Here is a 144,179-nt window from a genome sequence, read left to right as displayed (position 1 = left end):
GTACTTTCATTTTAATGGTGACAGATCAACAAAAAAAAAAAAAAAACAAACAAAAAAAAAAAAAGAATCAGAAGAAAGGTCCAGTGTCTTATTGGGAACAACCTCCGTTTATTGTCCCATTGCGCACACACAAATATTATCAAGTCAGCTAAACAGATAATAGTTTCGGGGCCTGGTAGGTCCCCTTTAACAAGGCATAAAAGCGATTGTCGGTTTAGCAGACTTGATGTTATTTGTGTGTGCGCAATGGGACAATAAACTGAGGTTGTTCCCAATAAGACTGTGTGCGGACATTTCTTCTGATTCTTGGATTCATGATGCTTGGCTGCAGCACCACTCCAATATAGGTGTGCGGTTCTTTTTGATTGCATAGAATATCAAACATACACACTGAAAGAAAAAAAAAATAAGAATTTGGTACCAAGTCACTATATATACTGCCTTTGCAGCCATCTTGCTTAAAGAGAATCTGTACTCTGAAATTCTTACAATAAAAAGCATACCATTCTATTCATTATGTGCTCCTGGTCCCCTCTGTGCTGTTTCTGCCATTCTCTGCTGCAAACCTGGCTTGTAATTGCCAGTTTTAGGCAGTGTTTACAAACAAACTAACCAGCTTCTAATAGGCTCAGCTAAGCAGAGTGTGTTAGTCACACAGAGCCTGCAGGGGGTGTGTACAGCTTCTAGCTAATCACAAGCAGCCCTGCACATTCCAGTCTGACTGCCTCAGCCTGACTGTGCCGACTATAGAGAGAAGATTAGATCATATAACAGAGATAACACAGCTACTGTGCAATTAGGAAAAGCTGCAGTAAGCCAGACCACATTAGAAAAGGCATAGGAACTTATAGCATAGAAGAAATAAAGATAAACAATTTGTTACAGAGTCTCTTTAACAATACTAGATCACTGTCTTTGGTGGTTTCTTTCAACTTTCTGGGATTTAGTTTAGTTAGTTATATGAATAAAATTATATATAATAATTACAACCTAGCGGACCTCTGAGGAAGCAGCCGAAGACCACAAAACGTGTGTCAGACAACTACAAGTTCTGTGTCACCAATTCCTATTAATGGTTTAATGTAATTCATTATAGATTCCTACAGATTTTACTTCAACTGACTGGAATGCCTAGATGCCAGGTTATCGTAGTCCCTAGATACCAGGGACTTTAGAATTTTTAACCTCTATACTTTGAGGTAGGAAATTGTATTTATTCTCTATGGCCTTTTAAATTTAACATTGTATACAATGATATAATTATGCGGGACCATTACTACCATAATAGGCGCTGTAGATGGGGGTAGAGCTCTATATTGAGCCAAGACTCTTCTGGTTATTTAAGCTGGTTGGTGTTGAAAAAGGCACATGACTACGTTTGAACTGTACATCATGCCTTCTAAAATAATGTCTACTCTATGATCTTTGCAATATTGCCACTTGGTGTCTTCTATTGCCAAGAACGTTTGTATTGTAGTACTTAAAGGATGTCCGAGGTGAAAATAAACTGATTAGAAAACAATTGTATCTATCGTCCTCCTAAAAATGCCTTTAGATACCCACAGTTTTAGATTATATTTAAATCTAGTTTAAGTTTGTAATGTTTTGTTGTCTCTGCTCAATGACACCTTCATTGAAGTATGTCAGAGCTCAAATCTATGAATTATTGATCCTGTATGCGTTCAGAAGCCATTTGCTGACAGGAAAGTATTTTATGGCTGCAATTACTTATCAGTGAGGGTTATGCTATATAGTCTGACCCAGTCCCGACCCGGACAGAAACGGTAACTTGTATTTCTGATTTTAATTCTTTCAGGCAGAGAAAGGAAAATAAAAATAAAAATAAAAAAAAACACAGCCTAGTTATTTGTGTGCTTGGCACTGTACATCCACATCTAGCTCATGTTACAGGTCACCTCTTTAAAGTAGAAATTTAAGATTTAAAAGTGCCCCCATGTTAGTGCAGAGTAAACTACGCTGCAAACCCAGCCCACTGGCAGGCGGCTGGATTCTTCAACTCCCTGTACAAAAACTGAGCAGCGTGGGATGGAGTCCTCATCTGGATAACATTAACTTTACAAGTATGTACACTGTTTACTACACTTGTCTCACCTCGGAATTCCTTTAGAGTTTTATTGCTCTCCAGCGTGCTATGGTCTTTACTACCAAATATACTGCAGGTATATAAAATAGGTAGGAGCATACGTAGAGTAGTGTGAGCAATCTTTCAGCTTCACCCTGCACCCAAGTTTACCCATGGCATTTTTTGAATGTACACAAATTTGTTTACAAAAAGGTTTTGGATTACCACTTTTCTTTTTTTAACAGCTTGTTATAAAACAAACTCTATGGAAGTTTCAAAATGATCTCCATGCCAAAGATACCTTACCTCAATCTTCTGCGTGGATCAGTTCCATTGGGACCTCTCCGTCCAGCCGTGGAATAATCTGGCCCGTCCACATAGCCACCAAGACTTCTACGATCATCCTCTAGTCCATAAGCATCCTCTGACACATACCGGGCTGAGAGCAGATCTGACTGGCTACCTCCGAACCCAGGTCCTCTGACTTGTGGCTGAGGGCCGTAACCAGGACCTCTGTATGGCTCCACAGTCCGGTAGCGGTTGTTAGGCCTGGACAAGCTGCTATAACCAGGATGCTGTTGAGGCTGAACCATTTGAATAGGTTCTGCTCCGGGACCACGGAAATGGTAATTGCGGGGTACAGTAGTATAGGCATTCACTCCACCACCACCTATATCACGGTAAGGACGATCTAATGTCTGGGAATATCCAACAGAAGGCTTTATCTAAAAGTGCACAGAGAAGAAATAAATAAATCTGTAACGCTTGATCAATACAGAACACACACAGACCAGTTTTTCACCACTGATCACTACTTACAGGAACTTCACCGTGTCTGGGCTCCTCAGACATACTATATGACATGTAGGATGGATCATCATCGAGAGGATAAGTCTCGTCAGGGCGACCATGATTATCCATTCTTCCAGGGGAATACACAGGTGACCGATCCTACAGAAATTAAGCAAAAGGTCAGCTTCTAGGAAATGTTTAGACAGCAAATCTTCTGTACTGCTTAATCTAGAAAATCCCAGACACCCATGTTTCTCACCTGCGAGGAATGCAACTCTGAATAATTTTTCCAATGCCCCTCTTGGGGCTGAACAACTCTCCCGTTCTAAAAAGAGAGAGAGGAAAAAAAAAAAACAAAAAAAAAAAAAACAAGTTACTTTGCAGAAGATCAAGTCTTATAAATACATTCAAGTAAGTCTATGTCACACAGGTAATACAGACAATACAGACTGAGGACATCGTACCACTGCAAATATCTGGGAGCACCCATAAGAAAACAAAACAGTGTGTGTTTGCGTGCAAAAGTGGGATGGAACTGCAAAATGAACACTCAAGCACCAATTGCTAGGTATAAGAGTATAAGTATAACACAGTTTACCCCCTCCCCCCATACACTTTTGGTACAACAGTTTTCAAATTTACAGCATCATCCCATTTTAAAGCAAGACAGTAGAATCTTGTTATAGTAAACTCTTATACAGTGAACTCAGTCCCCAGCAAATGTGTATGTATAAATATACAAATGTATGACTAATTCTGATACAGCAAACTACTTTTCCTGGGCCCTTGGAGTTTACTATAAAGGGATTCTACTATACTTATTGGCTGTGACATTTTGAGAGCGGTTTGCCTAAAATGCTTTTGTACTGAATTCCTTCCGATAGCTTTTTTTCTTCTCACAAAATGGCTGAGCCTGTTAAGGTCTCTGAAACACCATATACCAATGTGGGTAAGCCCCAGCCTAAAACGAGGCCAAAGATTAGCCAGCTCCACCCCCCACCTGTTGTGGATTGGAAGCACATCCCTGCTGCAGAGCGTGCCAGCAAAAGCATAGCTACCTCTCCTTGCTGGCCACTAGAGCTTCCAGCTCACGGTCATGTGACTGCAGCAAGCCTGGTACTCAGTCTAGTGGCAAGTTAAGAAGAGGCTGACAGGGATAGAAGCTGAGTGAGGACATATAGCTAGGCTTTCCAATGTGCACTCCACATAGGGTGGCCCCACATATCACTCATGGATAAGCCGACCCCACATTTAACCCAAAGTGTAGTAACATTTCTGGAGATAGCCAGGTGGGAAGTCTTTTTAAAGGACAACTGTAGTGAGAGGAATATGGAGGCTGCAGTTGCCTGGCAGCCCTGTTGATCTATTTGGTTGCAGAAGTGTTTGAATAACACCAGAAACAAGCATGCAGCTAATCTTGTCAGATCTGACAATGTCAGAAACACCTGATCTGCTGTATGCTTGTTCAGGGTCTATGGCTAAATGTATCAGAATACTCACAAACCAGGGTTACCGCCTAGGCAACCACTGACAGCAGGTGGGGAGATTAAAGCAGTCTCCACTCAGGGATAAGAAGTCGCTCTCTGCAGATAGGAAGAAACTTATAACGCTTTCCGCCCTTCCACCAGGGTAAATGAACAATCAATGCAAGTGATCAGAGGCGCCAATAGAGTAAAACAATGAGGTAAAAAAAGTTTTAAAACATGGACGTGGCAGTGGTGGATGAAATGCCTGAAGAAGTGGGGGTCACACCCGAGAAACGCGTTGTGAAATTGTGGAGTGTATAAATAAATTTTAATTGTGTTATACCCTTTAACACCTTTGTTTTCGAGTTACCTTTGGAGTGGCTAGTTATCCACCACTGCCATGTCCATGTTTTAAAACTTTTACCTCATTGTTTTACTCTATTAGCGCCTCTGTTCACTTGCACTAAAAGAAAACAGAATGACCTTTGTCACAGTGCAGTTAAATTGCACATTAAGGAAGTTTATTACAGTGGCTTGCAAAAGTATTCGGCCCCCTTGAAATTTTCCACATTGTGTCAAATAACTGCCACAAACATGTTTAAATTTATTGGAATTCCACATGAAAGACCAATACAAAGTGGTGTACACGTGAGAAGTGGAACGAAAATCATACAGGATTCCAAACATTTTTTACAAATAAATAACTGCAAAGTGGGGTGTGCATAATTATTCAGCCCCCTGAGTCAATACTTTGTAGAACCACCTTTTGCTGAAATTACAGCAGCCAGTCTTTTAGGGCATGTCTCTACCAGCTTTGCACATCTAGAGACTGAAATCCTTGCCCATTCTTTGCAAAACAGCTCCAGCTCAGTCAGCTTAGATGGACAGAGTTTGTGAACAGCAGTTTTCAGATCTTGCCACAGATTCTCGATTGGATTTAGATCTGGACTTTGACTGGGCCATTCTAATGCCGGGCATACACGGCACGTTCTATGCGCCGGATCGAGCCAGCGGCTCGATGCCGGCGCATCTCCGCTCGCCCACGTGGATCGATTGCCGCCGGCGCTTCCTTATCACCGCTCGATTCCCTGCCATTGTCCGCCGGCGGGAATCAAGCAGGCGCGGGTCGAGCGGCATAATCGTGCCAGCTAAATATAATCAGCTGGCCGATACACTGTACAGAAACGTACAGTGTATCCCCAGCATAAAACGTGGATATGTTTTGCTTTAAACCATTCCATTGTTGCCCTGGCTTTATGTTTAAGGTCGTTGTCCTGCTGGAAGGTGAACCTCCGCCCCAGTCTCAAGTCTTTTGCAGACTCCAAGAGGTTGTCTTCCAAGATTGCCCTGTATTTGGCTCCATCCATCTTCCCATCAACTCTGACTAGCTTCCCGGTCCCTGCTGAAGAGAAGCACCCCCAGAGCATGATGCTGCCACCACATTTGACAGTGGAAATGGTGTATTCAAAATGATGTGCAGTGTTAGTTTTCCACCACACATAGCGTTTTGCATTTTGGCCAAAAAGTTCCATTTTGGTCTCATCTGACCAGAGCACCTTCTTCCACGTTTGCTGTGTCCCCCACATGGCTTGTGGCAAACTGCAAACGGGACTTCTTATGCTTTCTGTTAACAATGGCTTTCTTCTTGCCACTCTTCCATAAAGGCCAACTTTGTGCAGTGCACGACTAATAGTTGTCCTATTGACAGATTTCCCCCACCTGAGCTGTAGATCTCTGCAGCTCGTCCAGAGTCACCATGGGCCTCTTGACTGCATTTCTGATCAGCGCTCTCCTTGTTCGGCCTGTGAGTTTAGGTGGACCGCCTTGTCTTGGTAGGTTTACAGTTGTGCCATACGCCTTCCATTTCTGAATGATCGCTTGAACAGTGCTCCGTGGGATGTTCAAGGCTTTGGAAATCTTTTTGTAGCTTAAGCCTGCTTTAAATTTATCAATAACCTTATCCCTGACCTGTCTGGTGTGTTCTTTGGACTTCATGCTGTTGTTGCTCCCAAGATTCTCTTTAGACAACCTCTGAGGCCATCACAGAGTAGCTGTATTTGTACCGACATTAGATTACACACAGGTGCACTCTAGTCATTAGCACTCATCAGGCGATGTCTATTGGCAACTGACTGCACTCTGACAAAAGGGTGCTGAATAATTACGCACACCCCCACTTTGTTTGGAATCATGTATGATTTTCATTCCACTTCTCACGTGTACAGCACTTTGTATTGGTCTTTCATGTGAAATTCCAATAAAATTGATTCATGTTTGTGGCAGTAATGTGACAAAACGTGGAAAACTTCAAGGGGGCCGAATACTTTTGCAAGCCACTAAATTTTAACAAATGTATTTATTGTCTTTTAAATAAGCAAACATGATATTTCGGCTTTAACCACATCTTGAAAATTACCTGCTGGCGACGGGTGAGGGTGCCATTGGATAGGGTGGAAGCAGCATCCTGGGGGGTCACCCACACCCGGTCCAGCTGAGCAGTGACGTGTCTCCTCTCTTCCTCCAGAGCACGAGACAGCAACTCAAACTGTGCTTCCTGCGCTCTCACTGAGGCCAAGATACTGGCCGGGCTGTCAGTTTCAGGCTCATCCATAAAGAGAGGAAAAAGAACCCCAACTAAAAGAGAGATAGGGTGGGGAAGGGTGGGGGAAGAGATAAAAAAGGGACGGGGAAACAGACACCAAATTAAAACCAGTAGCAAGGGATAGTCCCACAAAACCAAGATGATTGATGGCTGTCACAGAAGGCTTTTGCACAGAAATAAAGAGGAACATCGCAAGCCAGGTGTGAAAACCAAAAGAAAAAGATCTGAAAGTTTTAAGATTTTTTTTTCAGGTAACCATCATTAAAAGTTATGAGCACAGTGAAAAAGTACAGCAACAAGAGCATGCACCAATTAGTCAGAACTGAAGTAAAATTGAAGAAAGAAAATGTAATTTGTAGCGTTTTCAGTGAATGATTTGGAGTGTAAAGTTGGAGTTTGTAAAATTAAAAGGCTTTGGACGCCAAATAACTGTGGACTGTGGTTTCCTTCCAGTCACTTACAAAACCAGCAAAGCCGATCTGTACAATGACAGAAACAGTCAAGCTTGCTGTTCCCCGCCATCCGCGTATGAGAGATAACGGCACTGGAGACTTGGGCGCAGGATTCAGCCAGATAGAAACCCCTGCCCGTTGCAACCACCTCCCCGGTACAGTTATACTTTACAAGCTGCCACATGCCTGTCGGCGTTCTAGCATGTGCTATATGCCAGTAGTCGGGGATGGGTGGGGCAGAATGCGAAATTACAGCAGACACTAGCAGGCGACGTGACAGATAAAAGTATAACTGCAGGGGTTTCTGTTGTATTTGTAATTGCTGCATGCCGTTGCAGTTGAACAGCTGAACGAGCATGCAACAGACCACTGTGAACTCAGCCCAAAATATAACGCTCTATCGATCAGATGGTGATCAAAAAACCTTGGGTGCTAACTGCATAGTGAATAGCCAGCTTAACAACAGGCAAGGTCATTCTCAGTAGTATGCTCATTCATGGAAATCGCACGCTTAGGTTTTCTAGGCTACACACAAAGCCAAATGGAGAAGACTATGTCTAGAATAAGAAGGTGCGCTGGACGTCTAATGTTGCTACCCTCTTAGGGTTAGAATACTTTATTGGTAAAATGTATGTCACACGTTTACATAAGATTATTTTCAACACTCACGCATTCATGCACACAAGAGCAAACTGGTTCCCAAATGAAAAAAAAAGAATATATAAACTGCACTCCATGAAGTTACCTAGGGGTATGCTTCCTGTTCTGAAGAAAATGCAATTGTGCGAATAGCTAGAGATCACAATGATCTAATGTATATCTCCTGGAGATAATAAGTGTGATACTATCACTTTAAAATAAGACATACAGCTTCCATGTGAAACATCCCAGCAATCGGCAATAGTATAATCACAATCTATACGCTATACTTAGAAAAAGTCATCTCTAATCTCTAGTACAAAGGTTACTTTCCGTATCTAGCTTGACAGGTTTGGTTTCCGAAGGAAAAGTTGCCATCTGTAGGAAGACAGTGGATAGAGACTGGCGTTAAGGCTGGGACCCACTGAAAGGAGCAATTGCACTTGGTGTAGTGTTTTTGTAGCATATTTTTTGGCGAGAGGTCAAGTGATTCCAAAGCGCTTTTTAAATGTAACGATTTTTGCAATTTTGATTTTGTGTTCTGTCTAGTAAATCATGCAGTCAGTCACTGTTATACAGGGATTGCAAAGTAATGTTGCATCGATCCTATACTTTGTGAGGGCACAATCATTCTAAACATGATGCAGCTCCTGTGGGTCTCTGTCCTTAAAGGAATCATCAGCCTTTGTAAAGCTCAACACACACCATACAATCTTGGTTGTACAGATTTACCAAATCTATGTAGTATAAGGGCCAACAGATTGAAAATACCTGGAATGATTGATCGGATAAACTCCTATACTACATGAAAGTGGTAAGATTGTACAACCAAGATTGTATGGTGTGTGTTGAGCTTAAGCCTCACCCCCCCCCCCCCCCCCCCCCGATCTACTTACACCCACAACAACAAAAAGACACCAAAACAATAAACAAAATTCAGCTATATTTGTCATGCAATTTTTAGCCCAACTTAAAAAGAGAGTCTGAAGAGAGAATAAATCTCGCTTCAGACCTCATAGATAGCAGGGGCATGTGTGCCCCTGCTAAAACGCCGCTATCCCGCGGCTTAACGGGGGTCCCTTCACCCCCAAATCCCCCTCCGTGCAGCGGGGGAGCGCTTACGCATTGGGGCAGGGCTAAATGCTGCAGCCCTGCCCCACGTGCGTCTGTTAGCGCGTATCTCCGCCTCTACCCTGCCCCTCAGTCTTCCTTCACTGAGAGGGGCGGGGGAGAGGCGGCGATGCGCCGCTGATAGACGCGCTGTGAGGCAGGGCTGCAGCAGTTAGCCCTGCCTCCAGCAGCAGCAAAATATACTACCAATTTGGTCGTTGATTTTGCGTGTGGGGGGGGGGGGGTTGGGGGTGAAGGGACCCCCGTTTATGAGTTTATGTAGTATACCTAAGAAAATAATATGCTTTCCAGTACAGGAAGAGTTAAGAAACTCCAGTTATCTATGCAAAAAAAGCCATTGAGCTCCACGACTTTCAAAGTTGCAGAGAGCTCTGTCTTCTGAAGCTTGTTATCTCAACTGTCAGTCACTGTCATTTCTTTTTCTCTCCAGAAGAGTTCAATAGTTCACAAGACTGCATTGTAAAAACATTTAGGGCTCGTTTCCACTATTGCGTTGCGAAATCGCTGCGGCAAAATTCGCATGCAGATGCGAATTTTGCATGCGTGTGCATGCGAATTTTCATGCGAATTCGCATGCGAATTCGCACGGATGATGATGCATGCGAATTTAACCATGACAATGCCGGTGTGCTTTTCCATTGATTTCATGCGAATCCGCATGGGAATCCGCATGAAAATTCGCATACCAAAACAGCATGCGAATTTCCTATTAAATACATTAGCGGCGATTCGCATGCGTTCCACTCTCAGGCAAATTCGTTGGCTCTTTTGTGCGTTTTTTCACCGCTGAAAAAAAACGCACCTCAACAACGCTACAGTGGAAACAGGCCCATCCACTTGCATTACATGTGCGAATCTGCATGCGTTGGACGCATGCAGATTCGCGATAGTGGAAACGAGCCCTTAGAATGCGAGTAGTGTATAAACTGCAAATACTAGAGAATGATGCAATGTTATAAAAATATAACAAAATCAAAATATGAGAATATTTGCTATGCTACTAATCTAGTAATTATCCGTACTACACAGCCAATTCATTAGATCATAATTTTTTTGTTTCAGTGGGTCTAATGATTGGAAAGGAAGAGGGGGGTCAAAAGACAACTGAATATTTATTTCCTATTAAGCAATACCAGTTACCTGACTACCCAGCTGACCTCTGCCTCTAATACTTTTAGCCATAGACCCTGAACAAGCATGCAGCAGATCAGGCGTTTGACATTTTAGTCAAATCTGACAAAATTAGCTGCATGCTTGTTTCTGGAGTGAATCAGACACTACTGCAGTCACTAGATCAGCAGGGCTACCAGGCGACTGGCATGATTTAAAAGGAAATACATATTGCAGCCTCCATATTCTTCTCACTTCAGTTGTCCTTTAAGTGTGGTATCACTATCAAGGTGCAAATGTTACAAGCACGATCTGTAGGCACATCAGTCATAGCACAAAAAGCAATATCTAACTTGGGCCTGAGGCACGTAGCAGCAGTAAAACCGCTTTGTGCAGGCAGAGTAGCAACATTTACACCTCTATAAGCATGAGTGCATTGTGCGTTGTGCTATTAGGGTAATGCACATTGCCCCTGCCGTTAGCCCTAGTATTTTACCCCTGCTTCATGCATCAGACCCATTATCACATAAACTGTACTGTAAGAATGTACTGTGGCACACATTTGTAAACTTATTTAATTAAACAAGACAGAAGATGGCACCACAGGTGGCTGTGTTTCTGCACGGCTGTGAATGGTTGCGGTTTTAAGCTTTTAAAAACCTAGATTTGAAGATTTAACTGTGTCACCCACCTAAAAACGCTCAAAACCGCCCTACTGGGTCCAAGGCCTAAAAGCATCTGCTCGATTGTAGAATCTTACCACTTCTATGTAATGCTGGATACACACCATGCGTTTTCGCGTTCAATGCGGCCGTCGATACGCGTCGATTCGATTATTTCCGACCTGTCCGATTGAAGCTTCGATGGATCGTTAGGTCGATTTGCCATACTTTACACGGCATTCGACCTAAAAATCATGAAATTCGTTTGGAAATAATCGAATCGACGCGTATCGACGGCCGCGTGCGACACGGAAACTCATGGTGTGTATCCAGCATAAGATGAGGGACTACCTTAGGCCCGGTTCACATTAGCGTTCCAGGTCCGGCTTCCCCGGACCCAGAACGCTCTGTACACAGCGGATGGTGAATGGATACATTGTATCAATATATCCATTCACACTCATGCGACGTCCGGATCCGATCAGGGGACGCAGCTCCGGGCTTTTTTCCAACATGCGCTATTTTTCAGTCCGTCCCGGTGCGGCTGCGGACCCGGGCTGGAACATGCGTCCCATGCTGTGCAATGAGAAACGGATGTTTCTCATCAGACTGGCAATAGGACCAGATTCTTCCAGCACCGGTCCTATGCCACTTAGGGGGCCCGGACTGCACGCCGGTATCCCCCATGCTTGTGGTGCCTTTGTGGCACTGCAAAGTATCTAGTTCCAACTACTTTATTGTAGCCAGAACTGATACATTCCGGATCCGCAACTTGTGCCGCCTTGTGGCCACCGCAGAGACCCGTACGGTCTTTGCATCCCCGGACCCTTGCGGACTGGAACCGCAAGTGTGAATGGGGCCTAAGGCAGTGGTTCCCAACGTTTCTGAAGTCATGAGACATCCCGACAAAAGCTCAGATCTCTGAGACACCGCATATATGTATAATAGAAAAATACTAATAACCATGAAATGGATGGCAAGAGTGCATTCTCCTGAATACACTTAAAAATGAAGCCTTTTCTAAGCGCTTTTGCAGAGTGATTCGTTTTTTCACTCGCAAATGAATAAATACAATGTATTTATTCATGAAAGTGCTGGGGAGGAAGAGTAAAAAATAAAAAAAAAAAATTGCTAAACAAAGTGCTTTTTCAAGCACTTTGCGATTTCCCTATACCTTCCATTGAGCAAAAACGCTCAGAAAAATGGTACAGGCAGCGCTTGGCTGAGCGGATCAGAAACGAACCACTCAGATGTGAGCTCTCTATTAGGGAATCATTGCACATGCACTTTCAGGGAAATTTAGAAAATCGCTGGCGCTAAAGAAAAAAAAAAGAAGTGCTAGGTGTGAAAAAGCCCCAAGTCTAACCTTTCTACTACATAGATTTGGTAAGATTCAAGATGATCACTGGATGGGCACTAATCAGATTTCAGTTTTAAGCAAACTCAGATCAGAAGCTCCAGCATGGTGAATTGATCAAAACTCTACAGTCAGTCTTCATTGAAAGCCTATTTCACTGTCCAATTATCTGCCTGTGCATGGCTAGCTTTAGACGAATAACCTTGCAAAAAAAAAAAAAAAAAAAAAAAAAAAAAAAATGTAAATATATGACCGGATGCCAAGTATTTACACTGTCTGCAGAGCGCAGGAAAATAAAGTCTACACCTACCACACACCCTAATCTAAGTCCTGCAATGTGTGACACCCACACATTGTGACCTTTGTACACAGCCTATGTGCAGCATTGGAGCACTCATGAAAAATTCCAACTACAAAGCTGTATACGAAAAAGAAAAAAAAAAAAAAAAAAAAAAAAAAAAAAAAAAAACCCACCACAAACACTATAGCAGGGCAGTTTAAAATGCTGGATAATCAGTTTCATAGCTCTATTCCCTTTTGGGAGCAAACATGGGACATTTCCCAGTTAGAAGCCCAAAAGGATCTTATAAGCAACTTATTTCTGTTACTGGTAATATGAAAAGAAACTGACGGTCTTTCTAAATTCAGGGGTTTCCATAAATATTGTAACCAGCAACTACTAAGCTATGATGTCTGGATTTGTTTCTTGGTTCTCAGCACTCATTTTTCTATAGGTGTCTCAGTGCAGAAGACTAAAGCCTGGTCACACATCCAATTCTGAAGTGATCCCACATGGGGGATGCAATTTATTTTTTTATTTTAAATCCTCTGAAGCAGGCTTTCTCAACCAGGGTACCTTGAGCACTCTGCATGGGTTCCTTGGCATTTTTCCCTATCATGGGAGGGTAGGTATAATAGAGCACACTATAATAGGTGGTACTGTAACAAGAAGCACTAAATTGGGGGCTCAGGAGACAGTATGAGTGGCAGTGAAATAGGGGGTAGTGAAATAAACAGCCACACATTTTTAAAGACCATGCCTCCTGCAAAATAAATGCAGGGGTTCCTTGAGATCCAACAGTTATGCTTCATACACACTTGAGATAAAAGTCTTTGGAAAAGGCAAGATCACAGACCAATTTTACCCCCTTCCATGTAGTATGAGAGCCATACCTACACAGTCTATTTTATGGAGCTGCACTCCCCAACAAATAAAATCTTTGCAGGATGCTGCACACAAAGATGCCTGTACACACTCAAAAGATTATTATCTGCAAAAGATCTGTTCCTGCAAAATGCATTCATAGAGATCTGCAGATCCTCATACACACCTGGTTTAACAGACAATCATCTGCAGATCAGATTCACCAGGGTAGATTTTCAGATCTGCAGATGATTGCCAGATATGCAGATGAAGTCTGTTAAACAAGGTGTGTATGAGGATCTGCAGATCTCTATGAATGCATTTTGCAGGAATGGATATTTTGCAGGAACAGATCTTTTGTGTCTGTACAGCATCTGTGTGTGCAGCATCTTGCAAAGATTTTATCTGATGGGGAGTGCAGCTCCATAGAATAGACTGTGTAGAGTATGGCTCTCATACTATATGGAATGGGGTAAAATTTGTCTGTGATCTTGCCTTTTCCAAAGACTGTTATCTCAAGTGTGTATGAAGCATTATTTGCAGAGTTCCTCCAAGGTAGAAAGTTTGAGAAAGGCTGCCCTAAAGCATTGCATTAGCAAAAGCTTTACAAAGCACTGGCGCTTAGAAAGCGCTGCTTGTGGGTCCTAGGCCATAAAGTGAACCCTAGGTGGCACAGAAGGGGCAGATGTGGCACAGAGGCATGTTCCCTGCTGCATGACATGCCTCTGTGTGTCCCCCACGCTGGTCTAACAGGTAGATTGTTGCCAATCTCCACATTAGACCAGCTCTGCCTCTCCACGGACCCCCCCCCCCCCCCCAGCTCTGTGATCAGAGACACAGAGCAGGGCTTCCAGTGTCGTGACCCCAGAGGTCACAGAAATTGAAATTAAAGCAGAAAACTGATTTTACTGACATTTTGTTAGTGTTTCCCGAAAAGAAGTCATTAATTTTTGCTCCAAAAGATGTGCTAGGGCTTATTTTCTGGGAATCTCTCTATCCTCTATAATAAAACCCCTGTCCCTGCGTCACGCTGTCCCTGTGTAGCTTGGTCCGTGCTTTTTGCTACTGCGCATGTGCGCATCATGGACCCAGCCTCACAGAGACAGGACGGGGACAGGGCCAGGGAGACGGCTGGGTGTGCGCACACACAGTAACATGCGGCGGCGAGAAACAGACCCTAGAGCCCGTTTTTAACCACTTAACGACCGCCTAACGCCGATAGGCGGCGGCAGGCCGTTAGTGGTTTTACATGGAAACGGCCTTTCCAGGTCAGTTCACGGAAGGGTGTCTCCGTGAACAGCTGCGAGCCTCCGATCGCGGCTCGCAAGCTAATTGTAAACACGCAGGGAAGAAATCCCTGCTGTTTACGGCAGCAGCGCCGTAATGGAGATCGGCGATACCCAGCCTCTGATTGGCCAGGGATTGCCGCAGTCTGATAGGCTGAAGCCTATTAGAGGCGGTGCAGGACGGATCTCCGGTCCGTTTGGTCGCCCTGGCTGTCTGCTGATCTGTGCTGTGGGCTGGAGAGCCCACGCTGCACAGATCAGCGCAAAATGGCCTGGTCGTCAAGTGGTTAAACGGGCTTGGGTCTGCTAGTGTTTCTATAAACTTGACACTCCAAACAAATGTAATGGTAACATTCTGGATCAACATCCAAACTGATTTCCTTCATTAATTTTTTGCAATTCTATTTAATGTATTCATACAAAATCCTTTCATCAGATTCTAGATCATGATCATAACCCTCCAATTCCCAAGTTCCTGTGCTGTGTGTCCTCTTGCCTTCCACACTCTTCCTCTCATGAATGCAAAGTTATGCTACTGTTGTGCTCAGGCACCTGCCCTGTCATCCCAACACACAGCTGATAACCTTGCTGTGTGTTTGGATGACAGGACCAGTGCCCATTGGCACTGCACCGCTAAGTCCCCAGTTGCTGACCGCCTCTGGTGGCCTCTTGAGCGCATCCCAGTGGCTGCAGCTCTTAAGAGCTTTGTGTCTAAGTTCGCTCCTGCCTTCCACTTCCATCTCTGACAGGACGGTCTGGCGCTCTGGGGGCAAATCAGGGGGTTACATGTATACCTGGAACTGAATATATGGTTTAAATTTTATTTTACATTTAAAGTAAGTATGAAGCAGGGAGGAAAAACAAAAACACTCACTTAAGGAGCGAGAAGGCTCCGGGTCCTATAGACACTTCCCGTTCTCCTCATGGCGCCAGCGTTGCAGCGCTGGATCCCCTGTTAGTCTCCATCTCTGAGTATGGAGCGGCTGCCTTCGGGAGCACTCTGCTCCCGAACCCTCCCATCGGTCGGAGACTGCCAACGAGGAGTCAGGCCAGGGCTGTGGAGTCAGGACAAAAATCCACTGACTCCGACGTTTAGGATTCCACCGACTCCTTGACTCCGAATCCTCTAATTTGCATATTACAACCTTGTTGATTGAAAGTATGCAACATGAAATTAGTCTCATAACTGCCAACGCTTAGGAATTTTAAAAAGACAACTGAAGTGCGAAGGATATGGAGACTGCCATATTTATTCCATTTAGTCATAGACTAAAACTAGTCCTTGGAAAGAGTACTTGTAAAAAGTACAGGCCGGAACAAAGATCATCATCTATCAGGCCCTAGGCAATGTAACTGTGGGTACATGTAAGAGTGATGTGCAGGTACTCTGCAGGGGAATAAGGAGGTTTATGGGTGATAGACAACACCTCTCTGTTCAATGTGCACAACATTCTCAGTGGATTCAGTGCAGCTCTGTGGGGAGTGCATATGTAGAGTATAGTACTACTGTGTAACAAAGTAAACCTGAGACAGATGAAATTAAAGTTTTATACAGACCTGGGGCTTCCTCCAGTCCCTTCAGGCTAACCAGTCCCTCGCTGTCCTCCTTCGCCACCTGGATCTTCTGGTATGTGTCCAGGTACTTGAGCCAGTCTGGCGTAGAGCGCATGCACACACTCCGCCGCCTGGAGTTTACTACACCTGCGCAGCACTGTTGCGCAGGTGCAGAACGCTCCTGGCTGTGGAAGCGGCATGCGGCCGGACTGCGCTGACTGGCTGAATTACCAGGACTCATAGCAGAGTCCTGGTAACTTCTCAGGTACCATTTAATTCGTAGTCACCAAACCAAATTTTAACATAGCAGTTTTATGAGTACATTTGCATAAATCAGAATCAACGCAGAATTATTTCCATCTCATTATATATATATATATATATATATATATATATATATGATTCCTGTGTACATATCATATATACAGTCTCAATCAGATGTGTATATCTGACTTTAAAAATATGGGGGACTGCTTTATTGAAGCAGCACAAGTAACTAATTTTGATTGGTATATTTTATTTTTGTGGACTAAGCACAGCTATTACTGTATGTATAAATTATTTATGATGACTATTATCTGAGAAATAGAACATTTTATCATATTTTCTATTTTAACCACAGTTTAAATTCATTAGGAGTCGGAGCATTTTTTTCCCCGACTCCGGGCACCCAAAATTGCTCCGACTCCACAGCCCTGAATCCAGCGCTGCAATGCGGCACCATGAGGCGAACAGGAAGGCTCTATAGGACCCAGAGTCTTCCCTTTCCTTAGGCGAGTATTTTTTTTTTTTTTTGCTGCAGACTTACTTTAACTGCCGCTAGGGCTTTATTTTGTGGTAGAGCTTATATTTCAAGCATGCTTGAAATTCCAGCTAGGGCTTATTTTCAGGGAAACACAGGTAACATGAATTAAAAATAAATAAATAAAAAAGGAGGTTACTGCATAGAAAACTGAAAATACAGACTAGTGAGGGACCGACTTGGCACAAAGAATAGACCATGCAGTAAAACAAGTAAGATGTACAGTATTTTAATTCCAGCTTGGGACTGTAGGTGAATAAGAAAACAGAAAAAAAAAAAAACCACACACACACGTGTTAATAGTGGGCAAGGCTGTGGAGTCGGTATAAAAATCCACTGACTCCTACTCCTCTAATTTGCATATTACAATCTTGTTGATTGAAAGCATGTAATGCCGAATACACGGTGCGGTCCCGCACTAGATTTCCCGCTCGATTCGTTTATTTCCAACATGTCCGATTTGCATTTCAATGGATCGTTAGGTTGATTCGCATGCAAAGTATGCCAAATCGACCTAACGATCCATCGAAATGCAAATCAGACATGTTGGAAATAAACGAATCGACGGGAATCGAGCGGGAACGCACCGTGTGTATCCAGCATAACATGAAATGCATCTTAACTGCCAACGCTTAGGAATTTTAAAAGACAACTAAAGTGAGAGGGATATGGAGGCTGCCATATTTATTCCCTTTTAAACAATACCAGTTACCTGGATATCTGACGGATGTTCTGCCTCTACTACTTTTAGTCATAGACTAAAACTAGCCTTGGTAAGAGTACTTGTAGAAGGTACAGACCGGAACAAAGAACATCTATCAGGCCCTAGACAATGTAACTGTGGGTACAAGTAAGATTGAGGAACTTTCTTCATGTACAATCTGAACCAGTTTTATGGGGTGATCTTGAACACAGAGGTGTTGTCTGTGCACAACACTCCCTGCAGCTCTGTGGGAAGTGCATATGTATAGTACTACTGTGCAACAAAGTAAACCTGACACAGATGAAATTAAAAGTTTTATACATACCTGGTGCTTCCTCCAGCCCCCTTCAGGCTAATCAGTCCCTAGCAGTCCTCCGCCACCTGGATCTTCTGCTATGGGTCCAGGTACTTGAGCCAGTCGGGTGCAGTGCGCATGCACACACTCCACCGCTGGCAGCGTACTACACTGCCCAGCACTATTGCGCAGGTGCAGAATGCTCCTGGCTGTGGAGAAGCACGTGGCCGGACTGCGGCTGACTGCTGAATTACCGAGACTCATAGCAGAAGATACAGGTGGTGGAGGAGGACAGCGAGGGGACTGATTAGCCTGAAGGGGGCTGGAGGAAACCCCAGGTATGTAAAAAAAAAAAACTTTAATTTCATCTGTGTCAGGTTTACTTTGTTGCACCAGTAGTACTATACATATGCACTTCCCACAGAGCTGCATGGGAATGTTGTGCACATTGAACACAGAGGTGTTGTCCATCACCCATAAACGTGGTCCATCTCAGGTACCCTTTAATTTTGTAGTCACCAAACCAAATTTTAACAAATCAATTTATTTGATTTCATGAGCAAAGGGAGTGCATACATTTGCATAAACCAGCATCAGCGCAGAATTATTCCATCTCATTGACCATCTCCATTAGTGACACAGCTCATCAGGCCTAATTCTTACAGCATAGACGTTATTTAGTATCTATAGGACATTCCTGTATACACATCATATATACAGTCACAATCAGATATGTACATCGGACTTCAATACAGGGACTGCTTTATTGAAGCAGTACAACTAACTATTTTTTGATTGGTTTACCATATATACACGAGTATAAGCTGAAAATTTGGGCCCAAAAAGTGGGGGTCTCGGCTTATACTTGAGTCAGTGCATGACACGTGCCCCCAAGTGCTTCCTCGCCTCGCAGCTTGTGTCCCCTGCCATATGCGGTATGAATAATGGTGTCTACAATTGAAGTGTACGTGAGCAGCTCTCCCGCGAGTCTCCCCTGCCATACACTTCAGTGTTCTCCCCAGAATTTGTTTCCAGCTGGGTGGCATGACATAGTAGCCGGGTGGGGCAATATGAGAGAATGCAGGCCGATGCTTCTGTGCGCAACTCTGCTTATAGCATAGGAGGTGGTGAGCCGATGACAGCCAGGTGCTCTTTAAAACTAGAGCCTGGGGAGAACACTGCACTTGCTGCATAATGATGCCACTACAGGTTATCTGTACGTGATCGGCTCTCCTCCCTCCCCAGAGTCTCTTACCCCCGCCGGAGAGCGATGTGTCGGTTCAGGCACTGTAATATGCAGTGCGGTACTCAGTGTTCAATAATCAGACCACGCTGCCCGAAAGTCTCCGCTCTATTAGACCCCTTAGCGGCGCCTTTAAAGAGACTCTGTAACAAATTGTTTATCTTTATTTCTTCTATGCTATAAGTTCCTATGCCTTTTCTAATGTGGTCTGGCTTACTGCAGCTTTTCCTAATTGCACAGTAGCTGTGTTATCTCTGTTATATGATCTAATCTTCTCTCTATAGTCGGCACAGTCAGGCTGAGGCAGTCAGACTGGAATGTGCAGGCGTGCTTGTGATTAGCTAGAAGCTGTACACACCCCCTGCAGGCTCTGTGTGACTAACACACTCTGCTTAGCTGAGCCTATTAGAAGCTGGTTAGTTTGTTTGTAAACACTGCCTAAAACTGCAATTACAAGCCAGGTTTGCAGCAGAGAATGGCAGAAACAGCACAGAGGGGACCAGGAGCACATAATGAATAGAATGGTATGCTTTTTATTGTAAGAATTTCAGAGTACAGATTCTCTTTAATTATATACACTGCTGCAGGATGTCAGAGCAGAGGCTCTTTCAGCGTGGGCCGATGATTGAACACCGAGTACCGCTCTGCATATTACAGTGCTGGGAACAGACACATCGCTCTCCGGCGGGGGTAAGAGACTCTGGGGAGGAAGGAGAGCCGATCACGTACAGATAACCTGTAGCGGCATCATTATGCAGCAAGTGTATGGCTGGGGACACTGGTGGGGGTTTGGGTGAGCCGCTTACATACACTTGATTGTAGTCCCATTATTCATACCACATATGGCAAACACAAATGGCGGGGCGAGGGGCACATATGTACTGCATGCTCAGGGGGGGGGGGGGGGGGGGGGGGGGGGGGGCGGACGTGTGGGGAGGAGAATAAAAAAAAAAAAAAAAAAAAAAAAGCTGCACCATATATCACCAGCATATGGTGGAGGGGGCATTCAGGAGTGTCACTCACTTGCAGTATGGCATATTGTGATTGCAGTGCTGAGGTGAGGAGGTTTTTGTGGTGTGAGATAAACTGCCAGCACGGAATTTTGTGCAGTAACCTGTGGTTCTGAGCGATGGTCACTGTGGACAGTTGCTTAGGGCCTGGACCCACGAACGCAGTGTGTCCGCTTTTCACACCAATGTAACAGATGCTGAAAAGCGGACGCAACTGTGTACTAGGGTTGCAACGGTATGAAATTCCACGATATGGTCACCGTAAAAAATAAATAAAAAAAACCTACCACGGTATTATACAATTATTTGGACCCGGGGACCCCCTCTGTAACCAGTAGTAGGTGGCCGCAGCATAGGTAGCCAGGAAAAGGTGTAGCCAGTAGTAGGTGGCCGCAGCATAGGTAGCCAGGAATAGGTGTAGCCAGTAGTAGGTGGCCGCAGCATAGGTAGCCAGGAATAGGTGTAGCCAGTAGTAGGTGGCCGCAGCATAGGTTAGCCAGGAATAGGTGTAGCCCAGTAGTAGGTGCCAGCAGAGACCAGATAGGTGAGCCAGAGTAGGTGCCCGGAGCATAGGTAGCCAGTAGTAGGTGGCCCGGGAGCTAGGTAGCCAGTAGTAGGTGGCCGGAGCATAGTAGCCCAGTAGTAGGTGGCCGGAGCATAGGTAGCCAGTAGTAGGTGGCCGCAGCATAGGTAGCCAAGGACAGGTGTAGCCAGTAGGTAGGGCGATTGCAGCATAGGTAGCCAGGGATAGGTGTAGCAGTAGTAGGTACTCCGTACATAGGTACGCAGTAGTAGGTGGCCGCAGCAAGGTAGCCAGGGACAGGTGTAGCCAGTAGTAGGTGCTTGCACGATAGGTAGCCAGGATAGGTGTACGCAGTAGTAGGTGGCCCGAGCACAGGTAGCCAGGGATAGGTGTAGCCAGTAGTAGGTGCTTGCAGCATAGGTAGCCAGGGATAGGTGTAGCCAGTAGTAGGTGCTCGCTACATAGGTAGCCAGTAGTAGGTGGCCGCAGCAAAAGGTAGCCAGTGATAGGTGTAGCCAGTAGTAGGTGGCCAGAGCATCGGTAGCCAGTAGTAGGTGCTCGCAGCAAAGGTAGCCAGTGATAGGTGTAGCCAGTAGTAGGTGGCCAGAGCACAGGTAGCCAGGGATAGGTGTAGCCAGTAGTAGGTGCTCGCAGCATAGGTAGCCAGGTAATAGGTGTAGCCAGTAGTAGGTGGCCCAGAGCATAGGTAGCCAGGGATAGTGTAGCCAGTAGTAGGTGCTCACAGCATAGGTAGCCAGGGATAGGTGTAACCAGTAGTAAGTAGGTGCTCTCAGCATAGGTAGCCAGGGATAGGTGTAACCAGTAGTAAGTAGGTGCTCTCAGCATAGGTAGCCAGGGATAGGTGTACGCAGTAGTAGGTGCTCGCAGGATAGGTAGCCAGTAGTAGGTGCTCGCAGCATAGGTAGCCAATAGTAGGTGCTCGCAGCATAGGTAGCAGGGGATAGGTGTAGCCAGTAGTAGGTGCTCACAGCATAGGTAGCCGGGGATAGGTGTAGCCAGTAGTAGGTGCTCACAGCATAGGCAGCCAATAGTAGGTGCTCGCAGCATAGGCAGCCGGGGATAGATGTAGCCCAGTAGTAGGTGCTCGCAGCATAGGCAGCCAGGAATAGGCTTAGCCAGTAGTAAGTGCTCGTAGCATAGGTAGCCAAAGATAGGCGCTTGCAGCATAAGTAGCCAGGGAAAAGTGTAGCCAGTAGTAGGTGCTCGCAGCATAGGTAGCCAGGGATAGGCGTAGCCAGTAGTAGGTGCGCGCAGCATAGGTAGCCAGGGATAGGTGTAGCCAGTAGTAGGTGCTCGCAGCATAGGTAACCGGGGATAGGTGTAGCAGTAGGTGCTCGCAGCATAGGTAGCCAGGGATAGGTGTAGCCAGTAGTAGTGGCCGTAGCACAGGCAGCCAATAGTAGGTGCTCACAGCATAGGTAGCCGGGAATAGGTGTAGCCAGTAGTAGGTGCTCGCAGGATAGGTAGCCAGTAGTAGGTGCTCACAGCATAGGTAGCCAGGATAAGTGTAGCCACTAGCCAGTAGTAGGTGCTCACAGCATAGGTAGCCAGGGATAAGTGTAGCCAGTAGTAGGTAGCCATGGATAGGGTGTAGCCAGTAGTAGGTGCTCACAGCATGTCAGATAGACCAGGGATAGGGTAGCCGATAGGGTAGGAGTAGCCAGGGATAGGTGTAGCCAGGATAGGTGTAGCCAGGGATAGGTGTAGCCAGGATAGGTGTAGCCAGGATAGGTGTAGCAGGGATAGGTGTAGCCAGGGAAGGTGTAGCCGGGAGCAGGGATAGGTGTAGCCAGTAAGTAGTGGCCACAACATAGGTAGCCGGGGATAGGTGTAGCCAGTAGTAGGTGCTCGCAGCAAAGGTAGCCAGGGATATGTGTAGCCTAGTAGTAGGTGCTCGCAGGATAGGTCAGCCGGGGATAGGTTTAGCCAGTAGCAGGTGCTCGCAGCATAGGTATCCAGGGATAGGTGTAGCCAGTAGTAGGTGCTCGCATCATAGGTATCCAGGAATAGGTGTAGCCAAGAGTAGATGCCCACAGCATAGGTAGCCAGGAATAGTGCAGCAGTAGTAGGTGCTTGCAGCATAGGTAGCCAGGGATAGGTGTAGCCAGTAGTAGGTGCTCGCAGCATAGGTAGCCAGGGGTAGGTGTAGCCAGTAGGTGCTCGCAGCATAGGTAGCCAGGGGTAGGTGTAGCCAGTAGGTGCTCGCAGCATAGGTAGCCGGGGATAGGTGTAGCCAGTAGTAGGTGCTCACAGCATAGGTAGCCAGGAATAGGCCTTAGCCAGTGTGTAAGTGGTCGTAGCATAGGTAGCCAAAGATAGGTGTAGCCAGTAGTAGGTGCTCACAGCATAGGTAGCCGGGGATAGGTGTAGCCAGTAGTAGGTACTCGCTACTAGGTAGCCAGAGATAAGTGTCGCCAGAATTAGGTGGCTGCAGCACAGAGAGCCGGGGAGGGAGAGGGGACGCAGCAGCAGGGAATAGATACTCACTTGCCAGGCAGCCAGGGTCCTTCACAATGTAAAGCTTCAGTCGGTTCCTGTTTTTGCATCATCTCTTTGTAATACAGCCCCAGGGTGCGCTGTTTCAGGGAAATGTGATGCAAGGACGGAAGTACAATGAAGCCAGTACATCGTTCAGGACGGAGCTGGCTGCCCGCAAGTGAGTATTTGTATCCCTGCTGCTGTTCGTGCGCCTCGCCGTGTGTCACATCCCTGCCTGCCCCCCCCCCCCCCCCCCTCACGATCGGCCCCCGCCCCTAAAACAAGATTGTGCATGGTAATCATACCATGCACAATCAAACCGTGGTATATCGTCACACTGATATACCGTAGCAACCCCTTACTGTTGGTATATCGTCACACTGATATACCGTAGCAACCCTACTGTGTACAACTGCATTAGTTTGCTTTTGTTTAGCTGCTATGGTTAACTGTAAATTAGTAAGTTTGTGGTTTTACTTTTACTATTCATTTTGTAAACGTATTATTGCTTTCTGCTAAGTTTATGCTGCTTTTCCCATGTATGATCGTGGCCAGACATGGTGCGAGTGGTGTTGTAGCTGTGGCATTACCTGCCCCTGGCTTATACTCGGGACAACCAATGTTTCCCGTTTTTAAAAAGGTAAAAGATAGGGGGTCAGGCTATACGCTGGTTGGCTTATACTGGAGTATATACGGGATTTCAATTTTTGTGGCCTAAGCAGAGCCATTACTGTATATTATTTATGATTATTATCTGAGAAATAGAACGTTGTATCATATTTTCTATTTTATTTACAGTTTAAATTAATTAGGAGTCTGTACATTTTTCCCCGACTCCAGATACCCAAAAATTGCTCCGACAGACTCCACAGCTCTGCTAGTGAGAAATTTGGCTGTTTAAGCAACCTATTTTGATTATCTGCAGCGACAGCAGAAAGTGCCTGCACTCGTCTAGGCGACACACTGCTGCATGCAGGCCCATTTGACGTATTTGGTGCCCCAAGCACACACACACCATGCTTTACTATAAAAAGGGTTCTACTGTATTTATAATAAACTCCAAGGGATCAGGAAGCGTAGTTTCCTAAACAAGAATTGGTCATACATTGCAGTGTTCTCTCCCCAGAAATTATTTACAGACTGTTTTCATGAAAAAGTAGCGGGGTGGTGCTCAATGGGGGAATGCAGGGTTGGTGCAACTCTGCTTACAGCATAGGAGGAGAATGAGGAGGCGAGCCGATGACAGCAGGGCGTTCACCAAAGTTAGCTGGGTGGAACACCCGCCTAAAAGAGCCTGGGGAGAACACTGCATTGTATAGTTATACAGATGCATTTGAAGGGATCTGCGGACCGAGTTTACTATATCAGAGTCTACTATAACAAGATTGTACTGTATTATGTTCAATACATAAAAAGTGTAAATCTTAAGTCTCTAGTAATACGAGAGTGATTATGGGGGTGGGGTGGAAGGCCAGGGGAAACTGTTAGGCCTGGAACCCACTGAAAACCGCAAACGCAATCGCTAGCGTTTTGTCTGAGCGGTTTGCAGGCGGATTTATGCGCGTTTTTGGTCGTGTTTTGCAACATTGTATTTTTTTCCCCAGCGGGTGCCTAGCGTTTTGCGTTTTTATCCTGATTGGTCCTGTGAATTATTTTTAATTTTGTTACAGTGTGCTGAACCGCAAAACGCTAGCAAAACCGCTCAGTTTAGGTTTTGCTGAGCGTTTCTGCTAGCGTTTCAATACTTTACATTGAAGCGCTAACACTCCCAAAATGCTGCAGGTCCTGCGTTTGCGTTTCTGGGAAACGCAAACGCTCCTGTGGAAGTTGCCCTATCCATTAACATTAGCCCAGCGTTTTGGCAAACTGCTAGCGTATCGCAGTGCTGCCAAAACGCTGCCAAAAGCGCTCCTGTGGGTTCCAGCCCTTAGGGTAGGTGTGAAATGTGTATGTAATCCTAGAGCTGGCATAGCGAGGTGGTAGAAAAGTTGAGGACTGCATACGCCATGGGGGGGGGGGGGTAAGCACCATGAGTGGGTGATCGATTACATGGGAGAGGTAGCATGGAGAGTTTAGGGTAGATCAGGAAAGGATGTGGGAAGGAGGATAGCGGGTAGTACTCTCACCTTGGAGCACCGATTCTCATGTTCTAAATCTCAGTCAGGACACAACCTGCATGGAGTTTGCATGTTCTCCTTGTACTTGCATGTGTTTACGTTGGGTACTTTCTGCTCGTGCCAAATACAATACACCAGTACATAAACCAGTACCAGTACCACTCAAAGCAGGCTTATTGTAAAGACACTAATCTTTGACTAGGAGTTTAGCTTGTGAGAGCCTCCAAGGACAGTCATTGACATGACTATGTACTCTAAAGTGCTGCAAAATGATGTCAGTACTATATAAACATTATAATAAAGGTGCCCAATAACAGTACAATTTTATGTTCTGATCGCCTTTCTGATCTGAGAATAGTGATCAGAAGGAAACATTGAAAATAATCAGGGTCATAAATGGGGTGAAAACGTCAAAGCAGGCTTCATATGAAAACAATACACAGAACATAGACCACTGGCAGGAGAACTGATCATTAATATGAACGTTTGTTGTTGAACACCCTCTAATTTCAACCGATCCAGTTGCAATTGTTGGGATTGGAAAGTAGATCAGAACAGAAAATGGTCTCTTACTCAGATCTCTCATCTCCCCATTCTTTATCTGTGGGTGTACCTCAAGGCTCTGTCCTTGGCCCCCCGCCTTACCAGCTACATGCACTGTCTTGGCAACTTAACTCCTTTGGTTTTCAATACCATTATATGCGGATGATGCATAACTGTACCTCTCGGCTCCAGACCTCAACTCCCTCCTCATGTGTTCCTGACTGCTTGTCTGCTACATCCTCCCATGACCTCTCGCTTCTTAAAACTTAATAAAGCAGAACTAAAATTTTCTCTCTGCCTGATATATATTGTGGACTACCAGCTGACAGACTGGAACTGCTCCAATCTGTACTGAACACTGCTACTCCTCTCATTCATCTTTCTCTTTCTCTGCTGCTCCACTCTATCATGTTCTTCATTGGCTACCAATTAACCAGAGGATCCAGTTCAAACTCTAAACCCTAAAGCTAAGTACACACTAGATAAAAGTCTTTGGGAAATGAAAGATCACTGATCTATTTTACCACCTTCCATGTAGAATGAGAGCATACCAACACAGCCTAGTCTATTAAGCAGACTACACCCATCAGATAAAAATCTTTGCAAACTGAGGAATTTCTGTCACATACGTTAGTCAGGGAGGTTTGAAAGACTGATCTTTCTTAAGATGCTGTACACATGCAAAAGATCAGTTCCTGCAAAATGCTTTCATTGCCTATAATATCTGGAGATCTCATACACACCTTTTTTAAAAAAAAAACGGACATTCATCTGCAGATCAGAACCTCCAGGGATCCATCCATTGCATGTGCTTCACCCTCCCCTGGAGTCCATAGCCACAACACATCCGTCACTCTCTAACCTTTGATATCTTTAAACGTGCCCTCAAAACTCACTTTTGCCTCAAGCATATGCTCTACCTTAGGCCATTTCCCATTTGACCTTTGGCAAAGTTGTACAACTAGACAATCTAAAATACAGTGCCTCTAGTCAAAGATAGCTTTATTGGCATGACCAAGCTTCAAACAGGCATTGCCAAAGCATGGGGGGGGGAAATGTGGGACATGGGCGGGGTAGGGGTACAGTGGGTTATGCTGGATCCACACCATACAATTTTTGGGCAGATTTACCTGCCAGATCGATTATTTTCAACATCTCCAATCTGAGAGTCAATTTTTTTTGATCGATTTTCTGACAGTTTTCCCGTAGAAACGAACGGAAAAAAAAAAAGAAAATCAAAAAAAAAAAAAATTAAAAAAAAAAAAAAAAAGTGATCAATTCTCAGATCGGACATGCTGGAAATTATCGATCTGGCAGGTAAATCTGAAAAAAAAATAATAATAAAAAAAAAAATTTGCATGGTGTGGATCCAGCATTAGCAGTTCATGGACATTTTTTTGGTTAAGGGTAGGTTCATACTTGGTCCAGAAACATATCCGTGGCTCTTTTTTTTTTTTTTTTTTTTTATTACACTTATATTTGGATACCAGTGTTAAAAAAATAGCAGCTCTCTTCACTCAAAACAAAAAAAAACAAACAAAAACACGGATCGTCTGCGTTCAGGGGGACAAGTTTTCAAAACTTGAACAGACGGTCCAGATTTGCAACATTTTCGCGGACCCCAGATACACGGAGGGGTAGTGAAAATGAATGGGGAAACTGATCCCCCTCTACACAGGCAGTTTTGGACACAGAAACTGATCCTTTTCTGTGTCACAGCCTGTGGGTGAGAGGGGGCCGCCATGCTAGAGGGGGAAGCAGCCAGGACGGGGGTGGCAGCGGGTTGGGGGAAGACATCCCCCCCCTCCCTCACCTGGGTCCCCCGTCCAGCCTCCAGCTAGTTTTAAATTTAAAAATCATTTAAAATCAATATAAATGTAGCAGGCGGGGAACTTTGTTGCGTCCCACCGCTCGCCAGGTCACTTCCTGCAATGCCGCCCTCTGTTGTTCATTGGACGACATTACAGGAAGTGACACAACAAGTGGTGGAGCGCAAGGAAACAAGTTCCCCGCCTGCTACATTATATTGCTTTTAAATGATTTTTAAAATTATTGAAACTAGGGACCCAGGTTAGGGAGGGGGGACAGACACCCCCCCCCTCCCCTCTTCCTGCCTGCTCTCATCTCCAGCATGGCAGCCCCACCCACCCACAGCTAGTGACATTTCCGCAGACTGGAAAACATCTGAGGGGAAGAAAAAAAAAAAAAAAAAAAAAAGTTTACAAAAAACAGATCCGTTTTAAACGGATCCGTTCTGCAGCGGACAAGTGTGGACCTAGCCTTACAGTTCATTTATGCTCCTCTCAGTCTGTGGCATGCTGTGACAGTGTGCAGCGATCGTCACTGTGGATTCTTCTTCCCCTAGCAGAATGTAGAGTTCTCTCACATCCTCTAATGTGTGAAAACCTGGAAATAGTTCTATCAATTTCTTAAGGAATGTTTCCCGGGTTGCAGTATATTTGGGGCAGTGCAGCAGGAAGTGGTTCTTATCCTCGAGGATACTTTGTACATTGGTTTATACCAGTGTCTGTATTATTTGGTACCCTATGTTTGTTTCTTTGTACAGTGCCATGGAATATGTTGGCATTTTATAAATCAAAATTTAAATGGGCACCTTAAGATGATAGGACATTAGACCAGGGCTGTGGAGTCGGAGTCGTGCAATTTTGGGTGCCTGGAGTCGGAAAAAAATGCACCGACTCTGACTCCTAATGAATTTGTAACTAATTAAAATAGAAAATATGATAAAATGTTCTATTTCTCAAATAGTCATTAAAAATAATGTATATATACAGTAATAGCTGTGCTTAGTCCACAAAAATGAAATAAACCAATCAGAATTAGTTACTTGTGCTGCTTCAATAAAGCAGTCCCCGTATTTTTAAAGTCAGATATACACATCTGATTGTGACTGTATATATGATGTGTACACAGAAATCTCTTATATATGTTACGGCCAGAACCCGAAGTTTGGCCAGAACTAGAAGTGGCCGGCCACTTCGGGTTCTGGCCGGCCAATGTGCGAACTGGCCGCTGCGCTGCGGCCAATGTGAGAAATGCAACAATTCCTGTAAGGTTAATGTTATGTTGTGGCCGCAGCGCAGCGGGCAAATGTATCACATCTTACTTTATTCAATGAAATTAAGCCGCCCGGCTTTTTCTCTGCCTCTCTCTCCTCCTCCCCCCCGCCTCTCTCTCCTTCTCTTATGGCCAGCCGGAGGGGACACGCGTGTCCCCGAGAGTCGTTCCTCGCGGCAGGAGAGCAGAGCGGGGAGGCTGCAGACATTGCTTCTGCCAGCACCCGCTCTGCAAGAACGGCAGGATTCAACTGCCGCGACGAACGACTCTGGAGGGGACACGCGTGTCCCCGCCCGGCTACCCATAGGAGAGCGAGAGAGGCGGGGGGAGGAGGAGAGAGAGGCGGGGGGAGGAGGAGAGAGAGGCGGGGGGGAGGAGAGAGAGGCAGAGAAAAAGCCGGGCGGCTTAATTTCATTGAATAAAGTAAGATGTGATACATTTGCCTGCTGCGCTGCGGCCACAACATCACATTAACCTTACAGGAATTGTTGCATTTCTCACATTGGCCGCAGCGCAGCGGCCAGTTCGCACATTGGCCGGCCAGAACCCGAAGTGGCCGGCCACTTCTAGTTCTGGCCAAACTTCGGGTTCTGGCCGTAACATATATACTAAATAACATCTATGCTGTAAGAATAAAGCCTGATGTGTAGCTGTGTCACTAATAGAGATGGTCAATGAGATGGAAATAATTCTGCATTGATGCTGATTTATGCAAATGTACGCACTCCCTTTGCTGATGAAATCAAATAATTTGATATGTTAAAATTTGGTTTGGTGACTACAAATTAAAGGGCACCTGAGACGGATGAAAATTAAAGTTTTATACATACCTGGGGCTTCCTCCAGCCCCCTTCAAGCTAATCAGTCCCTCGCTGTCCTCCACCACCCGGATCTTCTGCTATGAGTCCTGGTAATTCAGTCAGTCAGCGCAGTCCGGCCGCATGCCGCTTCCACAGCCAGGAGCGTTCTGCACCTGCGCAATAGTGCTGCGCAGGTGTAGTACGCTCCCGGAGGCAGAGTGTGTGAATGCGCACTACGCCCGACTGGCTCAAGTACCTGGACTCATAGCAGAAGATCCAGGTGGTGGAGGAGGACGACGAGGGACTGATTATCCTGAAGGCGGCTGGAGGAAGCCCCAGGTATGTATAAAACTTTAATTTCATCTGTCTCAGGTTTACTTTGTTACACAGTAGTACTATACTCTACATATGCACTCCCCACAGAGCTGCAGGGAATCCACTGAGAATGTTGTGCACATTGAACACAGAGGTGTTGTCCATCACCCATAAACCTGGTTCAGATTGTGCATGAAGAATGTGTAATAGAGGAAGAATCTCCTCATTCCCCTGCAGAGTACCTGCACATCATTCTTACATGTACCCACACTTACACTGCCTAAGGCCTGATAGATGTTCTTTGTTCCGGTTTGTACCTTTTACAAGTACTCTTACCAAGGACTAGTTGTAGTCTAAAGGGAATACATATAGTAGTCTACATATCCTTCTCACTTCAGTTGTCTTGTAAAATTCCTAAGCGTTGGCAGTTAAGAGACGAATTTCATGTTACATACTTTTAATCAACAAAATTGTAATATGCAAATTAGAGGAGTCGGAGTCGATGGAATCCTAAACTGAGGAGTCGGAGTCGGTGGATTTTTGGACCGACTCCACAGCCCTGCATTAGACTATGGATTTTGTAGGAATTAGTGACAGGACAATGTATCCCATATAGCGTTGTAGGAGACAATCAGCACTATATAAATACATGGAATGTAGGATCACTTTTTTGGGTTGGTGGTAGAAGCGAGGAGGTGAAGAGAAAGGTGTTCGAGAAATCTTACATCGATCAGGAGTGGTGGATTTTTCGGATCAATTTTTATGAAAATGTAACGGCGTAGGGTAGATTGTCAACTTCTTAATGTATAAAGTTAGACCCAAAAATTCGTCCAGAAAAATCCGGTACAATTTTTATGAGATTACAATCATAAAAATATGTTGTATCGTATTTTTCTGAACCCTTTTTCTTCTGTGTGAGTCTTATATTCAGAAGATACGGTAAAGCCTAATCTACACAGCACAATTTTCCATCAGACAGACGGATCTATTAGATAGATCAAATGAGAAATTGCATCATGTGTAGACATCCAAATTGTTTCAGATAAATTTTGCGATTCATTTTGCTTTGATAAGTACCCAAAAACTATTGCAAAAGCTAACGCAATCCGATTGGACTGGTTGGAAATCTAATCGATCAGATCTGACAGAAAAATTGTACTGTGTAGATGAGGCATTAGAATAAAGGCACAGTGTGCAGGGAAGCACTTACCCATCCTGCTGTAGATGCTGACGTACACCTCTTCCCCTGCTGGAGGTGGCTATTTAGAGGGACACAGTAACCACCTGCCACTATACCGTTCTGGGTCCTCCATACTTGTGCTCTGTAACCTCAATGTGACCCAGACACACGTGCACCGCTGGGGTTACAGTGCAAAAGTATGGCACAAGTACAGAGGATCCGGAGTGGTATAGCGGAAGGCGGCCACTGTGTCCCGCTAGATCACCAGCTCCTGGATGAGAGGAGGAGCGAGTCAGCATCCACATGCATGGAGAGAGGGGGAGTGGAGCGCGGCAGCAGGATCAGGTGCAGTATGGAAGTGTTTGTGTCCAGGGTCTATGGCAGTATTAGGCAAGGAATCAACAGGACAGTCAGGCAATGTGCAGTGTTCAAAAGGAAATAAATATGGCAGCCTCCATATCCTTCTCAAAGACACTTTGCAGTGTAAACACCATGCAATGACACCAATTCATGCAGTGCTAAAATACATATATTAAGCAGAAATGTCTGCAGCAGCGCTTTTAAAAAACTACACTACATTGCAATACACTTAGCGAGCTCATGAAATATTGTTTCCTAAGCAACAGCGGACATCCTCGTGGATTTTCATGGCTTGTCATGTCGCTTTCTGGCCGGCCAAAGTCTGAAAGGATCCCTTCTTATATTGCCCGGCCAGACTTCGGGTTCTAGCTGTAGCATATACTGTATATATTACACAAACTATCACAACACATGGCAGGAATGAGCTCCAATTAAGCTTCACACATGCACTATACTAGGCAGAGGACAAGTTTGCATATTGTTTTTGCCTACTACGGTAGGTCTACATTTGAAGTAAACCTGAAGGGAAAAAAAAAAAAAAAAAAAAAAAAAATATAGATTATTCCCATAGGGTGTACTTACCACGGGAGGGGAAAGCCTCTGGATCCTAAAGAGGCTTCTAGAGCGATCCGCCTGCGGAGCAGAGCAGACTCAATTGGGCTTGGCTATTGCCACTGGAGCTCAACTGGAAATATTGTTGTTTGTTTTGGGGGGGGGGGGGGGGGGGGGGAGGGGGTGCAATCGCGGGATGTGGCTGGCTGAGGACAAGGGATGCCTCATTGGGATCCAGAGGCTTCCACCACAAGAGTTTGTTTTTGTTTTGTTTTGTTTTTTAGCGATTAAGTTGAAGATTCCCTTTAAAGGATTGAATGGAAACCAGCCCACTCTGCAACTGTGAAAAACAAAAACACAAATGTAACTACTGCAGCCCCCTTGGTCCCAATTTGTGATGGTCAAGGATATGCCAGTTCCAGTTTGCTTTCAAATTTATAGAACACCTGAATTGATGTGAAGAGTTGCTAACCACAAATAGTGGTTTGCATTCCTACCGACAAACACCTCTGGAGGTGTCCATTTCCCCATGGGTGCCCCATTCCCTTGGACCAGTGCAGCAAGCATCTGAATGGTCATGGGTGGTTCTCTTCCATGCATGCTCACTGTAAACAAGTGCTTGTTCGCAAGTTAAGATCTCTTGCATGCCCAGTTTAGTAGCACTTGTTTCTGTGCACTAGGTGTGGGTTTGCACATGCCCAATTCACAGGCATTCATGAACTTCAACCACTTTCTTCCAGTCAGAGGATCCAGTGGCAAGGAATGTCAAAAAGCGAAGTGAATTCAGGTGTAAAAACGGACTTCTCTCCAACTCTTCCCAGCCTGTGCTTTAAAGCAGTGTTCTCCAACCCTGTCCTCAGGACCCAACAACAGTGCATGTTTTGTGGAAATCCACAGAGGTAGTTAATTAGTTCTGCTGAGACACTAATTTCCTCACCTGTGCATGTTTGTGGTTTTCTGCAAAACATGTACTGTTGGTAGGCCTTGAGGATAGGGTTGGGGAGCTCTGTGCCTTCCCGTTCTCCTGCCAGTCTCCATGTTGCCCTGCAGCATCCACCATTAGCAGTCAACGACCAATTGGTCCACACCAATACTGCATGCAGATTGAAACAGACCAATTACCGTAAATTCCACCTTCATTGATTGGTCCATTTTTATAAATTGCATAAATATGTATAAACCTGTATCAAATCAGAATTCTTTGCATTGACCATCCCTACCTGAAACCCATGTCACAGCAAAGAGTGTTTACAATTTGTTGTTTGAGCTAGACCTAAGGCCAGGTTCACGTATAAAATGCAAGGCTGCAGAGTCAGAGTTGGAGTCAAGGAGTAAGGCTCGGTTCACATTAGGCTGTTTTCAGCCTACGTTCCGCTCCGATGAGCGTTCCGCAGCAATGCTTTCCCTATGGGAAAGTTCACATTGCTACGTTATGCTCATCGGCGCGGACGTTCCCGACATGTCGGGACCATGCGTTACTGGAACGCAAGCGTACAGGCGGATGCGTCCTAATGTGAACCCGGCCTCAAGAGTCTGAGCAATTTTGGGTACCTGGAGTCAGGTTTCATAAACTGAGGAGTCGGATGATTTTTGTACCAAATGCACAGCTCTGATAAAATGTGTACTGTTCCATTCCAGTTAAGTCCTGACAGTTTTGCATCAGTTTTCTATGGCTGGGTACACACACACACACACACACACACACACACACACACACACACACACACACACTCCTGTCTGTTAGATGATAGACAACAGACAGGTCAGGAACATAACTGTACACATTTTGTGTGAACTCCACCTTACTGTAAAAACTTTTCCCCTTTATAGAAATTCCTGTATAAATACAACCTAGTACAAAAGGTCACCCTTATTCATACCTTGGTATATATAAATTTAATCAAAGTACACCATTACTGTAGTTATGGTTTCTAAATATACCCTTCCATTTACACTAGAGACTATGCATTCAAACATCACACTGTCCTTCTGGTGAGGTAGCCATTTATAATGAAGGAGAAATCCATCTGCGGTCCTTCAATAATGTACAGGGCTTTATATTGGTATTTTTGCACTATACCAGAGAAATTAGAAAGAGGTCATTTAAAACCTATCTTGCACTAATGCAATGGGCTCTATTCACAAAGAGCCAAAATTACCGCAAAATTTTACAGCTAAATTTTTTGCCAGCGGTAAACCACATTTTTTCAGCATTTGCTAACATTTTCCGCAGGTTTTCCGCATGCGGTAAAAAAGATGTGGAAACAGCCATTATTCATGCGGTAATCAGGTCGCATGAAAAAGTGATTTAAAAAAAAAAAAAAAACGGTAAACAACGAAATGATGCGCCTAAAATGCTTTGTGAATTGTTTTTTTTGCGGAATATACCGACTTTTGCTGAACTTTTACCGCATGAATACCGCACATTTACCGCATGCGGAAAAAACGTGGAAATTTTTGATAGTGAACTTGCCGATGTTTTGGTCGGTAACTTCCCGCATGTACTTTACCGCATGCAGGAAGTCATTGAGAATAGAGCCTATTGGCTATCATTCATGAACAGGCTGTCGGTAAAGAGAATCCGTGCGGGAAAACACCGCTGGCGGATTTTTAGACTTCTGGGTGGGCATTCATAAAAAAGTATCCATGTGCGGAAGCAAGGCGGAGATTCCCCGAACTAAGCTGGCGGTAGGCTTGCGGAGACACGGAAGCTGCCGAGTTGATACATTTCTCCGTGTTCCGCTCTGCTGCAGCTGCCTGGGAGGTCTGTGTGTCTCCATTCACTTACATTGGTATCGCCACATCAGAGGGAGCGGTACTTCCTGACCTCACACCGCTTGCGGTGATCTTTATGAATGAACATTTTGCTACATTTGTACAGATAATCACCGCACAAGGCGGTGATTTATCACTCTGCTCGGTAGTGTCATTTTTCCATGTGGAAAGAGGCTTTATGAATGCTGACTTTGCCGAGTGGTCGGTAAAGTCAGCTGTTTTAAGCATTTCCGCATGCAGAAATGTGTCTTACAAAGCAACACAGAAGTGCTACAGTGGACAAGTTATTAAACTGAAAGCCACATTCTGCTGTTCTGCAGTTCCGACCCCTCAATGCACTAGCAGTCAATCCGCCATGGCCAATCAACTTAGTCAAAGGCATTGTTCTTTCATACTCCAAATGTCGCTCCGTCAGCCCTCCTACCCCATTCATAGGAACAGAACGAGTCGCTGCTAGCCTATAGGCTAGGAACGCTTCTGTACAGAACTTGGCCTGAACTGTCACCAGAGTAATCGAGACCCGATCTCTGGCACCCGACATTCATTGTAGGTGTATACTAAGCTTTGATGGGCCCAGTTTATCTAACCTTTCCTGGTGAGACCCTCCACCCCTGTTCAATTTTGTGGCTTGTCTGCACTTGTGCCAAATTGCTGACGTCCTTCCTGTAATGTGGTACTCAGAACTCACATTCCAGATGCAGTTTCACAAGACAGTTACAGCACAGGGATAAAAAGGCTGACATTTATTTTTAAACAATGCATATTGTCTGGCTTTTTTGCTAAACCTATGTTTCTAATCTTAGCCATAGTTCCTGAACAAGCATGTCAGTCAGTTTTCTGACTGAAGTCTGACTGGAAACTAGAAATATGCTTGTTTCAAGTGTGCGATTTAGACAGTACTGCAGCTAAAGAGATCAGCAGGACTGCCAGGCAACTGGTATTTTAAAAAAGGAAATATGGCAGCCACTATATCTCTCTCAGTTCAGGTGTACTAGAGGGCCAGTATTATGCTAGCATCCCAAGTTTTTATTTCCCTTTTTATTCATCCCTAACTTTAACTTGCTTTAGCTGCTTCTTGGCATCGAATACAATTTAAAGTATTGTCAACCAGTATTCCTAAAGCTATGTACACATGCTGGATTGAACTTGGCTGTGGTGTCAAAGACAGTTTCAGCTAAGAATCTTTAGAGATTCCAGCATATGTACAGTGGCTGCCCAACATCTGCTAAAGAACGGTATTTAGCAATTCCCACATAAGCAAGTGCATCTTCCCCAGTCACCCCAAGATCTTAGGTCGATCCTAAGCAGACACAAGGAAAACATACTACCAAGTCAGTAACTTCACTGTGTAATACAACCAGGTTTGTTTATGGTACGGTGATAGAATTTGCATGACTAGCTTCACTCTAGTACATATTAAGCGGAATTAGTTCAATTTAGGGGACCGAACAGGAAACCTTCTACGCAAATTCAGCTAATGCTATTGGGTGGACAGCACCATCTAAAACCTCCAGGTAAACTACACCCACACTTTTTGGCCAATCATAGCACTTTGTGCTGTAAGAGGGTACTGTGATTGGAGAACTTTTCCCAATGAAGTTTCCTGCTGAGTCCCCTAAAGTGAACTAGCACCAAGGTTGATACGGCGATATGCAAACACCTCTGCTGATTACTAGCTTCAGCTTAAATCTCAAATGTGCTCTATGTAGCTAATGGAGTGGAGAAGAAAACGTGAAAACTTACTGTTAACTGTACATACATATATACATGATTTTATAATCTTACATCTACATATGAACCAATCCTTAAAAGTGACCCTGTAGCGAGAAAAGTGCCGCAGGAGCACTGGATCCTAAAGAGCCTTTCCCCTTCATCCTCAGCAGAGGTAATCCAGTGGTAGGACCCCCAAAAGTCTGCTTGAGCCACTGCACACTTGCAGCTTTCCGCTCAGGTTTAGCAGAAATAGCTGAGCCCAACTGGATCCGCTATACTGCGCAGGTGAGAGCTGCCCATGCCTGCGCAGTAGACTGGACCCAATCAGGCTTGGTTATTTGCGCCTGTGCAGAAAGGCCACTGTTATTGACTGTTCGGGGAAGCCAGCACTGGAAGGGGCTGACATACCAGGACTGGAAAAGGGGAAAGCCTCATTAGGATGCAGAGGCCTCCCAAGGAATCTTTCAGTTTCTTAAAGTCACAGATCCTCTTTAAAAGCACACGGTTCAAGAAATCCTTTGTACTACATGGAGAATGTAAGATTGTTCAATCAAGATTGTATGGTGTATATAACAGGTTTTACAGCATCACCACACCCAAAACCCACATATTTACCAAAGGTCTACTACTACTTCCCAGAAGTGATAAGATGTATACCTTAGCGTACAATGAGGCCCATATGCGTACAGGATCAGCTGTTCTACTATAATATTACAGCGGATTGGAGCTGAATAAAGTCGTGTTATCAGATCCCCCATACCGGTTATACCCGTCTCCCTCCTGCATGTTTGGGCTCGTCTGGCCCATTGACACCCATCATGCCTTTACTCAGAATGTCCTCCACACCTAACCCGAGCAAGCGATCCCTCACACGGCGGACTACGGATGATTGGAGAGCTCCTGCAAGCTCGGGCTCATGACGTCCCTACGAGCAGACGTCACCATGTAGAGCCATACAGACATACGGCCTGTTTACTGTCAGGCACTGCTTCATCCGCTGCAGCATACGCCTCTCCACTGATCCCCCACAACAATATACACCCGTCACATATCACCGGCTACAGCGCTCAATGTCCTACTTACGGTGCGACCAGGCTCCTTCCCTGACGTAAAGCCGATTCCAGTGACGTCACCCCCAAGCACGTCCAACACAGTCGCAAAAGCCAATTCTACAGCTCGGACCGAACCCGCCCTACCAGACCCTGGCGTGACGTCAGCGATCATCTACCATTCGCCGCAGCTGAAGAGAAAGGGTGGCCGCGGCGACCTATCAGCGGCTGCCTTATACAAGGCAATCAGAGAGGCGGAGAAGGTGGGACAAGGAAGGGTGTGCACATCGCATAACTGAGATTGATGGGCGGGCCCGGGGTTTGAGGTATTAGGGAGGGCGCTTTTGGGTGTAGACCATGTAAGGAAGAATATTACCCAGACTTCTCGACTCACGGAGTAGGCGGTGTTTAGCAGTATTCAGTGACTATTGGTGCTCTTTCACCGTGGGGGTGCGAAATGAGGCACACCGATACCTGTCCTGAATCACTCTCTGTCTGTTGCGAAATGGTGTCCTAGTGCAGTAGTGCCCTCTGTGTAAAAATACAAGTATTTTTACTGTCTGTTCCTGTTTTGAAACCAAACCCATATCTCCCATTGTCTAACCTCGTTTATCTTTTAAAGGAAACCTGAGAGTAAATGAAAGAAAATATACATACCTGGGGGTTGCACCAGCCCCTTCAGGCTGATCTGTCCCTCTTCCCAGTCTGCCTGGATCCTTCACTAGGCATCCTGGTAATTCCACTAGTCTGGACGTAGTGTGGATGTGCTGTGGTGAAAATGTTTGCAACTTTATTAAATTTTGCAACCGGTTGCAATAATTTATAGGTATACATATCAGAAAGTGCTACCCAACGATTGATTTCAATGAATTAGCATCAGAAAATGCAACCCAACCTAACCCTATTCTCACACAGAACCATCCTCTGGCAGGCAACTAATAACCCTCCCTGGAGGTAACTAATACCCCCCCTTACATGCAACTAATAACCCTCCCCCCGGAGTGAATAAACAACACCCCCCCAGTGGGCAACTAATAACCTTCCCCCTCCCCAGGAACATATAACCCCCCCCCCCCCCCTCGTGTGTTCAGCAACTAATAACACCACCACACCCCCCCAGGAAAGAAACACTGGCGGTAGCAAAATTACAGCCGGGATAAGTGAAAAATGGCGCGCATGCTAGAGTGGCCACTTGCAAAAGGAGGACATCGTACCGAGGACAGTGGCACACAATAGTCCACATGGTGGAGGGCCGGCCGGCCGGCCGATAACAAAATGCAATCAGATTTGCAGAAGATTTCCCCACAAATGCAATGAGATTGGCAGCAGATTTCCCCACAAATGCAATTTTATTGGCAGCAGATTTCCCCACAAATGCAATGAGATTGGCAGCAGATTTCCCCACAAATGCAATGAGAATTGGCAGCAGATTTCCCCACAAATGCAATGAGATTGGCAGCAGACTTCCCCACAAATGCTATGAGAATTGGCAGCAGATTTCCCCACAAATGCAATGAGAATTAGCAGCAGATTTCCCCACAAATGCAATATGAATTGGCAGCACAGTTCCCCACAAATGCTATGAGAATTGGCAGAAGATTTCCCCACAAATGCAATCTTATTGGCAGCAGATTTCCCCACAAATGCAATCTTATTGGCAGCAGATTTCCCCACAAATGAAATGAGATTGGCAGCAGATTTCCCCACAAATGCTATGAGAATTGGCAGCAGATTTCCCCACAAATGCAAGATTATTGGCAGCACATTTCCCCACAAATGCAAGATTATTGGCAGCACATTTCCCCACAAATGCTATGAGATTGGCAGCACATTTCCCCTCAAATGCAGTGAGATTGGCAGCACATTTCCCCTCAAATGCAGTGAGATTGGCAGCACATTTCCTCTCAAATGCAGTGAGATTGGCAGCACATTTCCCCTCAAATGCTATGAGATTGGCAGCACATTTCCCCTCAAATGCTATGAGATTGGCAGCACATTTCCCCTCAAATGCAGTGAGATTGGCAGCACATTTCCTCTCAAATGCTATGAGATTGGCAGCAGATTTCCCCACAAATGCTATGAGAATTGGCAGATAAAACAGAAAGGACCGGCACCGCTGTCTTGTATCAAAGCTCTTTTAATAGCACCAAAGTGGCAGCAGTACTGCTGCCACTTTGGTGCTATTAAAAGAGCTTTGATACAAGACAGCGGTGCCGGTCCTTTCTGTTTTATCTGGACTGCACTTCCCAGGAGGCACTGGGGAGAGACCTTGGGCACGCTGCATACTCTTTTTTGGAAACTGTGCTCCCTCTCTTCTGTTTATATGAGAATTGGCAGCACATTTCCCCACAAATGCTATGAGATTGGCAGCACATTTCCCCTCAAATGCAGTGAGATTGGCAGCACATTTCCCCTCAAATGCAGTGAGATTGGCAGCACATTTCCCCTCAAATGCTATGAGATTGGCAGCACATTTCCCCACAAATGCTATGAGATTGGCAGCATATTTCCCCTCAAATGCTATGAGATTGGCAGCACATTTCCCCACAACTGAGCCATACCTGAGCCTGACGTTTCCGGAAGGTAGCCCCGGCTGTCGCTTGCCGCCCACTTGGTGCTCTGCCTTGGTGACCGGCCCCCGAGTGAGTGAGTCGCTCCAGGACTCAAGCCGGCCGTTCTATGAGTAGACTATGACTCATAGGGTATCATTCATAAAGAGGCTGTCGGTAGTGCGGGAAAACACCGTTCTTCTCCGCAACCGGTACTTTAGACTTCTGGGTGGGCATTCATAAAGAAGTGTGTAGGTGCGGTGGCAGTGCGGAGATTCCCCGAACTAGGCTGGCGGTAGGCAGGCGGAGACACGGAAGCTGCCGAGTTGATACATTTCTCCGTGTTCCGCTCTGCTGCAGCTGCCTGGGAGGTCTGTGTGTCTCCATTCACTTGCATTGGTATCGCCACATCAGAGGGAGCGGGACTTTCCGACCTGACACCGCTGGCGGTATTCTTTATGAATTAACATTTTGCTACATTTGTTCCGTTAATCACCGCACAAGGCGGTGATTTATCACTCTGCTCGGTATGTCTTTTTTTCATGCGGAAAGAGCCTTTATGAATGCTGACTTTGCCGAGTGGTCGGTAAAGTCAGCTGTTTTTAGCATTTCCGCATGCGGAAATGCTTTATGAATGATACCCATAGACTATGAGTCCCTCCATGAGCCGCGAGCGGCCGAGCCAGAAGAGCCGATGCTTAAAGAGCCGGAATTCCCATCACTAGACTGAGTCTCAGTCTAGTGATGGGAATTCCGGCTCTTTAAGCATCGGCTCTTCTGGCTCGGCCGCTCGGCTCCTAAAGAGCTGACTCGCGCGATCCAAAAAGGAGAAAATTTGTCCGTCCTTCCTGGCCTTGCGCCGGACGTAGGACAAGCAGTCCAAAAACTGGACTGTCCGGCCTAAATCCGGACGGATGGCCACCCTAGCCCATGCGCAGTTATGAACAATCCATACAGTGTGTGTGCCCTATACGGCAAGTTGCAAGATTTTATGGGTAGCAACATTTTTCATCACACCTGACTGCGGAATTACTGGGCCACCTACAGGATCTTCTCAAAAAATTAGCATATTGTGATAAAGTTCATTATTTTCTGTAATGTACTGATAAACATTAGACTTTCATATATTTTAGATTCAAATACACACAACTGAAGTAGTTCAAGCCTTTTATTGTTTTAATATTGATGATTTTGGCATACAGCTCATGAAAACCCAAAATTCCTATCTCAAAAAATTAGCATATTTCATCCGACCAATAAAAGAAAAGTGTTTTTAAAACAAAAAATGTCAACCTTGGCACTGATCAGGTGTTATGGAGGCCCAGGATGCTTCGATAGCGGCCTTAAAGAGAATCTGTATTGTTAAAATCGCACAAAAGTAAACCTACCAATGCGTTAGGGGACAACTCCTATTACCCTCTGTCACAATTTCGCCGCTCCTCGCCGCATTAAAAGTGGTTAAAAACAGTTTTAAAAAGTTTGTTTATAAACAAACAAAATGGCCACCAAAACAGGAAGTAGGTTGATGTACAGTATGTCCACACATAGAAAATACATCCACACACAAGCAGGCTGTATACACCCTTCCTTTTGAATCTCAAGAGATCATTTGTGTGTTTCTTTCCCCCTTCTGCTCTCATGCACTGAAGTTTCAGGCTGCTCTTTTCTTCCTGCAAACAGCGTTGCCCTTGTCTGTAATTCCTTAGTATGTGAAAGCCCAGCCAGCTCAGAGGAAGATTTATCCAGCTTGTAAAAGATAAGAGAGAAGAGAGAAGCTGCCCTAATCTAAATAATACACAGGCAGTGTGCATAGAGGGGCCTGGAAGGGGGAGTTCATAGCAGAACCACAACACTGAAGAACTTGGCAGCCTTCCAGACACAGGCGGACAAGTCTGACAGGGGAAAGATACATTGATTTATTACAGAGACTGTTATAGTAGAAAGTGCTGCAGTAAGCCAGAACACATTAGAATAGCTTTTGGAACTTGTAGGATGATAAAAAACAGGATGCAATTTTTGTTACGGAGTCTCTTTAAGCTCATCCAAAGTGTTGTCTCTCAACTTTCTCTTCACAATATCCCACAGATTCTCTATGGGGTTCAGGTCAGGAGAGTTGGCAGGTCGATTGAGCACAGTAATACCATGGTCAGTAAACCATTTACCAGTGGTTTTGGCACTGTGAGCAGGTGCCAGGCCGTGCTGAAAAATGAATTCTTTATCTCCATAAAGCTTTTCAGCAGATGGAAGCATGAAGTGCTCCAAAATCTCCTGATAGCTAGCTGCATTGACCCTGCCCTTGATAAAACACAGTGGACCAACACCAGCAGCTGACATGGCACCCCAGACCATCACTGACTGTGGGTACTTGACACTGGACTTCAGGAATAAAGTTCTCTGGATGAGCTTAAAGTGACACTTAAGTCAAACAAAAAAAAATGAGTTTTACTCACCTAGGGCTTCCAATAGCCCCCTGCAGCTGTCCGGTGCCCTCGCCGTCTCCCTCCGATCCTCCTGGCCCCGCCGGCAGCCACTTCCTGTTTCGGTGACAGGAGCTGACAGGCTGGGGACGCGAGTGAGTCTTCGTGTTCCCAGACACATTAGCACCCTCTATGCTGCAATGTGGTATATGATATATGCTATAGAAGCATAGATGGCGCTATTGTGGCCAGGAACGCGAAGAATCACTCGCGTCCCCAGCCTGTCAGCTCCTGTCACCGAAACAGGAAGTGGCTGCCGGCGGGGCCAGGAGGATCGGAGGGAGACGGCGAGGGCACCGGACAGCTGCAGGGGGCTATTGGAAGCCCCAGGTGAGTAAAACTCATTTTTTTTGTTTGACTTAAGTGTCCCTTTAAGGCCGCTATCGAAGCATCCTGGGCCTCCATAACATTTGAGCAGTGCCACAGGCTGATTGCCTCCATGCCACGCCGCATTGAAGCAGTCATTTCTGCAAAAGGATTCCCGACCAAGTATTGGGTGCATAACTGAACATAATTATTTGAAGGTTGACTTTTTATGTTTTAAAAACACTTTTCTTTTATTGGACAGATGAAATATGCTAATTTTTTGAGATAGGAATTTTGGGTTTTCATGAGCTGTATGCCAAAATCATCAATATTAAAACAATAAAAGGCTTGAACTACTTCAGTTGTGTGTATTTGAATCTAAAATATATGAAAGTCTAATGTTTATCAGTACATTACAGAAAATAATGAACTTTATCACAATATGCTAATTTTTTGAGAAGATCCTGTAGAAGAGGATCCAGGCTGCCTGGGAAGATGGTGAGGCACCAATCAACCTGAACAGGGCTGGAGGAAGCCCCAGGTATGTATATATTTTTTATTTTGCTCATCTCAGGTACACTTAAAGGAATCATCAGGGTAAATAAAAAAAATTAGCTTTACTTACTCGGGGTAAGGTTGGCAGGTCAGCATCTACTGCGCCTGCGCCGCTGTCAATCACTGCGCCTGCAAAGAACACTCCAGACCACGTGCAAGTGATCCACCGGAGTTGCGATGAGGGCACAGGACGGCTGCCAGGAGCTGGAGGAAGCCCCAGGTAAGTAAAGCTAATTTTTTTCCTGATGATTCCTTTAAAAGAAACCTCAGCCTTCTAGCTGTGGGTAGCTGTCGCTAGTCCGCACATACAGACGCAGTATGCGTGGCGGACTAGCGACGGTTGCTGCGACAGCTGTTGCTGGCGATTGGCCAAGTCAATCGCCTGGCGACAGCTCTGAGTAGTGACAGTGTTGGGGCGACAGTTGTGCCCCGTGTGTATGAGCTATTATAATGCCTTCACTCTTCTCTCCCAGTCCCCGTTCCAGCGCTGTCTCACCCATAGCAGTATTCAACCAATTTGGTCAAATACTGCTCTCTCCACTGCCGAATGGAGGCTTTGGAAGTCTTCGGGAGCCCGAGTGCTCCCCAGACAGGCCAAGCCATACTGCACACATGCGCAGGGTCGGACTGGGCCACAGTAGTACAGTTTTTTCCCTCGGTGGGCCCCACCTTCAGGTCTCTGGTGGGCCCCCCCTCGTCGTCTGACAGAGCTCCAATCGCTGCCTGCAGCACAAAAATTCTCCTCTCACTGCTGTAATCATTCATGCTGAGAGCAGTGGCGTAGCTAAGGAGCTGTAGGCCCCGATGCAAATTTTACAATGGGGCCCCCCAATCAGGCTCGGACTGACCCACCGAACCACCAATTTTTCCATCGGTGGGCCCCGGCCGCCCCGCCTCCTGGGGGCCCCAGAGCTGAGAAGGAGGGGGGCACAGCGCAGGAAAGGGGGAAATTGTGCAAAGAGCAGCAGGAGCTGTGGGCAGTATGGAGCCGTCTGTCTTTGGGAGGACTCGGCTCCCGAAGACTTCCGAAGTCCCCCGCGGCAGGGGATTCAAACGGAGGAGCTGCCGCTGCAACGAAGGGACTGAGAGAAGAGCAGGAAGGCTCTATAGGACCCAGAGCCTACCCTCTCCTCAGGTAAGTATCCAGCTGATTTTTTTTTTATTTTCCCATTGACTTTAAGCTGGGTACACACCATGCAATTTTTATTTCAGAGCCAATTTTAGCGGGTGATCAGATCAATATTTAGATCTGACATCGATCGGCTATAGAAGAATGCTATCATACGAGTGTATGTGATTCTTTTAAATTTCAATCACATTTCCAATCATATTTCTTAAAGAGAACCCGAGGTGTGTTTAAAGAATGTTATCTGCATACAGAGGCTGGATCTGCCTATACAGCCCAGCCTCTGTTGCTATCCCAAACCCCACTAAGGTCCCCCTGCACTCTGCAATCCCTCATAAATCACAGCCATGCTGTGAGGCTGTGTTGACATCTGTAGTGTCAGTCTCAGCTGCTCCCCCGCCTCCTGCATAGCTCCGGTCCCTGCCCCCGTCCCTTCCCTCCAATCAGCAGGGAGGGAAGGGATGCAGGCGGGGACTGGAGTTCTGCAGGAGGCGGGGAGAGCAGCAGACTGACACTATAGAGATAAACACAGCCAGCTCTGACAAGCTGTTTGTCAGCAGCGTGGCTGTGATTTATGAGGGATTGCAGAGTGCAGGGGGACCTTAGGGGGGTTTGGGATAGCAACAGAGGCTGGGCTGTATAGGCAGATCCAGCCTCTGTATGCAGATAATATTCTTCAAACCCACCTCGGGTTCTCTTTAATGGATATCAATCGAAAATGAAAGGAAATAGACATGGTAATTCAATCAATACTTTTCAGCATGTCTGATGCGCTTCCGATCAAGAAAAAGATCGATTTCAATCTAAGATTGGTCACTGGCAGTCAGCAGGATGTATACTTTTCGTTGTCTGATCCTATAATTTTCTCCATCAGAAATAGGACCTGAAGTTAAAATTGAATGGTGTGTACACTTCTTTAGGTGACATTAGGTCTGATCGGCATAAAATGTGCTAATCTTGCTCTCATTTTTACTTCTATCGTAGGCAATGTAGTGACTGCAGTAAATTATTCAGGATACCCACTTTTAGGCAACCTTAACAGGAACGCAATGGAGTGTTAGCATACAGTAAAGCATGCAGTCAATGAAAAATATGCTTCACAGTTAATGCACGTTTTGCAGTATACCTCAAGTCACCCAACGCACTGTGGACGTCGTTAGGTGGTACATTGCACTGCGGCCGCACCACACCACTGTTAACGTAGCTTTAATGATCTTGGATTCAGCATCAAAAACACTTCCTATATCTATATATGGCCCAGTGCACACCAAAACCGCTAGCAGATCTTCAAAGCGCTAGAGGTTTTTGGAGCAGATTTCAGAGCGATTCTAGGCATGTGTAGAGCGGATTTCTAAACATGCCTAGCGGTTTTGGCTGCGTTTTTTGTGTAGCAGATTACACAAATTGTTACAGTAAAAGTTGTACTGAACAGCTTCTGTAACAAAAACGCTGAAGTAGCGTTTTTCAGAGCGGTTTGCGTTTTTCCTATCCTGTACATTGAGGCAGAAAAGCTTCTGCAAACGTGCAGCAGGAGGCACGTTTGCGGTTTGCTACAATCCTCAAACCGCTGGTGTGCACCATCCCATTGAGATAATAACAATACCTTTTTTTGTATAGCGCTTTTCTCCTGTTGGACTCAAAGAGCTTGCGAGGCAGCCACTAGAGCGCACCCAGTAGGCAGTAGCAGTATTAGGGAGTCTTGCCCAAAGAGCTTCTTACTGAATAGGTGCCGGCTTACTGAACAGGTAGAGCCGAGATTCGATCGCATCAAAAACCGCTCGGTGTGCACTGGGTCTATTTCTGCATATTGGTATGTATAGCTCTGCCAAATTATGCTTAGCTTAGCTGTGCAAAAAATGTCACCAACCGTGATAAATTTATGAATGTAAATAAGGGTGAGGAAAGATTTTACAATAGCCAAACACTGACTAAACACTGACTAAATAATTTATGAAGACGTAATATTGTAAAACAAAAAAAAAAAAAAGCAATTCATGTTATTTTCTGTACAGTATGTCTTTAAAGTACACATGAGGTCTAGAGGCTTCCCACTACTGAAGTTTTATTTTATTTAGATTTCATGTGTACTGTACTTGCTTATGGAGCCAAAATGTAAATTATTCTCTTCTCCCTTTCTTCTGACATGTGATCAGCTTACAAATATGCCTCTAAATTTTGTTTATGACTTCTGTCAGTTTGCATTGCTTATTTAATCTGGAAAATAAAAATATGACTTTTATTGATTATTTTTTTTGCCATATCTGGAGGCAGTGATATACTGGGGTAGCTGATTATTTACAGCCCCCCCCCCCCCCCTTCCCCGTCAAACAATTATTACTTTACTTCTTGAGGGGGTGGGTTTGAAGGGAGAGCAAAGTGCCAAAATTAAAGAAGTTCTGATTTAAAAAAGGTCCAATTCAATACTCACAAAACTTAACTAATAAAGTGGCTAACAAAATATTTTGATTTCCTGGTAATTGTGTTTTTTTGATTCATGTATTAGAATGCTATTTAGTAATCATGAGGCCCCAAAATGGCAAATACTGCAACAATAACCACAAAATATAAAATGCGGCTACAAGAAAAGGAGCCAAAATTCATTTAGGTGGTAGGTTGTATGAGCGAGCAATAAACCGTGAAAGCTGCAGTGGTCTGAATGGAAAAAAAGTGCCTGGTCCTTAAGGGGGATAAAGCCCACGGTCCTCAAGTGGTTAAACAATACCAGTTGCCAGGCAGCCCCGCTGGTCTATTTGGCTGCTGTAGTGTCTGAATCCCACCAGAAACAAGCATGCAGATAATCTTGTCAGATCTGACAATATTGTCAGAAACACCTGATATGCTGCATGCTTGTTCAGGGGCTAGGGCTAAAAGTATTAGAGGCAGAGGATCAGCAGGACAGGCAAGCAACTGGTATTGCTTAAAAGAAAATAAATATGGCAGCCTCCATATACCTCTCGCTTCAGTTGTCCTTTAATAGCCTTCTTGGTTAGAGAGCTTCTAACAGCAGAGTTATCAAGAGTCAGATCAAGAACCACATTTAGATCCTTACTGAGTATAGGGCTACCTTCTGCAAATTAATCTAGAGATTCAATGACTCTAACTAAGAAGGTAGGTTATCTGCTGTTCAGAGTATAAAAAGTGCCCAATGTGAACTTTTGTGATACTTATGGGTAACCAGGACATACCAACAACCCGCCTATACAAACGCCCGCCGTTCCATCGCGATGATGTTAAAAAGTTGGGGACTACCACTTCAGTGCTCCCCCAGCCTCATACCTTTAGCAGAGTAGATGCAATGGAAGCAGCAGCATGTCCCACCTGGACCATGGGCGTCTACGGTGATCAGTGACGTACTTTCTCCCTTCACTGTCCCCCTAATATTGGCTTCTCTTACATCCCGTAATGACACAATCAGGAGACGTCGTCAGAGCAGTGAAGGCAGAGAAGACATCACTGATCACCACAGGCGCCTATGGACCAGGTAAGACACACAATGCACTTATTCTACTAAAGGTACAGGGTTGGAGGAGAGCAGTTTGCATGGGGGCATAAGGGGCCCATTTCCACTATGAAGTGATGCAAGTGCCGCTTCCTCGCCGCATCGCATCACTTCCACTGCCGTTTGCATCGCTTCCATATCGGGAGATGCAGAAGTGTATGGAGAGGACGGCAGGTGGATGCGGCTGTTTGAGAATCTGCAGCATGCTGCAGATTCTCGGATCGCTCTGCACCACTATGCACGCAATAGAAACTGTTCCATTACCGTGCATTGGTTTCAGGACACACGAGGTGCGATGCAGCTATGTAGCCGCATCGCACCGCATGTAATGGAAATGGGCCCTAAGAGGCATACACAGCGGGACACGAAGCACAGCGGGACACCAGGGGTACATGAAAAAGGCACAGGGAGACATAGGAGGCACAAGAACATAAGAAACACAAGGGGAGCATAGGAGACACAAGGAGGATGAAAGGAGGCACAAGCGAGATTAAGGAGGCACAGAGGGGGCAGAGATGGGGACACTGGAGTCACAGGGGAACAGAGGTGACACAGAGGGAAACACTGGAGGCACGGGACAGAGAGGGCACAATGTTCTGACTTAAGAATGGATTCAGGTTAAGAATGAACCTACAGTCCCTATCTCGTTCGTTAACTGGGGACTACCTGTACTCATCCTCTATAATAGAACCCCTGTGTCCCTGCGTCACGCTGTCCCTGTGTAGCTGGGTCCGTGCTTTTTGCTACTGCGCATGTGCGTAGCATGGACCCAGCCTCACAGAGACGGGGTCAGGGAGCCGGGCGGCCGGGTGTGCGGCGGGTGCGCGCACGGTGGGTGCACGCACGTGTATGGAAGGATGCGCGCGTGCGTGTGTGCAGCGGGTGCGCGCGCTGTACATGCGGCGGGCGGCAGCGAGAAACACAGACCCTAGAGCCTGTTTTTAAACGGGCTTGGGTCTGCTAGTCTTTTATAAAAAGAAAACGACCTGCCGAGTCCTTATGTTACTGCAGGAGAGAAAGGCTGACTTCTTTAGAAAGCAGTATATCGCCACCCCTTTAGTTTTAAAGTCTAGGGTATTAGTAAAAAAAAGGCTTGAATGGAATATCTATCTGTTAGTTTAGGGGGGAGGATACCTGAAAATTAGTCTCCTGCAGTAACACAATGTCCACCCTTTGCTTATGAAGCTGGCGGAGCAAAACTCTCAGCTTCTCAGGTATGTATAGCCCCTAGCATTCAATGTTTGCATATAGGAACAGGGAAATGGAAGCAGCATTTATATCGGGACAGAGGAGAACCCCACCAAACCCTTCCAGTGAGGAAGAACACAGGACAAAAAAATGAAAAAAAAATTGAAGCAAGAAGATAGAAGTGGGGTTGATTACATACATACAACACTTAGTTATAAATATAAAAACAGTAAAAATCTAAATTACATTTAGCAGCCAATAAGGTCATAATAGTTAGAGAATGCAGGAACACAACAACGTCAGTGTCAGAAATGTTAATTATGGCCAGGGCCGAGGCATAGGCTGGAGAGGCTCCAGCCTCAGGGCGCAGTGTAGGAGGGGGCGCACAATTCATTCAGTTGTCATTCCTAATTGTGTATGAAGCAGAAAGAAATAAGAAAAGGGGATACATGGCAGTGACTGCAAGCCAGGTAACTAGATATTAAGGTGTTGGGGAGGTTGTGGGCCCTGTGGCCCTCTTAGTCTAATAGCAATCAGTATGTGACGGTTGGGGTGGGAGGGATGGAGGGGCGCACTTTGGTGTCTCAGCCTTGGGTGCTGGAGGACCTTGTCCCGGCACTGATTATGGCTATAGCGGAGGCAGCCTGTATTACATTAAAATTACTATAATTTGGGTGCTGGCAGTCATCAATTCAGTTGTGATGACGTGACGCGTATTTATGTACTGTGCTTGTATTTCAAGATGTTGTTTGCTTATCAAGTCAAAACTTTATAAAATGTTTTGCTAACTTTGCAAAGCACTATTAAACCAAGTTACTTGCAATCCAAGGATTTACTGTACCTTCAGAAAGTCTAAGTAAACAGTTTGCACACAACTGATGTTAAGTTTACAGATCTACAGTTTGAAGAATGAAATTTGGGCACCGAGTAGTGACAGAAGATTGGGCACCGCATCGGAAATATCGATATAAGTGTGAAATGTGGGCACCCACAGCGCCCAATAAAAAGCCCAAACTCCACAGCTATATTTTCTATGCGCCAGATAATTGTCATTGTTGTGCTCGGCGGAATTTCATGGTGCCTCTTTTTTCATGCATTTCTACAGTTTCCCTTTTTGAATAAGGGAAAACATCAGGTATATATGCCATATGTCATAGGGAACTGACACGTTTGAAAGAGAATCATAGAAAATAAAATAGTGTCCTATCGATAACTGGACTGAACTCCCTTAAGTTCTACTACTTGTGGATGGATGACACCTAGAGCAGGGGGTTGATTTACTGACCTAAATAGCGTGAGTAACCTCCTGTTACTTGCGCTATTACATCAGTGTGCCTTAATTTGTAATCTCTGCATGCTACGCGTGCTAGTGGCTGCTAACTTACTCGTGCTCCCTCTAAGTAACGGCCACTCCACTGAACCTGCCCTGAGCCCCAGCGGGTCCAGTGACTTTAAAGGACGTGATCCCTGCACATTGATTGACCCAGTAGACCAATAGGCCAATAGGGTCACTGGACCCTCCGGGGCTCATGGCAGGTTCAGTGGAGCGGCTGTTAATTAGGGAGCACGAGTAAGTTAGCAGCACTCGCTATGCTGCACTACCGCAGCATAGCGTGCGCTGAGCTCACACTCCTTACTTACGTACTCTACGCTGCCACTAGCACACATAGCGTGCAGAGACAAAGTTAAGGCCAAAATTAAGGCAAAAATTAAGGCACGCTGATGTAATAGCGCCAATAACAAGAGGTTACTTGTGCTATTTAGGTTAGTGACCCAACCCCCAGGTACTTTACCAATCTTGATTCTATTTAAGTGAGCCTTCACGCCTTTCTCATGCTGAATAAAGTAGACTGGGAACAGCCCAGAGCTGTATTATAATACAAAAGCATCACCTTGGTAAAGACAGAAAAAAAGCATGTTTTTAAAGCAAACCTGTAAGTTTGGCAAAGAGAAGAGTCACATACTTACCTCAGTAGAGGGAAGCCTTTGGATCTTCCAGAGAGTCCTGCAGACCTTCACTTTTCACCAGGACTCTCTGAAAGTTTGCAGGCATGCTCCCTTCCATGAATGAGCACAGCCGCACTGCACAGGACACCTTTCCCCTGACTTGGGCACAATGGAAATGGCTCTAAGCTACTGCACACTTTTCAACGAGCCTTTTTGAAGGAGTTTAGGGGCTCTAAGCACTGGAACAGTGAGGTGGAGGGGGGTGGGTGAGTCCTCTGGATTATGCAGAAGCTTCCCTCTGCTGAAATAAATACCCATTTTGGTCACTTTTTTCCCCTACAGGCACAGTTTAAAATTTCAGCTTTAGATCTGTCTTCCACAATCAAGTTCCCTGACTGAGCTTTTAAGAGTCCTACATTCTTAGCCTTCTTTCTTTTTGAATGTATGTATTTGTAAAACTTTCTCTTTGAATCATTAGGCTTAACTTTATATCACCAGTCACCTGTTTTTGAGCTTCCAGTTTTTTATGTATGATTATCTTTTTATCATTTTTGTTATACGGTATTCCTTATATTTATTTAATCAGAATCAGAATCAGAATCGTTTATTTCGCCAAGCATGATTGCTCATGCCCGGAATTATTTTTGGCACATACATATAGCTCGGGAGAAAGACATATAAAGGGGACATATAATAGAGAAATGGATCGATGTCAGCAACAGCAGAAGCAATCAATTGCATTACATTACATTATATAACATTCTAGTCCGTTAATTGACCCCGAGATGACCAGTGGTTAATCTTGTGGGCTGGGTGGTTCGGTCGACTGTTCGGCCATGGCCCGGCTTGTTCCACCGTTCGTTAGGGCTTGCACCGATGGAAGTATGTGGAGGGAGTTTAAGTAGCTGACCGCCGATGGGAAAAAAGAGTTCCTGTATCTAACAGTCTTTGCGGGGATGGCTCGAAGTCTCCGGCCTAGCGGAAGCAAGCTGAAGTATCGGTGGCCTGGGTGTGAGGGGTCGTTAGCGATCCTCAGTGCCCTGGATTTCAGTCTTTTGTTGTACAGTAGTGCAAGTGAGGGGAGGGGGCACCCAATGATCCTCTCCGCCGACCTAATGACCCTCTGTAGTTTGAGCTTGTCACTGGCGGTGGCTCCAGCGTACCAGACCAGGATGGAAGAGCAGAGGATTGACTCAGTGGTGGCCGAGTAGAAGCTGGTCAGAATTTCTCGGGTCATGCCGACCTTCCTTAGCTGTCGGAGGAAGTAGAGTCTTTGCTGGGCTTTCCGTTGGATGGCAGTGATATTGGGCTTCCAACTGAGATCACTGGAGATAGTAGTGCCCAGAAGACGGGCACAGGGCACTCTAGCTACCTCAGTGCCATCAATATAGATTGGGGGAGGGGTGGGGGCCGACCTCCTGAAGTCAATTATTAGCTCGACAGTTTTAGCAGTGTTAAGCACCAGCCTGTTCTCCTTGCACCAGTTGCAGATTCTCTCCACCTGCTGACGGTACTCCTGGACGTTATCCTTAGTGACAAGGCCAACAACGGTGGTGTCATCGGCGAACTTGATGACCTTGACTGAGTCTGCCACCGATCTGCAGTTGTTCGTGTAGAGGGAGAACAGTAGTGGAGACAGCACACAGCCCTGAGGGGCGCCTGTGTTTGTTGTCACTGCTTTGGAGCAGATGTCGCTCAGCCTGACGACTTGGGATCTGTTGGTGAGAAAGTCTGTGATCCAAAGGCGTAAGCTTGAGTGGACACCAAGTGCGGCAAGGTCCTCCTGTAGTATGCGTGGACAGATGGTGTTAAAAGCCGAGCTGAAGTCAAGGAGTAGTATCCTGGCATACGCGTTTGGCCTATCAAGATGGTCATTGATGAGCTCCATGCAGATATTAATTGCGTCATCGGTGGAACTGTTTGCCCTGTAGGCGAACTGGTAGGGGTCTAGGAGGGGCGAAGTGTAGAGCTTGAGGTTGGCTAGGACCGCCCGCTCCAGGGTTTTCATAATGACGGACGTCAGGGCCACGGGCCTAAAGTTGTTAAGGTCTGAGACCCCCTGCTTTTTAGAGACAGGTATGATGGTAGACCTCTTGAAGCAAGTGGGAACCTTGCCTTCCTTCAGTGACTTGGAGAAGATATCAGAGAGGATGGGGGCCAGTTGCCGACAGCCGGTTTTCAAGCAGGCTGGGGATACGCCGTCAGGGCCGGAGGCTTTCCTGACGTTTAGCGTTGATAGAAGGCGCAGGACGTCGGCCTCGCTTACTTCCAAAGGGGAGTGTGGACTCGGGTTGATGTCTGCAGGGCATGGAGAGGGGTTGGGTGATTCCAGACGCCCCTTCTGTGCTTCCTGGTTCTCGAACCTGCAGTAGAATCTGCTCAGATCTTCTGCGAGTTTCAGGCTAGGTGCTGCATGTTGGGGTCGGGGTTTGTAGTTAGTGGCGGCCTTCAGCCCCTTCCATACAGCCCTTGAGTCCATAGATCTCAGGTTTTGTTCCATTTTTGCAGCGTACTCCTTTTTGGCAACTCTCAGCTCCGATTGAGGTCATTTCTCGCTCTCCTGTAGTCCTCCTGGTTGCCAGACTTATGTGCCGCTTCCTTGCGCCTCCGCAGTTGTCGTAGCTTGATAGTGAACCACGGCTTGTTGTTCGGGTACACCTTGAAGGATTTTGTTGGTACGCAGGAGTCCTCACAGAAACTGATGTAAGAGGCGACATTATCTGCCCATTCATCCAGGTTTGTCGCTTCTAGGGACTTCCAGTCAGTGCAGTCGAAACAGGCTTGCAGTTGCAGCTTGGCCTCATCTGACCACACTTTGATAGACTTGAGTGCCGGTTTAGCCGTTTCTAGGTGCCTCTTGTAGGTGGGAATAAGGTGGATGAGGCAGTGGTCAGAGGAGCCGAGAGCTGCACATGGGACCGCCTTGTATGCCTCCTTCAGTGCTGTGTAGCAGTGGTCGAGTGTGTTTGGGCCTCTGGTAGGGCAGGCTACATGCTGGTAGTAACGTGGCATCTCCTGTCGTAGGTTGGCCTTGTTGAAATCGCCAACGACGATGAACAGTGAGTCCGGGAGGGATGTCTCCCACTGCAAGATGGTCTCATTTAGGTCCAGCAGGGCAGATTTGACGTCGGCATCAGGAGGTATGTACACTCCGGCAAGGACATAAGAGGAGAACTCGCGTGGTGAGTATGGCGGCCTGCAGTTAATTAGTAGGAGTTCCAGGTCTGGGGAGCACTTCCTGTCAAGTACCGAGGGGGTGGCGCACCATGAGGAGCCAATGTAGAAGCAGATGCCCCCTCCTCTTTTCTTCCCAGAGAGGACCGGGTCTCGGTCTGCACGGATGAGGCTGTAGTCCGGGAGAAGGAGGGCGCTCTCGGGGATGTCCTCATGTAACCATGTTTCTGTGAAGCAGAGTGCTGGAGTGTTTCTGCCGAGGTCTCTCCTGTCGCAGAGGAGGCGCAGTTCGTCTAGTGCAATCCTGTCCTGCTTTAGAGCCATAAAGGCACTCCTTCTATACTTCAATCATGTCCAAAAAGGTATTTATTCATATTGGTCTTTATTTTAGATCTGTAATTTGTATTCCTATAAGGTATGTATATTTTGCAATAGTCAGTAAAGCCGCGCAGGAGGTTTTCTCAGGCCCTGCTGGGCCGATCTGCGTAATTTTTTTTTTTTGCTGAACGCAGCTAGCACTTTGCTAGCTCCGTCAGCACACCGATCGCCGCAGCTTCGCGCCGATTCGCCGCTGTCCGCGCCGCCGCAGAGCCCCCCCCCTAGACCCCTGCGCTGCCTGGCCTATTGGCGCCAGGCAGCGTTAAGGGGTGGATCGGGTCTCCCTTAGACGTCCATGACGTCATCCCGCCCCGTCACCATGGCGACGGGGGAAGCCCTCCAGGAAATCCCATTCTTTGAACTGGATTTCCTGATCGCCTATCGCCGGAGGCGATCTGAGGGGCTGGGGGGATGCCGCTGAGCAGCGGCTATCATGTAGCGAGCCCTAGGCTCGCTACATGATTTAAAAAAAAAAAAGCAAAAAAACGGCAGCGCTGCCACCTGGCGGTTTTTAATAGACCGCCAGGAGGGTTAAGAAAGTTTGAAGACATGGAACCTAGCATCCGCCGCAGCAGAAGCATGGCGCTATAGCTTCCATTTATCACTGGACTAAACCGGTGCCAGCCTGATCTGTACCCCATAACTGTCTGACCTTTGCCTCCAGGCCTTCAGCTCAGCTCCTCTCACCAGCCTGCTGCTGGACCGAGGCTTACAGCGGCATACGAGTGGCTGCTGGTTCCGGAGTCCCATCTGCTGTTATCTATCACTGCTCTAACCTAGTTGTATCTTGCCTCCAGTGGCCATCTGTGGTGAATTTGGGCATTTTTACCACTGCCTGCACTTCTCCAGCCCACCTCTGTGCATCCTAACATCACGTGGCTCCTCCCTGAATCTCTAGCCCTTGCCTATCATTGCCACAGGCTGCCTATTCACCTTTTTTGACGATCCTTTTAGCCCATAATTCCTGGCACTCCACTCTTGAGTCTCCTCCTTCTGCCCAGCATGCTGCCCAAGGAAACCCACGAACACTGAGCCTGGCATACCAGAGGTATTCAATAAAAAGTCTAAGACCACAGGTTCCAAGGATGGTGCCAAGACCCATGGTGCTCTGTCTCTTAAAGGGGTTCTTTCGCGAAAAAAGTAGGCAGTTAAAAAATGTGACAGATGACAGGTTTTGAGCCAGTCCATCTTTTTAAGGGGGATTCTCAGGGCTTTCTTTGTTTTCAACAGCATTTCCTGAACAGCAGTTTAACTGCCAAAATAGCAAGATATCAGTTAGATTTTGCAACTGTTGTTCAGGAAATGCTGTCACATTTTTTAACTGCCTACTTTTTTCGCGAAAGAACCCCTTTAAAACCAATTTTCCTACGGTTCATCTGGGCCAAGGGAAAACCCAGGGTTTCACACAGAGTATCTGGTAGATCTAGGGGAGGCTTGTCGTTACCCAAGTTTAAACTATATTATATGGCATCTCACTTACACCTACTTTCTGAATGGCTAACTACACCTCTTAGGACAAAGTGGTCTGAAATAGAGGAGGCATCCATCTCCCCGTATTCTATAGGGGCTCTGCCAGGCCTTCTGGATGGATCTCTCAAAGGAATCAAAATACAGTTAAACTCTATTAAGTTTACTTTGAATCCCTGGCACAGAACACAGAATTTGCTCTAAGTATTAGCCTTCACAAATTTTCTGTGTTAGAGTCGGTTCACACTTGCTTTAAAATGTAACCATGAGATATATGTTTTTAAAGCTCTGTGAAAAGCAGGAAGTGGATCCTATGTTAAAAATAGTATCCACTTCCACTTGTTAAAAACACGGATTGTACACATATATGTGTGCCGTGGAATCACGAAACGCAGTCCAGATTTGGCACATTTTCCAAGGACTATACGGGAAAATGTGTCCAATGAAAGCCTATGAGAATGGACACTGTCCATTCTCACTAGGCTAGTTGCCACATCTGTGTTGCCCGCTTTGCCCGCATCTTGTCACCACAGTGACATCATACTCACGCGAGGATCTTCATTGGACTGCAAAAGTCCAATGGGAATCCACAGCAACAGTAAGAATTCTCATTGGTTCATGTTGAACCAATGAAAATTCTCCCTGTTGCTAGGGAGAATTGGCCTGCTACAGCCTATGGAGAGTCGCATGTATTCGCTGGCCTACAAGAGAAGTACTCTATCTCTCACTAGAGGTTTAATGAATATCTCCAAATTAGATCTTATTTATTTAAGGAATTTAGACATGTACCACTTCCAATTCTGACCTCATGTAAAGGTATTATTTTGGAGTCAGACAAGGAACCGGGTTTTATATCAAATCTATATTTTCTTTTGTCCTTGGCCCTGCAGCTTTTGTAAAACATAAATACATGATTCACTAGGAGACCAAGTTGGGCACTATGTAAGCTGAATGGGAAGATATCTGGAGTAATGCTAGAAAGTCTTCTATTTGCACTCAAACGAAAGAGAATATCTACAAAGTAATGTTTCATTGATACCTGACATAGGTCGAACCAGATTTACCCAGACACATCAGATCGATGCTGGAGAATGTACTGGATAATGCATGGGGGGGAGGGTAGGGTTGACCATATTTTCTGTTTTTTGTCCTCAGGCCCAGCTATATTGGAAAACGTCTCATAAACAAGGTAATCTTAAAACATACAGTATACGCCTGGACCCTTGGATATTTATTTCGAGGAAACCTTGGGGGGGGGGGGGGGGGGTACTTAGATCTCATACCCAGAAGATGCTCAATCTTATCCTCACAGCTGCTCAGCTCTCTCTAGCGACATTTTGGGAGAGGAGTCCCCCCTAGATAGGGGATGTGGTACATAGGATCAAATGGGTGAGGACAATGAAACATCTGACGTAAGGGAGGTTCTTTCCCAGAAAATATGGGATTTCTGGGACCTAAATTATGAGAAAAAAGAAGGGTAGTAGTCTCATGTTTTAGGATGTCTATTGAGAGGGAAGGGGAGTGGGGAGACTATATGGGGGCGCACTTTGGGAATAGGTCGATATTTGGAATTTAATGCTTCATTCATTAAGCTGTGCTTAGCAGCTTAACGTGAAGGAGCACTCTCTATGCATGCTTTACATAGCAGTACTCGCTATAGCAGTAGTGCAACGCGTGTAGCCTTAAATGTGGGCAGTCCTGTGAAGTATCGCGACCATGACACTTCATTATGGGCTGCTACTATATTAATTAACATAGTTACAGTAACTAGTAGTGGCCGCTAGTGAAGTATCGCAGTCACCATACATCACAGGACTGTCCGCATTAAAAGTTACGCGCTGCTATGTAAGCAACACACGTAACTAAGGAAAGCACACTCCTTACATAGCAGCGAGCACTGCTATGTAAGGCTTGCATAGCAAGCGCTCTTTCACATTAAGCTATTTATTAAGCAGCGCAGCTTAATGAATCAAGCCCCTTATGCCTAAAGTAATTTTCAGTTGCCTTTTTAGTCACAGCATACCAGCATGTATTTTTTCTTTTTGTTTATCTGCTGAGTTTTTGTTTATTCAGTTCTCTTTTTTTTGGGGGGGGTTATTTCCTTTATTTTTGTCAGCAGATTGAGCGTGTGCTATAAGACAGGAACTGTGATATAGGTGACATCGTTTTTTTTTCTCTAGCTCTCTGTGTCGTCCATTTTAGCAATGTGTATGTGGAAGATAATTGGACATAAAAAATAATCCAGAAAAAGTATAATTGCTACTAAAGCAGATCTTAAACTTATGCTTAAAGATATAGAGAAACAACGCTGCCATATCTCCCGACTCTACACACATTGGATTTAGGGCCTTTCTCTTCACAATCACATTACTCGTCTTGCCTCTTTAGATTCAATTCAGTGTGACTTTTGTAAGTGACAGGACCAGATGTTACCGGCGGGACTGCTATTTTTCTTTGAGTACAGGGGCGTTCCTAGGGTACTTAGAAATTGGGAGCACCTGTGGGCACAAGGTGAGGGTGTATGTGCTGCGGCAAAAAATGGGCGTGACCATAGAGTAAGTGGGCATGGCCATGGGTGGGGCCAAATGTACATGAATTTAGCAGCGGTGTAAGCTACAGATAATGGGCCTGCCCATCAAAATATTGGATGGAGCCCCCTGTCCTTTATTTAGATAATTTTCAATCAGGATAGGCATAAATCAAAGATGTATACACACATACAATTTTGATTGGTCAATCACCGACCAATTTTACCCCCCCCCCCCCCCCCCCCTCATGCAGTAAGTGGGCCAACAGACAATGCATTTGATGAACAGAGCTAAAATTGGCTAGTCAAAATATATGTATATATATGTATGTGTGTACCAGGCTTTACAGCTAATACTGTACATACTGAAAGTAGCAGGGCTCAGCATACAATACAGCTGGTTTACAATCAGTAAAGGCACAGAGTAACACCTTATACTGTACACACTGGAGGTAGATCAGCACATAGTGCAGGCACTAAAGAACAGCTTATACTGTACATACTGTAGGCAGCAGAGATCAGCACACTGCAGCTAGCGCGCCGAAAAATATGAGGGTTACATTGTGCGGCGCGCCGCACCAAAAAATGGGTGTGGCCATGGACCAGAATGTGGGTGTGGTCACGGGTGGAGACAAATTTACATGAACTTAGCAATGGTGGAACATTAGATTAGGACAGTGGTGGCAAACCTTTTGGAGGCCAAGTGCCCAAACTGCAACCCAAAAGTCACTTATCTATCGCAATAAGTGGCAACAGCAATTTAAACTAAATACTGTACAAATGTTTTAACCCATACATGAACATTATGGAAAATCCAAGTTGAAAATAAACTGTGAAGATAAACAATTTCATCCATCCTACTCCTGAAAAAATGTATACATTTTTTTTAGAACCTCTCAGTTTTATTTTCTGTTTTAAATAGCTAAAAAAGTGGGTTTAATGCTATTGCCTCATATGATGATAATGATTCAGCTTTTCCCATAGTCTCGCAGTTAGCAATCATGTGACCCCCAACAAGACAAATTCAGCAATCATGAGGCCCCTATCAAGACAAATTCAGCAATTGTGAGGCCTCCAACAAGACAAATTCAGCAATCGTGAGGCCCCCAGCAAGACAAGTTCAGCAATCATGAGGCCCCCAACAAATCATGAGGCTACTAACAAGAAAAATTCAGCAATCTTGAGGCCCCCAACAAGACAAATTCAGCAATCATGAGGCCCCCAACAAGACAAATTCAGCAGTCATGAGGCACATATATAGACAGCATTTCACATAAATGGGCAGAATGCCCCCTTAATATGGTAGACACCTCTCATCTGGCTTCTGGACCCCCAGTTAGATAGTGACAGGTGCCCACCTTACCTTGACAGCCAGCATGCCCCCCATCCCCCTGGGCCCACTCAGGGCCGTTTCTGGGGTCTGGAGGGGTCGCAGCATGAGAGGAGAGCTTGATAGCACGTTGGAGGGGAGGGGGATGGTCCCCCCTCCCTCACCTTGGGCTCTCCCCTCTGCGTTCCCCTCCAGCATTAAATACAGCGTATGCAGGCGGCGGGCAGCGGCAGATAAATACCTTCCGTGCGCTCCACGGATGCTCCTTTCTCTAGCTTCTGTCGCGACTTCCTGTATAAACAGGAAGTCGCGTCAGACACTAGAGGGAGAAACGTTCGTGTTGGAACGCACGGAAGGTATGTATCTGCTGCTGCCCCGCCGCCTGCATACGCTGTATTCAATGCTGTAGGAAAGTGCAGAGGGGAGAGCCCGAGGTGAGGGAGGGGGGGGACCGTCCCCCCTCCCTGCCGAGTGTGGCCATAGCTCTCCCCTCATGCTGTGACCCCTCCAGGTCCTATCGGTGGGGCACCCGAGTAAATAGTTTGGGTGCACTCTAGGACATATTAGGGGCACGGGCCCCCCTAAAATAGGGCTAGCGACGCCCATGTTTGAGCACTACTTCATTGGGCAATGGGCAGTCAGATATAATGGCAGTATTTGTATAGCGCCTTTCTCCTGTCGGACTCAAAGCGCTTGCGAGGCAGCCACTAGAGCGCACTCAGTAGGCAGTAGCAGTGTTAGGGAGTCTTGCCCAATGAACTCCTTACTGAATTACTGGCTTACTGAACAGGCAGAGCCAAGATTCGAACCCTGGTCTCCCGTGTCAGAGGCAGAGCCCTTAACCAGTATACCATCCAGCCACCTATATATAGAGATACAGATATATATGTGTTCATATATTATACTGTATTTTTTTTCTTTCTCTCCGCAATAGTCTTTGGTTCTGTCTTTGCTATGGAATCTGTGACGTTTATCATCAAACAAGGACAGTTCTTGTACAGTGGTTTATATGATCAGTTTTGACTTGTTTTTTTTCCAGGATTTTGTGACACTATACCAAAGACTTTGTTTCTGTAACCTACATTGGCCTCAATTCTCTAAGCATTACCGCATCCGGTCATGCTGAAAACAGCTGATTTTACCGAACACCTCCCCAAATTCCAATTCACTAAACCAATTAACGCACTGAACATTAGAATTACTGACTAGTGAGGTAAATTACCAACTTGTGTGGTAAATGCCTTAAGAAAGTTCAAGAAATTGCAATTCACAAAGATTTACACATTCGGTAAATCGGGCAAAAGTGTTCAATATATTTCTCCAGCTCTTACCAGCCAATAACTCACTCTCTCTATGCTCTCTCAATGCAATAACATTGACAGACAGCCAATAGGGAGAGTCAGGCAGTCAATAGGGAGATCGACTCAGCCCTGCTTCTCAAGCTGATTGGATCTGACATGGTGGAAGGCAGGTCTTCACTGTAGCAGAGAATGGGAAGGTGACTTTTTATGAGGCTTTTCTGTATCCCTTCAGATGTGAAACTCTGTATACTGTTATACAGAAGAGCTCCCCCTGGTGGCTGCAGCACATCTAAAGGGATGTCGGGGATGCACTGGATAGAAAACCACGCCTTATACTCATTTACAAATGAGCTGATCTGCCGAGGCAGTTAGCTGACACAGCTGAGAGATGAAATTACAGTTGTGATTAGTCACATATGAGTGGAAATTAGACAGGCTAAACTCTTTAAATACATACAGGGTGTATTTCTCTATGTTTTCCTTCTGTCCTGTGTAAGAGTTCAGGTCCACATTAAAGCCTATGGCCACCAGGCTGAAACTAACTTTGCTGAGCTACGTTAAGTTGGCCACCATGAAAAACAGACAGGAGGATCATGACAATTGAAATTGTCACAATAATTTGAGTCTGAGATCTGTTCCCTAATTGGTCACTAATCTGGAGGACTGCATGCTCTCTTTGTTGCAGTTTCTAGTTTATGAGCTGTCTGCTGAGGAATACTGATTGGATTGGGTCCATATGGCGCTTCGCCCAAAGCCCACAGATGATGACCCGCCACATGATTTTATTTTAGGATGCTATTATCTACTAAGGAGAGTGTCTTGTGTAAAACGAGGAATCAAGTATTTGCGTCCAATAATGGCTATTTGTTAAATACAGAGAAATTGGCAGTGCTCCTAATCTGGCCACCCCGCTCCCTAGAGGCTAAATACACACCTTGTATTCAAAACAGATGCAAACTATGCACTAAACCCTAAACTCAGATTAAAATGGAATGCAAACTTAAATAACAAATGAAATCAGCTTGACATCCAGAAACGTACAACTTAAAGAGTGTTCCGTACTAGACTCTTCCAACTTGTTGAGGTATCCTCATGGAAGAGACCCTAACCTCTAATTAACAAAAAACATAGTGTGAACTTTGGGGAAGCTGGCCATAAAATGGTTTACACATTTTTTTTTTAGGGACAGGGAGAAATTGGCAGCACTCCTAATCAGGCTGCAACTGAAATGACTACCAACAAAGGCGTGCAGAGCCTCCTAGAGGCTAAATACACACCTTGTATTCAAAACAGATGCAAACTATGCACTAAACTCAGATTAAAACAGAATGCAAACTGAAATAACAAATAGGTGCCGCTAGCCATAAGTAAACTTACATTTCTATACAACAGGAGGAGGTGGCAGTGCTTCCCTAGACAGACTGAATCTGATTGACCAACTATATGGATGTGCAGAGCCTAATCATAGGCAGGTTACACAACTTGCATTCAAAACATGCAACAAAATGGAGGATGTTGGCTTCCAAGAACAGTTTGCACGCAGAGTGTTCTGTACTAGATTCTTCCACCTTGTTGAGGTGTCCTCTTGGAAGAGACCCTAACCTCTTATTAACAAAAAACATCCATGCAGTTGGTCAATCAGATGCAGCCTGTCTAGGGAAGCGCTGCCACCTCCTCCTGGTGTATATTTTTTAAGCATATTTCAGCACATCTCACCCATTACAGGAAGCTAAACTTTTAACTTCTGTCCTACTGGCTAACAAAATCAGAAATCGATGGGGTGTCCACTTCTTTGTATTACATTCATTGATCTTGGCATGTTTAACCAACTAGATTAGCAGTCCAAAATCAGGATTCTGCAAGCTTAATGAGTCAACGTATGGACGTTGAAACCTGCCCTTAGAGAAAACTTTAAGTCCCTCCTAGCTCATAGGACAGAAAATCTGTATGTTACCTAGGTCATGTATTCTATTAAAAAAACAACAAACCTGATTCTCTATTCGCTGAAAAACTGAATCAAAAGCAGGCCCAAACTAGGCTCTAACCTATTTTTAATTTGTAGGGCCAGCTAGTCCACCATTCCTTAGTTATTTTAAACAGTATTATGCCAAGCTGTATGATGGTGCAGTAACAAATAAAAGTAGCACTCGCGCCAAGGTCGTAGCTATTTAACTAATTGGATGTCCATAGTTTATCATTGGAAGAAAGGGGTACATTGAATAGTCCCATATGGACAGAAGAAGTGGCCCTAGCCATTAAAACTTTTCAGCCCTCTGAAGGACTACATGGCGCCACTGCAGCCTTTTACAAGAAATTTCCCAAAGCATTATGCTCAAAGTTTGCAGAAGCCTGCAATGATGTGATGTCCCAGGGCATTGAGTTATTATTGCTCTATTTCCCTAATAAATCTAGGCCTCAAAATTTTTGACATTTTGGCTAATTGGCTATTTGGCTTAACCCTATACTACAGAGAGTTATCCACTTAGGTCAGACCAGTTTTATCCTGTTTTAACCGCAGACAACATCAGACGAAATTTGGGTTTGATCCATTGGGCGGGGTTAAGTCAGACGCCTTCACTACTGCTTTCAGTGGCAGGGCCGGAGCTACCATAGGAAAAAATAGGCAGTTGCCCCAGGGCCCCAGAGCCTGTAGGGGCCCCCAAGGTGTCCCTCCGCCAACTTAAATGTTGCTCCCCAGGGACTCTGCAGAGTCTGTTAAGTTGGGAGGTGATTGGGGGAGGGTCAGCAGCCAGCTTAGGGGCCCAGGAGGGAAATTGGGCTGCAAAAAAGGGCCTCTAATGGCACTTTTTGGTCGGGGGGTGTCTGTTGGGGGGCCCCCAGGCTAATTTTGCCCTAGGGCCCAACTGTTACTTGAACCAGCCCTGTTCAGTGGACACGGAGGTGTTCAACAGGATCAACTGACACTCTCTACGCATGTCTCTCCAAAGATCATTTTCTAAATGCTGTCTATAGTCTCTATGCTAATCCGTCAGTAAAACATTTCAAAAATGGGCATTTTATCCAAGGAAATTTCTATTAAAAATGGGACTAGGAAGGGATGTCCTCTCTCACCTTTGCTGTTCACAAAGTGCATTGCTTCTAGGTTCAGGCCTCTCCTGATATCCAGAACACAAAGGTGGGAAATTAAGATATCACTAGTTCCCCTTTTGCATACGACACTGTGCTCCCTCTCTTCCCTGGATGTGTCCCTTCCAGATCTCTTGGGGTCGTGCAGGAATTTAGCCAAGCTTTATGATTTAAAGGAGTCATCAAGCAACTCCTGCTACCCATAGTACTACCCGGGGAATCTGCCAGCCCCTGGCAGTTGCTATGTCCCTCCCCGCCGCTTTGCTGGCCCCCGTTCCCTGACAATGCCCCTGGAGGTCGTCCTGCCCACTATCAGGGAACAGAGGCCAGCGGAGCTGTGGGGAGGGAAATAGCGGCTGCCAGGGGCTTGAGGAAGCCCCGGGTAAGTAGTACTATGGGTAACAGGAGTGGCTTGATGACTCCTTTAAGATTATCGTAATACTACTAAAACAGAAGCAATTCCCAAATGTCTATCCAGTACTCAGATGCAGGCCTTAAACAGGCATTGGCCTCAATTCACTAAGCTTATCTCCTGTCTTTAATAACTCTTCTAGAGTTATCACCATGGTGATAAGGCATGTAGTATTCTGGAAACATTTTACCTCAGGCAAACCTAAAGTTAACTCTTCTGTCTTTAAGTTAACTCTTCAATCCTTAAAATAACTCCAGAGTTAAAGACAGGCTGTTTATTAACTGCTGTGGGAAAATAACTAGAGAGGAGGTAAATTAACTACAGAGGAGGTAAATTAACTACAGAAGAGGTAACTTAAGGAATGAAGAGATAAAATAACTCTCTCACTGTGTGGAGGTAAGTTATCTCTTGCCTTATTATCTCCAGCATGATCTTAGTGAATTGAGGCCATTGAGCTTTTCTTGGAAGCCCTCAAGACTGGAATATTTAGCCATGTATCTCACACAAAATTTTGAGGATCTCTATAGATTAATTTATTATCTTATGTTTAAAAAACTGAGAACACTTCTGGGTACCTGGAATGACTTGAACATTCTTTATTTAGTCAAATTAACTCTGTAAAGATGACCATTCACCCTAAGTTAATATATTTGTTTATGTATGTTTATGTCATTTTTTTGATCCAGTTTTTCTACAAAACTGCTGGTGTTGGTCATACCAATCACTCTGAGGGGCTGGTTCGGCCGCAGATGGGAAGGTTTTGTTGTATAAATGTAATTTCCTTGTCATCTGCAATCTCAGATTATTAGTTTTACCTGGAGAGGTAAATGTCCTAGAATTGGTCTGGAAGTTTTTCATCTTCTGTTAAAAATAACTTTTAGCACTCTGCAACTGAAAAAGTATCAAAAAGTTGGTGCAAAAGTACTATCAAATGTATTCTGAGTATTTTCTTTCTGGGTAGGTATGATCATTTATGAAAATATCACCTAGGAGAAAAGGTTGGAGAAAAGGTAAATTGAATAAGGGCTAGTTCAAAAGGATGTCTGAATCAGTCACCCATGGCAGCCCAGCATCTCGTCTCAAATGCTTTTCTGCAAGCGTGCAAGTTTTTGGCATTGCTTCCCAGCGTGCAGCATTTTTCATCTCAACAGGGGGACACGGAAGCGTGGCAGCAAACAATCCGCTATGGGACGGGGCTGCTGCAGAATCTATCTGGGGTATGTTTTTATTTCTAGATTTTGGGGTCTAAAAGCCAAAAAATATTATATAATGAATTGGTTGTGTAGTTCGGAGAATTACTAGAACATTAGTAGCAAAGAAATTCTCATATTTTTATTTTCAGTTATATTGTGTTTTTTATAACATTGCATTATTCTCTTATATTTGCAGTTTACACACTACTCAGCATTGTAAGTGATTTTACAGAGCAGGCCAGTGAACTTTTGACTTGTCCTCTGGAGAGAAAAAGAAATTACAATGACAGTTGAACAAGCTTCAGAAGACAGAGTTCTCTGCTACTTTGAAAGTTGTGGAGCTCAATGGCTCTTTTGCACAGATAACAACTGGAGTTTCTTAATTCTTCCTGTACTGGAAATAATATTAGACTTATGTCTCTGCTTCTAAAGTTTTATTTCTTAGCTTTACTACACATAAAAATTATTATATATTTTAGTATCACGCTCAAGAAACCTTTTACAAAAGAATTTAAAAAAAACCCCATAAAGATGAAAATTAGGACTTCCACCTGAAAATACTAGCTGCCTTGCTGTATTGCCTATCCTTTGGCAACAATACCTTGTGTCGTTGAATCTAAACAAGTTTGCAGATTGAAAATATCAGAACTCTGCATCTGAATGTTTACTCCAGGTAAAATGTTCTAAAAGTATTCTATTTTTATTACTATACAGCAGTGATCAGCAAAGTGCTGTCACTAAAGTATCCCTATGGCTCTTTTCCACTAGCAATCGCTAGCGTTCACGCTAAATGCTAGCGATTACGATTCAGCAAAGTCCTAACATTTGTCAGCGATTGCGATTTTGCTATACAATGCACTGCATAGCAAAATCGTGGCAAAAAAAAAAAAAAAGCTCCGCGGCGCGATCGCGCTTGAGTAAAAAACGAACCGCGGTAGTGGAAATTACCCACCGCGATTCCTATGTTAAATTTCAAACCGTAGCGATTTAAAAATCACTAGCGATTTGCGATTCAGCATCGCAATCGCCGCTAGTGGAAAAGGGCCAGGGATCATTCTTGTTCTCTTGAGCTTACAAAAACTGATAGTGGGGCAGTTACTCAAATAACTGATTACTTAACGATCAAAAATCAGTAGCTGTTAAATTACACAGCTACACATATCTTACTGCTAATACTAAAGTAAGCACATCTATAGAGTGAAATGAGTTCAATATGTATTGCATATTTTCTTTAAATTTACTGAGAGAAGTGGCAAGTTTACTAAAAGTTGAGTTTTATAAAATATGTTCACAGCTAAATTGACCAGTGTTTTTAGAGGGATTTAAAGAGACTCAGAGATGAATATAACTAAAGATTTTCTACTTACCCAGGGCTTCCTCCAGCCCCATAAGCACGGATGCGTCCCTCGCCGTCCTCCTGCGGTCTCCCGTTCAGCCCTGGTAACAGGCTCTGTCGCGTCCAGACTAGGTCTCCTGCACATGCGCGGAGCTACTGCGCATGCGCAGTAGACAGAGACTGATACAACTGAGCCAGTTACCGAGGCTGATTGTGGCTGAACCGGAGACCGCAGGAGGACGGCAAGGGACGCATCCGTGCTTATGGGGCTAGAGGAAGCCCTGGGTAAGTATAAAATCTTTAGTTTTATTTATCTCTTAAGCTCAACACACACCATACAATCTTGGTTGTACAAATTTACCAAATCTATGTAGTATAAGAGCCAACAGATTGAAAATACCTTGAATGATTGATTGGATAAGCTCTTATACTACATGAAAGTGGTAAGATTGAACAATCAAGATTGTATGGTGTGTGTTGAGCCTTAGTCTCTTTAACCTTTTCGGGACCATGTGCATGAGATCCTACGCCGCACTTGTGGCTGTTCTAGCCTGATGCGGCGTAGGATCTACGCCGGCCCGCAATTTCCGCTCCCGACGCGATCGTGCGCACCCGGAGGGGGAGATTAAGCTGTCATATGACAGCCGACATCTCCCCCGAGTGATCAGCAGCCATCGCGTATGGCTGCTGATCACACGATCACCGTCGGATCGTAGTGATCTGTTTGACAGCTGCGGCGGCAGGGGGGGAAAGAAGAGGATCCACTCACCTCCCTGCCGTTCCAGCGACGATCGGCGCCCCCCTCCGCTCTGGCCGGCATCTCCGCTTCATCTGACGTCAGCGCCGGGTCCCGGCTTGATGACGTCATCAAGCCGCGACCCGGAACTGCTCGTCAGACAGAACGGAGATGCCGGCCGGAGAAGAGGGTCCCGTGCGGCTCATCGCTGGAGCCTGGAAGGTAAGTGAAGGCTGCTGGCAGAAGGGGGGGCCCAGGCCACCAAGGAGGGACACAATGCCAGGCAGCCACACACGGGATCCGGCCGCCTGACCCCCCCAAACGTGCGCACCCCCTTCCCGCGCAAAATGCCTGGTCCTTAAGGGGGGGTAGGTGGCCGGTCCCGAAAAGGTTAAAGAGCAATTGTAAGGAGAGGATTTTTTTTTTTTACAAAACAAAGGAAAAGAGTGTGTTACGAGGAGAAGAAGAAGAGATAATCAAAAGAGAGAAAATAATTGTCTTACTCTGTCAATGTGGTGTAGAAACACCTCATGCAGCATGGGAAGAATCGTGTTTACTACTGGTATGCAGAGCTAGAGGATTTTTGTTTTATTCTTTTAGTTGAAGACAAGCCCCTTTTTTTTATTAGAGATACCCAAGCTTAGTCAAATTATTTAGGGCCCTGTTTCACACTGAAAATTGCAGCAAACCCCGTTATTATGCCACAATTTCATTTGCCATTCTCATTCAGGGAGCAATTCTTGTTCTCTGAATGAGAATCGCAAGTGCCATTGCCGCAATTTTCAGTGTGAAACATACTGGCTTTCAGTTATTTTCTGCCATTTCTTTGCTTTCTACTATGCTGCTATGTCGGGACTGTGTCTGATCCTGTGCTGCTGCTATTTCTCTGCTCTCCACTAGGCTATGATGCTGGAGCTGTGTCTGATCACATTTTCTACAGCATTAGATTATGGTGCTGACATTTAAGGCCCGATATCTTAGCACTCATCCCTTCTTCACACTCCAGCCCCCAGTCATGCTGGTTCCTGAGTAGAGATGTGGCGAACGGTTCCCGAACCGTTCGCCGGCGAACATCTCTGAATTCCTGGGGGGTTTACTACTTCCGGGTCGCTCTGACCCGGAGTAGTACACCTGCGCTGCCCGGCGGAGCGCGTCCTAGATCGCGCTCCTGTTGCCGGGCACTTTCTGCGCATGTGCATGACGTCATCACGCTCATGCGCAGAGAGTGCCGGGCAACTGGAGCGCGATCTAGGACGCGATCCCCCGGGCAGCGCAGGCGTACTACTCCGGGTCAGAGCGACCCGGAAGTAGTAAGCCCCCCAGAGATGTTCGCCCGGCGAACCGTTCGCCACATCTATTCCTGAGATAGGATATATCAAGGGTATCAGCGCTGCGTAATATGTTGGCGCTTTATAAATACAATAAATAAATAATAAATAAGGGTATCTTGTGAACCAGTGGAGCTGGAGGGCTGCAATTTAGCACTGGGGTCCCCTCCCTACCCTCAACATGTGGAGTACATAGGAGGTATGAGTGCTGAGATATCAGGCATGAAATATCATTAGCAGCTCTATTATGCACACCAGGAAGGACCTGCATGTGATGTCATTACCCTCAAGGCTGTTTATCCAAGGCTGAATTTTAATTAGGCCTGGGACAAATGTCACTGAGTGGGAAGGATTTCACCTTTTCATCTGGATTTCTTTTGGCTGCAGGACTTTTTCCCCTCTGAGGACTGAGTTTTCTCTGACAAACCTGCCATCAGGTTCACACTGGTGGTGAGTTCATTTCCACCTTACAGTTGCCCTTTTTTTGTTTTTCTTGTTTATAGTGTTATGTTAGTATGTCTGTACTTTGCAACGTTCCTATGCACACACTTACACACTGTTGTGGGAGGAGCATGAGGGAATCATGAATCATTTGTTTTTACAATAATTTGGGGTGTGTAAAGTTGATATGCAAATAGACTTTCTTAGGTGGAGATATCAGGTTGGGATTAGGTGCTCACAGAAACCAAGTTACAAACAACCAGCATGGTTTCCACAGGTGGAAAAATAAACTCACTGGGCACAGAGGTCGACTCCCTCTGTATATATTTCTGTCTACTATAATTAAACTGTAACTGTAACAAGAAAGATATGGAGGCTGCCATATTTATTTCCTTGTAAACAATAACAGTTGCCTGGCAGCCCTGCATATCTATTTGGCTGCAGTAGTGCCTGAATCACACCAGAAATAATCCTGTCAGAACTGACAATATTGTCAGAAACACCTGATCTGCTGCATGCTTGTTCAGGGTCTAGAGCTAAAAGATTTAGAGGCAGAGGATCAGCAGGATAGCCAGGCAACTGGTATTGCTTAAAAGAAATAAATATGGCAGCTTCCATATCCCTCTCGTTACAGTTTACGTTGAACTCAAATTAATTCTTCATAAACACACACAGAAAGTCTTTTTATTTTTTTTTTATTTTCCACCCTTTCTTGGTAAACAGATTAAAGAAAAAAATAACTTAAAACAAATGTTTTATTTACAATTTTACAAAGCAAATCGTAGAGGAGGATGAGAGTTGGGTCTGAGTCAAAACCTGTAAGTTCTGGAAACACAACTAGCAGTTGGTGTGAGAAGGGTATGTCTATGAATGCTGCGTATGTATGGGTGGTGGTGTTGGAGTGCATGAATCATTTGGAGTGTGTATATCTGTGATCAGTGAACTGGAAGGAAACAAGGATGAGTTGCAAGGATATGTTGTAGGGAATGGCGATGCAGGCAATGTGGTTGGGCCATATATAGATTGATGAACCACTTGCATTAAATTGAATTTGGCATGAGGTAGTCGATCTGGTGGAATGCGCCTCATGTCATCACCTAGTGATACTAAGAAGCTGGAAATGCTGTCTTCTGGTCGGAGTGGCTCACGTTCACGGGCTTCTCGCAGCTGTTCTCTCATCTCCCCCAGGACGGACATAACTTCTGTTGAGAGAGGGTCAGGAAAACCGCCTTTTTTCTTTGTCACTTTCTTTCCACGCTGTGGTGGAGATGGCCGTGAGATCCTCTCCTGAGGGGAGACAGGGACACTGGCTGAAGACTCGGCTTGCTGGGAAAGTTCTACCTCTGCCTCCTCCTCAGCAGGAGCCTCTTCCACAGAGATGGGAAGGCTTTCCTCACTTTCTTCCTTTACATTTCCAGGTGTTCTGACAGAAAACAAAAGTCAGAAATAGGTGTGTCAAGCTCAGGGGCGTAGCTAGAAATCATGGATTATTAGGCACCTTTTTGTCCCCACACCCTGCACCAGTTTTAGGTAGCCAGAGGTGCCTCGAGTATTAGATAGCCCGTTTGCTTGATGCTGCTGGGTGGGGAAGGTGAGGAAAGCACTGGATTCTGCTGGGTGGGGGAAGAGGGACGCGCTGTGTGGAGAAGGAGGGACGCGCTGGGTGGGGAAGGTGAGGAAGGAGGGACGTGCTGGATGTTGCTGGGTGGGGAAGGAGGGACACGCTGTGTGGAGAAGGAGGGACGCACTGGGTGGGGAAGGTGTGGAAGGAGGGACACGCTGGATGCGGCTGGGTGGGGAAGGAGTAACGCGCTGCATGGGGAAGGACGGACGCCCTGGATGGGGAAGGGGAGGAAGGAGGGACGCTCTGGATGTTGCTGGGTGGGGAAGAAGGGATGCTCTGGATGCTGCTGGGTGGGGAAGGAGGAACGCGCTGCATGGGAAAGGAGGGACATGCTGGGTGGGGAAAGAGGGACGCGCTTTGTGGGAAAGGAGGGAGACACGGGGTGGGGAGGGTGAAGAAGGAGTGGTGCACTGGATGCGGAAGGAGGGACGTTCTGGGTACTGCTGAGTGTTGAGGGAGGGACATGCTGGATAGGGAAAGAGGGATGTGCTGAGTGGAGTGGGGTGGTAGTTAGCATAACACTGGTTACCTGCTTACCAGGTCTCTCACTGTTGCACACTGGCCCACCCTCCTTCTCTTCTCCTTGGTCCCATCCCGTGCACGACGGTAGAGGGAGAGATCTCACTCTGTGCCTGCCACGTGTCCTGGGGTTTCTAACTTCCTATTACCAGCAGCAGCGCTGCGAGATCTCTCAAAACTGACGTATGACGTCAGCTGCGTGTCTCCACCGGAATCTCTGCATCCACTGACATGCGGGAACTGGGGTGGAGGAGATCGGCATTCTGTTCGTGGCAGACATATAGCGTGTCAGCTGCGGTGATGCGACCGCTGCACTGAAGCCACCTCATTATCCCCGGCACTCAGTAGGATTGGGCAATCTACAGTTAATAAAAATAGCGGCATTATGCGTGGCCAGGGGACCTGTCGGAAGACCAATGGCTAGGAATCTTTGGCACATTCCCTGCCTGTTCGCCATCACCCTTTGTACTCAAGCGCCCTAGGCACAGCATGGGGTTTTCCCCGGGTCTCCAAGAGGCCCGCAGTGGACCCCCTATCAAGATGACACCCACATACTATGGGCCCCATAGCAGCAAGAGCAGCTGCTATGGGGCCCATAGTATGTGGGTGTCATCTTGATAGGGGGTCCACCGAGGGCCTCTTGGAGACCCTGGGAAAGCCCCCTGATCCCTACACCCTTGGTCATGGTATAAAATCTGTCAAAACACTTGTAAAACTGTACTCACTTTCGAGTTTGCATTGTGACCTTGAGGAACTGTAGTTTTTCAAAGAACCGGTGAATTTTCACTTTTTTACCAGCAGATCCACTTCTCTGGCTTCCCAGGGCATTAAGATCCCTCTTGAACCGGTCACGGAGACTCTTCCACCGAATCTTCAGCTGTCGTTCTTAAAAGAAAAAAAAAGAAAAAGCGAGAAAATAAAAAATTCCACCAATACATACAAGACCAAACTTCTTCTACTGCCTAGTGACACAAAGTACAGACTTCATTCAGAGTTCAGAACCACTTAGATTTTGTATGGGACCAAAAGAAAAATAAAATACAGAGTAGGGACACCAAGGGTCAAATACAGTGTAGTATGTATTGGTAGTTGAAATGAAGTATGATAGAGTAATAAGTTATACTCAAAAAGCAGGTTTGCCTCAAAGGCAACCACTGTATAGACAGGTGGGGAGATTAGACCTGACCCCACTCAGGATTAAGAAGTCACACTCCGTAGATGAGGGAAAAAAGGGCGTAACACCCCTCCACCAGGTGGAGACTTGATATAGGGTAGTATGGATACAAAGGCGTAAAAAGGTTAAAATTATCTAAAAAGTTTAAAACATGAGGAGGCAGTGGTGGACTTACCTCCTCCAAGCAGACACAAAAATTGCCAATGTGTTTGTCAAATACAACAGGTTTATTTACATACTGTACTCCGGGGTACAATGCAACTCTGAGGTGCCTGGCTCTTCTACTGATCACATATGCTATTGCTCCGTTGTTATTGCCTGACGAAGCAGGATCAAACCTGGGAAACACGTTGCATTGTCCCCAGTATGTAAATAAACTCATATTTGACAAACACATTGGCAATTTTTGTGTCTGCTTGGAGGAGGTAAGTCCACCACTGCCTCCTTATGTTTTAAACTTTTTAGATACTTTTATCCTTTTGGAGCCTCTGTATCCATACTACGCCAAAAGTAAAATAAGACTCTTTACTAAAAAGGTATGCTAAATATATTTTTTTATTCTTAAAACAGAATGTATTTGCAATTTCAGTATTTATCTTTGTGAGCAAGAGAAAAATCACTACTGAACAAGTAAAATTATCCACTGATGTCCCTCAAAGTCAGACATAAATGTGTCAGGCCTGGAACGCACTCGGAACGCTTTTCTGAGTGCTTTGTGATTTGAAAAGCTCTTGCTAATGTAATGCTGTGGGTATGATCCCACTTGAGCGATGTGATTTTATAAAAAAAAAACCTCATAGCATTGCATTAGCAAATGCTTTTTCAAATCACCAGCGCTTAAAAAAGGCTGCTAGTGGGTTTGAGCCCTTATAGAGTATACTGTTCATGTTGAGCAATAATTCCTTCTGTTTTATGAAGATACATTTATATTTAGCATTGCTTTTAGTAAGGGGGCTTTCAGGTTCTTTTTAGCCCCTTACAAATTCTTAGTGGTCCTGTAGTATGATGAACTTTCTGGGTACTCTATAACACTTGATTTTTCAAGTCCCACCTCAAAGTCATATTAATCCTCGCACTAATTTGAACCAACAAGTCAGAAACAGCTGTATGCATTTTAGATTAGTTTGGCTCTGGAAAATGATTGTAATTGGTTGTAGGCATGCTGTACATCAGCGGTTCTGGATGTGTGTTTTGTTCAAGGAAATAGAGGAATGATTAGCATATTCAGTGTTGATGGACTGTAGGAAATCTTTGTTGCTCACATAAAGCTGGATTATTATTTATGCACTGACGCATTTATATTATAGTGATATAGAGAGTCGCCTACTTGCAAATGACTTGCGTTACGTTTCATAAATACAAACAAAATTGTCATGTACAAACTATACCCCCCGTCGCTCCCCTCCTCCGCTAGCTTCCTCCAATTGGAAGCTAAGCCGCGACCCAGCACAGTGGCACAGAGGCATGTCATTGTGCACAGGACATGCAACATGCCCCTGTGTCCTATTAAGATTTGAAAAAGGCCGCCTCTGGTTCTCTTTAAATTCTTATATATCAATACCTCATGGAAAATGTACACATCACATGGCGATCAATCCCCTCTGTTCCAGCTTTGCAGTTCTGATGGGAAACTCGTAACTATATATTATATAGGAGAGAACAGAGGCGCAAAAGGATAAAAGGGGTTTTAAAGGAGTTTAAAAGCCAAAAATTTGGTAATTAGAGGAGGCAGTGGTGGACTTACCTCCTCCAAGCAGACACAACACGACTGTACATTCAGTCTATTTATTAACGAACTCCAGATAAAACAAAGCAACGCGTTTCACGGGTCAGTGCCCGCTTCCTCAGGCAATAGAAAAAGGAGTTACAGCATCTAGCACCTCACAGAGGTGCCGAGTGTTTGTTTTGCTAGATGCTGTAACTCCTTTTTTGATTGCCTGAGGATAATCTCCCCACCTGCCTTTACAGTGGTTGCCTATTGGTGACCCATGCTTGTGAGTATAACAACTATTACTCTTTGTCATTATCCCCTTTGTCAATACATACTACACTATTGGGGCTTTTGGTGTTCCTCTGTTTATCTCGTTCGTAACTATATATGAACACATGTACGGAAGACATACCACTCAGTGAATCTCCTTCCATCAAGGAGTATTGGAAGTGGAGGAGGGCGCTCGCCTACATAACTCAAGCACCACGAGCCAATCAGATCCCCAGTGCTGAACTTCATCATCATGGTCATGCCACACTCTGCTGCAGCTGACCAGATGGGAATCTGAGATACCTGTGGGGAGGCAGCGTCATTGCCACCTCCCCACTACTCGTGGTCTATTGGGGTGAAGGGCATAACGTTAACATCCCCATCCTCTCCCTTCAAGTCCGTACAGAGCCAAGCTCATGTGATAGGATGGTGGCTCCACAACCAGAACTCCCCACAGGGAAGGAAGAAAGGCCACAGGAGGTAGCCCAGCTTATGAGTAAACATTAATCACAAATGTAAGCTACAAGGGCAGGGCTCTCTCCCCCTTTTGTGTCTTGGAAATCATTATACATTTTATTCATCATGTTACTTTTATCACTGTCATTGCCACTTCTGTATTTTGTATTCTGTATGCTGTATCATTTTTTGTATTTTGTCACTAGTTATGTATCTTGTATATTAGTGTACACCATTGTCTGTATTATGTACCCATGTTTGTTTCTTACTTTGTACAGCGCCATGGAATATGTTGGCACTTTATAAATTAATAATAATAATAATAATAATAATAATTAGTCAACACATTTGTAGCTATATATTCAAGGCATTGGCTATGCTATGTCAACAGGTTGCCACCTACTGTTAAAAAATTAGAATACAGTATATAAATGACCAAAGGGAACTATAGGTATAACATACTACTATCAGGGCACGTCATCTGATCATTTCAGGCTCCCTTTAAAGCGGAATATAACCCTGCATTTCAACTTTGCTCTAAAACATTATTTACAGCATATTATATGCAAAAAGCATTTTTTTTTTACTAGACCAGCATTGGAAGGGTTAAACACAGAGGTTTCAAGTTCCGTGGAGAGATATGCAGAAGTTCAGATTTTTACATTCTATTTAGTTAGATGTATCTATTGATAAATGTTACACACTCTTTGGCTGTCCTCCAAGCTCCTTCTCAGTGAGAGAGAGTGAGTCACATTCAACACTTAGATACATTTATGTAAACAAAATGTATCTATTTCAGCTTCGGATGCGTCTGCAGAAATCTCCAGGAACTTTAAAGCCCTGTGTAACCCTTCCAATGCTGGTCTAGTAAAAAAAAAATGCTGGTTGCATATAATATACTGTAAATAATGTTTTAGAGCAAAGTTGAAATGCAGGGTTATATTCCACTTTAAGGGCAATTACAGAACAATAGATATTGGTTTTACCACACATTAAATACCTTGCAGCTCCCTCTCCTTCTTTGACATAGACTGCCAATGTGGGGTCACTCGTCGAGTTACATCCACCCATGCCTCTTTCTTCTTATAGCAGTCACTGTAGGAGGCTAAGGAACTGTCATATAGCTCTGGGTGTTCCTCTACAGCTCGGATCAGCTCTTGGACATTAATATTTCTCATCTTGAATGCTGTTATTGTTCGAGGCATGCCAGTATCTGCAAAATGATTACCACAGTATCTTTTTGGTCACTAGGCAGAGATTGTTGTTGGATATTTACTACAAAAAACAATCCACCAGGAAGTGTCAAATGTGCCATCTCATTTGTTTAACTCCCTTGGCGGTATGATTCTTTCCTGATTTTAGGGTCTAAAACCTCAAGTAAACTTTTTCTCAGGTTGTCATTATGGGGTGTGGTGTATAGATTTCTGAAGACAAAAATGAATTTAAAGCAGTATCGTCACCATAAAAATCAAATTTCAACAGCAACTGGTCTGAGTGTATTAAGTGATAAAGATGCTCATCCTGCATTAAAAACTTTCAAAACTTTTTCTGCTGTTATGATTTGGAGTTATCACATACTTAAGGAACACTGGACCTTTAGTAGTCGTGCCAAAGAATTGCATGCTGGGGGTTGTTTTTATCTATAATCTATTCCTCCTCTTCCCTTTATTTCCCTGCCAGCTGCTTATCTGAAATCTAATCCCCTACTCACTTGTGTTTACAAGCAAGGCTGAGGTGACTCAGCGATTGGAGGAGACAAGAAAAAAAGTAAAGGGCAGAAATGACATCACGAGTTAGCCTTAACTGTGGGCAAAAGACATGGCCCCCACCAGGAACAGAATTCTCGTCATTTACTATATAACATTCACTGAAATCAAAATGTGGACAGTATAATACATGTGTTATGCAAGTAGATCAAGTATTTATCTACTTATATATGTGTTTTTTTTCCCTGGCATAGTATGGCTGATCCTACTGCTTTAAAGAGACTCTGTAATATAAAAAAACAAAAACCTTCTGGGGTATACTTACCTCGGGAGGGGGGAAGCATCAGGGTCCTAATAAGGCTTCCCTCTCTCCTGTAGCTTCAGGGAACACAGCGCTAGCTCCCCCGAGCTTGACAAGGCTTGATATATTTACCTCGCTGAAATCCAGCGCAGGTGCAGTAGTGGCTCTTCGTTTGGGCTAGGCGTAAATAGCCAAGCCCGATCGTGTTCACTCTACTGCGCAGGCGCAAAAGGACTCGTGCCTGCGCAGTAGAGTGGATCGATTGGGTTTGGCTATTTCCGCCTTAACCCGAATAAAGAGCAGCTAGTGTGCCTGTGTAGGATTGCGGTAGGTAAATATTTACCTCGCCGTGATTGGGGGGGGGGGGGGGGGTCCTAGCAAAGCAAGGGAGGAGGAAGGGAGAAGCCTTGTTAGGATCCAGAGGCTTCCCCTTTCCAAGGTAAGTACTCCTCCAGGGGCCCTTTTTTCCCCTTACAGATTTTCTTTAATCCACCCGTGCAAATTTTATGCAAGATGTTTTTTATCATTACTAGAGTTTCAGATTGTTTTGAGTTTGTTTGTAATTTGCCCAATCCTCTCAGCAGCTCCTTTTCCACTTGGATTCTGAGCCCTCAATAGGATAAGCTTAGCTTCCTATTCTTGTGTGCATATTTCAGCAGCCTTTGTGGTCTGGCTGCATGCTGTAGCTCTCCTGTTCCTGTGCCAGTGCAGCCCATTTATGAAATGGTGTAAATAGTGCATTTTGTTGCTTTATGCGCATGCAGGTGTTCCCTAGAATGGCTGAACCAGACCGGCCTCAGCATGAATTTCCAGTTTGAGATCATGAAACATGTTTTGTTTCTTTGCTTGCTGACTTGACTCTTGTGGCTAGAGTAGGGGCCCTTTCAACCTGGAGGGGCCATTCAACTATTAACCTAATTGTATCATTATATATCAAAATGTCAGTGGAAGTGGGAGAGTAACTGAATTAGGAGAACAGCAGATCCTTTATGTATTCAATGGTTTTTACTCACCTGTATTGATTTCTGCTGGGTTTCCCTTCTCTTTATTTTTAACAGAATCATTTTGCACCTGGAGCACTGGGTGAGATTCCACAACCACTATATTTAAGTCTTCCTCCTAACCAAAATAGAATAAGCAGTTGAAAAAACATTCAGCTAAAAAAGTATACTGGTTGATTTGTAATGAAGAACAGTGACGTTATGAGTGTGCTTTACAGTTACACTCACAAAAAGCAAGCTACTTCTTTTTACAAACAGAAGTCATACAGTAGCAAACAGTTTTTTTTTTTTTTTTAAAGTCTGGTAGTATGGACCTGGGACTAAGAAAAGGACCAGAAAATCTTGACTCACGAGTTCCTCATTGAAAAACTTGGGTTGGTGGGGATGCATATGATTCAAAAAGTAGGTGGAAGGGCTCCAGGACTCTGATGGATGGCTCAAATTGTTTCAGGGGAGGGAAAGCACGAAGTAAAGACCTCTGATGGCAGCATTTTGTTTTTATTTTGGGGGCAGGGAGGAATGACATCAGCCCTGGTTTGAGGAAGCGGTGAAAACATGATAGTGCTTATTAGCTGGGTGGGACATAATTACAGCACTTCCCATAGGTGGTGATGGAGAAAAAGGGAACAAGTGCTTGGTAGGAATGGAACAAAGGACAGTGGTGACTGTAGTTATTATGAGGGGAAAGGGAGACAAAGGATGGCTGCACTTGTTATGAGGTGAAGGGAGTAATGTGATGGCAGCAGTTGTTATGGTGTGGGCAATGGTTGCATCTGTCAGGGGTAAGAAGAAATAGTAACAATATATAATGTGAATATGTACAGTACTGTGTAAATCTTTAGGAAAATGTTACAAAAAAAGTATTCTAATGTAAGAATATTTTCACATGTACAAATTTTAATTATATATTTAAATCAATTTACAAAAAAAAAAAAAAAACAACTTAGTGAACCAACAGAAAAACCTTGTAGCACTCATACAAAGCTGGTAATTTTGTAGGATTATAATCAGGAGTATGATTAACCAGTTATATCAGACAGGTGCCAATGATCATCATTTTCATATATAGGTTGAAACAGTCTATAACATTTGTGTAGGAGGTTTAACCTCCCTGGCGGTGCATTTCTGTCTGGAATTTTGAGTCAAAAGTGGTACATTTTTTTTAAGAATTTTAGACCTCCGATTCTTAAGTCATAACTCACCAAAATATATCAATAAAGCCTGATAGACATTCAGCATATAAATAAAAGACTGGAAGACACATTTTTTGAAATAATTAAATTTTATCAATAAACTAAAAAAATAGCAAAACTGTACAAATAAGGCAGCAGATTATATATACAGTATGTATATGCAGTACAGTATATACCTAGTACACCTCCCTCGTTTGGTATACTTTAAAACAGGGAATGGCACAGAGGGCGACATTATAATCCAGGCAGTAGTATCGGGATTCTTTACGGACTTTCTTGCCTTTGCTATCAGTCTTGCTGCAGCATACAACGTACATCCTGGTTGGTGCAGTTTTTTTTGGAGTGGGAGGTATATACTCCATAAGGTGACAGGCAGTGAGGGGCTCGAGATTGACTATGTAGGATGCACAGTGCCCAACTCTGACGTCTGCTGATGAGGTCTGATACCTCATGCATATGCATTCGCAAACCTTCCAGGTAAAGTCTGCATGCGTTCCTGGCCTGTCACTGCGCTGTTTGTACAGGATGTACGCATTCCAAAGAGACAGTTCCAGCAGATGTCAAAACATTTTTTTTAATAATTGTTTGTTGTTGCTTGCGGACTGCGGGGTAGAACGTCATTGCTTTTTCGTCTCTGTCCATCCCACCCATCATGTTGTTATAGTCCAGGATGACTTGAGGCTTGTCGATGACTTTACCTCCGCATGTCCTGGTGGTGACAGTTGATGTGTCATGGACCATGCTGAGGACACACACGTCTTTCTCATCCCACCAGCAGAGAGCCAACATTTTTTCCTTCTGCCATGCAACAACGTCCCCAGTTTGTAGTTTTTATTTGGCGAAGCTGGTTGTCATTTCTCGCCGATTAGGCCAAACAGTGCCGTAGGCATCAGTTTTGTTCTTGATCAATATTTCAAAAAGTTCAGGGGAACTATAAAAGTTATCTGTGGTCACACAGTATCTCTTGTTCAGCAAAGGCTCCAACAAAGACAGCACAGATGATATCGCCAGTCCTTAGTTGTTGAAAGCGGGGTTACATTTTGTCCCTTTTCCTGTATACAGAATGCTTTTTCATATATAGCCCATCGCTAACTCCCATAGCATATAGGATTTCATTCCAAAGCGGGCCCTCTTGGATGCTATGTACTGTATCCAGAATAGTCTCCCCTTGTAGGCCATCAGGCTTTCATCAACACTTATGTCCCTCTGGGGTACATAAGTGTTTTGGAAGTTTTCCACCACCAGCTGATAAACCTCCCAAATTTTTTTCAGCTTTGGCGCAGGGTGGATGGACTCGTCAAAGGTGGTGTTGTCTGAAAAGTGCAGATATTTCATGATCAGTCCAAAACAGTATTCAGACATTACCACGCCAAAAGAAGTGGGTAGCAATGATCTTGTTAGTAGACCAATACCATTTCTGCAGGGGCTTCCCCACCACCCCTGCAGAATTATTAGTCCGAGGAAAAGCCATACGTCCTCCTTGGTGACCAGCTCTCACGTCCTGCTCCTTGAAAAGGGCCCCTGTGGAGCAGCCAGTTCTTGCGTGGCGTAGCAGTTTGTTTCCACCAAGATTTTCTCAATGACAGTGTCACTGAAAAAGAGCTGCAAGTACGCCAGGGGGTTATGCTTGCAGTCGATTTTCAGGCCGGGCTCCCCAGTAAAAGGGAAACATGGGGGCGGTGGCGAAGCCTGAGTAGTGTTGATTGGGCACCAAACCCGTACATCACTGACTTCAGTGTTGGTGGTGATGGAGTCACCGTCACTCTCGCTACCCGAGTCAGATGACAGATCCCCAGGTGCATCACTGTCCCCTCGAGTCCACCAGCGACTGCAGATCAGGATCTCTGTCCTGGAACTCTATCAGTGCTTCCAGTTTGAGACGCCTTGAGGTTGACCCCATAGTAGGTGACGGGCAGGTGACAGGCAGAGAGTAATCAAATACAGGCAGAGGCGGCAGGCAAAGAGAATAGCCGTAATCCAGGCAGAGGTCGGTACATGCAGCAGGCAAACAGAATAGTAGTAATCCAAGCCGTGTTCGGTACAGGCAGCAGGCAAAAAGTATAGTCGTAATCCAGGCAGAGGTCGGTACAGGCAGCAGGCAAAGAGATTAGTCAAAATCCATGCAAAAATCAGTACACAGGTAATCAATCAAAAAAAGCAGATCACAGATCGCAGCACTTGCTCAGAAACAACAGGGAACCAAATGGCTACAATGCATTGGATACAAATGTATTTGACACATTTGTATCCAATACAATGCAGAATTATGGCCAATCAGCACTGACATTTTTAAATTTCCTGCACCTCCCCATGACATCACGCTCATCTGATTGGCCGCCGGGTCCCTGGAAGAAGAAGAGGGATCCCGGCGGCCGGAGACTATTACAGGCACCCGGGGAGAGCAGGGGAGACATGCTGGAGTCCCGCTGCACAACGCCAATCATGCGCGGGACTCAGAAAACAACAGGAAACCAGGTAATTTGCTGTCCCGAGCTGAGCTCGGGACTACTGCCCCTAGCTAATTTCTCCCACCCCAAGCTCAGTCAAACTTTTTACCAAGGCGATGCTGTGGAACCGCTTGGGATATAAGCTGTGGACCACCTTTGAAACGCACACGGAGGGATAAAAAAAAAAGAGCCCAAATAGTGTAATATTGTAAGTCAATGAATACGCCCTGGTTGTGAATAAGAATACTCACAAACCGAGGTTGCTAATATGGGCAACCAACTAATTTCAGCATGTGGAGATATATCCGACTCCACTCTGATGTCCCGGCCTGTCCAGGATCACGGTTGATCTCTTGGATAAGACAGGAAGTGATAATCTGTTATAAAGAACTCTCCTCTTTGCAGCAGTGCCTGCACAGGCAATTTATTCTACATTCTGATTTTTTTGTACTGTAGGTAAGGGTTGAGTGATTCCAGGTTCAAAATAAATCTGAGGTCTCTGCTGCTTTTCTTCACCTGGAAGAAACACTTCTGGAATACCTCTTCCAGGGGCACAGGAATGATCTCTTTTCTAGTAACTTCTGAACCACAATTTCTGCCCAATTAAATGTCTTTGGAGAATCTAATGTCAAATTGGACAAAAATATTGAATAGTGTATGTGTCCCTTAAAGTGAACAAAAACGTTTGATATAATTTTATATGTAGCACAGATGATTAATAAAACATTAGTCACAAAGAAAAGAGTCTCATATTTTTATTTTCATATAGCTTTTATTATAACATTTCATCATTCTCTAATATTTGCAATTTACAAACTACACTCAGCATTTTAAACTATGATACAGAACAGGGCTAATAATCCTTTGAACTTTCCTGCAGGAAAAACCTTAAACAAACAAGAAACAGCAAGAGACAGGTTGAAATAAGTACAAGAGGATTTGCCGCCAGTAGACTTGGGCACAGGTACAGCCGGTATGGCTTATCCTGCTGCTGCACAAGTTCCCAGCGACGTTAATTACTATTCCCCATCTAGGTCGACATGGGTGGTGGAGAATGATGTAATCCGGCTTCCAGCTATTTGCTGGAGGCCAAATTACAGTGTTTTAAAAGTAACTTTAGCTCTGTCTTCTGACGCCGCTGAAGTTACTCACTGTGCGCCACTATAGCCGTAATTCCTATTAAGGCATATGGTGGCGTCGGCTGCGCCCAAGTCTCCTGCGCTGGATTGCGAATTTTCAAGTTGAGATAAGTGCTTCAGAAAACAGCACTGTAGCCGACCCAATTGGGTCAGAGAGCTCAGAGTAGCTCTTTTGCATTGATAACAATTGAGGTTTCTTAACTCTTCCTGTACTGGGAACAATATGAGACTCATATCTGTGCTACTAATGTTCTATTTCTTAGCTGTACTACACATACAAATTATCTCACGCTTGCAGAAAAGCTTATGACTGACACTGGCAGAAGCCCATGTGAACCGGCCCTCAAAGGGAACCCAACAAGTAAACAAGTATAATCAGGCACTGATCTGCTACTACTGATACCTTAACATGTGCATAAGGATTGATTTCTTCCTGTGCAGAATCCTGGGAATAAAGAGGACTAGGGCATCTTTCTGGTGTATTTCTGTTGCTTGATCCATCTTTGTAAACAGAAAAAAAGAAAGAAAAAGAATACAAAATATTAGAATGTAATATAAAAATGTCAAATACAACTTCCAATAAAACAATGAATATTGGCACTGAAGAAAAAAAAATTGGAGAGACCACGCACAGCAACAAACTTGTTTTAATGCCTCAAAACTAAACAATTATTATTTCGTTCCTTATAGCCAACAATTCCATTTCTTGTTAGTAGCACCCAGTGCACCACAAATGCACAGTAACTAGATAAATATAAAGTTTACAAAGGGTAGGCATTCATTTTTTACCTCTGTACCTTTCCTCCACCCCAACACAGAGGCCAGAATATATGGGTGGAGTGACTGATTTTTTTCCCCTTGAGGCCGCTTTTACACTTGCAGGGTAAACCTGCGTTGCATCACTCTACTTTCCCGAAAGGGTCCACAAAAGCTATGCAAGTCTAAGGAGACTATTACACTTATTGTAGTCCCTCGCGGTGGGCTGGAAGTATTTGTGCTGATGCAAGGGCAACAGCGCAGTACCGCAAGCACCGCACTTGACGCTCGGTGCTTGGGATAATGAAAGTTTAAGGGTGACACACGTCGTGTAAACATCGGAACACGGTGCATCATGGCGTGCATGCGTGGACCGACAGGAATCCCAGTGACGCACTTCCTGCCCAGCTGGGACGTCACTGAGCTAGTTGTGGCGCTATGCATATAGCCAATGTGCTTGATGAAATCGGCTCTTGACAGTCTAAAAGAGTTCTGCTGGCATATCGACAGCAGCAGGCCCATTTCTAGGCCCTGAGCGCTATTGGGAGGGGGCGTTGTAATGGAGGGGGAGCTGCAGCCGCAGGGAGGGCAGCCGACCTCTCCCTCCCTTTCCCCAGGCCACCCTCCGTGCTCCCCCCTCCGATGCAGAGTAACGTGCTGGGAAGCGCTGTAAATAGGAACTCACCTGCCTGCATTCCAATAGCCGCTCACTCGCCGCTGGTCTTCTCTGCATAGACGCTGATACACACGCTGCTTCCTGTTTAGCAGGAAGCAGCGTGTTTATCAGCGTCTATGCAGAGAAGACCAGCGGCGAATGGAACGCTGGCAGGTGAGTTCCTATTTACAGCACTTCCCTGCGCATTACTCTGCATCGCAGGGGGGAGCACGGAGGGCGGCCCGGGGAGAGGAAGGGAGGGAGAGGTTGGGCTGCCCTTCCCGAGGCTGCGGCTCCCGCCTCCGTTATGGGGGGGTACCTACCTACCTATCTAACCTATACTGGGGGGCACCTACCTACCTAACCTATACTGGGGGACAGCTACCTATCTAACCTATACTGGGGGGCAGCGACCTATCTAACCTATACTGGGGGGCAGCGACCTATCTAACCTATACTGGGGGGCAGCTACCTATCTAACCTATACTGGGGGGTGGCTACCTATCTAATTCATACTGGGGAGCTCCTACCTTATCTAACTTATACTGGGAGGCAGCTACCTATCTAACCTATACTGGGGCATCTACCTAATTAACCTATACTGTGGGGCAACTACCTATCTAACCTATAATGGGGGGCACCTACCTAATCTAACTTATACTGGGGGGCAGCTACCTAATCTAACCTATACTGGGGGCAGCTACCTATCTAACCTATACTGGGGGGCAGCTACCTATCTAACCTATACTGGGGGGCACCTACCTAATCTAACTTATACTGGGGGGCAGCTACCTAATCTAACCTATACTGGGGGCAGCTACCTAACTAACCTATACTGGGGAGCAGCAATTTTTACACCCTTGCCCTGGATGCATTTTAGCCTAGAAACTGCCCTGGACAGCAGGACGAGTGAGCTGCAACAGCTGGAGAGAGGCACGACCAGTGGTTGCATTAGGTCCGTGCGGAACTTGAAATATACGCCCTGGCAGGCTTAGTTAGACATAAACAGGTTGTAGATTTCAACTACGCTCGTCTGAAAGAGGTTAAATAGCCACCGACTGCCTCCTTGTACATGGCTATCCCCTGCCTGTTGCTCTACCCCTTAGAATGTAAGCTCATTTGAGAAGGGCTCTTTGCCCTTATGTGCGATTACTACTTTGTACGGCGTTACGTTTTCCACTTTCATGTATGATGCATTGCTCAGCTGACGTTTATCTGTAAGCCAATGCCTTGTTATTGTCTGTACTGTGTATGCTCAATTGTAAAGCAACATGGAAGATGCTGGCGTTATGCAAGTCCAAAAATAATAAACCCAGACACAAAGTAAAAGCATGTATAAAATCTGAATTCAGAGCAAAACATACAAATCCTTTACTTTAAAAAATAAATAAATCCAAAGTTAATGTACACTTTCAGCTTACAGAATTTTAACAGCAACATTCTGCTTAGCATTAGATACTCACATGTGCTGATATCTATAGGTTCTTCCTCCAGTTTAACATTCAAACATGTCTCCTCTTCTTCTTCTTTACATTTCACTATGCACTGGTTCTCAACCTACATTCAATTATGGTAAATTAAAAAGTTAATATAAAATCAATCACATTTCATTTTGTAGTGCAGCACTATTTCAAAAAAAAAAAGTCTACTTCATTTTCCCTACCATAAAATTCATACTTTGGTATATTCTCTAGTGCAGAAGTGCCCACACTTTTTCGGCTTGTGAGCTACTTTAACCACTTGCCGACCGCGCACTCATACCGCGCGTCGGCAAAGTGGCAGCTGCAGGACCAGCGACGCAGTATTGCGTCGCCAGCTGCAGGCTGATTAATCAGGAAGCAGCCGCTCGGGCGAGCGGCTGCTTCCTGTCAATTCACGGCGGGGGGCTCCGTGAATAGCCTGCGGCGCTGCTGCGCAGCAGCGCCGTAAGGCAGATCGGCGATCCCCGGCCAATCAGCGGCCGGGGATCGCTGCCATGTGGCAGGGGACGTCCCGTCACTGGCTGCACAGGACGGATAGCGTCCTGTGCAGCCCTGATCTCCGGGGGGGGGGGGGGGGGAGCAGGTAGGAGAGGGAGGGGGGAATTTCGCCGCGGAGGGGGGCTTTGAGCTGCCCCCCCCCGCCAGCCACATGCAGGCATGAGAGATCGGACCCCCCCAGCACATCATCCCCCTAGTGGGGAAAAAGGGGGGTGATCTGATCTCTCTGCCTGCTACATGATCTGTGCTGGGGGCTGCAGAGCCCACCCAGCACAGATCACTCAGCACAGCGCTGGTCCTTAAGGGGGGGTAAAGGGTGGGTCCTCAAGTGGTTAAAAAAAAAAAAAAAAAAAAAAAAAAAAAAGCAAGTAAAAATGATCTACCTATGTACAAATTTAGAAGCACAATTGTATATACAGAATGGAAAATGTAGTGTGGTTGGGCTCTACTATGAAGTCCTTCGCGATGTACCGGTAGATTGTGATCTACCCAATGGACACCCCTACTCTAGTGCATAATGCCCAGTGACACCTCTATTTATGCATGAGTAATTATCTGCATAGATAAGGATGCACTGCAACTCCTAAAGGACATTTTAAAGAGTAACTGACGGGCATAAAAAAAATAATTGTTTATTATCTGGTAAATAAGTAGAAAGGATGCTAACTAGGCAATCCAAAAGTTGAAATCTCTATTACTTTTCTTGCTGATAAATGATCATTCCCCAGTTTACCTGACTCGTATTTGGTACACAAAAAGGAAGTTGCAGCCTTGCAGGGCATGCTAGGTTATCCTTTTTTGCTTCTGTATTTCCCCTCAGACTTAACTAATGCAGCCTGATTGGCTGAAGCCTCTTTCCCTCCTGTTTTCTCCACCAACACCTCTGTTCCTCTCTGATTGGCCAATATTTCTCATTTTGAGACAATGCAGTTTCTATAGTGAAGGGCGGGCAAATCAGGCAGAGGAGACCAAGGGAGGAAATGACATCCGAATTGGCTTCAAAATAGCCACAGTTAAAATGGGAAATGCTAAGGATGATTTTCTCTTTTTTTACTGTAGAAAAATCACTAAAATCAAAACATGGACAGCGCAATACATATGTTATGTAAGCAGAGCAAGTATTTATCTATATATGTGGTTTTTTTTTCAGAGATAGTATGGCTGACAGCTCCTCTTTAACTGAAAATGAAATTGGCCAGTTACTTACCTGGGGCCTCTTCCAGCCCCTGAAGTCTTTCTGGTCCCTCAAAATCATCCTGTGCTGCTTGGTTCCCCCCCTGTGTTTGCTCCCGATCACCTCATGCGTGGCCTCGTGCCATGCGCCTCCTCCAACGCACTATAGGAGCGCTCTGCGCTCGCACAGTAAGGAAAAATTGCTACCTTCGCATGGGCAGAATGCTCCTGTTCGTGGGAGCGCAACAGAGAAGGCGTGCGGCAAGCGCCACCCATGTGCAGTGACTGGGCAACACTTGAGCCGCCCGTCTTATGAACGACAGAGCACTGATTCATGGCGAGAGAGAAGGAGGACTTTAGGGGGCTGGAAGAAGTCCCAGTTAAGAGGCTGGGCATTGTTAGGAGCCCCTTTAAGCCTTGTACACACTCTAGATGAAGCTCGGCCGAGTCGGCCAAAAACGACCTCCAATCAGGCTGGTGGATCGATTCCGCTGAGCACCGTCTCCGAGGGCATTGCTTGCTACACTCACCCCACCCGCCGTGTGACATCACTCTCGTGCCGCTCTGTCAGCCCTCTGCCCTCCTACATAGCAACCAAGGCTGTAGCGTCGGTACAAAAATCTTCCAACCCCAACCACCGACTCCCAACGCCTCTAATTTGCATATAACAATCTTAATGATTAAAAGTATGTAACAAACGGCATTTCATTACTAACAAAGCTTAGGAATATTAAAAATAGTACAGATATTAGTGGAATTTACAGCACTCATTAAATATGCACAAACATACTTGTTTCCTTAGTTCTATCACGCATTCCATTTGCTGTGAGTCCTCATAACTGTGAACTTTTAATGTTTGTGTTTTTTTGGGATTGCAGAAACAACACAGTCCTGCAATAAACTGATTACCGTCTTCTGCTCTTTGCCCCTACTCTTTCAGTATCGTCTAAAGGTGGCCATACATCTAGCGATGTATGGGCACATTCAACAAAGAGACAGATCTCTCTCTGGTCGAATCTGATTATACCATACCGTGCAGGCTGATTCCCGATCAATTTCAGCATGAAATATTTTGGGAATTGGCCTGGTGACACTGCCTCCCCCACATCAGGGACGGTTCTAAACTTTTTGCTGCCAGAAGCAAACTTGTGAGGATGCGCCCCCACCCCCTGATTTGGAATAATCGCACAGCACCTGACAATTTACTCTGCTTCATTTAATGTTCTCACATGACATGCTGCAGCTCAACACAATAGCACACTGGCTGGCTGTGAGTCTGTCACAAAAACTGCTCACCCTCAGCCACTCCATTCCTCCTCTGGAAGGTACACACAGTACAAAAATGCTGCCCCTGAAATCTCTGCGCCTGATGCAAATATTTCACCTTGCTTCATGAGAGAACCGGCCCTGCCAGCCACGTCCCCACTAAAATGGCCTCAATTCAATAAGATCATGCTGGAGATAATAAGGCAAGAGAAAACGTACCACCACACAGTAAGAGAGGTATCTTATCTCTTCATTCCTTAAGTTACCTCCTCTGTAGTTAATTTACCTCCTCTGTAGTTATTTTCACATGCAGTTAATAAACAGCCTGTCTTTAACTCTGGAGTTATTTTAAGGATTGACGAGTTAACTTAAAGACAGAAGAGTTAAATTTAGGTTTGCCTGAGGTAAAATGTTTCCAGAATATGACATGCCTCATCACCATGGTGATAACTCTAGAAACGTTATTAAAGACAGGAGATAAGCTTAGTGAATTGAGGCCAATGTTATTTGTGTCTCCCGGCGCCCCAGCATTAAAATACTTTTCCTCTGCTGAGTGTCCACTGTAGTTCTGTATAGGCGCCCTATGCGGCTGCCGGCTTTATAGCACGTGGGATGTGTGTATGCTTTTAGTCACTTGGGATCCAAATGCAGAAATACGGTGGAGACTAGCAGACGGCAAGACAGGTATAATATTTTAATGCACAGGCACCAGGGGGCACATACAACATTTGGGAGACACAGCAGATAGAAGTTTTTTCACGTTGAGTACTCACGAAATCGCACACCAGTACCACAGTGCACCCGATTGACCACAATGGCCTGGGATTTCCGAGCATGTCTGATCGATACATACGACCGACCTGAGCTACTTATCGACTTGGATGGCTGTTTGGCCGCCAAATCAATAGATGCATGGCCCCCTTCAGCTATACTGATTTTCAGTGTTATCTTTTGCCCTACATTCTTACATCCATCCAACCAACCAACCACTGCTGGTCCCCCTCTGTATTCTTCCTTTGGGCACTGATATTATTAATTTTGGGTAACTTACCTTCAGATCTGGGCCTTGTATTGGGATATCATCTCTTTCTTGCTTACAAACAATGCTGTCCATCTCTGTAACAGTAGAGCTCTCAGGTTGATAGCCTTGGAGCTGAAGAAAAAAAAAAAGGTACATTTAATAAGCCCAGGAATAACCTAACAAAGGAAGAGATAAACTTCCCTCACAATGGTCCCGATTCATAAAGGGCTGTGCGATAAAAAAAATAAGATCGTTAAAATACTGCATTCTACCACATTCAGTATTTTAGACTTTGGTTTGTTAATTCATAAAGATTTTCACAGTGCGGTAGAAGTTCGGTAATTTACCAGAAAAAAAATGGGCTGCAATTCACAAAAACCTGTTTGGTAACAGTAGAAGTGTAGAGTTGTGTCCGTTTTGTTACATGCTGTTCTCCGTGCAGTGACGGCATTATAATAGGAAAAGGTATCCCAGACACCACTTTAGATGTACATGTTTGTTATACTCCCTCTGAATCTGTCTATTAGGCTTCTTTCACATCTGAGAACGCGTGCAGATCAGCTTGGATGGCCTGCGGCGTGTCGGCGGGATGTTCTAGTGCGACTGATTAGCGGCGGTAGTTATAATGGGAAAACGCAGACATCGGACGATTAAAAAGCTCCCAGATGTGTCGAACCGCAATGCACCAGCAGCGCTGGATGTGAAAGGTGAAATGAAAGTCTATGGACTTTGCATTAAAACGAAGAAAACAGGCTCAGATGTGAAAGAGTCCTTAGTCTTTCTCAACATTTTATTTTATTGCCACAGCTTAGATGAACTTCCAAGAAACATTAAACATGCCATGTTTAGGTGATCTCCCCACTTGCTCCTCAGCATTTTCAAATAGGAACCTAAAGAGTTAAATGCTTGAAGGGCTGCAGGGGAAATCTTTTTGGGCATGTGGTAATACAGAAAACAGTTGATTTTACCGAGCATTTAGAAAAATGTCAATTCATAAAGGCTATTACCGCATGGCAAGCAGAAATTACCGACCAGTGAGGTAAATGACATACTTGTGCGGTAAATACCTCAACATGTCAGTAAATGTCACTTCATAAAGATTAGGACACATGGTAAAGCCCAAAAAACATGTGCAATGATTACCTCCAGCTCTGATGTGTCGAAAACTGGGTGGTAGATCATGACTTACAGAAACAGAAAGCGATAACCCATGCCTGACAGGAACAAAGAGACAATAGGAGCAGCCTCTCTCTCCTGCACGTTCCACTGATACACTTCTCTACCCACCAGGCAGCGAGGAGAGAGCCGACACCAAAGAGTTTTCCTCTGAAGACCTTTGGACTTTAACCCTTTAGGTTCCTGTTTGAAGATGCCAAGGAGTAAGTGGGGAAATCACCTAAGCATGGCATATTTAATGTTTCTTCATCTAAACTGTGACAATAAAATTTTTTTTTAATAAAGACTTATAGACACGGAGCAGAGGGAGTATAACGAGCATGAACATCTAAAGGGATGTCGGGGATGCCTTTTACTATTGTAATGCCGTCACTGCACGGGAACAGCATGTAACAAAACAGAGACAACTCCACACTGTTCTGCTGTTGCCGAACAGGTTTTTATGAATTGAAGCCCATTTTTTCAGTAAATTACCAAACTTCTACCGCACCTGTGAACATCTTTATGAATTAGCAAACAAAAGTCTAAAATACAGAAAGCGGTATTTTAAGCACCCATTTTTTTTTTTTATCGCACAGCCCTTTATGAATCGGGCCAATGTGTTAGCAATCACATGCTAACTAAAGCAAATTATATTGGCTCATCTTAGGAAAACATTAGCTATAAGAAAATATATTCCTGCCACGGTTTTTAGATTGATCAGCAGTTACCCATTGACACCACAATCACTTGACAGAGCTAAATCAGCTACATGGAGTGACTATAATTTCAAGTCTATCAATCCTTTCAGAACTGTGAAATCTGTTCCATGAAGACAAAGTTTCAGATGTTTAACCTAGTTCAGAAGGGAAGAAATAGAGAGACAGCTCGGTCAAGATAGTCCCTTCAGGTAAAAAGCGCAAAGACACAAAGGCCCGAAACCTACCAACAGTACATTACTGAGCAGTTGTGGTTTCAAAAGCTCTTGCTAATGTGATGCTATGGGTGTGATCCCACTTGAGCAATGATTTTTTAAAAATACCCCATAGCATTGCATTAGCAAGAGCTTTTTCAAATCACTAGCGCTTAGAAAAGGCTGGTAGTGGGTAGGGATGGCCCTGCTTAGGAGAACTCATGGAGAAGCATGTGATCAGTTTGATCAGCTGATAGATTTGTAAGGTTCTGATTTGCTAGTCTTGATCATGTGTTAAACTAGGAAGTCATCACAGCAAATCAGGACCTTACAAATCTATCAGCTGATCAAAGTGATCACATGCTTCTCCATGAGTTCTCCTAATCAGGGCCATCCCTAGTAGTGGGTTTGAGCCCAAAGACATTAACTTACCAACTATCATGAGTAGTGTTTAGAAACCGTCAATAAGACGTTAATAATTCAACTTTCCATGCAAACTGTATGCAAATAGGAATTTGACCAATCAAATACACTTCCTGTCAATCTGGATTGACCCAATTTAAAACTGCATGTAATTTGCACACAAGCCAGAATTTTTAGCATTTCATTGGTCATCTCTAGAAATGTTGAATTAATGAGTACTTCTGAATTTTCCTTGTTCTCTCTTTTTAAAGGAAACCAGAGATGGGACAGGAAAGAAAAAAAAATATACATATCGGGAGCTCCCCTCAGGATTATCGCTCCCTTGCCGCCGTCCTCCTCCTGTTTCTTCTGCAATTGGCCCGGGAATGGCCTCTGGTCTGGGGCCAACTGCACATGCGCGGCCTGGCAGCACGCCCTCTCCCACCGCTGGGAGCATTCTGCACCTGTGCTGTACTACTGCGCAGGACAATTCTGGCGACAGGAGCACGACGGGGAGCATATGCAGCCAGACTGCACCGACTGGCTCCAACTGGAGGATTTTCCGGGGCCAGTTGCGGACAAACCAAGCGGCAAAGGAGGTTGGCAAGGGAGTGACCAGCCTGGAGTCAGCTGGAGGAAGCCCCAGGTATGTATATTTTGTCCCCCCTCCCCTGCCACCTCAGATACACTTTAAGATAGAAAGACCCAGTTGCTTACCAATAGCAGTTCTCCTGCTGGTCCTCCAGGATGGCTTCTCTTGAGATTATGATTGGCCCCTCCCCTTATGGAAACACCTGTAAGATAAATCAAAAGAACATGTCTACTTGGTATAAAACATACTCATCCCTCTCTCCCACAGTTATTAAAAGAGAAATCTCTACCAAGTCACTCCAATGCATACTTAAATAAACTAAGTGTAGGGTTGGGAACAAAGGCAGCCATCCTGGAGGGCTCACTGTTACGCTGGTATCAGTAAGCAGCTGGGACTTCCTCCAATCGTCCTCCAGAACGGCTCCTCCAGGGACCAGCGAGACATTCTGAAGCACCTTATGACCAAAGGACTGATCTTGGCTCGACATGAATCCCACCTAGTAATGACTTATGGAAGTTGTATGAAGGGATCACAATGCTGCCTGGCAAATCTGTGCCAAGGAGGATTCCCATCTTTTTGCCCAGGAGGTTGCTAAAGATCTGGTGGAATGAGCTGTTCTATTTCTAGGAACATTGGCCTGTGCACTGCAGTATGCCCAAGAGATGAGTTCCTTTATCCATCTGGATATTGAGCCCCTGGAGGCCTGTAACCCCTTAGCGAGTTCCTGCATATGAAATAATATATAGCTTGATTTTCTGTATTGCTTAGATTGTTCTAAATAAGTGAAGAGAAGGAGGGGAAAAATAATCGCCTGTGTTCTAAGAAACGCAGTGGCCACTTTAAGTAAGTAAGAGGAGTCTGGTCTAAAGACTACCCTATCTGCATGTAGTATCATGTAAGGGTTCTTCATGGAAGGTGCCTGAATGCCACCTACTCTTTTGGCTGATGTGATTACCACTATAAAGGCCACCTTTAAAGTGTACCTATAGTAGAAGAAAGTGCCCCTAGGCTGCACTTACCTTGTGAAGGAGAAGCCTCTGGACCCAATCTCAACAGAGGGAATCCAGCACTGGGAGCACCGAAGATTCACTTGTTTGGAGCCTTGCACAGGTGTAGCGGGCTTGTGGGCTCTGACAGAAATAGCCGGACCCGATTGGGTCTGCTCTATAGTGCAGCTATTGTACCTGCGCAGGCAGGCCAATGGCTTTATATACGTTTTAATTTTTCCATGGCTGCCAGCGCTGGATTGGGGTGATGTAGGAGGATGACAAGGGAAGACTCATTAGAATGCAGAGGCTTCCCCCTTCCGAGGCAAGTATCAGATTTTTATTTAGTTTAATTTCAGATGCTTTATCGGGTTTCTTCTAAAGGGTTCAAAAGCGTCTGAAGTAAGAAAGTGTAAAACCAAAGATAAATCCCAAGGGGAAACCAACTTGTCTACAATTGATTGAGTTCTGGCCACAGACTTTAGGAAATAGTTAACATAGTTCTTTTGAGAACTGTCCATTCAAAAAAACTAAAAGAGTTGAGACCTCAGAGTTCTAACTGCTACAACTAACTGAACTCCTTAGTAAAAAACCCAAAATAAATCTTAAGTCATCGAACCTTACATTATCTTTAATTTTGCAGGAACAAAAAAAACTGAGAACCCCTGCTGCCTAAGAACCTCAACTTGAAAGATATGAATCAATACCTTGAAAATTAAATACAGAGACAACAGGAGCCCAGATTGTGTAGTATTATCAGTCAGGTGAAGAATAAGTGTAGTAAAAGATGGTACTCAAAAGGAAAGGATGCTATAAAGGGCAACCAACCAATGTAGCTTTTAGGAGAATAACCGTCTCCACTCGGGTACAGGGTTCACCAATGTACGTCGGTTGCTCTCTTGACAAACCAAACAAGAAGCCGAAACATGTCATCTAAAAACAGCTGGCAGGAAAAAGTGCAATGGGGGAAAAGAGGCACACATTAAAATCCTTAAGTATTTGAAGGTATTTTAGGCAGCTTACCTCAAGGATGACACGGACATAAGGTAAAGTGCACTAGGGCAACGCGTTTTGTGAGTAGACACAACTAACTTAATCAGGCCAAGTATCAGTGCCAGTATCCAAAATAGCCAGGCATTGAGCGCCTCTCAAGAATCCCTTTGGCTATGGAACTGTCAAGGCATCTCACAGGTCTTCTGAAGATAAAGGGTGTAGGGAACATAAATTTCCCTATTTAGTGTTTTCTGGGGTGGTAAATAAATCTAGTAATGGCTCCCCCATCTTGATGTAATGTCCTCCAAGACTTTCTGACTGAGCTGCCACAGAGTCTACCATGGTGATTTGGCTCAGGGAATCTGCCTTCTGTTATTTTGGCTGCTGCCATATTCTTAATTGCAGTATACGTTATTTTACTTCTGGTTGGCTGATTAAAAGCTAATGTATACAATTATAACTGAAATTTAGGCTGATCTGTATATCCATTCATAGTCAGGATCAGTAAGAGTTCAAATTTCATTCAATAACTGGCAGTTTTTTATATGAAATATGCAACTGCAATTGGACAGTTATGATAGTAAATTATATTATGTTTTATTTTAGGGTGCCAACACCAAACCAACTTAACCTAAGCCTAGGTCCAGCCATTGCACATTCTGTAATATAAAGCTAGCTCAAAGGCTAATCAAAATTATTCAAAAAGAGACCATGGTGACCAAGAAGATGGAAGAAACGTTAAAGTCACTTAGAAACGTTATGTCAGCTAGTACTTCTACTCCTGTTGCCTCTAGTAGAGAGACAGGACCGCTGCCACCACCAATGCACAGCCAACTGGGAGCCAGGGATCCAAAAAATGTCACATATGTCAGATTCCAAGGAAGGATATCCCGCTACACGTTATGTTAGCTAGTACTTCTACTCCTGTTGCCTCTAGTATAGAGACAGGACCGCTGCCACCACCAATGCACAGTCAATTGGGAGCCAGGGATCCAAAAAATGTCACATATGTCAGATTCTAAGGAAGGATATCCCGCTACATGTTATGTCAGCTAGTACTTCTACTCCTGTTGCCTCTAGTAGACAGACAGGACCGCTGCCACCACCAATGCACAGTCAATTGGGAGCCAGGGATCCAAAAAATGTCACATATGTCAGATTCTAAGGAAGGATATCCGGCTACACGCTATGTCAGCTAGTACTTCTACTTCTGTTGCCTCTAGTAGAGAGACAGGACCGCTGCCACCACCAATGCACAGTCAATTGGGAGCCAGGGATCCACAAAATGTCACATATATCAGATTCCAAGGAAGGATATCCCGCTACACCAGATGGCAGAGTAAAAAATCCAAGTCTTTATTGAAACATCGTAAGATACACAGGTACAAGCTCACGCGTATCAGAGCTACTGCACGGCTCCTTAATCATAGCTTACTGACAAGTATGACACACAGGTTTAAATAGGCAAGTATCCGCCTCCAATGGGCAGGATTCCTATCTTAAAGCAGTACACACACACACACACATATATACATACTGTACATACATACACACACATATATATATATATATATATATATATATATATATATATATATATCTGTGAATAAATATCACACAATCGAAACCATACCATGAAAAAGATAACAGCTTCAGAAATATCCTCCATGCTTAGCACCCGCACATCAATAAAATGGCAATTGGAAACTACTATGTGTGGGTGTAGCATAGAGGTGAAGCCTATCGAAAAGACCATTGAAACCAGAGGAGCAATAAGTTATATGTGTTAAGCTAGATTCTGACATCATAGGTCAGACTAATATCTAACCGAGAATTTAGTCCTGTCGGAACTCGAGTGCCCAGCCTCCATATCCAGAAAGCCTCCCGTTTTAATAATAATCTAAGGGTATCCCCACCCCTCGGTGAACAAAAGACTCTTTCCAACCCCTGGAATGAAAAAATGAGTCATGTCACCCTGGTGTGTAAACAAAAAATGTTTTGCCACACTGGAAACATGAGTGATGTATGTGTTGTTTTTGATGCAACGGCTCGGTCCATCATAATGTTCGGAAATACGTTGTCGTAAAGGACGAGTTGTGCATCCTACATACTGTAATTGACAAAGTTTGCACGTGATTAGATAAACCACGTTGCTAGATTGGCAATATATGTATTGTCCAATCTCAAACTTCTCATTTTTTGCGGTTGAAAAAATCTCTCTTGTTTGACCATGGACACAACAGTATCTACATGTATTGTAGCCACATTTGTATGAGCCTTTGTGGTTAAGTCAGGTGGGTGTCTGTTTCGTGGCGCTCTGGAAAAGGCTCGGTGATAATCGGGAGCCCAAAGTGGAGGCCCGACGAGAAGAGAAACTACATCCCTCTGATAAAACTGTGCGTAATTTAGGATCCGAGTGCAGAATAGGCAAATATTTCTTGAGAACACCAACAACTTTGTTGTATTCTAAACTGTATGGGGTCACGAAAGATATCCCCCTATGCCGCCTAGTTCTGCAGCTGGAATTCGTACGCAAAAACTGTTTGCGCTCCTTGCGCAGAACCTTTGTTCTAGCCCTCCTGATGGAAAGATCATCATAGCCTCGCTCTCTGAGTCTGAACTGTACCTGATCCAGTTCTTGTTCTAATAATGCTGGATCAGAGAAATTTCTGGCTGCTCTGACCAATTCTCCATACGGGATCGCCCTCAGAGTATGTTTGGGATGGCAGCTATTGGCCAACAACAAGGAGTTGCCCGCACATGGCTTCCTGAATGTTCTGGTCTCAATCCTGCCCAAAGTCAATGAACCACTTAGCGGTAAATCAAGATAATCAATATTGATAGAATTGTGGCACATTGTAAAGGAAAGGTCGAGACCGTTGCCATTGCAGAAGGAGAGAAAGCCAGGCAGAAGGTCCGAGGGACCCCCCCATATCAGCAGCAGATCATCTATGTACCTGCCGTACTAATAAACATAATCATGAAAGGGGTTCTCCTCTCCAAAGAAGCGGAGCTCCTCCCACCACCCCATATACAGGTTTGCTAGGGATGGGGAGAATTTGGCACCCATAGAAGCTCAGCACCTCTGAAAATAGAAAACCCCATCAAACATAAAATAACTATGGGTCAATAGATGATCCACCGGCAACATGAGGAAGTCTCTGACCGTCAAGGAAAAGGATGCATATCTATCCATGTGAAATTTCAAAGCTCTGAGTGCGAGCCGTGAGGGATAGTGGAATATAGAGATGTCACGTCCATGGTCACCCAAATGTAGTGTTCCATCCATACCAGTGCTTCCAAACTACACAAGAGATAGGAGGTATCTCGTAGGTAGCCTGGTAGGTGATAAACCAGGGGCTGGAGATGCATATCTACCCACTATCCAAGGAGTTCCCCAAGGACCCTATGCCCACTACAATGGGGCAGCCCCTTGGGGGAATATCTGGTTTATGAACCTTGGGCAAGTGATAAAAGATAAGGATCACTGGCGCATCCACCATAAGATGATCCCTCTCCTTCTCACTGAGTACACCCATTGAGAAGCCCAGATTCAAGAGCTGTTTAAGCTCTTTTTGAAATTTTAAAGTGGGATCTCCTGATAAAACTTGATAGGTCTCTTGGTCCCCTAATTGTCTCAAAGCTTCACCTCTATAGGCTTCAGCATCGAGGGCCACCACAGCCCCTCCATTATCGGCATTCCGTATAACCACAAATGTGGCTACAACACATGTAGATACTGTTGTGTCCATGGTCAAACGAGAGATTTTTTCAACCGCAAAAAAATGAGACGTTTGAGATTGGACAATACATTAATTGCCAATCTAGCAACGTGGTTTATCTAATCACGTGAAAACTTTGTCAATTACAGTATGTAGGATGCACAACTAGTCCTTTATGACAACGTATTTTCGAACAGTATAATGGACCGAGCTGTTGTATCAAAAACAACACATACATCACTCATGTTTCCAGTGTGGCAAAACATTTTTTGTTTACACACCAGGGTGATATGACTCATTTTTCATTCCAGGGGTTGGAAAGAGTCTTTTGTTCACCGAGGGGTGGGGATACCCTTAGATTATTATTAAAACGGGAGGCTTTCTGGATATGGAGGCTGGGCACTCGAGTTCCGACAGGACTAAATTCTCGGTTAGATATTAGTCTGACCTATCATGTCAGAATTTAGCTTCACACATATAACTTATTGCTCCTCTGGTTTCTATGGTCTTTTCGATAGGCTTCACCCCTATGCTTCACCCGCACATGGTAGTTTCCAATTGCCATTTTATTGATATGCGGGTGCTAAGCATGGAGGATATTTCTGAAGCTGTTATCTTTTTCATGGTATGGTTTCAATTGTGTGATATTATTCACGGTTTTAGATTTCCCTGTGTTTTCTATCTGGCTGTGCCATTTTATATGTATATGTGTGTACTGCTTTAAGATAGGAATCCTGTCCATTGGAGGCGGATACTTGACTATTTAACCTTCCTGGCGGTAAGCCCGAGCTGAGCTCGGGCTGTGCCGCGCAGGAAGATATCTCAGCCCCTGGTGGGGCAATTTGGGCCATTTAAAGTGCTGTACGCGCGTACAGCTTGATCGCAGCGATCGCCCGCACGCAGCAGCAGAAGAGGGCCCCGCCAGAGCCCTGCGCTACCCGGACCAATGAGTTCCGGGCAGCGCTATGGACTGGATCGGAGGCGTCTGACGTCAGGACGTCGTCTGACGTCCATGACGTCATTCCGATCGTCGCCATGGCGACAGGAGAAGCCAAACAGGGGAGCGCGTTATATACGCGTTCCCCTGTTTGCTATTGATGCCGGTGACGATCGCACTAGAGGGACACATGCGCCCTCTAGTGGTGTTTCATGTAGCTACCACTCTGGTAGCTTTACATGAAACAAAATTTTTTTTTTTTTTTTAAAAAGGATTTTTGCCTATTTGGCAAAAAAAATTACCGCCAGGGAGGTTAAAGAGAATCTGTACTCTGAAATTCTTACAATAAAAAGCATACCATTCTATTCATTATGTTCTGCTGGGCCCCTCTGTGCTGTTTCTGCCACTCTCTGCTGCAATCATGGCTTGTAATTGCCAGTTTTAGGCAGCGTTTACAAAAAAAAGACATGGCTCAGATAAGCTCAGTCTGTGCTGCGTTGCATCATATCTGGAGAATTGTTTTAAATAAATGTTTTAGTTGTATCCATAACGGCTTATATTGCCTGGTTATTTGCGTACTTGAGGAAGGTGAATCCACCCCTTTCCTTTCCTTTTAAACTGGTTTTAACACATTTTATCCTGTGTTGGCGCCTTTGTTATCCCTGTGTTATCATCAGTCTGTGACTCATACAGAGCCTGCAGGGGGCGTGGAGAGGGTGTGTATAGCTTCTATTCTATCACAGCAGAGCAGCAGATTCCTGCCTCAGCCGACAAAGCTGACAAAGGAAAGAAGATTAGATTAGATAACAGAGATATTACAGGGACTGTGCAACTAGGAAAGGCTGCAGTAAGACAGACCACATTAGAACAGGTATAGGAACTTATAGGATAGAAGAAATAAGGCAGAAAATTTTGTTACAGAGTCTCTTTAAACCTGTGTGTCATACTTGTCAGTAAGCCATGATTAAAGAACCATGCAGTAGCTCCGATACGCGTGAGCTTGTACCTGTGTATCTTACGATGTTTTAATAAAGACTTGGATTTTTTACTCTGCCATCTGGTGTAGCGGGATATCCTTCCTTGGAACATGTTGCCTCTACTTCTAGTAGTATGGTTCAGTCCCCTCAACCTCGGAAAGCTACAGTGAAGAATGCCATTACAGTTGTGCTCATAAGTTTACATACCCTGGCAGGATTTATGATTTCTTGACCATTTTTCATAGAATATGAATAACAAAAAAAGTTTACTTTACTCATGATTAGTGGTTGGCTGAAAACCTTTATTGTCAAACAACTGTGTTTACTCATTTTTAATAAGTACCCAATTGACCCTGATCAACAGTTTACATACCCTGGAGATTTGGCCTGATAACACACAAACGGGTTTTAATCGCTAAGGTAAACATCTTCACCTGTGATCGGTTTGCTTGTAATATGTGGCATGAGGCGTTTTGTCACCGCTGAGTAACACCACTGCGTGTTATCAAACGCCACCATTCAGCTGCAGCCGAACGTCGCTTGTGGTCGGAAGCTGGGCAGCTAAACTGCTAGACAAACGAGCAGTTCAACCGACCATAGAAAAGAGGCCTGGTCTGGTGGAATTAAAAAGGGACTCTCCACAACTGACTGTTTTTGCCTGGACCTTAAAGGGAACCTGAAGTGAGTAAAATTGTTTAAAATAAACACATAGCGTAGCTGCAAATGAATATCACATACTAACCTCACAGTCAGTTCCTCTCGGAAGCTCACCATTTTCTTATTACAGTGATCTCTTCCAGTTCTGACAATATTTTGTCAGGACTGAAATATACCAGTTGCTGTCAGTTATATATCAGCAGCTGTCAGTTACAACTGAATGTGCAAGGTAATGTCCATGTTTCCCTATGGCTCAAATGGGTGATATTACAGTTTAACAGTGTGCTGACCAGGAAGTTGTTATGGGGTAATGGACATTTTTAAAATGGAGGATGGAGAATTCCATTAATCACAGTGGACAAATGGGACCCAGGAGAGGAGAATTTTACAAAGGAAAAGCAGAAAATCCTATTCTAGGCAGTGGCCATTTTGCCAAGCCAATGCTGACATCATATCCTCCCTGACTCTTGTTTTCTCCCCTCCCTTCTCTTGTTCATTGTGTATTCATTAGCTGCCCTTCTCCCAGAGTCTTCAGACACTCCCACTGAGGTGTATACTAACAACTGCACTGTCTTTTTTGTTTACACATCCAATCACTGAGTCACCTCAGCCTTGCTTGTAAACACAAGTAATCAGAGGGAGTTTCTGATAAGCAGCAAGGCAGGGAAATAAATGTAAGAGGAGGAATATATTATAGACTAGCTGGACGCCCGGCGTTGCCCGGGTATGTATTTGGCTAGTGTTGGCTCTGCCCACTTTTCCTAACCCTAACACACAATTACTTAATGACCAAGTATGTGAGCTTTGCGGTCTTTGGCATCAATAATTTGCAATGAAATAAAATTAATCTGATTGGATGTGGCTTCACCCCTTTTCTGAATTTGAACCCCAATCACCCAATGGCCAACTGTACCAGGTACAGGTGATTAACAGTGCAAGAATGGCAGCAATTAAATATTCCCCTTAAAAATCAATCGGTGGATTTTGATTGGCTTTTATAGGCTCTAACCACTTTTCTGAATATTAATCCCAGTCACCCAGTGACCAACTGTGCAAAGTTTGAGAACCCTACTATTAACAGTGTAAGAATGGCTGCAGTTTACATTTGCGCAATGAAATTTGTATTTTTCACCACCCACTTATTTCCTAACATTGTTCAGGTATGTATTTGGCTGGTGTTGGCTCCGTCTACTATTTCTAACCCTAACACACAATTACTCAATAACCAAGTTTGTGAGCTTTGCAGTCTTTGGCATCAATAATTTGCATTGAGATTAAACAAATCTGATTGGCTGTTTGTGGCTCCACCCCTTTGTCTGAATTTGAACCCCAGTCACCCAATGACAACTGTACCAGGTTTAAGGCTTGTGCCATCAACAGTGCAAGAATGGTAGCAATTACATATTCCCTCTTGAAAATCAATAGGTGAATTTTGATTGGCTTTTGTAGGCTCCACCCAATTCTCTGAATATTAATCCCAGTCACCCAGTGACCAATTGTGCAAAGTTTGAGAACCCTACCATTAAAAGTGTAAGAATTGCTGCAGTTTACATTCTCTCAGTGAAATTTGCATTTGTCTCCGCCTACTGATGACCCGGCATTGCCCGGGTATGTATTTTGCAGGTGCTGGCTGCGCCCACTTTTCCTAACCCTAACACACAATTAATCAATTACTCAATGACCAAGTTTGTGAGCTTTGCTGTCTTTGGCATCAATAACATGCATTAAAATGAAACAACTCATATTGGCTTTTTGTGGCTCCACCCCCTTTTATAAATTTAAACCCCAGTCACCCAATGATCAACTGTACCAGGTTTGAGGCTTGTGCCATTAACAGTGCAAGAATGGCAGCAATGAAATATTCCCCTGAAAAATCAATAGGTAATTTTTGATTGCCTTTTGTAGGCTCCACCCACTTTTCTGCATATTAGCCCCAGTCACCCAGTAACCAACTGTGCAAAGTTTGAGAACCCTACCAGTAACAGTGTAAGAATGGCTGCGGTTTACATTTTCCCAGTAAAATTTGTATTTGTCTCCGCCCCCTTATGACCCGGCGTTGTATTTGGCTGGTGTTGGCTGTGCCCGTTTTTCTAACCCTAACGCACAGTTAATCAATTGCTCAATTACCAATTTTGTGAGCTTTGCGGTGTTTGGCATCAATAATTTGCATTGGAATATAACAAATCTAATTGGCTGTTTGTGGCTCCACTCCCTGTCTGAAATTGAACCCTAGTCACCCAATGATCAACTGTACCAGGTTTGAGGCATGTGCCATTAACAGTGCAAGAATGTCAGCAATGTAAATATTCCCCTTGAAAATCAATAGGTTAATTTTGATTGGCTTTTATAGACTCCACCCACTTTTCTGAATATTAATCCCAGTCACCCAGTAACCAACTGTGCAAAGTTTGAGAACTCTACCATTAACAGTGTAAGAATGGCTGCTGTTTACATTTTCCCAGTAAAATTTGTATTTGACTCCGCCCACTTATGACCCGGCGTTGCCCATTTATGTATTTGGCTGGTGTTGGCTGTGACTACTTTTCTAACCCTAACACACAATCAATTACCAAGTTTGTGATCTTTGCGGTGGTTGGCATCAATAATTTGCATTGAAATGAAACAAATTTAATTGGCTATTTGAGGGTTCACCCCCTTTCTGAAATTGAACCCTAGTCACCCAATGATCAACTGTACCAGGTTTGAGGCTTGTGCCATTAACAGTGCAAGAATGGCAGCAATGTAAATATTCCCCTTGAAAATCAATAGGTTAATTTTGATTGGCTTTTATAGACTCCACCCACCTTTCTGAATATTAATCCCAGTCACCCAGCGACCAACTGTGCAAAGTTTAAGAACCCAACCATTAACAGTGTAAGAATGGCTGCAGTTTACATTTTCCAGTAAAATTTGTATTTGTCTCCGCTCCCTTTTTGGTTATGGAAATAAAAAGTATCCTATACTTTATTCCAGGTAATGTACTATGTGTGTGCCAAATTTCATTCAAATCCGTTCAGCCATTTTTGCATGATCGAGTAACAAACATCCAAACATCCGAACTTTCCCATTTATTATATTAGTAGGATAAAAAGAACTCCCAGCATTCAACTCTTTGGCACTGTTTGGCACTAGGGCCAGTGCGCCTAAAGTATGTCATAACTCCAAACCATAACAGCAGAAAAAGTTTTCCAAGTTTTGAATGCAGGATTAGCATCTTTATCACTTAATACACTCAGACCAGTTGCTGTTGAAATTTGATTTTTATGGTGACAATACCGCTTTAAGAAATAGTATGTATGCTTGACCTCTTGCAATTTGTACTGTTCTTTTCCAGCTTGGTTGAGCTGAGCTAATTAACTAAAACTGCTCTGAAGGGCCCATTCAGATATGCAACAGTACGGCCTGGTGCACACCAATACCCGCTAGCAGATCCGCAAAATGCTAGCAGATTTTGAAACGCTTTTTGTTATTTTTCTATGGCGTTTTGCGGATTGCTGCAGCGGATTTCAGTATAGTAGATTTCATATATTGTTACAGTAAAGCTGTTACTAAACAGCTTCTGTAACAAAAACGCCGGCAAAACCGCTCTGAACAGGCATTTTTCAGAGCGGTTTGCGTTTTTCCTATACTTAACATTGAGGCAGAAACGCACCCGCAATCCAAAAAATGCCTCACCCCGGCATTTTTCGTTTCTGCAAAACGCCTCCTGCTCTGGTGTGCACCACCCCATTGAGATACATTGACCAAGCGGATCCGCAGCCGCAAGCAGCTGCAGAAACGCTGAAAAAGCCGCTCGGTGTGCACCAGCCCTACCAGAGTACATTTGAAATCGGCGCCAATAGACTTGGGCGCAGGATACAGCGGTATATGAAGCTGGTTATTCCCAGGATACACTTAACATTTGGTGCTCGGGCCCTTTCCTATGCAGCCCCTACTCTATGGAACTCACTTCCACAATCAGTACGAGAGGCTCCTTCTCTGGACAGCTTTAAAAAAAGGCTAAAATCTCACCTCTTTTCCCTAGCCTTTGAGACTGCATAATGCAGGGTCACAGCGTTTTGAGTCCCCAGGGAGAAAAGCGCTATATAAATATTATTGTTATTGTTATATGGCTGATCCTGCTTCTGCACAAGTCCGGGCCGTTTTAATTACTATTCCCCCTCCAGGCCGCAATGGATAGTGGGGGAATGAAATAATTCGGCTTCCAGCGATTGCTGGAGGACGAATTATTGTGTTTTTTAAGCAACTTCGGCTCTGTCTTCTGACGGCGCCGACGTTACTCACTGAGCGCCGCTATAGACTGATTTCCATTACAGTCTATGGCGGCGCTGGCTGCGCCCAAATCTAGCAGCGCTGAAAAGCACTGCTCCGACAGTACCAAGCCAATGTTCACCACTCAGCGGGGTGTACTATGCATTATAAACCATTAAATAAATGTAAAAGGCTCATCTGCTGGTGGTAACAGACTTTAGCTGACCCAGCGGAAAACCTCATAGGGAAATTCTGTGTTTGGGTGGACAGCAACCTCTTAAACTTTTAGGTTTCTGAGAGGTTTTAGTTACAACACCCACACTATTCAGCAAATTACAATGCTTCAAGTTGTAGAAGGTGCTGTGATTGGAGAACTGTTCCCTATAAGGTTTCCCGCTAGGTCACTGCAAGCAGACTAGCCCCCATCCACATATCACATAAAGATGCAATGAAAATGTGTTCCTAGTTCAGCTCCACTACTCTATGCATATATTGGGATTGCAGATGTAAAGAACAGCAATGATTGAGGGTGTTGCAGAGAAGTATGCAGCACTCTGCGCCACATCATGTGCAAACAGCCACTAATTTTAATTTTGTACTAAGTTATAGTCTATGTTAACTGATCAATGGAAGAAAGTAAGATCTGGATAATTGAACTAGAGGCTCTCCCAGAGCAGACGATTGCTAAGCTCTGTTAACATAGGGGCATAGGAGGAGTAGAGAAGAGCATTGACACTGCCCATGCACTTTATTGAATACACACCACTCACCCACTAATAATAATAATGATAAACACTTATCTAGTCTAGGTGTATAAATCAGAAATCAAATGACCACTTTTCATTAAGGAAAAAAAATAAATGAACCTTTTCGATACTGTAGCTAATTCTGTTATACATATTCACTCACAAGATAAGACTATTATTTTAGTTAGTAACTTGTTAGTACTATGTATTTACCTTCCACAACTTCCCTCCTGTTTCGGAAGCAGACACTTAGAAAAGAGCGGATCCCACACTTCCGGTTCTGTATAATGCTCTTCCGGGTTTGCGTTTCACCAAAACGCGGAGCTGAAATCCAACTTCCGGATTCTGCGTTCCAATCAACTACTAAGTAGGAACTAGGCTCGACCTCTTCCTGACCTCTAGTCTCGGACTCAGCTAATGCCCTGACTCGTTCGGATGCTACAATCTGCCTATGCCTATTTCAGTCTCCAGACGCAGCATTATAGGATGTCTTCAGATAGCATTATAGGATGTTAAACTGTGCGCATGCTCACAAGACTACAGTTATGGTAGCCATGGGGACGCCTATAGACGCTGGTCCTTTTTCTTTCTTTTTTTTTTTTTAAAGCGAAATGGCGCTACCCGGAGCAGTTAGACGGCAGCTGGATTCTTTGACTCGTGAGACTGTTCCTCAAAAAGGCAAACCTACAGAGGCAGGTGGTAAGTGCTGCTGGTGTCATCAACTAGAGGAAAACAGTACATCATTATAGTTTGCGCAAGTCTAATCATTAAAGACAGATCAGTACAGTACTACTACCTGTGACAAAAACAAAAGTAACACATAGATATTTAGGGAAGCGTCTGGATAGTATGAAGACTTTCCCAAACCTACTCAACCTCAACTACCGCTGGAACCAGGGGCGTAGTTAGAAATCAATGGGCCCCCTGCCAAACTTTGGATGCCCCCCTCGCTTTCTGCACAGCTAAACTGAGAACCAATGTTATTCAATTAGCTTGTGCACACTTGAATGTGTTTCCCATGCAGATAAAAACAGCAGTGAAGCACTTCACACATTTTCTCTATCAATTGCATTAACTTCTGTGATAAAACATGCATGTTTTCACACATACAGACTCACATGGTGTGTAGAAAATGCATACAGAAAACTGACAGATCAGTGTGCTCCCAGCCTCAGCTTATTACACTCACTCTGTCCATTTCTGATGGAGCAGAACAGGCTCTGCAGACTCCTCTGGCAGCATCACTACAGTACAGAGCACTTGGGGAGGGGTAGAGAGGTTGGGGGCTGGGCGCTGTACACAAGACCATGCTGAACACTGAATGGGGACTGTCTACAAAACTTTGTATGATTGCTTATCAGTGGCTGAGCAGATGGAGTCATTATTGTATTGTGCAGAAAGCAAAATGTTTTTTCTCTCTGTGCCCTTAGTTGACAGTCTCTCAGGACAGGGATAAGAAACTTCTTCCCCACTGGGCCCCCCTGCAGCTGCATCCCTTACAGGGTCTATTGTTACACCCCTGGCTGGGACCAAGTCCAGCCTTTGCTCGGGGGGCCACAGTTTGTGTCTGAAAAGGGCCACCGGGACTACTGCAAAGCCCCGCCCTTAAATCTCTGCAAAGCTATTCCTCCAAACACCCGCCACACACCATGAAGCCCTTCCCCCACAGGCATATGCCTGTATTTAGCCAGTGATTTTCTTCCCAGCCCCTGCAGAGACCATTAGAGGGATTTGAGAGGTAAGATACTCTCTCTCCCTGTGCACCCCTCAGCACCCTCCGTAAGCCCCCTCTCTCCCGTAGCACTCTCATATATATACTCCTCCCTACAACTTGTAAGTGCAGGGGACAAGTGAAGACCTCCACCTTTCTCTCTGAAGCTACCTGTTGACTTGCACAACTTCCAGGTCTGAAGCTATAGATCCGAAATGGAAACGGACGTGGGTCCAATGTCAATAATAAGTATATCTTCCTCGGGTGCTGAAAAGCTGAGTTGCAGCTGATTTATCAGGATTCTTTCTTTTCACTTTCCTAGAACAGTAGGTGGTAGATTCACTAAACCACAAAAAACTTTAAGTATGGAGGCAGCGCACATTAATGTGACACTGAAGCGGGAAAACGTATGATATAATGAATTGGTTGTGTAATACAGATAATTAATAGAACATAAGTAGCAAAGAAAATAGTGTCATATTTTTATTTTCAGGTATATAGCTTTTTTATAGCATTGCATCGTTCTTTAAAGGCCAATGTACACGTTACAATTCCCTGTGCGATTGATCGAATCGATTAAATTGGGCAGGTCCAATCGGGACTCGATCAAAAGTGTGATTAATTTTGGTTAGTTAAAATCGACCACACTATCGATCGAGTCCCAATCGGACCTGTTGGATTTAATCGATTCGATCTGATCGATTCTATTAATCGCACAGGGAATTGTAACGGGTGCATTGGGCTTAATAATTGCAGTTTCCACAATGCATTCAGCATTTTCAATGATTTCACAGAGCAGGGTAATAACCCTTTGAACTTTTCTCTGTAGAAAAAAACAAAAAAGAAACAATGAGGCCTTGTTCACATTGCGTGTATGGCTCGCGTGTCTGTCCACAGTGGCCTTATTTTGAGCCGTTTTTTTCTTTCCGATTCCCAACGCTTTGGTGGGCGATTTTTGTTGGGGGGGGGGGGGGGGGGGTTAGTGGTTTCCGATGCATTTTTCCCGAGCGTTTTGGTAATTCACTCCCTGACGCAAGTCAGGAAGTGAATTCTTTGATCCGGAAAAGAATAAATACAATGTATTTATTCTTAAAAATGCAAACGCAATCGCTCCACAAAGCGGTGTTGTGAGCATTTTGCGTTTTTCCCAGGGCTGTGGAGTCGGTCCAAAAATCCACCGACTCCGACTCCTCAGTTTAGGATTCCTCCGACTCCTTGACTCCGACTCCTCTAATTTGCATATTACAATTTTGTTGATTAAAAGTATGTAACATGAAATTCGTCTCTTAACTGCCAACGCTTAGGAATTTTACACGACAACTGAAGTGAGAAGGATATGTAGACCACTATATTTATTCCCTTTAGACTAAAACTAGTCCTTGGTAAGAGTACTTGTAAAAGGTACAAACCGGAACAAAGAACATCTATCAGGCCCTAGGCAATGTAAGTGTGGGTACATGTAAGAATGATGTGCAGGTACTCTGCAGGGGAATGAGGAGATTGTAAACAGACAATGTGACGAACATTACGGAAGGTCGTGCGCGTAAACGCCAACGATTTTCGTATGGCCCCACACAGTTACTGACAGCCCTGGGTAGAATAAAAAATGCCTTTCTTTGCTCTTCTTCTGAGAGCATGGCAGGAGTACAGCCTTCCCCCCCACATCCTGTGTCAGGAGAGAAAGTCACACTTGGCTAGCTTCCCTGCCGAGAGGCCATTTGGTTACACAGCTCATCTTTCCCCAAAAGGAAAACCTCCTCAAACTGGTTGAGATTCAAATTTCCCTCCAAAAACTCATAGCTTCACACAATGGGAACATTTACTTTATTAATAATTCAAAATAGGTTTGGCACAGCAAGACCAAAATTACATTTTCTGATACCTAGGAAACAGTTCTATCGTTCACCTAAAGTGCACGTTTCTAGCTATCAGGGATCCATATAGAAACCACTTTATCCGGCCTGCGTAGAGCAAATTCGACAGACTAGGCGTGTATAGACTCATTTAATACAGAGTCGCATGCTGCTTATGAATATGGTCGCGCATTTGCGATGCACCCATCTGGGGCGGAATTACACAAATTATTAATAATTGGTACATTCCTTGCTCCAAGTCTGGGGGTGGTAACTTGCCTGCTAGGAGGTAACCCTGCCTCAAACACACCTACTTTCCAGGTAGTGACCGCCCCAAAACTCTGGTCAGTAAAAAGCGTTTGCAAGGAACTCCTCCCAGTTCTCCAAATTCCATCGACTAAGGAACGTCTATGCCGGCGCTAAGGAGAGCCAGCGCCTGCAGTATACAAAGGACTTTTAAACTGAATGCCTACTTTAAACTGGACTATTTTCTTCATCCTTCAAATGTACTGCTCAGCTAAGTAAGAACTTTCTGATTTTATTCCTTTTTATTTTTAAGCTCTGTGTTTTATATGTTAATAGGTGTATATAACTGTATGTAATGCATTTGTGTTATTAAACATTTAAAAATCGTTTAGCGGTTACCCCCCCAGGTAATATTACAGGCCCCCCCCAGGTAATCCTACAGCCCCCCCCCCCAGGTAATCCTACAGCCCGCCTCCCAGGTAATCCTACAGCCCACCCCCAGGTAATCCTACAGCTTCCCCCCCAGGTAATCCTACAGGCCCTCCCAGCTAATTCTACAGCCCCCCCACCCGGGGACCTGTTGCTGAATATACACAATCGTACCTATTCTCCTGAACTCGCTACCCTGTGTTTAATAGAAGTGTACATTTATAACCCGTATGCGAGAACCCGGCCCAGACATTACGTTCTGACCCAGATTCTTGCATACTGCTAAGGGTTAATATAGCGTTCTCGAAGTCCTAGTAAAATTACAGTAGCGGGCTGTGTAACTCGCTTGGTGGCAGATCTTCGAATTGTATATGTGTGGAGTGATTCGGTTGGTATCAGAACGCTCCCTTCGCGAGTCAGTTCATCAAATTGCGAACGCGGGTTACCCTTCGTGATGAACACATGACCGTGTAAGAGGATTTCTGACGCTGATCGATTTACCCCATCCGCAGACCGGCCTAGCGGTCTGTGACAGACAACACCTCTGTGTTCAATGTGCACAGCATTCTCAGTGGATTCCCTGCAGCTCTGTGGGGAGTGCATATGTAGAGTATAGTACTACTGTGTAACAAAGTAAACCTGAGACAGATGAAATTAAAGTTTTACACATACCTGGTGCTTCCTCCAGCCGCCTTAAGGATAATCAGTCCCTCGTTGTCCTCCTCCACCACCTGGATCTTCTGCTATGAGTCCAGGTACTTGAGCCAGTCGGGCGTAGTGCGCATGCACACACTCCACCGCCAGGAGCATACTACACCTGTGCAGCACTATTGCGCAGGTGCAGAATGTTCCTGGCTGTGGGAGCGGCATGCGGCCGGACAGCGCTGACTGACTGAATTACCAGGACTCATAGCAGAAGATCCAGGTGGTGGAGGACAGCGAGGGACTGATTAGCCTGAAGGGGGCTGGAGGAAGCCCCAGGTATGTATAAAACTTTACTTTTCATCCGTCTCAGTTACCCTTTAATTTGTAGTCACCAAACCAAATTTTAACAACATATCAAATTATTTGCTTTCATCAGCAAAGGGAGTGCATACATTTGCATAAATTAGCATCAATGCAGAATTCTTTCCATCTCGTTGACCATCTCTATTAGTGACACAGCTACACATCAGGCTTTATTCTTACAGCATAGATGTTATTTAGTATATATAAGAGATTCCTGTGTATACATCATATATACAGTCACAATCAGATATGTATATCTGACCTTAAAAATACGGGAACTGCTTTATTGAAGCAGCACAAGTAACTAATTTTGATTGGTTTATTTCATTTTTGTAGACTAAGCACAGCTATTACTGTATATATAGTGTATATATACATTATTTTTAATGACTATTATCTGAGAAATAGAACATTTTATCATATTTTCTATTTTAATTACAGTTACAAATTCATTAGGAGTCGGAGTCGGTGCATTTTTTCCCGACTCCGACTCCAGGCACCCAAAATTGCACGACTCCGACTCTACGACTCCGACTCCACAGCCCTGGTTTTTCCTATACCTCCCATTATAGCAATAATGCCCTAAAATGGCTCAAGCACCGCTTTTGAAAACTGACAGCGCACTGAACGCTCTAGTCTGAACGTCACCATAGCAAAACATGGTGTAAGCGCTTTCTGAGCGTTTTCGGAAAAACATCTGCGCTTAGTTTTTCCAAAGAACGCCTCTAATGTGAACAAAGCCTCAGAGACAGTTGAAATACGTGCTTCAAAAGACAGTGCTGTCTACGACTTTATAAAGTCGCAGAGCTCACAGACGCTCTTTTGCATAGATAACAACTGAAGTTTCTTAACTCTTCCTGTACTGGAAACAATATGAGACTCATATCTGTGCTAGTAATGTTTTATTTCTTAGCTGTACTACACATACAAATCATTACATCATACATTTATTTTCAGATTCCCTTTCAGTTTACCGGGCTTTACACAAATTATGGGATGATTTACATAACTTGCATAACTAATATTGTACATGCAAGGCCTACTTTGCTTGTGTAATAAGCAATGTAGTTGTTGAATGTACAAATTACAGTGTTATATAATCTGCATGAAAAGGCCGATATAATGTTCACTGGGTTTAGTGACTACCCCCCATCGTACTGTATGCAGCAGGCCAACAAAAAACACTGTATGTTCTCACCAACAAAACAGGAATAAACACCAGAAAGTGTTTGCCTTTTAAAGCCTTACATTCAGAATGTATTCTTTCATTATGCAGAAGTTTTAAAGGGGAATTTGCATTCCCAGAATTTGAACTCGATGCATGTCTGTTTTTCAACCCAATTAACTATGAGCCTGATGGCGAAAATTCCAGTAAAGTTGCCGACTTGCCGTGCTCAAGAAGCGCACCGCAATTTTACTATTACTGGTGCAAGTGAAGCACGGGCCGTTAGTTCTTAGTACCTTCTGCATAACCACGGTAATGTAAGTGCCCATGAGGAGATGGGCTAGTCCAAAACCTGTCGGTTCTGTCAAATTTCTACTACCTGGTATAAGTGACAGCAAGATAGGAGAAAATGTATGGCTCATTTTACTCTGAAAGAAACATACTTCTTAGTTGTATGTGTTTACATGTATTTTAAATTGTACGATTTTTGCGATATTGGTCCTTTAAATGTTATATAAAATACAGTTATACAACTTATTGGTTTGTCTTTCCACTCTACAGAAGTTGATATTGTCTCCAGTCTGCCACTGCAGATATCTCTGTACTTCAACACATTCTACTTTCCCTTCTGGTGGATCTCTGATGTTATTGCTCTCCAGTTAAAGGTAATAATTAAATGACTACAGACACAGAACATTTATATCGCGCTTTTCTCCTGGCGGACTCAAAGCGTCAAAGCTGTAGCCACTAGGAGGCACTCTATAGGCAGTAGCAGTGTTAGGGAGACTTGCCCAAGGTCTCCTACTGAATAGGTGCTGGCTTACTGAACAGGCAGAGCCGAGATTGAACCCTGGTCTCCCGTGTCAGGGTCATAATCTGGAATTACAGTATTTCGTTATCGTATTGACATTTGGTACAGTTTAAAGTGAACCCGAAGCAAGGCAAAAAAAAAAAAGTTTAGCTACTTACCTATGCAGAGGGAAGGCTGTCCTGGCTCCGATCCATAGCTCCAGCACCTGCCCTGGTGAAGTTATTAGACCTGTTTATTTCTTATATCTCCCAGTATTGTGAAAATTACAGTTAGAGGAACTGTAGTGAAAATAACAATGATATAAATTATAATATTCATTTATAGATTATTTAGTCTGTGTTTGCCCATTGTAAAATCTTCCCTCTCCCTGATTTACATTCTGAAATTTATCACTGGTGGTGACATCTTTAGCCTGCCAGGTGATCTGTATGGAATGTTCGTTACTGAGAGTTCTATGCACAGAGGCAGATACTGGTTGCTTTGCAGTTGGAAAAAGCCATTACTTCCCACAATGTTACAAGGTTCACAGACAGCAAACTGTCAGGACAACAGTCCTGACATCACACTGTGGGAAGGGTTTCACCACAATATCAGCCATAAAGACCCCCCTGATGACCTATTCCAGAAAAGGTAAACATTTCTCGTGGGAAAGGGGATATTAGTAGCTGATTGTAAAGTTCAATTCTGAGTTAAAATTCCTCTTTAAGTATCCATGTGTCCAATAATGTTACAAAAACACAAAGGCTATCATAGTGTGTCCTCATTTTTTTTTACATGACTGTATAGTGTATTTGACGAAATATATTTTATCTCCAAAACTCCAACATTCTATCTGCAGGGTCTGCTCAAAACACTCCTGCAAGCCAACTAAAATGATGTTTTTTGCAAAGCTAACCTCTCCCACTATTAAAAGCAGCCCTGTACAGGAAAGTGAAACAGGACCAGGGTTGCTCTCACGGCGGGGATACAAGGGGCTTATTTACCCATAATTTCGCCACCCGTCCTGCGTTCCAAACTGCTTGCACGCATCCTATTGGTCGAGTTGCAAGCCTCACACCGGCGTACTTCCTCCTTCAAGCCGGAAGAGGAAGTGCGCCGGTGTGTGGCTTGCAACGCGACCAATAGGACGCATTAAAGCTGTTTGGAACGCAGGGCGGACGGTGGAATTATCGGTAAATAACCCCTTCTATCCCCGCCGCACACCTGCACCAATTAAGCCTCATTTGAATCACTGGTAATCACTCGTGATTACTCGTGAGACTAACCCTGAACAGGACATACACTTATCGATATCTCCTGTCGATATATGGCTAATTCGATTGCAGCATAAATCGGTGCAGCATTTGGCTTGATCGATCAATCAACCAACCGATTTCCAGCTGAAATCTGTTGATTAGGTCAATCAGTCCTGGCAAAATTTTTTTGGTAGATCAGTGGTGGATCGGGAGCGCGTCGCTAGCATTCGATACTCTCCAGATGAAGCTTTTCTCACCTGTCATCAGCACGGTACCGATCTCGGCTTCACCACGCCAGCTGCTCCATCTTCTTCACTTCCGTGTCCCCCTCGGTATCTGCATGACATAATGCAGAGGTTAAATACTGGAGGCCTCTAGTGATCACAGTGTCCCTAGTGTCTGTCCCCTGCATTACATCACACAGGAGCCCAGTGACACGGAAGTAAAGAAGACGGAGCAGAGACACACAGGTTTTCAAAGCCTTCATGCTGAAATCGATTGAAAATCAGTGTAGTGTGTGGTGGGAATTAAGCAGATGGATCTCTTTCTGATCAGATAATGGTCGCAGAGGAATCTATTTGCTGGCTATATCCACCAGTGTACGGCCACCTTAACTGTCATTACAGATTGGTTTCCTTGATGGATAAAAAACCCAAAAAACTGTTTCCTTTTAAGATATGTGCTCAGATTTAAGGATGATGTTCTTCTTTTATTTCAGTATATACTTCTACCTGATCATTACAAATTCATCCTAGTGACATTACTGATCTTGATGTCTGTGATTGAAGTTATCCGACTGTTTCTTGGATATAGAGGCAATCTACAAGAAAAGGTAACAATAATACTTAATGGACTGTTCAATTTATCTGTCTTATTCCTTACAGAAATATCTACCCACTGTAATACTTTCTCTTGGGGCAGAAATATTTAGATAAAATCCTTGTTTTTGAAGCTATGCTGAATGGGGGTTATACAGTGGGTTGCAAAAGTATTTGACCCCCTTGAAGTTTTCCACATTTTGTCACATTACTGCCACAAACATGCATCAATTTTATTGGAATTCCACGTGAAAGACCAATACAAAGTGGTGTACATGTGAGAAGTGGAATGAAAATCATACATGATTCCAAAACATTTTTTACAAATAAATAACTGCAAAGTGAGGTGTGCGTAATTATTCGGTCCCCCTGAGTCAATACGTTGTAGAACCACCTTTTGCTGCAATTACAGCTGCCAGTCTTTTAGGGTATGTCTCTACCAGCTTTGCACATCTAGAGACTGAAATCCTTGCCCATTCTTCTGTGCAAAACAGCTCGAGCTCAGTCTGATTAGATGGACAGCGTTTGTGAGCAGCAGTTTTCAGATCTTGCCACAGATTCTCGATTGGATTTAGCAATGGAAGGTAGCCTCCGTAGAAGCGCATCTGCGCAAAACGGAAGTAAGGCTCTCATCCCCCAGCACCCACCGCACAGCTTTACCAGTAAACCGGTATGTTACTTCTCAATATGCATGAATTTGAATCCACGATGTTGCACCATGTGTTATGAATAAACAAGCAGTTTACAGCAGTGCCGGCATTTCTCATCTTTTTCTCTGCCTGCATATCAATTGGATTTAGATCTGGACTTTGACTGGGCCATTCTAACACATAGATATGTTTTGTTTTAAACCATTCCATTGTTGCCCTGGCTTTATGTTTAGGGTCATTGTCCTGCTGGAAGGTGAACCTCCGCCCCAGTCTCAAGTCTTTTGCAGTCTCCAAGAGGTTCTCTTCCAAGTTTGCCCTGTATTTGGCTCCATCCATCTTCCCATCAACTCTGACCAGCTTCCCTGTCCCTGCTGAAGAGATGCACCCCCCGAGCATGATGCTGCCACCACCATATTTGACAGTGGGGATGGTGTGTTCAGAGTGATGGGCAGTGCTAGTTTTCCGCCACACATAGCGTTTTGCATTTTGGCCAAAAAGTTCCATTTTGGTCTCATCTGACCAGAGCACCTTCTTCCACATGGTTGCTATGTCTCCCCACATGGCTCGTGGCAAACTGCAAACGGGACTTCTTATGCTTTCTGTTAACAATGCCTTTCTTCTTGCCACTCTTCCATAAAGGCCAACTTTGTACAGTGCATGACTAATAGTTGTCCTATGGACAGAGTCTCCCACCTGAGCGGTAGATATCTGCAGCTCATCCAGAGTCACCATGGGCCTCTTGACTGCATTTCTGATCAGCGCTCTCCTTGTTTGGCCTGTGAGTTTAGGTGGATGGCCTTGTCTTGGTAGGTTTACAGTTGTGCCATACTCCTTCCATTTCTGAATGATCGCTTGAACAGTTCTCCATGGGATGTTCAAGGCTTTGGAAATCTTTTTGTAGCCTAAGCCTGCTTTAAATTTCTCAATAACTTGATCCCTGACCTGTCTTGTGTGTTCTTTGGACTTCACGGTGTTGTTGCTCCCAATATTCTCTTAGACAACCTCTGAGGCCCTCACAGAGCAGCTGTATTTGTACTGACGTTAGATTACACACAGGTGCACTCTATTTAGTCATTATCACTCATCAGGCAATGTCTATAGGCAACTGACTGCACTCAGATCAAAGGGGGGGGCGAATAATTATGCACACACCACTTTGTGGGGTTGTCTAAGAGAATATTGGGAGCAACAACACCGTGAAGTCCAAATAACACACAAGACAGGTCAGGGATCAAGTTATTGAGAAATTTAAAGCAGGCTTAGGCTACAAAAAGATTTCCAAAGCCTTGAACATCCCATGGAGCACTGATCAAGCGATCATTCAGAAATGGAAGGAGTATGGCACAACTGTAAACCTACCAAGACAAGGCCATCCACCTAAACTCACAGGCCAAACAAGGAGAGCGCTGATCAGAAATGCAGTCAAGAGGCCCATAGTGACTCTGGACGAGCTGCAGAGATCTACAGCTCAGGTGGGAGACTCTGTCCATAGGACAACTATTAGTCATGCACTGTACAAAGTTGGCCTTTATGGAAGAGTGGCAAGAAGAAAGGCATTGTTAACAGAAAGCATAAGAAGTCCCGTTTGCAGTTTGCCACAAGCCATGTGGGAGACACAGCAACCATGTGAAAGAAGGTGCTCTGGTCAGATGAGACCAAAATGGAACTTTTTGGCCAAAATGCAAAACGCTATGTGTGGCAGAAAACTATCACGGCACATCACTCTGAACACACCATCCCCACTGTCAAATATGGTGGTGGCAGCATCATGCTTGTGGGGTGCATCTCTTCAGCAGGGACAGGAAAGCTGGACAGAGTTGATGGGAAGATGGATAGAGCCAAATACAGGGAAAACTTGGAAGAAAACCTCTTGGAAACTGCAAAAGACTTGAGACTGGGGCGGAGGTTCGCCTTCCAGCAGGACAATGACCCTAAACATAAAGCCAGTGCAACAATGGAATGGTTTAAAACAAAACATATCTTTGTGTTAGAATGGCCCAGTCAAAGTCCAGATCTAAATCCAATCGAGAATCTGTGGCAAGATCTGAAAACTGCTGCTCACAAACGCTGTCCATCTAATCTGACTGAACTGGAGCTGTTTTGCAAAGAAGAATGGGCAAGGATTTCAGTCTCTAGATGTGCAAAGCTGGTAGAGACATACCCTAAAAGACTGGCAGCTGTAATTGCAGCAAAAGGTAGTTCTACAAAGTATTGACTCAGGTGCCGAATAATTACGCACACCCCACTTTGCAGTTATTTATTTGTAAAAAAAAATGTTTGGAATGATGTATGATCTTCGATTCACTTCTCACATATACACCACTTTGTATTGGTCTTTCACGGAAAATTCCAATAAAATTGATGCATGCTTGTGGCAGTAATGTGACAAAATGTGGAAAACTTCAAGGGGGCCGCATACTTTTGCAACCCACTGTATGTGTGTGTATATATATATATATATATATATATATGTGTATATATATATATATATATATATATATATATATATATATATATATATATATATATATATATATATATATATATATATATATATATATATATATATATATATATATATATATATATATATATATATATATATATATATATAAAATATATATATATATATATATATACAGAGGGGCTGCAGCACACAACAGGAAAAACAGTGACAGGGGCTCTTGGTTACGCTTTAACGCGCTTAAGCTCACCAACTGCGCCAAAGTGTCCCCGATCTGGTGAGTCCTACTCTAACCATATAAAGCTAGTTTTTATCAGCAGTCTAGTGGGAACTAAACCAAAAACCCAAGAGTCAACTAAATGGGAGAAAAGGAAATTAAAAACACCTCACCTTCCACTAGCTACCAAACGAACTCTCTGGACATGTGCAATGCACTCATTTATATGCTTAACTGTGCTAGAGGTGCATTAAAAGTTGGTTTGTGCTGCTCACCCCTTGATAATTGATTATAATTTTCCCCTTGTGAGCCTGCATAACCACGCCCACCTCTAGCACAGTTAAGCATATAAATGAGTGCATTGCACATGTCCAGAGAGTTCGTTTGGTAGCTAGTGGAAGGTGAGGTGTTTTTAATTTCCTTTTCTCCCATTTAGTTGACTCTTGGGTTTTTGGTTTAGTTCCCACTAGACTGCTGATAAAAACTAGCTTTATATGGTTAGAGTAGGACTCACCAGATCGGGGACACTTTGGCGCAGTTGGTGAGCTTAAGCGCGTTAAAGCGTAACCAAGAGCCCCTGTCACTGTTTTTCCTGTTGTGTGCTGCAGCCCCTCTGTATGTTATATATATTTCTTGTGGGGATTGGGGTCTCCACTGCTGCGTGCATACTTTGCAAAAAAATTGCATTAAAAGTTGGTTTGTGCTGCTCACCCCTTGATAATTGATTATAATTTTCCCCTTGTGAGCCTGCATAACCACGCCCACCTCTAGCACAGTTAAGCATATAAATGAGTGCATTGCACATGTCCAGAGAGTTCGTTTGGTAGCTAGTGGAAGGTGAGGTGTTTTTAATTTCCTTTTCTCCCATTTAGTTGACTCTTGGGTTTTTGGTTTAGTTCCCACTAGACTGCTGATAAAAACTAGCTTTATATGGTTAGAGTAGGACTCACCAGATCGGGGACACTTTGGCGCAGTTGGTGAGCTTAAGCGCGTTAAAGCGTAACCAAGAGCCCCTGTCACTGTTTTTCCTGTTGTGTGCTGCAGCCCCTCTGTATGTTATATATATTTCTTGTGGGGATTGGGGTCTCCACTGCTGCGTGCATACTTTGCAAAAAAATTGCATTAAAAGTTGGTTTGTGCTGCTCACCCCTTGATAATTGATTATAATTTTCCCCTTGTGAGCCTGCATAACCACGCCCACCTCTAGCACAGTTAAGCATATAAATGAGTGCATTGCACATGTCCAGAGAGTTCGTTTGGTAGCTAGTGGAAGGTGAGGTGTTTTTAATTTCCTTTTCTCCCATTTAGTTGACTCTTGGGTTTTTGGTTTAGTTCCCACTAGACTGCTGATAAAAACTAGCTTTATATGGTTAGAGTAGGACTCACCAGATCGGGGACACTTTGGCGCAGTTGGTGAGCTTAAGCGCGTTAAAGCGTAACCAAGAGCCCCTGTCACTGTTTTTCCTGTTGTGTGCTGCAGCCCCTCTGTATGTTATATATATTTCTTGTGGGGATTGGGGTCTCCACTGCTGCGTGCATACTTTGCAAAAAAATTGCATTAAAAGTTGGTTTGTGCTGCTCACCCCTTGATAATTGATTATATATATATATATATATATAATATATGCCACAAAAACGCCCATGTGAACCAGCCCTCAGAGAGTGAGTCACATTCCTCACTTGTTACATTGTGTTTACTTAAATGTATCTATCTAAACTTCGGCTGCGGCAGCATTTCTCTCCACGTGACTTTAAAGCTTTGTGTGTGACCCTTCCAATGCTGGTCTAGTAAAAAAAAAAATGCTGTTTGCATATAATATGCTGTAAATTATGTTTTAGAACAAAGTTGAAATGCTGGGTTATATTCCACTTTAAAAACAAATTAGGAAAAGAACAGACTTAACGTAATGAAACAGAGGTTTAGTACTGCATAAAGGAATGAGAAAGTAGATTTATGCATCCTGCAAGATCAGGTTTTTTTTTCTTCTGGTTGCTTGAGACTTCTGGTTGAAGTGGATCCGAGATGAAAAACTAACTATAACAAGTAACTTGTCTATATATCTTATATAAAGTTTAGAGAGTTTACACAGCATATCTAGCTGCAAAAGTTTATGATTATTTACTCCTGGGATACAATGAGGGTAGCCATATTCTGTTTGTCACATTGTCTTAGGCTAAGGGCTGGAAATGCTATCAGCTTGCCTGTATGTAAATTCAGTTCCCTCTCCTCCTCCCCTCTGCCTCTGAAATCACTGACTAGTAAAGCCTTGCCCTCCTCCTTTCCAGACTGAGCTCCTGTAAGCGCTTGCTACTGTCTGAAAATGCCAAGGCACTCTGAAAAGCTGTGGGCGAGGCTTGTTTAGTTTATAGGGAATTAGAGTATTAAAACAAAAGTATTTGGCTTGAGGAATGCCCTATAAACTATATGAAAGGAACACAATTATGCAATGAGTAAAACTTTATCTCGGATCCACTTTAACTGAGTTCTGGATAACTGGGGTTTTACTCTATGGGCATGATTCATTAAGCTGCGCTACTAAAAGACTCTTCTCGTCTCAGGTATACCTTAAAATGTGAATATCTCAATACAGGAAGAAGTTATGGTAGAATCCATATCTGTATTTAAAGTTGGCTTGGATGTTTTTCTTGCATTGAAGGACATCCACAGCTATAATTACTAGGTAATTAAAAATGCATTTGATTCACAGATTTTTATCTCACTAACATCTGGTGTCTGGAAGATATTTTTTCCCTTTTTAGGGCTTGTTTCCATATAGCACGCTTTTAGGCGCGCTTATGGAAACGCGATTGCAGAGACAGCAGACAGTGCATAGACTGCACTGTCTGCCATTTCCATTCATGCACGGCGATTCATTGCTGAATCACTGCACATGGTTTGCTGCATTTCGGGGCGATTCAGCCTGTGATCCCCTTCATTCTAATGAGTGGAATCGCAAGCTCCGTTCCCACTAGGAATGATGTGCAGCGCAGAGCCACTGGGCTCTGCGCTGCTTGGAAACAAGCCCTAAGGATGATTGGTAAAAGAATAGTTTGCCTTCTTAAAACAGAAGGTTTTTAGGATTATTCAGGTTGGAGTGAGCATATAGGGTCTCCCACAATGCATCACTCACTACTGAATATGCAAATCATCCTTTGTTGGAATGATTTGCCAAGCTGTGTAAGATAACCACACATCCAGAACTGCTGGAATGCAAGGATGTCAGCTTGTTAAAGGATGATTGGTCCAAGCCTTACAAGGGTTAGTTTTTTGCAGCCCTCTTGATCAGCTGGAATATGTGAGAGTGCAGGACAATGGTGTGTGTGTGTGTGTGTGTGTGTGTGTGTGTGTGTGTGTGTGTGTGTGTGTGTGTGTGTGTGTGTGTGTGTGTGTGTGTGTGTGTATGTGTATGTGTATATGTATATATGTATATATATATGTATATATATGTATATATATGTATATATGTATATATGTATGTGTATATATATATATATATATATATATATATATATATATATATATATATATATATATATATATATTATATATATATAATGTGTGTGTCAAGGTTATAATCCCACTGAAAATACTGTGTAGCAAGAATTTGATGCCAGGTGGCACACAAGCTTTCCTTGAGTTCTGGTTTTGCAGCAAAAACCAAGCATGTTTTACTTCATATTTATGCAGAAATACTGTATTGAAAATTCAAAATTCAAAGCAATTTACAAATAAGTGCTAATGCCTATTAGAGGGTGAATGTAAGTGATTCTTACATTTGTGTTTTATTTCTCATAGGTTCCAGAACTGGCTGGGTTTTGGCTACTAAGTATCCTGTTACAGCTACCTCTGTTGCTTTTTCTCATAATTAATCCAGGCGTAGAACCATTGCCACTGGAATGGGCAACCCATGGTATTCTTGTTCTGTTTTTGCTCTTTCAGTTACCTTTGTCATCATTTACTCTGCGTAGGACCACCGGACGTTTAGCAGGCAGATTCCACCTGCTTGGGACCTCAGTAGAACAAGCATGAAATCCAGTTTTCAGCGTTTACTACTGGCTGAAGCTTACAACTAGAATCAAAACCTCCTTTAGTCGCCAAGTACGCCAGATGACGTACCTGGATTTATTTGTGGTACTTAAGAGTAAAGATCATTTGTGGCTTTGGAGTAAGCATGACTTAAAAGATGCGAATAGAGAAAAATAAGAACTACCTCTATGTACTGTATATGAATAGTAAACTAATCATGTGTATATTGAGTCTACCTTTTATATCATTAAGATGAACCTCCTTTGTATTTGGAGCTTAAATGGAGTACAGACCAAAATCATTTGAGGGTCATATTTATAAAAGTGTGGAATGCCGTTTAATCAGCAAATTATTATTTAAAAAGTGTGAAAATTTGCCAAATGTAAATTTTGTTTCTTGTTTACTGTCAAAATTGATTTTTCATAAAAAAAAAATGCAAATTCAGTCACTGCTATCACTGTTGACAAAATAATAATAAAAAAATTAAAGAGAACTTGAGGTAAACCTTGGGTCAAAAATCAAATACTTACCTAAGGAGAGGATCCTCTAGGCTTGCCATGATGTCCGCCATTGTTCGAAGCCCTCCTGTACATCATCATGCACGAGTGTGGCCGTGTCTGCGAACTACTGCACAGGGGCGTCCATACTCGTTCAGACGCAGTACAGCCTTGCTTCTGCTTGAAGATGACTGCAGTCACGATCTTGGAATCCCACAAGAGCCTGTTGGATACCTCTGGGTGGTCCGTATTCAGTAACAGTAAGTGGACTAACTGGAGGAAGACATGGGAAGCCACTACAGGATCCAGAGGCTTCCCCCTTCTAAGGTAAGTATTTGACTTCTGACCTGGGGCTCGCCTTGGGTACACTTTACAAAAGGAACTAAATATTCTTAAAATTTAGTCAGTGTTTGCTCATTGTAAAAAATTTTCCTCTCCCTGATTTGCCTTCTGAAATGTACCACAGGTGGCGACATCTTTAGTCTTCTCAGGTGATCTCTGGGGAATATTTGTTTACTGACAACTCTAAAACCAGTAGAAAATATACCTGGTTTCCCAGAATGCTCCAAGAGGAGAATTCTGCGCAGCTAATCAGCCTGTGGTACAAATCACTGGGAGTGCGGGGCTGCAAACTAATATGCAGCAATACACATATAGGAAGTCTTTCTAATGCTGAAATCAGTAAAATGACTGTAAAAGTGGGTATACTGAATAATATACTGCATTCTACTATATGTCACTACAGTGCCTCTTTAATGTACACCTGAATTAAAAAAAAAATAAAAAATATATACGAGGTGAAATATAGAGTGGTTGAAATGTGGAATATTTTGCCACAGGAAGTAGTTATGGCAAATTCTATATCTGTATTTAAAGGGTGCTTGCATGCTTTCCTTGCATTGAAGAACATCCATGGCTATAATCACTATGTAATTCCCAGTGCTATTGATCCAGGGTTTTTTTTCTGACCATCTGGATTCGGGAAGGAATTTTACCCTTTCAAGGTTAATTGGCCCGGGCCTTAAAAGGGTTTTGTCACCTTCCACTGGGATATGTGCGGTTGGAGGACTGGTTTTTTTTCTGTTGTTGGACTGATGTATTTTTTTCAACCAAACAAACTAAGTTAATATGAGGTGGTCATACCTAGGTTTTTTTCAGTGCCCCCATTAAACTCTGTGGCCCCTCATCCGTCTTCCTTTCCATCATGGAGCTTTACCCACCATTCTTTTCCAAAGGCTGCATGCTCTGTCCACTTTGCACCGCTCTTCATGCACGTTCCCCCACAGCTACGTGCAAGAGCCTCAGCTGGAAGCATCCTGGAAATGTGCGGTACAAATGTTTCTAAATCAGGCATGCCAGAATGCTCCCAGCCGTGACTGCTCTGCACAGCCATTCCGGTGCGAGATTGAAGGGAGGCCTGGAGAAGACTCTTGTGCTTTTGCTCTGACTGGGTTCAGTCAGAGCTTCCACTAGAGGACATAGCTGCAACAATGCCCTCTGTCCTATCATAGCAGCTAGGCAGGACCTTGTACCCAACAAAACACAACTGAGCACTCTTAAACAGATTAAAGCTATGAGCTCACCTGTTTAATCACATTCGGGGCAAAATCCAGAACCATTATAGACCCTGTACGAATATATACAGTATGCATGGGGTATAGCAGGACTTGGCTAACCAATCTAGTCAAGAACAGCTGTACATCTTGGGGAATGTACCAGTGACTGTTCTAATCTTCCACCGAAAGAGGACCAGAAAGTGAGCAAAGAAAAGAAAAAAATCCTTGCAGATTTATCGGTGGAACACCTGGCTGGTGACACAGCATATAAATCCAGAAACCAACCTATCTCATTGGGCAGCAAAGGTTATAAGCTGTGCTAAGGATCTAGGTAGGGGTGCTCATTCGGATTGCCCAGAATTCAAATTTCCGCATAATGCTTCTGAGTTCTGTGATTGGGCTAAAATTACCGAGCCGCATCCACAGAATTCCGATCTCTGTATTATGATCGGAAATGTGGATTTACGGTCGAAATACAGAAATCGGAATTCTGTGAATGCAGCTCGGTAATGTTAGCCCAGTCATAGAACTCGGAAGAATTAGACAAATCAGAGAAGGCAGAATTTTTCTGCAAAATTTTAATTTCAGACCAATCACAATCACACTGATTTTCCGTTTTCCTGTTTTGTTTTGTCTTTTTCTTTTTGGTTTTTTTTTCTTCTTTTTGCAATGTCTGATGCAAAAAACAACTAATAAAATACTCCTCGGAAGACAGAAAATCAGTAATTGGAATTTCCGTGGAATCGGAAAATGGGCATTTCTGACCATCCCTAATTCCAGGTAGATATAAGTTCACAAGATACTGTAGTATGAAGAGAAATTGGTCCCAGTGTTACTATGCTTTCTACTGTTTTCTGAGGTGACCTGGAAAAGGACTTAATCAGCAAGAGGAAGGACTGCCTTGATGGTCTGATAGGGACTTTATTGTGATCAATTCCTTATGGTACTGATGAGCGCTGTTAACTTTTTTTCACAGTTTTGTTATAAAGAAGAGGTATATGCCCTCTTTAGTTCAGCAAACCAGAAACTTATGCAAAAGAAGAATTTTGCAATTTCTGTACCTGATTGAGTACATTAGAGGTAGAGAAGTGCACAAGCCATTTCCTTTTAAAGATACATGAATTGTCCAAAATGATAACAAAATATACATTTCAGTTAAAAACCTTGGCCCCAATAGTTCTGACTATAGACTTAGATGTAATTAAATTGTTGAATTGATAATTCTTAAATCACACTACCTTTTTGAAGAACAAGAATATTCATTTACTGTACTAAATGTGTGTTTTACTGTGTGACCACTAGATGGTGTAATAGGATTGCTAATGAAATGAAATGTGAATTATTTATTTTTGGGTGTATGATGTTTGGCATAAATTCTGGCCACAAGATGGGGAAGTTGTAGAAGTAAGGAGAAATGTTTTACTCTGTAAAAACAGTGCTTTGTACTTATTTTTTAATTCTTTACTTAATCTATGAACAACCTCTAAATTTACTCGTACTCCGAGCTGTGACAAGGTCCTCCAGCACCCAAGGCTGAGACACCAAAGTGCGCCCTCATCCCTCCCCCCCAGCCGTCACATACTTATTGCTATTTGACTAAGAGATGCCCCAGAGCCCCCAACACCTTAATCTCTAGTTATCTGGCTTGCAGTCACCACCATCTATCCCCCCTTTTTTTTCTCTGCTTTAAACACAATAGGGGAATGATAGCTGAGTGGGTTGTGCACCCCCTCCTACACTGCACTCTGAGGCTGGAGCCTCTCTCGCCTCTGCCTCAGCCCAGCCCTGCTTCGTACTAGCTCAGTCTCAAGTGCTCAATATATTATTATTATTTATAAAACGCCAACATATTCCATGGCACTGTACAATGTAAGAAAACAAACAAGGGATACAAAATGATACAGACAATGATATACATCAAATATGAACACTGGTACAAAATACAGAATGGGTGATTACAATAGCAAATTTAACATGATGACTGAAATGTATAAAAGTCTAACAGAGTGCAAGCAATTAAGTTAAAAACATTCCACGACACAAAAGGGTGAGATCCCTGCCCTTCAGAGCTTACAATCTAAAGGAATGGGATGGAAACAAGAGGTGGGGGAAGAAACAAGAGGTGGGGGAAGCGAATATGCATAATTTAATATTTTTTGTATTGCAGAAAGTTCAGCAAACTCAGATGTATAATGCAAAACTTCAACCTCTTTTAATGCAAAAGGTTTCCATATAATACAATTTGTGTTTAACAAGGGCCAGCAACTCGCAGTAGATAGGCGCCAAAGACACCCATAGTCCATCAAATGCCTGCTGGCTACCTTGTATAAAAAGTCTGTGAGGGAATAGAGTCCAAAGTCCACACGCTAAAGAAGATGTGTCTCAAATCATGGCGACAGACACCAGCCTAATGCTGTTTTGGGTATTTGCCCATCTTCAAGCCGATAAATGTGCACTCCTTTTGCATTAAAAGAGCTTAAAGTTTTGTATTATACATCCAAATGTGCTGATCTTTCTGCAATACAGATAGTTGAGTGCCACCACGTGGTGGCTGGATCATTGCACCTCAACTACGACTAGGGGAGTGCGGCTGTGTATTTCTACTTTGCTGTAATTTAATATTTTTGGCAAGGGCCTTACGTATTACCCTGTACTAACATGGCATTTAGAGTACTTTGGGTTACAGGCAGAGAGGGGAAAGTTCTTTCTGTATGACTGGAGGAAGATGAAGCATACCGTAAGTCCCTTCACGCTAAGGGCTGAATGATGTACTGACAAAGCACTGGGCATATACTTGAGTCCATTTTTTGTGGATCCTGGATGTAAGGTTTTTTTTATTTATTATCTTCCTGTTCGTGTGCCCACTGGGAGGAATGCTGTAAAAACAGCGCTGAAAATGTGGGCGCAACTGACACGGAGCCAGTTGCGCCCACATTTTCGGCACTGTTTTTACAGCCCATTATGGCCATAGGCCATAATAGGAATTACGGATATATCGGCGCTCAGTGAGTAATTTGGGCGCCATCAAGAGATGGAGCACAAATTTTGATAAAACACTAATTTGGCCACCAACAATAGCTGGAAGACGAATTACATCTTTCCCCACTATTCACGGTGTCCTGGAGGGGGAATAGTAATTAACGCCGCCAGGACTACAGCAGGAGCAGGGTGAACCATTTTTTGGCTTTTAAGGATAAAAGGACAAAATAGTTAAAGAAAAAAAAAAGGTGGAGGTAGTGGTTGACTTACCTCCTACAAGTAGACACACCATCAGTTATTCACTGAAAAATATCTTTATTAAAATAGACAAGAGTAGTAACAGCAACACGTTTTACGGGCAACATTGTGAGTATTGTGTGCATTTGAATAGTTTAAGTAAATATTTATGTTTTCCTTGTAAGACGAGATAAAACATTCATGTTAACTTTCAAATCACGTTTTTTTAAGAGCCCCTAATTTAATTAGCAGACCTCTTATGTGTGCCTTATGGGAATCCCATAGTGGAGCCATGCTGACTTTGCCATTGTCATTAATGTCAAAAAAATAATGCAGTTTTTTCAATTTCCTTCTTATTTTCTATTGGGAGCAAGTGAGAAGTTGAGTCTCCCTGCTGGTCTATTAGGTGATGGACCTGATAGTTTCAGAGATAGTGATACCGGCCCTTGGTCTGACCACACTATAGGGTGAGTTTTCGAACCTTTAACATATTATAAAGTGAGTTTATCAACCAACCAATTTTTCAGGTGCGTGTACATGCCTGCCTAATTTTTCTGGCTACACTGCAGCTGCAACAACAAAACAAAAGGCATGTACATGTGCCCATTCCCCTTCGTGATCATTACCTTGCCGCGGTGAAGGGGCTTGCGTATCACAATGAAGCAATGACCGCCAGCTATATGAGTGTCTCGGGGGGTGGCACACCAAAGATAAGGTATTTTCTTCATTGTGGACAGACCAAAATTTGATCAGCTGGACAGTCACTGTTGTTCTATCATTGAGCTACAACAGCCCGGCGACCATATGGGCTTGAAAACCGCCACGGCCTGCACTCTGGCCATGGTGCGCACCAGTCCAGCACGGCCGTCACTACGCAAACAAGCTGTTTGCGGTGCGTTACACAGTGCGTTTGGTGTGTCAGTGTGAAGCAGTACTCTAATTACACTCCCTGATTGATGTATACACATGCAAGATGTTTTAAAGCACTTTAGGCCTGCAATTTAGCATTCAATGTGATTTCTGCCCTTAAAACGCTGCTTTGCGTCAAATCCAGATTTTTCCCCGGGACTTTTGGCGTCTATCCCACTCATCCATGCAAAAACTCAGATGTTAGACCCCTTTAAACATCTTTGCCATCATTTTTGTGGCCAGCATACATTTTTCTAGTTTTCAAAGTTCGCCTCCCCATTGAAGTCTATTGCGGTTCACGGAAGTTTGCTCGAACCAAACTTTTGGCGGAAGTTCGCGAACCTGGTTTGCGAACCGAAAATTGGAGGTTCGGGCCATCTCTACTGATTGGCTGCCATGTGCCTGCTGACTGTGATGTAAGGGGTCAAAGTGTTGCCCAATGATGATTTATGGAGGTGGGTCGAATATCAGACACTATCACTACACTATGGACTTGATTCACAAAGCGGTGATAACTCAGTTATCACGCCTAAAAGACTTTAGGCGTGATAAGCGGTGCAAAGCTGAGTTATCACCGATTTGTGCTGCTCTTCGCGCAAAGTTTTGCGCGCGTAGCGCACCGTGCTGCGCGCGCAAGGTCCCATAGGGCTCAATGGACGCTGCGCGCGAAGCACGGCACACTGCGCGCGCAGCGCGGTGCGCTACGCGTGCAAAACTGCGCGCGGGAGATCGCGCGAGTTTCTTCTTATCACTCCTAAACTGAGTTTAGGCGTGATAAAGGGCTTTTCACAGGCGTGCAAACACTTTGCACCGCTTTGTGAATCAAGCCCTATATGTGCAAAAATTTGGGCAACCTTGTTAATCGTCATGATTTTCCTGTCTAAATCGTTGGTTGTTAAGATAAAAAATGTCAGTTAAATATATCATATAGGAGACACACACACAGTGATATTTGAGAAGTGAAATGAAGTGTATTGGATTTACAGAAGGTGCACAATAATTGTTTAAATAAAATTAGGCAGGTGCATACATTTGGGCACTGTTGTCATTTTATTGATTCCAAAACCTTTAGAACTAATTATTGGAACTCAAATTGGCTTGGTAAGCTCAGTGACCCCTGACCTACATACATAGGTGAATCCAATTATGAGAGAGAGTATTTAAAGGGAACCTGAAGTGAGGAAAAATATTTAAAATAAACACATGATGTAACTGCAAATGATTATTACATACTAACCTGTCAGTTCCTCTCAGAGGCTCACCATTTTCTTCTTACAGTGATCCCTTCCAGTTCTGACAATATTTTGTCAGAGCTGAAATATACCAGTTGCTGTCAGTTATATATCAGCTGCTGACAGTTACAACAAGGTAATGTCCATGTTTCCCTGTGGCTCAAGTGGGTGATATTACAGTTTAACAGTGTGCTGACCAGGAAGCTGTTAGGGGATAATGGCCATTTTTAAAATGGAGGACGGAGAAATCCATTGATCACAGTGGACAAATGGGACGCAGGAGAGGAGAGAGATTGAATAGTAGACTACACAGGAGGTAAGTATGACCTGTGTATGGTTATCTTGACTTTTTATTTTCAGTTCAGGTTCTCTTTAAGGGGGTCAATTGTAAGTTTCCATCCTCTTTACATTTTCTCTGAAGAGTAGCATCATGGGGGTCTCAAAACAACTCTCAAATGACCTGAAGACAAAGATTGTTCAGCATCATGGTTTAGGGGAAGGATACAGAAAGCTCTCTCAGAGATTTCAGCTGTCTGTTTTCACAGTTAGTAACATATTCTCAGACAGACACTGAGAATATGCTGCAACAGTTCAAACATAATTTAGTGATTATAACACAGGCCCTGGAGCACTATTGTGTTTGTAGTGGGCACAATGCTGGGTGCCTGTGGGCTGTGGAGCGTCGCACACGCACACAAAAAACAAAACAGCAAAACGATGAAGTAGCCCTCAGAAGGGCTGTTTGGGGTGATTACAAAGCAATCAGCCAGCAAGGATCAAAATAAACAAGCCTAGCTAACGCTTTTCCTATGTTCAGCAAGCTCTGTCCCTTCCTCTCACTATTCCAGCTGAAGACAGACTGGAACATGGCAGACGCAGCAGTGTTTTTATAGGGGGCAGGGTCCGTGAGGGATTGCAGGCTGATTGGCTGCTATGTGCCAGCTGACTGTGATGTAAGGGGTCAAAGTTTAGCCCAATGATGATATATGGGGGCGGGGCGAATAGCAACATGGAGCATGAATACCTGATCTTCGCAGAATAGTGCTTGCCGGCAAACTATTCGGGCCATCTCTACTATTAAGTAGGAGACTTTTGGCAAGACTCTCTAACACTATATAGCGCACCCTAGTGGCTGCAGCTCTGGCGCTTTGAGTCTGCCAGGAGAAAAGCACAATATAAATGTGATTTTTCTTGTAGTTAAGATTTTAGGAAGGTTAGTTAACTGGCATTGGCATACATGTTGACTGGTTACTGATACCACAGATTATCAAGAGAAAACAGTCTTGAGTGTCTTTAGAAACTTCCTTTACAGTAATGGATAACTTTTGGTGAAAGGCAATAACCAGGCCTCTATTTTTCTTATGATAGTTATTGAAGATCACAGCTTTAAATCCTGGGAGCTTACAGTAATGTTGCATTGTGTCCAAAAGGTGTGTTTCCTGTAAAAGTATCCTTCTTTCCTGTAAATCTTTATTTTGCCTCTGTAATTCCTTGGTAAAGGACAGGGGTGTAGCTAGAAATCATGGGGCCCCATAGCAAAGTTTTTGTCGGGCCCACCCAAAAATACGGCTACTGCCCAGGCTTGGCCCAAGGCGCATTCATCCTCAATCAAGCTCCATTTGCCAAGAGCTCTCTGCACCTATGAAGTTGTAACTGTTCCAAACTGCACAGGAGCAGAATGCTTCTGGCTACAGGAGCATGATTGAGGAGGCGAGCACAACCGACAGTACGTGGGGTGACAGCAACATAGTGGTGCTGAACAGGAGGGCGCTAAGGGACCTGAAGGATTTAGGCCCCATTCACACTTGAGCGGTTTGCCGGTGATTTTGGCAAAACGCTCAAGCGCTAGCGCTTTTTACAGCGCAAGTGCAATAATACCCTATGGGCCTGTTCTGACTTGGGCGGTTTGCATTAATCGCCGGTGATTAACGCAAACAATCGCGTTTAATGCTATAGAAGCACTAATCGGGATCACGAAAAAATCTCCAAGTGTGAATGGCAATTTTTTTGCGTTAAACGCCAAAAATCGCCTGAGCAAAATGCTAGCAAAAGCGCTAGCGTTTTGTGTTTTCCAAGTGTGAATGGGCCCTAAAGGAGACTGGAAGAAGCTCCAGGTCAGTAGAGATGGCCAGGGAGATACATTTTCCAGCATTTCCTTACAAGTTTGCAAAGAAGAATAGTTAGGAGACAGTTTCAAGACAAGAGTCGCAATGAGGCAATTGTTGACCCTAAAGAGAAATATTGCATCGAGTTCTTCAATGTTTTGATGGATCAAGCAATTATGTCCACAATTGACAGGTTCATTCAGATGAAACATCACTATGATTTCTTTGGATTCCTTCTCGACTGGGGAAAACTACTAGCATAATGAATTGATGAAAAGCTATGCAGATCGAAGCATCATGTTTACTGACAGTTTTGATTCAGATGTTGACCCCAGAGATTTACATACCGAGCTGCAAATGTACTCGACCTTGGTGCCAAATAATGCATCAGCTTTGGAAGCATTGCAATTCATTTATGAAAACAAACTGAACCCTGCAATTCCAAATCTTGCAGTGGCTTTACGCATTGCATTGACAATCCCAGTTACAGTGGCCTCAGGAGAAAGAAGTTTTTCACAACTGAAGTTAATTAAAAATTACTTGAGGACATCAATGACTTAAGAGAGTCTGAATTATTTGGCCCTGTTAGCAACTGAGTGTGACGTTGCTAGATCTCTGGATTACAGATAGTTTATTAGGGAATTTGCAGCACAGAAGGCTTGCAAAGTTGACTTCCTCTCATATAGACGTACGCAAGTCGCAAGATGTTTTCCATGGTTTCAATTAGACTTGCTATGTATGCTGCTCCCTACGTATCCAGAAATGTGTATCTCCTATTTTAATTAAGATTGATAGCCTATCATCTTTGCATGTTTAATGTGTCTTCTGTCATAGTGAATGGGGGAGGGACAGGAGGGGGAGCAAATAGAGATATATTCTGTTGTGTTTATAAGACAGTTGGTCATTGTTTATGACTGTATTTTGTCCCTGATGTCTGTTTTGATGTTGTGCATTATACACATATAACACATAGCAAATAATAAAAAACAAAACATTTATAAAAGAAAAAGTAAAAAAATAAATAAAAAAAGTCGGGTATTGCTGCTACCTTCACGTGGTGCCTGGTGGAAACAGCGAAAGCTGGCAAAACGCAGTGGCAAATGTCTACAAAAGTTAAACACTTGTGTCATGAGCGCACAAGGCAGCTATGCAGTGTCTGCAATGGACGTGCCCATTTATTATACATAAGATACCAAACTGACATTGGCGGGTGAAGGGGCAACCAATTTTTTTCTCTGCCCAGAGCCACCATAAGCCTAGAGCTGCGCCTGCACACAGAGACATGCAGAGGATGGGGCACACAGAAAAACAAAGAGGGTGGGGCACAGAGAGACACATAAAGAATGGGAGATTCAGAGGATGGAGCACAGAGAGACACAAAGAGGATGGGCCACACAGAGGGAAACACACAGAGGATGGGGCACACAGAGACACAAAGAGGATGGGGCACTCAGAGACACAGGGGATGGGGCGCACAGAGGATGGGGCACACAGAGACATACACAGAAGATGGGGACACACACAGAGGATGGGGCACACAGAGACATACACAGAAGATGGGGACACACACAGAGGATGGGGCACACAGAGACATACACAGAGGATGGGGACACACACAGAGGATGGGGCGCACAGAGACACAGAGGATGGGGCACACAGAGACATACACAGAGGATGGGGACACACACAGAGGGTGGGGTACACATAGATACAGAAGATGGGGCATGTAGAAACATGGGAACAGAGAGACACACAGAAAAGGGCACACACAGACACACAGAGGGGGCACATAGAAAGACACACACCAAGAGATACAGAAGATGGGGCATAGAGACACACAGACAGAGGATAGGGCACACAAAGATACACAGAGGAATGGGCACACCGAAAGACAAACAGAGGATGGGGCACAGAGAGACACACATAGAGGATGGGGCATAGAAAAACACAGAGAATGTGGCACACAGAGAACTACAAGCCAGAGAGAGTATACTACCTCCTCCCCATCATTTGTCCAGACTCTCTGCCCCCTCACAGACATTGACAGTGCCTGGCCCATCGGAGGGAAAGAGGAGAAGAGCTGCTGAACTTTTCAATAACTTCTGCCTGTGTGTCACCCATACCATGGGGATACCCGGGCACCTCACCCCCCGCTCCATTGTAGATACGTTACTGAAAGTATGTAAACAAAGAAAGAAAAACTTGTGAAAAGACAAAAGGGGAAATTGAGAGCCCATAATAGTGTAGTATGTTATAATCTGACAAGGTAAGTCCACCGCTACCTCTCAATTTAAACTGTTTTTAGTGTATGTTATCCTTTTTGGCACCTCTGTTTACTATGATCTGCAAACAAATACATTTCAGATAATTGAGAATTAGGCTAATTATTATGAAAAAAATTGAATGGACTAAGCAAATCTTGTGTGAAAGCATCTTATTGGTCCATTTTCAAGCTACATAGATTTGCAGTAACATTTGTATAATTCTGCTTCAACGTGGGATTACTGGCATTATTTACATATTTCAATTCAAGTAGATAGTTGGCATTAAGACAAGAGTTGTGCTGTAAGTGGTCAGGGCGCAGGAATATGAAGACACAATAACGCCAAAAGATATTGGTGCAGGTAAAAGTAGTTTAACAGAAAAAAAACCCTAAATACGTCCATGGAGTATGGAAGCGAACATTCAAAAATGCTGTGGTAGTCTAAGGGTTAACACAGCAAAGAAATGAACAGCGCTACTTAAAAACAGATGAGTGCTTACCTGCAAAAAAGTGCACACCCCACTCATGGGATTCAAATACACAATGAGCACACACATGACCTGTCTACCACTTGGAGGATGTTAGTTTCACTAACAATTTGCAATTGTTAGGTACTTGTCCCTCCCACTGTCGTAGAAGTCTTTCCTCCATGGGAGGGGACCTAACACTAACTAAAACCTACCTGTGCATATGCATAGCCTGGGCGCGCTACCAGTAAAATTAAGAATTGCGCAGAAAAAGTGGGATCAGCGCATCACCAGGCCGCCCCTGAATGGCCTCAGCTCAGAGATGCGCTGAGCCCCCCCAGGAACTACGAACGCACCTTGAACCAAACAGAGGCTCTGCATATACACCAAAGAAACACTAACAAGTGGGAGCAGCTGACCAGAATTAAATCAAACACAGCAAAGAAATGAACAGCGCTACTTAAAAACAGATGAGTGCTTACCTGCAAAAAAGTGCACACCCCACTCATGGGATTCAAATACACAATGAGCACACACATGACCTGTCTACCACTTGGAGGATGTTAGTTTCACTAACAATTTGCAATTGTTAGGTACTTGTCCCTCCCACTGTCGTAGAAGTCTTTCCTCCATGGGAGGGGACCTAACACTAACTAAAACCTACCTGTGCATATGCATAGCCTGGGCGCGCTACCAGTAAAATTAAGAATTGCGCAGAAAAAGTGGGATCAGCGCATCACCAGGCCGCCCCTGAATGGCCTCAGCTCAGAGATGCGCTGAGCCCCCCCAGGAACTACGAACGCACCTTGAACCAAACAGAGGCTCTGCATATACACCAAAGAAACACTAACAAGTGGGAGCAGCTGACCAGAATTAAATCAAACACAGCAAAGAAATGAACAGCGCTACTTAAAAACAGATGAGTGCTTACCTGCAAAAAAGTGCACACCCCACTCATGGGATTCAAATACACAATGAGCACACACATGACCTGTCTACCACTTGGAGGATGTTAGTTTCACTAACAATTTGCAATTGTTAGGTACTTGTCCCTCCCACTGTCGTAGAAGTCTTTCCTCCATGGGAGGGGACCTAACACTAACTAAAACCTACCTGTGCATATGCATAGCCTGGGCGCGCTACCAGTAAAATTAAGAATTGCGCAGAAAAAGTGGGATCAGCGCATCACCAGGCCGCCCCTGAATGGCCTCAGCTCAGAGATGCGCTGAGCCCCCCCAGGAACTACGAACGCACCTTGAACCAAACAGAGGCTCTGCATATACACCAAAGAAACACTAACAAGTGGGAGCAGCTGACCAGAATTAAATCAAACACAGCAAAGAAATGAACAGCGCTACTTAAAAACAGATGAGTGCTTACCTGCAAAAAAGTGCACACCCCACTCATGGGATTCAAATACACAATGAGCACACACATGACCTGTCTACCACTTGGAGGATGTTAGTTTCACTAACAATTTGCAATTGTTAGGTACTTGTCCCTCCCACTGTCGTAGAAGTCTTTCCTCCATGGGAGGGGACCTAACACTAACTAAAACCTACCTGTGCATATGCATAGCCTGGGCGCGCTACCAGTAAAATTAAGAATTGCGCAGAAAAAGTGGGATCAGCGCATCACCAGGCCGCCCCTGAATGGCCTCAGCTCAGAGATGCGCTGAGCCCCCCCAGGAACTACGAACGCACCTTGAACCAAACAGAGGCTCTGCATATACACCAAAGAAACACTAACAAGTGGGAGCAGCTGACCAGAATTAAATCAAACACAGCAAAGAAATGAACAGCGCTACTTAAAAACAGATGAGTGCTTACCTGCAAAAAAGTGCACACCCCACTCATGGGATTCAAATACACAATGAGCACACACATGACCTGTCTACCACTTGGAGGATGTTAGTTTCACTAACAATTTGCAATTGTTAGGTACTTGTCCCTCCCACTGTCGTAGAAGTCTTTCCTCCATGGGAGGGGACCTAACACTAACTAAAACCTACCTGTGCATATGCATAGCCTGGGCGCGCTACCAGTAAAATTAAGAATTGCGCAGAAAAAGTGGGATCAGCGCATCACCAGGCCGCCCCTGAATGGCCTCAGCTCAGAGATGCGCTGAGCCCCCCCAGGAACTACGAACGCACCTTGAACCAAACAGAGGCTCTGCATATACACCAAAGAAACACTAACAAGTGGGAGCAGCTGACCAGAATTAAATCAAACACAGCAAAGAAATGAACAGCGCTACTTAAAAACAGATGAGTGCTTACCTGCAAAAAAGTGCACACCACACTCATGGGATTCAAATACACAATGAGCACACACATGACCTGTCTACCACTTGGAGGATGTTAGTTTCACTAACAATTTGCAATTGTTAGGTACTTGTCCCTCCCACTGTCGTAGAAGTCTTTCCTCCATGGGAGGGGACCTAACACTAACTAAAACCTACCTGTGCATATGCATAGCCTGGGCGCGCTACCAGTAAAATTAAGAATTGCGCAGAAAAAGTGGGATCAGCGCATCACCAGGCCGCCCCTGAATGGCCTCAGCTCAGAGATGCGCTGAGCCCCCCCAGGAACTACGAACGCACCTTGAACCAAACAGAGGCTCTGCATATACACCAAAGAAACACTAACAAGTGGGAGCAGCTGACCAGAATTAAATCAAACACAGCAAAGAAATGAACAGCGCTACTTAAAAACAGATGAGTGCTTACCTGCAAAAAAGTGCACACCCCACTCATGGGATTCAAATACACAATGAGCACACACATGACCTGATTACCACTTGGAGGATGTTAGTTTCACTAACAATTTGCAATTGTTAGGTACTTGTCCCTCCCACTGTCGTAGAAGTCTTTCCTCCATGGGAGGGGACCTAACACTAACTAAAACCTACCTGTGCATATGCATAGCCTGGGCGCGCTACCAGTAAAATTAAGAATTGCGCAGAAAAAGTGGGATCAGCGCATCACCAGGCCGCCCCTGAATGGCCTCAGCTCAGAGATGCGCTGAGCCCCCCCAGGAACTACGAACGCACCTTGAACCAAACAGAGGCTCTGCATATACACCAAAGAAACACTAACAAGTGGGAGCAGCTGACCAGAATTAAATCAAACACAGCAAAGAAATGAACAGCGCTACTTAAAAACAGATGAGTGCTTACCTGCAAAAAAGTGCACACCCCACTCATGGGATTCAAATACACAATGAGCACACACATGACCTGTCTACCACTTGGAGGATGTTAGTTTCACTAACAATTTGCAATTGTTAGGTACTTGTCCCTCCCACTGTCGTAGAAGTCTTTCCTCCATGGGAGGGGACCTAACACTAACTAAAACCTACCTGTGCATATGCATAGCCTGGGCGCGCTACCAGTAAAATTAAGAATTGCGCAGAAAAAGTGGGATCAGCGCATCACCAGGCCGCCCCTGAATGGCCTCAGCTCAGAGATGCGCTGAGCCCCCCCAGGAACTACGAACGCACCTTGAACCAAACAGAGGCTCTGCATATACACCAAAGAAACACTAACAAGTGGGAGCAGCTGACCAGAATTAAATCAAACACAGCAAAGAAATGAACAGCGCTACTTAAAAACAGATGAGTGCTTACCTGCAAAAAAGTGCACACCCCACTCATGGGATTCAAATACACAATGAGCACACACATGACCTGTCTACCACTTGGAGGATGTTAGTTTCACTAACAATTTGCAATTGTTAGGTACTTGTCCCTCCCACTGTCGTAGAAGTCTTTCCTCCATGGGAGGGGACCTAACACTAACTAAAACCTACCTGTGCATATGCATAGCCTGGGCGCGCTACCAGTAAAATTAAGAATTGCGCAGAAAAAGTGGGATCAGCGCATCACCAGGCCGCCCCTGAATGGCCTCAGCTCAGAGATGCGCTGAGCCCCCCCAGGAACTACGAACGCACCTTGAACCAAACAGAGGCTCTGCATATACACCAAAGAAACACTAACAAGTGGGAGCAGCTGACCAGAATTAAATCAAACACAGCAAAGAAATGAACAGCGCTACTTAAAAACAGATGAGTGCTTACCTGCAAAAAAGTGCACACCCCACTCATGGGATTCAAATACACAATGAGCACACACATGACCTGTCTACCACTTGGAGGATGTTAGTTTCACTAACAATTTGCAATTGTTAGGTACTTGTCCCTCCCACTGTCGTAGAAGTCTTTCCTCCATGGGAGGGGACCTAACACTAACTAAAACCTACCTGTGCATATGCATAGCCTGGGCGCGCTACCAGTAAAATTAAGAATTGCGCAGAAAAAGTGGGATCAGCGCATCACCAGGCCGCCCCTGAATGGCCTCAGCTCAGAGATGCGCTGAGCCCCCCCAGGAACTACGAACGCACCTTGAACCAAACAGAGGCTCTGCATATACACCAAAGAAACACTAACAAGTGGGAGCAGCTGACCAGAATTAAATCAAACACAGCAAAGAAATGAACAGCGCTACTTAAAAACAGATGAGTGCTTACCTGCAAAAAAGTGCACACCCCACTCATGGGATTCAAATACACAATGAGCACACACATGACCTGTCTACCACTTGGAGGATGTTAGTTTCACTAACAATTTGCAATTGTTAGGTACTTGTCCCTCCCACTGTCGTAGAAGTCTTTCCTCCATGGGAGGGGACCTAACACTAACTAAAACCTACCTGTGCATATGCATAGCCTGGGCGCGCTACCAGTAAAATTAAGAATTGCGCAGAAAAAGTGGGATCAGCGCATCACCAGGCCGCCCCTGAATGGCCTCAGCTCAGAGATGCGCTGAGCCCCCCCAGGAACTACGAACGCACCTTGAACCAAACAGAGGCTCTGCATATACACCAAAGAAACACTAACAAGTGGGAGCAGCTGACCAGAATTAAATCAAACACAGCAAAGAAATGAACAGCGCTACTTAAAAACAGATGAGTGCTTACCTGCAAAAAAGTGCACACCCCACTCATGGGATTCAAATACACAATGAGCACACACATGACCTGTCTACCACTTGGAGGATGTTAGTTTCACTAACAATTTGCAATTGTTAGGTACTTGTCCCTCCCACTGTCGTAGAAGTCTTTCCTCCATGGGAGGGGACCTAACACTAACTAAAACCTACCTGTGCATATGCATAGCCTGGGCGCGCTACCAGTAAAATTAAGAATTGCGCAGAAAAAGTGGGATCAGCGCATCACCAGGCCGCCCCTGAATGGCCTCAGCTCAGAGATGCGCTGAGCCCCCCCAGGAACTACGAACGCACCTTGAACCAAACAGAGGCTCTGCATATACACCAAAGAAACACTAACAAATGGGAGCAGCTGACCAGAATTAAATCAAACACAGCAAAGAAATGAACAGCGCTACTTAAAAACAGATGAGTGCTTACCTGCAAAAAAGTGCACACCCCACTCATGGGATTCAAATACACAATGAGCACACACATGACCTGTCTACCACTTGGAGGATGTTAGTTTCACTAACAATTTGCAATTGTTAGGTACTTGTCCCTCCCACTGTCGTAGAAGTCTTTCCTCCATGGGAGGGGCTCAGAGATGCGCTGAGCCCCCCCAGGAACTACGAACGCACCTTGAACCAAACAGAGGCTCTGCATATACACCAAAGAAACACTAACAAGTGGGAGCAGCTGACCAGAATTAAATCAAACACAGCAAAGAAATGAACAGCGCTACTTAAAAACAGATGAGTGCTTACCTGCAAAAAAGTGCACACCCCACTCATGGGATTCAAATACACAATGAGCACACACATGACCTGTCTACCACTTGGAGGATGTTAGTTTCACTAACAATTTGCAATTTGCAATCCATGGGAGGAAAGACTTCTACGACAGTGGGAGGGACAAGTACCTAACAATTGCAAATTGTTAGTGAAACTAACATCCTCCAAGTGGTAGACAGGTCATGTGTGTGCTCATTGTGTATTTGAATCCCATGAGTGGGGTGTGCACTTTTTTGCAGGTAAGCACTCATCTGTTTTTAAGTAGCGCTGTTCATTTCTTTGCTGTGTTTGATTTAATTCTGGTCAGCTGCTCCCACTTGTTAGTGTTTCTTTGGTGTATATGCAGAGCCTCTGTTTGGTTCAAGGTGCGTTCGTAGTTCCTGGGGGGGCTCAGCGCATCTCTGAGCTGAGGCCATTCAGGGGCGGCCTGGTGATGCGCTGATCCCACTTTTTCTGCGCAATTCTTAATTTTACTGGTAGCGCGCCCAGGCTATGCATATGCACAGGTAGGTTTTAGTTAGTGTTAGGTCCCCTCCCATGGAGGAAAGACTTCTACGACAGTGGGAGGGACAAGTACCTAACAATTGCAAATTGTTAGTGAAACTAACATCCTCCAAGTGGTAGACAGGTCATGTGTGTGCTCATTGTGTATTTGAATCCCATGAGTGGGGTGTGCACTTTTTTGCAGGTAAGCACTCATCTGTTTTTAAGTAGCGCTGTTCATTTCTTTGCTGTGTTTGATTTAATTCTGGTCAGCTGCTCCCACTTGTTAGTGTTTCTTTGGTGTATATGCAGAGCCTCTGTTTGGTTCAAGGTGCGTTCGTAGTTCCTGGGGGGGCTCAGCGCATCTCTGAGCTGAGGCCATTCAGGGGCGGCCTGGTGATGCGCTGATCCCACTTTTTCTGCGCAATTCTTAATTTTACTGGTAGCGCGCCCAGGCTATGCATATGCACAGGTAGGTTTTAGTTAGTGTTAGGTCCCCTCCCATGGAGGAAAGACTTCTACGACAGTGGGAGGGACAAGTACCTAACAATTGCAAATTGTTAGTGAAACTAACATCCTCCAAGTGGTAGACAGGTCATGTGTGTGCTCATTGTGTATTTGAATCCCATGAGTGGGGTGTGCACTTTTTTGCAGGTAAGCACTCATCTGTTTTTAAGTAGCGCTGTTCATTTCTTTGCTGTGTTTGATTTAATTCTGGTCAGCTGCTCCCACTTGTTAGTGTTTCTTTGGTGTATATGCAGAGCCTCTGTTTGGTTCAAGGTGCGTTCGTAGTTCCTGGGGGGGCTCAGCGCATCTCTGAGCTGAGGCCATTTAGGGGCGGCCTGGTGATGCGCTGATCCCACTTTTTCTGCGCAATTCTTAATTTTACTGGTAGCGCGCCCAGGCTATGCATATGCACAGGTAGGTTTTAGTTAGTGTTAGGTCCCCTCCCATGGAGGAAAGACTTCTACGACAGTGGGAGGGACAAGTACCTAACAATTGCAAATTGTTAGTGAAACTAACATCCTCCAAGTGGTAGACAGGTCATGTGTGTGCTCATTGTGTATTTGAATCCCATGAGTGGGGTGTGCACTTTTTTGCAGGTAAGCACTCATCTGTTTTTAAGTAGCGCTGTTCATTTCTTTGCTGTGTTTGATTTAATTCTGGTCAGCTGCTCCCACTTGTTAGTGTTTCTTTGGTGTATATGCAGAGCCTCTGTTTGGTTCAAGGTGCGTTCGTAGTTCCTGGGGGGGCTCAGCGCATCTCTGAGCTGAGGCCATTCAGGGGCGGCCTGGTGATGCGCTGATCCCACTTTTTCTGCGCAATTCTTAATTTTACTGGTAGCGCGCCCAGGCTATGCATATGCACAGGTAGGTTTTAGTTAGTGTTAGGTCCCCTCCCATGGAGGAAAGACTTCTACGACAGTGGGAGGGACAAGTACCTAACAATTGCAAATTGTTAGTGAAACTAACATCCTCCAAGTGGTAGACAGGTCATGTGTGTGCTCATTGTGTATTTGAATCCCATGAGTGGGGTGTGCACTTTTTTGCAGGTAAGCACTCATCTGTTTTTAAGTAGCGCTGTTCATTTCTTTGCTGTGTTTGATTTAATTCTGGTCAGCTGCTCCCACTTGTTAGTGTTTCTTTGGTGTATATGCAGAGCCTCTGTTTGGTTCAAGGTGCGTTCGTAGTTCCTGGGGGGGCTCAGCGCATCTCTGAGCTGAGGCCATTCAGGGGCGGCCTGGTGATGCGCTGATCCCACTTTTTCTGCGCAATTCTTAATTTTACTGGTAGCGCGCCCAGGCTATGCATATGCACAGATAGGTTTTAGTTAGTGTTAGGTCCCCTCCCATGGAGGAAAGACTTCTACGACAGTGGGAGGGACAAGTACCTAACAATTGCAAATTGTTAGTGAAACTAACATCCTCCAAGTGGTAGACAGGTCATGTGTGTGCTCATTGTGTATTTGAATCCCATGAGTGGGGTGTGCACTTTTTTGCAGGTAAGCACTCATCTGTTTTTAAGTAGCGCTGTTCATTTCTTTGCTGTGTTTGATTTAATTCTGGTCAGCTGCTCCCACTTGTTAGTGTTTCTTTGGTGTATATGCAGAGCCTCTGTTTGGTTCAAGGT

The 144,179-nt window shown here is 44.4% G+C and overlaps 3 protein-coding genes across 9 annotated transcripts in view; 1 reads left to right on the top strand and 2 right to left on the bottom strand.

The window, feature by feature from the left end:
* Window positions 1-38,018, bottom strand: part of LOC137534149 (catenin delta-1-like) — a 77,179-nt gene extending 39,161 nt beyond the window's left edge. For 3 of the 4 annotated variants that reach the window (XM_068255532.1, XM_068255534.1, XM_068255533.1), the window contains exons 1-5: window positions 37,870-37,958; window positions 6,758-6,975; window positions 3,135-3,200; window positions 2,903-3,034; window positions 2,390-2,808 (exon numbers count right to left, since the gene is read on the bottom strand). In XM_068255532.1, the coding sequence (XP_068111633.1) occupies window positions 2,390-2,808; window positions 2,903-3,034; window positions 3,135-3,200; window positions 6,758-6,952 (812 nt within the window). In that variant the 5' untranslated portion in view covers window positions 6,953-6,975; window positions 37,870-37,958. Of the gene's footprint in view, window positions 1-2,389; window positions 2,809-2,902; window positions 3,035-3,134; window positions 3,201-6,757; window positions 6,976-37,869 lie in introns of all 4 variants that reach the window. The other variant, XM_068255535.1, reaches the window with a different exon arrangement.
* Window positions 38,019-67,489: 29,471 nt separating this feature from the next.
* Window positions 67,490-124,805, top strand: LOC137534147 (transmembrane protein 17A-like). 2 transcript variants are annotated; one of them, XM_068255529.1, is made up of 7 exons: window positions 67,490-67,531; window positions 70,139-70,201; window positions 93,326-93,699; window positions 107,522-107,613; window positions 113,888-113,991; window positions 116,091-116,204; window positions 123,318-124,805. In XM_068255529.1, exons 3-7 carry the CDS (start codon window positions 93,440-93,442, stop codon window positions 123,549-123,551), a joined length of 804 nt encoding a protein of 267 aa, XP_068111630.1. In that variant the 5' UTR covers window positions 67,490-67,531; window positions 70,139-70,201; window positions 93,326-93,439; the 3' UTR covers window positions 123,552-124,805. The 2 variants fall into 2 exon arrangements, with proteins under 2 accessions (XP_068111630.1, XP_068111631.1); XM_068255530.1 differs by lacking the exon at window positions 93,326-93,699 and having other exon boundaries at window positions 67,496-67,531.
* Window positions 70,872-107,383, bottom strand: LOC137534146 (uncharacterized). Of its 3 annotated transcripts, none has more exons than XM_068255526.1 (9): window positions 107,128-107,380; window positions 93,771-93,847; window positions 90,614-90,715; window positions 86,608-86,701; window positions 84,137-84,234; window positions 78,967-79,072; window positions 76,947-77,159; window positions 73,061-73,220; window positions 70,872-71,615 (listed from the first exon to the last, which is right to left on the bottom strand). In XM_068255526.1, exons 3-9 carry the CDS (start codon window positions 90,674-90,676, stop codon window positions 71,057-71,059), a joined length of 1,293 nt encoding a protein of 430 aa, XP_068111627.1. In that variant the 5' UTR covers window positions 90,677-90,715; window positions 93,771-93,847; window positions 107,128-107,380; the 3' UTR covers window positions 70,872-71,056. The 3 variants fall into 3 exon arrangements, with proteins under 3 accessions (XP_068111627.1, XP_068111628.1, XP_068111629.1); XM_068255528.1 differs by having other exon boundaries at window positions 71,343-71,479; window positions 107,128-107,383; XM_068255527.1 differs by lacking the exon at window positions 93,771-93,847 and having other exon boundaries at window positions 107,128-107,381.
* Window positions 124,806-144,179: the final 19,374 nt, after the last annotated feature.

This window comes from Hyperolius riggenbachi, chromosome 10 (genome assembly GCF_040937935.1).
Source record: "Hyperolius riggenbachi isolate aHypRig1 chromosome 10, aHypRig1.pri, whole genome shotgun sequence".
Taxonomy (NCBI): Eukaryota; Metazoa; Chordata; class Amphibia; order Anura; family Hyperoliidae; genus Hyperolius; species Hyperolius riggenbachi.
The sequence above is the reverse complement of the archived record's forward strand: the minus strand, read 5'-3'. Positions and strand labels throughout refer to the sequence as shown.

Excerpts from the sequence above, each read along its gene's own strand:
- LOC137534146 (XM_068255527.1), bottom strand. The coding sequence starts at position 90,676 with ATGGACAGCATTGTTTGTAAGCAAGAAAGAGATGATATCCCAATACAA. Across the intron at positions 84,235-86,607 it reads ACCTATAGATATCAGCACAT|ATGGATCAAGCAACAGAAAT; the intron begins GTGAGTATCTAA and ends CTGTTTACAAAG. Across the intron at positions 79,073-84,136 it reads ATCCTTATGCACATGTTAAG|GAGGAAGACTTAAATATAGT; the intron begins GTATCAGTAGTA and ends TATTTTGGTTAG.
- LOC137534147 (XM_068255529.1), top strand. The coding sequence starts at position 93,440 with ATGGCCTCTGGTCTGGGGCCAACTGCACATGCGCGGCCTGGCAGCACG. Across the intron at positions 93,700-107,521 it reads TCAGCTGGAGGAAGCCCCAG|CGAAATGGCGCTACCCGGAG; the intron begins GTATGTATATTT and ends TTTTTTTTAAAG. Across the intron at positions 113,992-116,090 it reads TTATTGCTCTCCAGTTAAAG|TATATACTTCTACCTGATCA; the intron begins GTAATAATTAAA and ends CTTTTATTTCAG.